Here is a 131,258-nt window from a genome sequence, read left to right as displayed (position 1 = left end):
AGTGTAAATGTAAGAAAGACTCAGATAATGGTGTGTAGGAAAAGGGGTGGGAGAATGAATAAGGAAGTCTGGAGGCTGGAGCAGGAAGAAATTAAACCAGGGGGAAAAATTGAGTACCTAGGTGTAATAATTAGTAAGAATGCTTCGTGGAAACATCAGTGTAAGAAGGCAAAACTTAAAGGAAGAGGAGCGCTTGCGGTAGTAGGAGTATTAGAAAAGAAATTTCCAGACGTTAAATACAAAATTCAGAAAACGGTGTTTAAATCACTGGTAATGGGCAAAATGCTATTTGGGGTTGAAGTATGGGGAATGGAGGAAGACAGGAGTGAACTAAACCAGGTGGTGGTGAAATTTAGCAAGATCATGATGAACCTACCGAAATGTATAGCCAATGCCGGGGCCAGATTAGTCTGTAAAGAATCGATAGAGGTTGAAATAGCTAAGAGGGTGTTCAAGTACTGGATTAGATTGGAGGAAGGGAAGGGTGGGGCGTTAGTACAAGAAACGTTTAATTTTCAGAAAGGTATGACGAATGCAGGTTACTGGGTGAATAAGTGCAAAAAATGGTTACAAAAGATTGGATTGGGGGTATATGGAGAGGTCTGGGGGGATGGTAGGAATAAATGGGTATGGGAAAGGATAAAGGGAAGACTACTAGATATTGAAAGACAGAGCTTAATAGGGGAATGTAGAGAGAGAGTCTCTTTATCAGTATTAAATAAATTGGTGGAAGTAATAAACCCGAAAACGGAGTTTGAGGGTAGAAGGGATAAGAGAGGTTTGTATTGGTGGGTATTGGGTGTTCCGAGGAATAGGGGTGGGTAGGTAGTGAGAATAGGGATAGATGTGTGTTATGTGGAGAGAAATGGGAGGACCTGCATATTTTTAATCAATGCCGACCTTTGGCGGAGATAAAGATCAAACTACTAAGTAAGAAGGAGCTGCATATGGTAGGGGAAAGCTATAAGATAACATCTTGGTTATGTAGAGAGTGGGAGAAAGGAATGAATATAGCGAAATTCTTAAATGTGGCCAGAGCTATATTTATAAAGAAATTGAGGGAGTAACAGGGGTTGTGCAGATAATGTGGTTCGTGCTGAGGGAGAAAAGGGGAAGGCATTCTGCTCAGAGGAATGGATATCCGCCCTGAGCAAATGCGGGAAGGGTATCATGGTAATCATGATATCAGAAGAGGGGGCTGTAGTGTTAGGGGAAAGGGGGAGAACACCTTGCCCTGTGGAAAGGTGATCCGCCTGGGGCAAAGGGAAAGCCTGAGAAAATTAGGTAAGCGTTGAGAAAAGGAGAGGTTGAGTAGGTTTGGGGGTAGTGTAAAGCTTAGATGGAAGTAAAAAAAATAATAATAAATAAATAAAACAAAAAAAAGCGAGTTGACTGAGTGAACTAATGGACTTGGAATGGAGTACTGTCTGTTGGTGTGTAAATGAGGAGTGAAAAAAATGGATTGTTTAAGTGTATTTGTGTGAGGAGGGGGTATAAAGAAGGTATATGTGATACAATTGTGATAGATTAAGTGGGAATGTAGTTAAGGAGAAAATGTTGGCAGTATGGAAATTATGAAAGTAGGTCATAAAAAAAATTTAAAAAAATTTAAATGGTGTAGATGCCTTGATGAGGGGTGTAAAATTGAGGGATTCTTGATGTTTATGTATTAAGTTTAATAGGATGGAAGAAATGGGATCTAACAGTTTGATGTAATTGAGGCGACTGTGAAGACGGAGTGAACTAATGGATTTGGAATGGAAACTGTTTGTTTGTGTGTAAGTGAAATGTTAAAGAAAAAGTCAAATTGTTTTAAGTGCGATATAAAATGATTCTTAGTTGATGTTTAAGTCTGAAGCTTAATAAGGTGAGTCGGTTTGATATATGAAGTGTGGTGCGTTAGGTGGAGAAGACTGAGTGAACTAATGGACTTCGAATGAAAAAAGTTTGTCTGTGTAAAAAAAAGTGTTAGAGTACTATTTGTTTGTGTGTATACGAGGTGTAAAAAAAACTAAGTATTTGTGTGAGGAGGGAGGATAAAGATGCTGTGTGTAAAATTAATTTAGATAGATTAAGGGGGACTGTAGTTAAGGAGAAAATGTTGGAAGTATAAAAATTAAGTCTAACAGTTTGAGGCAAGTGTGGTGTTGTAGATTGTTAAGACTGAGTGAACTGATGGACTTGGAATGGAAACTGTCTGTGTGTAAGTGATAAAAAATTGTTGATGTTTAAGTCGTAAGTTCAAGAAGGTGAGAAGTAGTGGGCGGGAATAGTGCGAGAGAGGAGAAGGTGGCGTATCAAGGGAAGAGGGAGGGGTTGGGGCTTGACCCAACCCAAAGAAGCTAGGCTTTAGCATGTCTGCACGGCAAGAAAAGAAAAAGAAGAGGGAAGGTAGTGAGCTGACAATGAACAGAGAAGGTGTGACGTATATAGCGGAAGTGTGTGACAAGCCATGTGATGGGTCTGGTTTCCGCCAAGCTGGCTTGTCACACATGGTAAGTAAGGAATACATTGTCAGCAGGTGTAGGTGAGAAATAAGATCAGTTCTCACGTGGCGAGGCTGGTCCCTGCGATCAACGGGTTGGTGGGCATGTATTCCATACCAGGGCTGACGCAGAGACCAGTCTACTATTTTTTTCTAGGTGGTGGTAGGAATAGGGGAATAGGGAAATAGGGTAATTTGTAGTGCGGTGCTTCCTGCACGTTTGCCGGCTATCCGCGTGCGAGTGGGAGGACACTGAGTAGATTTAGAGGTAAATAATTTAGCTAAGTAGTTTTAGGAGAGATGTAGTGCCTAGTGTTTGTTTGTTTGTTCTTTTTGTTTTTGGGTTTCGCTCTGTCTGTCTTTATTACCTGTAAAGCCGATGGTGTATTCTAGGGTGGGTAATAAAGATATGTATGATATGTATGATATGATAATTGATCTTGCATCATCCTCCGTCCTTCAATCCCTCAATACAACTCAAAATCAAGCACTACGAGTTTGTTTTGGTGCGTTGTCTACCATTCCTACTAATGCCTTATTAGTTGAAACTGGTGACCCTCCTCTTCTCCTTCGACGCCGATTTCTAGCATCTAAGTATCTCCTCAAACGACTTCTAGTGCTCTCCAATAACCTTATACCCAAAATACAATTACTCGCTCAATCATTCTCATCACCTATCACACATCCTTGCTGAGCCCCTGCCTTAATTTGGGCATTTGAGTCTGTCTCCCCATTTAAATCTACTATTATTCGTAGTCATGTGCTCCCATACTATTCTGTGGCATACGACGTGATTCAATATACTCCTATTATTCATTCTAAAGAATCTTCTTTTGCTATGCTCCCTTACCGGCTTTCATTTTTTCCTCTCCATTCTAAACATGTTTGCATTTCATCCACTAATGCCTGTCCCAATTTTTATACTGATGGATCCAAAAATTCTTGTGGTGTCGGCGCTGCTTTTTATTACGAACAGACTCAGTATGCTGAATTGTTTCACTTATCGTCCCACTTTTCTATTTTTTCAGCTGAACTCCTTGCCATACGACAAACATTACTGTACATAAAATTCATCCATACAATCTGCTAATATATTCACTGACTCTCTCTCCGTGCTCCAAACAGTAAAATCTAACAAGTTTACGCTGAACTGGTATGTGTATAATGTAAAACATATCCTCTTCAACTTACACCAATTAGGTGTCCAAGTAACCCTCATTTGAATACCTGCACATAAGAACATACCAGGCAATGAACGAGCGAAAGAGGCTTCCCTATTATCTACAACCCCAGCTACATTTTCTGTTCCAGCCACAGATTTCATATCTCTCCTCAAAGCACAACAACGACAATTATGGCAAAACACATGGACAACATCTGCATGTCAGAAGGGCAAATTCTATCATAGTCTCCAACCCATATTACCTACTACTTTCTGGTATCAACACGCCACCTATACTCGTCGACATATCATCAATATCATACGTCTTCGCTTTAATCATTCCCTCACACCTCTATATAAATTTAGATTTCGCTTACAACAGCATCCCCTATGTCATTGTGGATCTGTAGATGCTGATATCAATCATCTCTTTTTTCAATGCCCATTGTACAACTCTCCTCACCGATGCCTGTACTCCAGCTTAATACAATACAATTATCCACTCCCCTCGTAAATTGCATGTCTCGTATACAAGCCCTCTCCCACAATCATACGTATCTTAAATCTGTTCTTAGATCACTCTAATTTACAACTCTAACCCCACTTTTCCACAATACATTGACATTACTTACATATTTCATCATATTCTCATTTGCCTCACGCCCTCCCTAACGCCTTTTCTTCAACCAAGACACATAGCTACCGTTTATTCTCATCTCCCCCTCCACCGATCGCGTGTACATTTTCATTGATGTTCATATCAACACACTGTCGCCCCTCTTAATCTTTTGTTTACGATTTCAATGCCATTTTGCGCTCTCTATCATCCCCATATACGTTGCTCAGATATTTCTTTCCATCTGTCCAAAGTCCCACACTCTCACATAAACCCACCCCTCCGTCGTTCCACTGCCCTCTCCTGCTTATCCCTTATATGTTGGCCCGGGATGTATGTTTTGTAGAAGTCGCTGAGATCGGCCACTCTAGCGTGAAGATTAGTATACCTTGTGTCCCTGTGCTTTTCCTATATCTCCTAGTCTTGTGTATATATTTCCTCACTCTCAGTTGTCTAGGTGATACGTCTTTTCATGAACTATTTCAAGTGCTTGGAAACCATTTTGTGAGTCCGCTGCAGGGTCTACTTCCCTCAATCTTCAAGTACTTCGTACTCAGAACAAATTGTGAACTGCTTGCTTGCTTGCTTGCTGATGCTTATGGGCTGTGTCTACGACATTTCACCCAGTCAATACTCCCTTACTTATGTAAAAACACTAGTATAAATGAAAACTTCAGTTCAATAATTGATGCTTGAGCTTGCAAGTAGAAAACACAAAACACTGATCTTCACTATATCACATAATAACCCTAGTTTGCTAGAGCAGACTGTTCTCATACGGGAAAGTTCCAATCTTGCAATCACACTTCTTCTAAAGTTTCACACACTCTAATAATCCAAAATAGCACCCTCAAGTAATACACTAATGATATGAGGAATCACTCAAATGGAACCTTCAAAAGCATGAGCAAATCTCACCCTATATTGCCGACAGAATTATAACACAATATTGGCTTCATCTAGAAACAAATTTAGCACTCTAATAATCTCGACTGTAGGATTACAGAGCAAACAAGAAACACTGGTTGGAAAGACCTGCTTGAGTCGCTTGAGATTAGTCATAAGTTTTTTACGGGGGTTGGCATATAAAGAACATTCAAATAAAATGTGGTTGGAGTCGCCATTACTAATATTTGTACCACACGAACAGTTTGTATCCTGCGTTAAATGGAAACGAGATCTATATTGTGGAGTAAGGGCATGATTAAACCGTAATCGAATGATGTTAATAATATGGCGTCTAGAATATGATCCTCGTACAAACCATGGTTTAACCAAAAGTGTTGGTTGTAAATGATAATAGAAGTTACCTTTGACTTGTGCAGTCTGTCTCCAGTAATTCTGCCATTCTTGACGACCATCCTGTCGGATAACAACTACATAATCAGAAGCAGGAACAATATTGTTAGTATTCGGAACAGGAAGAGGAGAAGCTTGTTTTGCAAGACAATCTACTTTTTCCTTGCCTTCGATACCCACATGTCCTGGTACCCATACTAAAGTTATGTAAATACCGACGTTGTCAAGCATTGTATACATACCAATTATAGGATAAATCATACGAAACCAAAGATTGTAATGCACTCAGCGAAACCGTATAGATTGTAACTCGCGTATATCCCTGTCGCTGAACAAAAAGTAAAGCTTGCTGTATAGCGAATAACTCCGCCGTAAAAATCGAACAATCACTAGGCAAACCATATTGTTCTTTAACAGTTAGAGAAGGTATATAATAAGCGGACCCAACTCCATTAATGTTCTTTGCTCCATCTGTAAAAATGTTTATGCTTAGTGGAATATTGGAAAATTTCACTCTTTTAAGAGGACAAATCTCGGTTACCTGCAGACAAGTAACGTTAGTAGAGCCATTACGTATAGGCCATATTATTTGAGGCTTATAATAAGAAACCGGATATGGTAAGGTATAGGGTATTAAGTTAACACTGTGTATTAAGGTATACTGTTTCGACTTCAATGTAGTAAAAGCATGAAACAGAACTGGCAATCGTCGTAAACTCTGACGCCGTAAGGAGTAATACTCCGAGAGTAACTGTAACTTCGGAATTAAAGGATGACTTGTTAAAGAAAATTTTTTAAGTAAATATTGCGTAGCAAGTATTTTTCTACGTACTTGTAAGGGAGCTTCGCAGGTTTCGACTAAAAGTGCATTGGTAGGTGTGGACTTTAATGCTCCAATACAGGAGCGTATTGATTTATATTGACAAGTATTAAGAGTATTCAAGTTAGTATACGATGCCAAGTCAAAAATATGTGATCCGTAGTCCAATATCGATCTAATAGTGGTTTTGTACAAAGATAGCACCACAACTGGATCTGCCCCCCATTGCCTACGGGTTACAGCTTGTATTACCTGAATATACCGTTCACTCTTCGAACGCAAATATAAAAAATGATGTTTCCATATAAGTTTCTGATCGATAAATAACCCAAGATATTTATGGTGACTAACCACGGGTATTTCATACTGATCAAAAGAAAATGGTGATCGATCATAGGTTCGGTGATGTGTAAATATCATCGCTCGACATTTCGCTATGGAAAGATTTAACCCATGGGCCTCTAACCATGTTCTAGCTTCATGAAGCGTGAAACTAATATGTTGTCTACAGAGCTGTAAATTTTCATGTGTATAATAAAGCAAAAAATCGTCAGCATATGCCTGTAGTCGAGCATGGCGTAGAATTACCGTTTCGAAATCTTTCATAAAAAGAGCGAAAAGAATACCACTCAGAATATCGCCCTGTGGCAATCCATTACTTACCTGCCGGGGCTGGATTGTATAAGGTGTCGATTTAAATCTGACTGTTCGATAAGTCAGAAGTTGTCGGAAAATGATAATAACTCCCTCAGGAATCGTAAGAGCTGCAAGTTTTTCCCATAATATGTTCAAGCCCGTTGAATATCAAGGAAAACCGCTATGGTACTATGTTTTCTATGACGAGCTAATAGCAAATCGATAACAAAACTACTAAATGCATCAGATGTACTGCGTCCCTTAAAAAAGGCATATTGATATCGAGGCGTCAAATTATAGTATTCTAATACCCATATAATTCTTCGAAGTAGGATCTTTAGAAAGACTTTACGGAGGCACGAACCGAGTACTATACCGCGATAATTACTAACCTCAGTGGGTAACTGCTTATTTTTAAGAATGGGAATTAGAAAAAATTCATTCCAACTAACCGGTGTACTATAATTGCGAAAAATATCATTATACCTGTTTAATAATGCCTTCTTTGCTCTAATAGGTAATAATTTGAGCATTTGATATGATACATTATCTGGACCTGGGGATGAATTTGAGCACGATTGGAGTACTGCCTCTAATTCCTGATAATCGCAGGGTTGTAGCAATACGGAAAAACGTGCGTCTAGTGGGTCTTGGGAATGAACATACTGTGGTACAACAAAATCTGGCGTTTCTCTAACAAGAAAATCAGATAATACCTGACCTGGGATGGTCTTGGCAGGGGAGTGGTGCGTAACTCGTGTGATTGCCCTGATGGCATTCCACAAGTCTGCAATTGGAACCTGATGCGTGAAGGACGATGTAAACTCCCTCCAAGCAACACGACGTTTTTGATGGAAAATTCGGCGAGTTTGTGCTATGTGTCGTTTGAGCCGGAAGTAATTTTCAGGTGTTGCGTGCTGCCTATATTGTCGAAAAAGTACTTTGCGGGTTTGAATCAGCAAATGACATTCCTCGTCCCACCACTTAACATGCGCAGGTTTCCTAGAAGATAAAGGAGGTGAAACGATGATGGGTTGGTGAAGATTAATATAATCTGTTAAAATCTGCAGTAAAGTTTGATATGAAAAATTATTTTCTTGTATTTTTTGTACCGCATCCTCAATGTAAGCGGTATATATTTGCGGTTTAAATCTCCTCAAAGATCGAATCATGTTATTTTGAAATGTGTGCTGCGGTGGAGAAAAGGGTCTGCCTACACCATAAGAAATAACAATAGGGAAATGATCACTGGAATAAGTATCACTCAAAGTATGCCATGTAGTGATAGACACCATATTTCGCTTACACAATGTTAAATCTACTGCGCTAGGAGGGGCAGAAGGCGCAGTCAAACGCGTAGGAGAGCCATCATTCAAAATAGCAAGAGCATGGTTATTTACTGCATTAAGGAACTGTGTACCTTAAAGTGTATCCAAATTTCCTCCCCACAGTGTGTGATGAAGATTAAAGTCCCCAAAGATAAAAACATATGGTTCGGTAGTAAATTGTTGAAAGAATTGGTTCCATTGTCTCTCATTAATGCAAACTTCAGGAGGACAGTAGGTATTCACAAGTAAAATATGCATATAATATAATCCTATAACATATGTATGGGGTATGGCCTGAATATTCGAATGAATGCTATATGTCACGGACGAGCGGACCAAAAAGGCAACCCCACCGGAACCGGGTCCATCATTACGTAAAACTTTGTAATTAGGATACGCAATGCGAGTCTCAAGATTAAACCAAGTTTCTTGTATGACTAAAATGTGAGGTACTGTTTCCTGAATTAATTTAAATAGCTCATGACGTTTGTTCATGAGACTTCTAGCGTTCCATTGAGTGATTCTGATCATAGAATTGAATGAAACTGCAAACCCTGTCCCTTAACAGGAATACATTATGAGCTAACGCGGGGTGATCACCCAATAATTGCACCAATTGCTGAATAGTTTGATAAAGACCACTTTGAAGATATTCTCTTTGCCTATGAAATGACGAAAGCGGTTGCGCCATTGAGGCGCTACTCGTGGCAACAGGTTCGTCCAAAGGTGCCTCCATCCGCCGGCTTGCGCCATTGGAAACAGGTGTAACTCTTGAAGCTGCCATCTCCATGCGGGGAATCTCTCGAACCAAATTATGATAACCATCCTTATCATATCCTGGGGCTGGTACTGGTCTCGGTGATTTTAAAATTACTTGTGTGAATTTTCTCTTACGGGGATTCGACTGTGTAGGAGTCTGCTCCTCCCCAGTTAAAGGGGGAATATTTTGGGAATTTTCTACTACATTATATTCACTAGGTTGGACTTTTTGTAAAGCGTCCTTGAACGATAGGTTCTGATGGCTCATGATCTTTTTAATGTGGACTTGCTGTTGGTGAGTTGGACAGCCAACATCTCCAGTTGAATGGGTGCCGCGACAATGCACGCATTGCAGGAAAGTTTCCGTACAGTTCGCCGTAGTATGGTGCAATGCACATTTCCCACACCTTGGACTTGTCGCTCTGCAATGCTTATCAACGTGACCGTACCGTTGGCATTTTTTACAGATGATGGGAGCAAAAACATTTGGCTCCACCTCTAAATGCACCTGATATAATGACACATACTGTGGAAGTTTCTGCGCACGAAAAACCACTTTTATAGATCCAGTAGGGACATACTGTGTTCCTTCTTCGTTAACAATTCTACGGTTCAGACGCTTTACAGATTTTATAGTAGCAGGAGACTTTAAGTGCTTTAATATAGCATCCTCTTTCAAGGTCTTCTCTACTCCCCTGATAACTCCTACCCGCAATACATTAGAGCTAGGTATGTATGCCCGTAACTTAAGCTCAACTAATAAAGGGTGTTTCAAAAATGAATTTGCCTGTACGGCATATACAAATTCTATTTGTACCCTATTTCGTCCCTTGCGGGCCACTGATTTTATGCCTGGAATATTTTTCTCATAGAAAATTATACCCAAGGTCATAGGATGCATGTTACCGACATTGCCTGTTGCTGTGGACTCCACAAAAATAATGAAGGGTCCATAATGAGTACTAGGATAAAGTTCCTGCGACTCAGTCTTCGAAATCGAATCACCAGTCTCTTTATTCACCACCGCATTTGGTGTATTCGAGTTACTCACTGTACCACTATTCTCACTTGAACTATCATCCTCATCCTGGTCCATTTGAACTGTCTCTTCCCGAGCAACTGTGAGGGTTGAAGAATCAGGAGACTCCCCACCACCACTTTGCTCCCCCATAACGTACGAATTACACTCGTAGAATCACTACTCAATACCGTCCACGCTACCTCTTCACAGCGACTGTCCACTCAACTGCACACTAGCACTGCTAAGAGGGAACTGTGAAAATTGTGAACTGCATTGGTGTACTACTTTATTGGAATTGTGTCCGCGTCTAGAACTAGTACAAATATAATGTAGTATTGTGACTGGGTGAAATAACGAGCCCAAATCAACTTCACGAACAGAATAAGATGTGTACATAGACATGATGCTCAACTTTGTTCTTGTGACCTTTGTAGTGAGACTCATTGCGTGTGATCTTCGTAATGTGAATAATTGCGTGTGATTTTGCATATTAAGTGTAATATCACGATAATAAGTGTAGTGGCTGGGTGAAATAATAGAGCCCATAACCTCTCCAACAAGAACAACAACAACAACGAGAAGTAGAAGAAGAAGAGGAAGGAGAAGATCTATTCCTGTTGTTTGTTATTGTGTTCGACCAAATACAGTAGGAGTAGAGGATGGGATATTAAAAGGCAGCACTTCTTTACAATATTGAAATGTCACTGGACTGGATTAAAATTATATGATTTATTAATGCTGAACAATCCTCTTTGGAACAAGTCACATGACAGTAAATGATAACTCATAATGCGATGATGAATGAATGATATTATTTACGTTGAAAATGTTGACGTTAATGCATTTTATTGCATTGTCAGTAGTCGTATTTGTGCTTTCTGATGATTCCCAACCTCATTGTCATTACATCACCAAGGGAAGTGAAAATCCTAAACGCAACACTACATGTTCAAAACAGGTTAGTTTCTAATGAAGAACACTAGGGTATGCAGTTTCCAACCGTTAATATTGTTTGTTCTTTGACACAAGCGGGGTCCTACATCCTACAGTAGTTAAGCGAGAAAAATTCGCCTTTTTGAATAAGAAAGTTACATTTCTCTCTATGTTTTTATTTATGACAATCCGTCATCTGATGAAGCATGGACTACTGTATACAGTCGCCTACCATATATTCTTGAACTAGCATAATAAGTTCTTTAGTGCTTGTACACTCTCCAGATGCAAAGCTTTATCTAGGCTAACCTGAAGTAATTATTGGCTTGAATGCAGTGTATCATAATCACTGCAACATGAAGAAATAATGGTTATTTTTGTCAACACCTGTGTGTGTGTGTATATTATGTTTTGCTAAATTTTTTGCAGCCCATTATGTTTCTCTTCTTCAGTAAGTTATATTAAAAAATTCACTGATACTTGCCAGTACTACTTCACATTCATAGAGCTTGTATAGTAGTATTTTGTCCAACCAATTTTTACAATATAGGCCTACAGAAAGTTTTATTGACAAGGAAGCTACTGCTATATTTTGCCAACTTAGAGTCAATTCCTGAATCTTGATGACACCTGTAGTCATTAATTTACTAACTCATTCTGTGGATTAGTAGTAGTATTGGTCTCCAGATCAAAAGATAGTGGGTTCAAACATGGCAGAGGTAGTCAGATTTTTGAAGGGCAGAACAAGGTCCTTTCTGCAGTCCATGTCGTATTATGTCAGAATGTTAAGATCTCTGGTGACAACATTTGGTGTTTATCCATGAAAATGAATTAAAGCTCAACCATAAATCACCCATCCAAAAATTTGATTTTCTCTTTCATCTGGTGGAGTAAGACAGAACATCAAAATTAACTAGCTGACAGTCTAGGTAGCATCATATCAAAATGCTTGTACAGGGTTGCTGAGGCCATACAACTATTATTATCGTGATAAATTGACAAATTGTTATAAATTTGCTGTGTGGTAGAGCGCAAGTAGACTGTACAGGAACATCAGGAATAATATCTCGGATCTTGATCAACTCATCGTCTGATGTCTTCTTGCTTCTTGGTACTCTGGTAACGTTTCATTTCTTTCATTTATCACTATTATAATCGCAGCAGTAGTGAAGGCTTGGCACCTACCGTATATGTTATTCTGTTCAGGGAGATTGGTATGAAAGTTTCTTTCATATCAGTGAAGCATGAACTATTGTGTTCATTTGACATTCATGATTTTACAAGTTATCAGTTATCAGTTATGTCAGTGAATAGAATCTCAGGAGAAATCTTTTGAAACGTTGATATTAAAAAGTGAAAGGGATTAGTACCTGCTCCGCTAGCTTGACTGTCTTACAATAGTTTGAGTTTTTTTGTAATGGAGTTGCTTAAATCATCTAAGCTTCTCTAGACCAGAAATATATACACTTAAATGTTAGAAAGAAAAATGGTGGTTCTTGATCCATTCATAGCGTATGTTTATTTTTAGGGATGTGAGAATTGGATGGTGTTACGTATCACCTGACTAAGCACCAAAATTGATATTTTTTTTAGATTATTACTCCATCTAGGAGCTAAAGGCATAGTTACTGGCTTCTCATTGGGGCAGCCATGATTCGAATTCCGGCCAGCTTTTAATCCCAGGGCTATGATCAGGGTATCAACAGTGATGTAATACTACAAGCTAGCTTTTAAAATTGGTCACTGTCTTGCTTACTTTGGTCCACTGTAAGCTCTGTCTAAAAATATCATTTTGTAATTATCATGTTTTTCTCTCTCTCTCTCTCCATGTTGTATATATATAGGCCTATATAAATATGTAATACTGTTGGCTGATTTGATATTTGGTATTTCAGCTTCCATCGCAAAACCTCACTGATGACGATTGCTTCATTCAGTATGCTGCAAAGGACACCAAAGGTAAGAAAACCTGATAGCCCTTTATTAACACAGGTGCAGGTTTAGTAATGAGAAAAGCATGTAAAACTGATATGAAATGATACCTGAAGTAGCAGTGAAGTGAGAACCTTCCTATATGCTTGCCAGGGACCTACCCGCCCCTAGAAGTATTCCTATTTATATAGGAAAATTAAAACAGAAACCCTGTAAATCAGCAAAATTCAAGCCATTTTCTGTTATCATATTGGCCATATTCGTATAAGTTCAGTTTCTGCGCCACTTTTTCAGCGGAGACATAGGAGGCGCAATTGCACTGTCCTTTGTTTCTTTCTTGCAGATTTCTCACGGTCGATGGGATTGGTTGGTGCACAGGGCTGCCAACTTTTGAACTTTAATTTATTATTCGGGCTAGTGACAAAGCCATTGGTCTGGATTGGTTAGGTCTGGCTAGTGACAAAACCATTGGTCTGGATTGGTTTGGTCCGGTTAGTGACAAAACCATTGGATAGGTCTGATTAATGACAGAACCATTGGACTGTGATCAAGGAAAGGAGATCTGGGGCGTAAGCCCCCAGGTTAGCGCCACAAAGTGGCTGTTAGGCCTCCAGCATTGCATATGGCGATTGCAGCATATTCTATGTTGGCCAGTGACGAAAAGCTGAATTAAATTATCATTCAGGCTAGTGACAAAACCATTGGTCTGGATTGGTTTGGTCTGGCTAGTGACAAAACCATTAGTTGTGTTTGTTGTGTGTGCAGGTTGGTAATGGAATGCATTTGGCTTGATTGCTGGGAATGACGTCATGTCCAGTTGTGTCCCAGCCAATGGGAATGTTACTGTGGCCTTCAGCAATGAAGAATGATGGGTGCTAAATTACATTAGCTTATAAAAGTAAATGTACTTCTGGGGGCTGGTGGGTGGGTCTCTGGCTGTCACATTGAACACATCTCCTCTACAAGGTATTCGATTGTACTATTTCAAATCCATTAAAATTTTATAAAACTTGTGGCGTAGTTACTGAATTTCTGCCACTGTATTTGCAAGCATGTGATGAAGAGCCGTTTCATTATTTCCAATAGAGCTCACATCATGTCTGTCCACAGGCCTGCCACATTCTGTGAAAATAATGAAACCGCAATGTTTAAAAGTGTCATGGTGTGTACCAGATGCGAGTGCTATAAGCTATATCTGATGCAAATACTGTATATTAACACTATGAGCCCGGACGAGTCAGGATAGCGTCCCTACCCTGTGCTGGCGTGATTTAAACTGTCAGAAAAAAATTACAGTTTTGTCAGTTTTGCATTATAAATAAACAAATTTATATACATATTTTAGAAAAAGTGGAATATCACATGAAATCAATTCAAAAATGTGTACCTTCAGCATTGGAAGTAAAATCAGGCTACAATATTGGTACATTCTGTTATCCTTGTTCACACACTTGAATTTCTAATTCATTCAGAAAAGTTCGATAGTTTTCAGTCACTGAACAGAATTACATATTGTTATTCCCAGTACCTGGCTTTGGTATGGTAACACTCAAAACATTCTCCTATGCAAAGACGTAGGTCATATTTACGGCAATATACGGTCGTCCTTTTCTTCACAGCACGGTCGGTGTTGTGTTTGGAGCAAACCTTGCACATACACTACGAGTGTCCTTCCTTCTTCACGCCCACTGCAGTTATTCTGTGTGGAAAACAATATCTACCTACTAGCTTTCTCGCAGATTATGCTTGTGATTTCTTCAGTAATTTCAGCAGCAACACTACTCACCAAATTATCTGCCACACGTTCACAGAATTTTGATAGGGCAAGAAAAAACGGGCCTGCTCACAGGAGCAATATCTTGTTTCCATTGTGTTCCCATGCTTCTCACTTTCCTTTGTCTTTTTGCGACTGGTTCTTCTGGTGATGAATCTGATGATTCATCATCCTGAGGGGCTGGTAGATTTTAATTTTATTTCATACAGATCAGAATCCCAATCGTTTACAAGTTCCGTAATGATCTGTTCACATATCCGTGAGCTGTTTTGCACGCGTAGAATTTCCTTTAGCCTACTTGTACTAGGTCCGGGATCAATATCTCAATATACAGTGTAAATCGACTACTTGAGAGATTATTGCAGACTGCTGACTCACTAGACTTTCATTCTAAATCTGTGAAGTCATATAATCCATCATTAGAACACATGCTCATAAATTTGAGCTTATCGAACCAGAGCGTGCGAGGAGTACTATGTCAGCAATTAGGTAAGATCTAGCTGAGCGCACATAGCTATGAAACTTTGTCCCAAGGTTGCACCACCAATCACTATTGATCGATAACACCACCGATCAGTAGTAAAGGAAATAAATAAAAACAAATTCAATAACATGAATAGCTTTTGAGTGACTGAATTTCAAATTTCATGGTAGTAGTTTTACTAACAGCAACACTCAGGCGCACGCTGAGTGGTAATAATATTCCTACCGCCGGGTGCATAGCGTTAAGTATGGAAGGAGAGAAATCCACCGATTCTTTTAATGTCACATCATAGTGAAGACATAAAGTGCACTGATCTTGTCGGGGAATTATTCATTAATTCAAGTTTTGTCCACTGTCAACCATAGAATGCACTGATCTGCCAGGGGATACTTCATTAATTCACATTTTGTCCACTGCTGAACGTACAGTATAATGCACTGCTGTCACAGAGGATACTAGCAGTCTATGGACGATGTCTCCAGACCCCCTTTGCTTGTCCCCTGCCCAGTAATCTTGTCACTAGCCAGACCAATGGTTTTGTCACTAGTCAGACCAATGGTTTTGTCACTAGCAAGACCTAAGTTCCTAAATTGGTAGTCTTGTGTAGTGCACTATGATGTCCGGCCCCATGGCTAAATGGTTAGCGTGCTGACCTGTGGTCACGGGTTCCGGACCATTTATATTGGTATTATAAATTTACTCATTCGGAACAAATATTTCAGATTCCCTATGGGAATCAACATCTAATCATCTGATGGCCAAGCAGGCATCAATTTTTGATAATGAGACAAAATGTCTCATAGTGCATTGGCACTGCCGGTGGCTACAATTAGCCTACGCAGTGGCCTGCCCGGTATGCACTAGCCAGCGTCTTGGTAGGTGTGCTAGGTACCAACTGATGAGCCCAGCCTGGCACACGAGGGCGAAACGCTGGCAACCAGGAATGAGTTAGCTGGAAAATTTATAATGTCCAATAACGGACCATTTATATTGGTATTATAAATTTACTCATTCGGAACAAATATTTCAGATTCCCTATGGGAATCAACATCTAATCATTTGATTCCCGGCAGGGTCGGGAATTTTAACCACCCTTGGTTAATTTCTGTGGCACGGGGGCTGGATATATGTGTTGTCTTCATCATTTCATACTCATCACGACGCGCAGGTCGCCTACGGATGTAAAATCAAAAGACCTGCACCTGGTGAGCCGAACTCATTCTGGGATCTCCCGGCACTAAATGCCATACGCCATTTCATTTCAGTGCACTGTGATGTTGTACAAACCATGCCATGCTATATTCCTAACTACCGAGCTCGATAACTGCAATCGCTTAAGTGTGACCAGTATCCAGTATTTGGGAGATACTGGGTTCGAACCCCACTGTCGGCAGCCCTGAAGGTGGTTTTCAATTTTCACACCAGGCAAATGCTGGGGTTGTACCTCAATTGAGGCCACAGCTGCTACCTTCTGACTCCTAGCCCTTTCCTGTCACATCGTCACTGCGACACACTACCTCAGAAACTCTGAGATATTCTCATAAGTCACCCCTTGTAAATGCACCCCGCTGTTCTGGAAACAAAGATAAATACTGTGATCAGGTCCGGCTCCATGGCGTTGGCCTTTGGTCACGGGTTCGATTCCTGGCAGGGTCGGAAATTTTAGCCATAATTGGTTAATTTTGCTGGCACGGGAAGTGGATGTATGTGTCATCTTCAACATCATTTCATCCTCATCACAACATGCAGGTCGCCTGGGAGTCAATAATACCAATATAGTTGGTCTGTTATTATATTGGTATTATAAATTTACTCATTCGGAACAAATATTTCAGGTTCCCTATGGGAATCAACATCTTTATCATACGAGCGTCAAACTTGTCCTCGGACACTCCCGGCACTAAAAGCCATACACCATTTCATTTCATGTCGCCATAAGACCTAGCTGTGTTGGTGCGACGCCAACTTAAAAAAAAAAAGAACAAAAAAACCTCTCTTTCGCACCTCTTTACTGAAGTTTTACCAATAACCTATCATTTATAGAAATATTCTTTAGAGGGTTGATTCATAAGTCATACCGTCCATTTTTTATCCTTAGTAATATGATGAGAGTCCGCCTCTCTGGTGTAGTAGTTAGTGTGATTAGCTGCCATCCCCAGAAACCCGGTTTCGATTCCCAGCTCTGCTACAAAATTTGAAAAGTGGTATGAGGACTGGAATGGGGTCCAGTTAGCCTCGGGAGGTCAAGTGAGTAGAGGGGGTTCGATTCCCACCTCAGCCTTCCTCGAAATGGTTTTCCATGGTTACCCACTTCTCCAGGCAAATGCCGGGATGATACTTGCCTTACGGCCATGGCTGCTTCCTTCCCTCTTCCTTGTCTATCCCTTCCAATCTTCCCATCCCCCCTCAAGGCCACTGTTCAGCATAGCAGGTGAGGCCACCTGGGCGAGATATGGGTCCTCCTTTCCAGTTGTATCCTCCCAACCAAAAGTCTCACGCAGCAGGACATTGCCTATTGAGGTGGTAGAGGTGGAATCCCTCGCTGAGTTCGAGGGAAAAGCCAACCCTGGAGGATAAACAGATTAAGAAAGAAAGAATAATATGAGAGCTCCAGAGTTTATCTGTAAAGATTTGATTTCGGGTATGCAATAGTAGATTATAAAAGCATCATGACATGGCTCTGACAATGTCGGAATTCAGCAGACAGGGCAGCCAGCGTTGACACATGACTCCCTCTTTCTACACTGACCTGCCATTGTGTTCATCATATTATGGGTTTCGTTTCTTTTTCCTCTCTCTCTATACAGAGTTATTCATCTAAGATGTTACACAGAAATAACGTCTAAACCATTAAAGATATCATTATTCTGGTTTTTTTTTTTTTTTTTTTTTTTGCTAGGGGCTTTACGTCGCACCGACACAGATAGGTCTTATGGCGACGATGGGATAGGAAAGGCCTAGGAGTTGGAAGGAAGCGGCCGTGGCCTTAATTAAGGTACAGCCCCAGCATTTGCCTGGTGTGAAAATGGGAAACCACGGAAAACCATCTTCAGGGCTGCCGATAGTGGGATTCGAACCTACTATCTCCCGGATGCAAGCTCACAGCCGCGCGCCTCTACGCGCACGGCCAACTCGCCCGGTCTATTCTGTTTTCATATTCGTAAATGATACCCAGGGGCTTGTAAAATAATGTGCTATTTATTCTCATGGGGTGATTAATAACAGAGATATTGATACTAACTCCATATTTTTAAATGGAATGGCACGAATACATATAGCTGACCATAAAGTTCAACTGCGTATAAGTTCAAATATGTATGTTTAAAATCGTACTGTTCTTTTTGAGATATCAATAAAAACCGCTTTTGCGTGCCGCATCAGACGGCGTGCAGTCGGCCAAGGATGTATTGGCTCGCAGGCTGTTTCCTAGCATGAACTTCAGCCACAGAACGGATATCAGGCATGTACTGTAAACTATCATAAACACAACGTGATTTACCGTAAGGTACCCTGGGTGTGCAACGTTATTGTATGACTCACGAAAACACAACAGGGAAGGGAGATTAAAGGTTTTTTTTAAATTTTAAAAATCCATACATAAAGGGTTCGCTCATTTTGAAAGGACATCGGCCGTGGCCTATCTGAAAGGTACCAAAGTAATTATTTCATTTCTTAAACATCAGCCTTCCCTGTCCTGTCATGAGTTTGCCTGTCATACATACTTTGCAAACCCATCACATGTGTACAATATTCTTACATGCCTGGTAGCCATTCTGTGGCTGGAATCACACCCAGGAAACTGCTTGCTCATTGTTTAAGAAGCCTTTCTCGTGGACAGTCAAGATTTTCTTCTGATGATGCAGAGCACAGTTCTCTGTGAAACGTAAAGAATTTCACCTTATTTTCTTGACACACATTAAGCCCAAAAGCCTATATCATGTCTATATTTGAAATTGTTCCCAGTTGAACTTTTAGGCCAGCTGTATGAATTTGTGCCATTCCATTTAAAAATTTGGAGTTAGTATCAATATGTCGGTTATTAATCACCCTATGAGAATACGTAGCACATTATTTTACAAGCCTCTGGGTATTATTTACAAATAATAAAACAGAATACCGATATCTTTAATGGTTTAGACGTTATTTTCATGTAACATCTTAGGTGAATAACTTTGTATATGACTAGATTCAGCACTTGTTTGCTCCTTTCCAATACTTATAAGGGAGAAAATACTTGGGCCTATTTTTTATATATTTCTCAACCAAAATTTTATCAAGGAACATGACACTTTAAGCACAAACACAAAATATCTCAATGTAAAATGAAATCCCAGCAACTAATGTTTAATCCTCAATATACCGTTCATTTTCACTAACATTCATAACGCTGTCATCCAAATTTTCACTTCCACTGTCAGTTTCTGTTTCTTCAGTCTTTGTGGAATGTTATCTTTAGGAAGAGTTTTCCTCGTAATACCGTAGAGTGATTTTTCTGTCATCTGCACAGCATGACTAAACAATGTCATTTTTTAAATGTTTTAATTGTGATTGTCCTTTGCCTTTATTATGCACAGTTCTGTTTGATTTTACATCAGAAGTGAAGGGAACTTCATCCATATTTCCCATTGTCCAAGTTCATACCAAGTTTCTTTTGTCATTGATCACAAATCTATGGAAGTCCAATATTTTTGTTTTATATTCTACTTATATTTTTTGTGTAGGCCTAATCCTTGTTTGATTGTGCATGGAAAGGCCATGTCTCTTCTCAAAACAATAGCACCAAGCAAGTGTTCCCTTGAAATTTGATGTGTGCTGTCGCCCATCTTGTTGCGTAACATATGGCCATTTTTGTTGACACAGATATCCCATTATTTAGTTGTCACACCCTGCTTCACCTCTGCTTCTGGGTGGGGCCATTTCGCAGCATGCATGCAAAAATAATATTCGTAGGTATTTCCCTAGACCTAATAGTTCTTGTCTTTACATATTCATGAATCATTTTTTCTGTAGGTGGTGGTCCGAAGTGTCTTTCTAATATCTTATTGCCATGTTCTTTTGCATACTCTACAACTTCTGATTTAAACTGTACAGAAATCTATTAACAGGCCTGATTTACACTATACAAAAATCTATTAACAGGTGGTGCTGTATAACTTTTCAAAACAAATTACAGCACTGTTCGCATCTGAGACCCAACAATATAGTTGAAATTACAAAACATTCCTTTCTCTTCCACCCTCTTTGGTGGTCACTACCTCTACTGCTATTTACTATTAGATAGCTTTTCCAAGGCCATAATATTATAACAAATGCTTTTCTGTGTAGTCAGTGATGACCTTCAGACCATAAGACACAGGGAAGTTTCTCCTGGGTAAATAAATGCATTTTACAGTTTGAAAAATCGATAATATAGATTCCCATAGGGAAAATTGATACGAAAGAGAATAAGGACCTGTAGTCTGACATGGTTTTGCCACTTTGGTGGGATGGAAATTATAAGAACCCCTAGAGCAATTCTATTTGCTTTACGTCGCACCAACACAGATATGTCTTATGGCGACGATGGGATAGGAAAGGCCTAGGAAGTGGAAGGAAGCGGCCGTGGCCTTAATTAAGGTACAGCCCCGGCATTTGCCTGGTGTGAAAATGGGAAACCACGGAAAACCATCTTCAGGGCTGCCGACAGTGGGGCTCGAACCCCCTATCTCCCGATTACTGGATACTGGCCGCACTTAAGCGACTGCAGCTATCAAGCTCGGTCCCTAGAGCAATAAGGGAATGGAAGGTGACTGGAACACTACTGAGGAGGAAACCAACAAAGTGGTGGTTAACCAAAGTAGATGAAACAGTGGAGAGCAGAGGTGTGAACTGGCCCAGGGTGTTTGGAGAAGAATGGTGGAAGAACAGGCAGATGTGGTGGTCACTGGTCCATTTCCCCACCCAGTAGGGAGTCTGATAGAGGTTATGCAAGAAGAATAAAAATGAAAGGGAATAAGTATCTCATTTGGTTTTGTCATGATCTGGCTGTAACCTAGACAGAGAACAAAACTTTCAGTATCCTACTGAAATATATTGTTTTATTTTTCCCTTTGAACTCATTGGGCCACACTGTACCAATATGTTTGTTAGTTTCATCAGATTAACAGAGTTATGTTCTGTTATAATTGTGCATTATATGGTCAAATATATAATTGAAGACAACTAATGTTTAGGCCATAGAAGTTATAAAGATGTTTCAGTGCACTATTGTGATAAATGTACATAAAAACTAGTGCACACAGATGCAATAAAATGAAAATTATAAAATTGGGCGATAGGCAGCTGTGATTGATTGCGAGTGATTGATTGATTAAAATTCTTGATATTCTTATATCGATTTGGCTGCTGATTCGTGAGCTAAATAATCTCACTAAAATGTGTCAGCACTGAAAATCGAATATATATATATACAGTATATAAATGGTCAAAAATGTGTGATGTGTATTTCAGAATGTAGCTACTAGATGGGGTATACAAGCAGGAATCTCTTCTCAAACATGACGTTTGAAATCATTATTTTATTTATGTACAGTATGTATATTTCTAAGTTGTAGCAAAAGGGGGCTCTGGTTAAGATGCAGCAGGTCGTTATGCTTCCTCGGTTCTAAAATGGGTAAAAAATAAATAAGTAAATAAATGCAATGTAAATTTTAATCTTATACCAGTTGTATAGTATTATTTGAAGTAATTCCACATACTGTAGGCTATATTTGACTATGTTTCTAAGTAGAGGCGATATTATAAGTAACATTTTGTAAACAATATAAATTTATTAAGGATGAGCTGTGTATTTAATAGAAAAAAAATTCTGTTAGTGTAAATTGTATAATATTGTATTCTAGGAAAATTTTCTTCTTTTCTTGTTAATTTATAATTTAGTGCTTGAAATAATGTTATTTAGTGTACCATTTGCCACCGAGGTAGACACCTCATATGCAAATAAAGAGGATTTGATTTGATTTGATTTGATTTGATTTGATTTGATTTGATTTGATCTACTGGTTTCATTGCCATCAGTGGGGAAGGTGGAGAATATTGTCAGTTGCAGGAGGTTTGTTAATCTGTGCTACTGCCGGGCTGAGTGGCTCAGACGGTTAAGGCGCTGGCCTTCTAACCCCAACTTGGCAGGTTCGAACCTGGTTCAGTCGGATGGTATTTGAAGGTGCTCAAATACGACAGCCTTGTGTCGGTAGATTTACTGGCATGTAAAAGAACTCTTGCGGGACTAAATTCCGGTACCTCGGCATCTCCGAAGACCGTAAGAGTAGTTAGTGAGACGTAAAGCAAAATAACATTATAACATTAATCTGTGCTACTTGCCTATAATGTCTTACCTGTTGCCAAAGCTTTCTCATGCAATGGCTTGCTCACTTTGGAAATGTGTGGGTTCACAACTGTGTGGTTAGCATTTTAGCATGTGTTCCTCAGGGCTCAAGGTTCAGTTGCCGGCTGGGTTGAGGAATTTTAACCCTAAACTGTTAATACCTTGGCTCAGGAACTGGGTGTTTGTGCTGTCCTCATCATTCCTCCAACTCACACACCACACACAACACTATCCTCTACAACACTAACACACAGTCTACCATACATGGCTGTTGAGGTGGGTCTGCCTTACAGGGGCAGCATCAGGCTATTTCCCCCCCCCCCCCCCCCCTCCATGCCACTGCAGCCCTTGAAGGGCCTTGGCCTACCAAGCGACCGCTGCTCAGCCCGAAGGCTTGCAGATTACGAGGTGTTGTGTGGTCAGCACGACAAATCCTCTCGGCCGTTATTCTTGGCTTTCCGCTATCTCACCGTCAGATAGCTCCTCAATTCTAATCATGTAGGCTGAGTGGACCTCGAACCAGCCCTCAGGTCCCGGTAAAAATCCCAGACCGGGCTGGGAATCGAACCCAGGATCTCCAAGTAAGAGGCAGGTACGCTACCCCTACACCATGGGGCTGGCATCAGGCTATTAATAACCAGATAATCTGTATACTGTATATATAAAATCCCTAATTCTGTCATTCAGAGCAATATTTATAAAATGAGAAGGTTTCAGCAGCTTAACTTTGTACCAGTTATAGATTGTTATGTCTTCTTTACAAGAAAAATACAATGAACCTCTCACGACCATGACTTTCATACTTTTTAAAAGAAAAATTAAGTTTCTATTAGCAAAGTTTTTGTCGCATATTCGCCATAATGACGTAGGTACACAGCTGTATCGATCAGCATGATGTCAAACTGCATACATCCTGGCTTCTGTTGCCTTCCACACATATACTTGAGAGACTTAAACTGGTACCAGTTATGGGTTACAAGAACAATGCAGTGATGACCATCATACTTGAAATGTTCGGTATAAAATACTATAGTTCAATAAAATGAATGAAAACTTTTTTCCATTCTGGCATTTATCTCTATCCATAAGCATGACCTAGAGCTGCCCACCTGGTGGCCATGGTCGTTAACATGACAGATCTCTATGGTCTGACATTGTGGTTAGCCGGTTCGAGCCCTGAAAATATTTTTACTATCACAATGTTGGCCAGCAGGGTGGGGGAGGTGGTGTTATAGAATTTGTAATCACTAGAATGCATGCCAAAAACTTGGATTAAGTTCCAAACCTCTTTGCAGCGCTCTTATGGAGTGAGGGCATATGATGCTGTTGATGGTGATTCGTTTTGGACAGTTGTATGTGGCTTCCTCAAGGGTACGCAGATCCATAGATGTCAAAGTGTAACTCCAAGCTACATCTGCACTTAGTATGGAAATACCACAATACCTGTTTTGATTCCTTTCAAATGCCATATAAAACCTGGAAAGTGTAAATTTTATTCATATGATATATTAATAGTCCATTTAGAATTTCCAATTACTTCATAGATAGATAGGTAGTAATTTCAACTGTCGAAGACGGGCTTATGTACTAGTAATTATACTTTACAAATGAGATTAAAGTCACATGGACTATGATGAGGGGGATAGGGATTTCCCTATCCCTACCAATTAAATAGCAACTAACAATATACAACAGGTGTCCTTTGTGATGACACACCCGAACACCTTGACTGTTGTACCCCAAAATTATCCTTTGGTGATAAATTTTGTTGAATCTTGCGTTGCTATGATGATGATGATGATGATGGTTGTTTTAAGGAACTAAGTATCGAGATCATCGATCGCTCATTGTGGAGATTCATTGGAATGTCATTCAAGTTTGGGTTTCTGTACTTAAGCCCGTTTCATCAATTTGGTATGTCATTTCCCTCGTAGTTAAATCTCTACAGATAGATCAGTCCAGTGTGTGTCTTCTGTTAGAAACTGTGACGAATGTTGGCAGTTGACTCTCTTCCTTGTTTTAACGCCTCTAGACCTCAGCCGACGAGAAGTTGTGGCATTTGCGCACGTGTTAGTTTCGGTCTGTGGAATGGACTCATCCATCACAGTCCTCACCGAGGGGTGTCAGTTCAGCTTGTAACAAGCTGTCCAGCTGGTAACTTCACTGTAGAATGTCAATTTTGCTGCCTCACTCTCTCCTACAAAACTCTGATGTACCCCACAACTCTTCTTTCCTTCTTGCCTAGCTTACTTTATGTGCATTTTGTTGCCACCACATTACGACCAAGCTCTACCTGCATTGTCACAGTATGACAGGATAGAATACAATCGCTGAATGCTTCATGAAGCTGAGTACTACACTCCTGTACATTGCGGCTATGGACAGTGATTACCTTGATGCTGGTCAACTTAGGTTAAATGCATTATGCACCACTGTTACCAAATAACTGGCATTAGAAACATAATCTTTTCTAAACTTGTGCATCATATGGTGGTAATATTATGAAGTACATATCACACACTTTCAAACAAATGAGCTGTGATTAACTTCGACCCATCCAGGCCCATTTATTAATCAAATCAATACAATGAATTTACAAACTAAACACTAACAGAAATAGCACGGTTAAAGGAATAAAGATATACTGGTAGCACCGTTTCAGGAGGGAAATGTAATTTTGGGCATTCAAACCCACATCCCACTGCTTCACCAAACCTGAGACACAATTCAAAAAGAAGCATCATAGTTGCTTATTGAATCAAAAGGTCTGTAGTGTGTTTGAAGAGTAGAGGGATTCTTCCTGCATAAATTTAAGGCAGTTTAGGAGTGGGGGTTGACGATTAATAACATTCAAGACACTTGCAGCTACAGGAAGCGTAACAAATGCCTGTACTACCAACCTGCAGTCCTCGGCTCTCCTAATCCCTTCCTACTAAACTATGCTGACCATATGCAGCATAACAGCCTTGTTAACATATACTAAATTTTGGAATTATAGGTGCCTGTTCCCTTCCCATCACCCATCATGCGACAACCATTTGAAAAGAAGAGCAGAAAGAGTCTAAATTTTTGCTAAACACACCATGAGTGGGTTTCATTTGATCTTACCTCACATGTACTATTATATTTCCAGTGTTGACACATCTTTAGTAGATAAAGAATGGATCATTGTATATTTATCTGAAGTTTAATTTGAATATATTTTGTGCTGTTGGGGTATTGTGGTACATGAGTGGCAGAGTAGCATTGGGGGGGGGAGGAGACTGGGTGCTCATCTCTTACCCACCATCCAATTCTTCAAATTCAAGGATCAAAATAGTGTAGATTCAGTAAAATATGTATGTAGATTATTTCTTTGTTATTGCTTTATTTAACATTTATATTACTTTAAGTGCCAATACTCCTTTGTTTCTTAAGCGCATGGTTTCAATATGGTACTTTTGGAAAAATATTTTCGAGTGGGAGGGAAAGCTTGCTTGCTTATGCTATTTTTCTTCTGAGTTCCAAATTTGCATTTCCTCTGCACTCTCCCTCCTCCGTCTCATTACAGAAATTTTCGATCCTCGACTTCTGTTTATTAGTATAAATATATCCAGAGTAATTCTGACTCTTTTCCTGTGTAGTGTTTATACAGTCTTACATTTTTCTTCACTTCAATAATTTCAAAAAGTTATTTTGTAATTTATCCATCCTTGTGATTGTGTTATTGCTGTTCCTGTAATCACGAAGTACTGTATCATTCATATGCTGAATGTAGTCGTTGCCTTCTGCATTTTCTAATGCTATAAATTTATTACTTAATTTTTAATCGTGGGCAGTTTTATTATTAAAATTATGAAGAGCTAAGTTATCGTATATTGATATTAGATTTACTTCTATAACATTGTTGCTTTAGCATGTGGATTTGATTTCAGGATGCAGAGACTTGATCTTCCAGATAAATGGGGAAAGTGATTTGGGAGAAGTGATGCTTGTTCCATATGTGGACATGGTTGAGCAGATAGCTGTACGCAGTGCTTTAAATCTGACTTTTGTGAATGTGAAGTGGAGTAGTGAGTATATTTAAATATTTAAAAATTATTAATTTTATGACATCCATACTACACTATGAATTTCTATTTTTGTTAATGTAACTACCCCAGTGAAGATCTTCCCTTATATTAATACCTAGGTACTTACAGCAGTCACTCCATCAACATAGTAACTAAAAGTGAGGGGACTTTTCCTCTTGGTGAAACTTACAATCACCGGGCGAGTTGGCCATGCGGTTAGAGGCGCACGGCTGTGAGCTTGCATCTGGGAGATAGTGGGTTTGAATCCCACTGTCAGCAGCCCTGAAGATGGTTTTCTGTGGTTTCCCATTTTCACACCAGGCAAATGCTGGGGCTGTACCTTAATTAAGGCCATGGCCAACTTCTAGGCCTTTCCTATCCCATCGTCGCCATAAGACCTATCTTTGTCGGTGCGACGTAAAGCCACTAGTAGAAACTTACAATCTGACTTTTAACTCCATTTATTAGCATACCACTGTCTGCTGTCCATTCCACAACTTTGTTGAGGCTTTAGTAGTTGCTCACAATCCTGTAATTGATTTATTACTCTATACAGTAACATCATCCAGATAAAACTTTGTCTGTATTTCCAGTTTTTTACACATCTAGTTCCTACTGAGCTTTACTCGAATAACCTTTTCTAAACTCAAACTGCCTTCTGTCAGACCACTTGACAGTTTCATAAACGTGCCTTGTGTCATTATAAAGAATGCTTTCCCAGAGCTTATATGCAGTGCGTGTCAAACTGACTGGCCTGTAAAGACCTATTTTATGTTTATCACCCTTTCATCTGTATACTGGGGCTATTAAAACAATTTTCCATTCATTTGATTTAGCTCCTTCGTGCACGCAGTAATCAAATTATTCACGTATAGTACCATATCCCAACCCATTGCCTTTAGTATATCTCTGAGATATTTTCGGTACTTCGCTAGTGTTAGTCATCTCCTCTACCTGGACATTATCTTTATGTCCATCTATCTTCACGCACTGCTGACTAAATACTTATGTCTCATGTAAATCCTTGCGTATGCACTCGCCTTGTCCGTTAATGATTCCTAAAATTGCCTTTCTGGAACCTGTTTCTGCATTAAAGTAACTACCTATACAGTAGACCAATCCAAAATACTTTTAACCAAAATGCCATTTAACCAAAATAACCAGATTTTTTTGCTTTACGTTTAAAACAAATTGAACATTGTTTGTTATATTATGACAAAGGAGATGAATAACTGGACTCTGACCTTGGCTGCCTCCTTTCCTTCTCTGTTGCGAATTCAGTTTCTTCTGACTCTTTCTTTAGTTCCATTATTGGCCATGTTATGTTATGACAAAGCAGATGAGTAATGGAATGTGTGGCCTCTCGACTGCCTCCTTCCTGTCTCTATTACAAACTCAATTTGTTTGGGCTCTTTCATTAGTGCACTAGTAACTGTCTGTGCAGTGGTGTCTGCACCTTTTTTTTTACCACGTTTTCATTGTGTGCCATGTCAACAAAGCAGAAACGGGTCATGGTAATGATAGAGAAAAATTAGCAGCAGGTAAAAGAATTAACAATGGTAAGATGTTGCGTACATTGGAGCCCATTTTAGTGTTGGTGTTTCCACTATTTCTGATTGGATTAAAATGAAAAACAAATTTGAAGAGCATGTGAGAAGGGTGAAGGGTTTAAAGCCAGTGCAGCGAGGCTAGGAAAAAAAAAAGAGAGAAAAATGGATACTGGATATGTCTAGTGAATATTTGTGGGAAAAGTTATCTATCGACATCTATATCATCTGATGGCCAAGCAGGCATCAATTTTTGCTGATGAGACAAAGTCTCTTAGTGCATTGGCACTGCCGGTGGCTCCAGTTAGCCTACGCAGTGGCCTCCACGGCATGCACTAGCCAGCGTATTGGTAGGTGTGCTAGGTACCAACTGATGAGCTAACCCTAGCACACGAGGGCGAAACGCTGACAACCAAGAATGAGTTAGCTGGAAAATTTATAATGTCCAATAACGGACCATTTATATTGGTATTATAAATTTACTCATTCAGGACAAATATTTCAGATTCCCTATGGGAATCAACATCTATATCATCTGATGGCCAAGCAGGCATCAATTTTCAGTGATGAGACAAAGTCTCTTAGTGCATTGGCACTGCCGGTGGCTCCAGTTAGCCTACGCAGTGGCCTCCACGGTATGCACTAGCCAGCGTATTGGTAGGTGTGCTAGGTACCAACTGATGAGCCCACCCTAGCACACGAGGACGAAACGCTGGCAACCAAGAATGAGTTAGCAGGAAAATTTATAATGTCCAATAACGGACCATTTATATTGGTATTATAAATTTACTCATTCAGGACAAATATTTCAGATTCCCTATGGGAATCAACATCTATATCATCTGATGGCCAAGCAGGCATCAATTTTTGCTGATGAGACAAAGTCTCTTAGTGCATTGGCACTGCCGGTGGCTCCAGTTAGCCTACGCAGTGGCCTCCACGGTATGCACTAGCCAGTGTATTGGTAGGTGTGCTAGGTACCAACTGATGAGCCCACCCTAGCACACGAGGGCGAAACGCTGGCAACCAAGAATGAGTTAGCAGGAAAATTTATAATGTCCAATAACGGACCATTTATATTGGTATTATAAATTTACTCATTCAGGACAAATATTTCATATTCCCTATGGGAATCAACATCTATATCATCTGATGGCCAAGCAGGCATCAATTTTTGCTGATGAGACAAAGTCTCTTAGTGCATTGGCACTGCCGGTGGCTCCAGTTAGCCTACGCAGTGGCCTCCACGGTATGCACTAGCCAGCGTATTGGTAGGTGTGCTAGGTACCAACTGATGAGCCCACCCTAGCACACGAGGGCGAAACGCTGGCAACCAAGAATGAGTTAGCAGGAAAATTTATAATGTCCAATAACGGACCATTTATATTGGTATTATCTGTCGATGTCGATGCTGTAGACAAAACAGAAATTAATCCAAAAATACAGTAAAGAACAGATTTTCAATGTAGATGAAACAGTTTTCTCTCAGAAATGTTTCTTAACCTCTAAAAATGACATTTTAATGATTATCTGAAATTTTGTTTATCTGAAACCACCTTCCCCCCCATTTCCTGTTTTGGTAAAACTACCCTTCCTTCTTCACTAAGATTCATATGACTGCCAATTATGCTTGCATCATGTTTTTCGTAGCTGACTTTTATGCTAAATTCAATCTCCTTATGTTCACAACCATTCCTAACTCCATTTTTCCGAACTTAAACCTTCTACATAAAGCGAGCCTTCACTATTCCTTACCGCCTTTAAAGGTATTGTACCTTTCCAAGGCTTCAGTACATAAACAAGCTACCGTGGTTCACAAATATGACGTTAGAATGGAGCACCATCGGTGAGCCTCGAACTCAGCCCGGTTGTCAAAGCCTCACCCTCCCCTACTAGAATAATTCGCTAGCTGAGTCGGTATCGCATTTTCGGGTCTGTAGACCGTCCGATGGGGCAGTAAGTTCTTTAGTAATAGTCTCTATAGTAGGGGGAAAAGTTAATTATGAGAGGAATACTATTTCATTACTAATGAGAAGAGAGAGAATATCTTGTATAACAAATTTTTACTTATACTAGTGAAACACATATTATTTACATGGATATGCCATACAAACACCTTACATACAGTAATTTGGGTGATCTTGATGTTTAAATGTTCGGTAGTCTTTTTCTACACTTCATTATACGTTCAAATATTCAAACTTAAGAAGGTGTTCCCGCTTGGATTATTTACACTATCTCAGATTTAGAGGGGCGCTTCCTCTCGAATTATTTCACTCTACACTTACATTAATCACACACATATTCAATCAGTATGGACACACCCCGCTGTAAATCTGTTTACCTGCCGACAATTAATATATTCAATTTGCATCAAATTATGATATAAGTCTGCTAGAATCGGATGAACTGAAATAGGCAATTTAAACTCCCAGTCCTTTGAAAGTCGCGTTACAACACTTCCTTAAGTTAAACGTTGCCAAATAGACAATATAATAAACACGCTTATTTCATTAGGATTTTTATCAATACATATATCAGGACATTATTTACACAACGTTGCTACCTATGGACAAGCACTTAGTGACTGCAATACCAGACATCATAAACAAAGTATCATAGCAATACCTGCAATAAATGGACAAGAATATATACATTTCACACACTCACTCGAACCACAGATGGTACAAGCCACCCGCTGTTGGTAACAGTGAACATAAACTTTCACTGTCTCCTGGACGAACCCAGGGTCTTCTGAGATGGGGTATATCTAACCTGGAATTCCCTGCACGCTGTAAATAATTAAGAAAAGAAATTGGAGGGACCCTTTTAATGCATATTGGAATCTGTGCGACGTTGGCAATATTTAAATAGATGCACGTAATCATTGTATCCAAAGGAAAGAAACTCGCCACTTTAGTTGTTTCCTTTCACTGAAGGAGAAACTTTTACTCCCTTTAAAGGGAGCCATAAATCTCAGCTGTTCCCAGCCCGTGACACACTTCCAAGGGGCGGCCTGCCAGCGCTTCCCAGACAGTTATTTCACAGCAAATAATCTATTCACTTCTTTCAATACTAGCCACAATGGCATCACAACAAATCCCGGCTTTATATTCAGCCGTAATCGGCACATTCATATCGCGATATCCATATCGCGTATCTTAATAACAGATTCCAAGGGAACTTCACATTTTCATTTCACACTATATATTATGGCTACAGCCTGTTCAACCATCTCGTTTCTCCTCTCGGTACATTGACTACGATGCAGATTTAATGATGATCTCCTGCCACAAGGGTTCAAATTTACCTCACACACTCGCGAACTAAATTATTAACGATGTAATATACCCACTGTCTCGATGCCTTGTTCCAGGTGCCTTAGTTACTAATTAGGAGGGATCTCTACCAGGTGAAGCGCACCAAAAAAAAAAAGTGAATTACTGACTCGTATATGCTATGGAAAGATGATAACTGGAGTAATTTTTACAGAATATTTAAGCCCTCTCTACTTGACAGCGCTTCACACTTAATTAATCTAAGGTCCTTATAATTACGCCATGCATTACTAACCCTTATATACAAAAAAAAATGGAAGTAAAATATGGTTATTCTCAAACCAAGACGACTGTATTTAATAAAAACCAAAAAGAAATGAGATTATTATTATCCCTCTGAAATAGGATATTGGCGATCTGCATTATATCTGCATACAACTTTACTTTTAAATTTACAATAGAAAAACGACTTTCAAAGCTACTTAATATTCTGGAAGTGTACTTAGCCTTTCTGGATACCGCGAACACAGCTTTACAGGGAGGCAACCATGGTTTACTCGGCTTCCATCACATCATCAGCGATGCGAAGACCTGTGATGACTTCCTGGCTGGTCACGAACATGACAGAGACGTTCCAGACGTTCTCTGCTACCAAGCAAAATTCTGGCAAACAGCTAGATGTCTCGTTCTCTCCAGTACACAGGCAAAACTCTGGCATTCAGCTGGATGTCGACGTTCTCATAGACATGTAAATGAGGGGAAGTTATCTCATGTGAATGCGTTAGTTTATTACACATCACAATTTGAATATATGGTTGGATCTGCTCAATAGCACGAGCATTCCAACCCAGTGCCGGTAATGTCTCTGGTGCCCGACACTGTTCCCTTCTCATATACCTGTTCTTTTATAAACAGCATACAGCTATTCTAGGCCCTGAATAAAGAATGTCACTGGTTAGGCCACTACTGGGTTAAAATTTCTCTTCTCACACGACCGCACTTCATGTTTATTCTATTTCACCTAGTCATGCGTAAGTCAGGCTCTCAACTGCATTATGGATTTATAGACGTGACACTGCCCTTAATTATGCCGACAGTGAGCTGTTCACTCACTTTCTTTGTATCTCTCATTTATATCGAGCACACACACACACTCCACGCACTGAGATACCTGGCTATTGAGGTTAATTAAGCCGTATTAGTTTAGGCATATATGAGGCTCGACGCACAACCTCTTCGACACACGGACAGCGGTCATTACGGTTTCGTACTGTTCCTACTATATTAATAAGCGGCACGCTGTGCTCGCAAAAAGCTTACTTAGATTGTGGTTATTTTCGCAGATATTCACAGGCTTCAATAAATTACTGCGTTTCACTGCTCACTTTATAAAAATTATTTCTCCACAGACGACTCTCACGCACTAATCACGACGAACCACTACCGAACTGGCATTGTACTGAAAATGAACTGGGTAGTGTCTGCCTCTCAGCTCTTGAATATATAGGCGAGCTATGCGAGAGACTCGGATGCTGAGGGTGGGGGAAAATGCTATTCCTTCTCAGAATTCGGTCCGGTAATATGCAACGTAGAGTAACGAACAGGGTATCAAAATGTAGCTCCTGTATTCCCATTTCCACTGAGTGACTATTTTTGAAATGGCCTCGTAGATTCTCAAGCAATCTTGAAAGCGTCCTTTTGTCTCTGTCGATGAATGATGACGAGCACAGGGGATTCCTTATGTTCGCTGGCACGGTTAGGGTCCAACATCTGTTAGTCATTAGGACGCACCCTTGTTTACAGCGTAGTTACCGCTCTGTCAGTTAAGTAGAGCACTTCTCGGTCTCATAATTATGCGTAAAATTCCTTGATTAAAATTAATGTTTGCACTTAATTATCCATTGAGTATCTGGCGATTTATAAAAATTAACAGAAATAAAACAGCTGAATTCGATAAGTTGGCAGTGGTGAATAAGCGAGGAAAACAGGGTATAATGTTAGTTTTCACGTTGGATATACTCTCTGGGCTCAGCTAGTGACCTAGATTCTCTGTCACGTGATAACGCGTCTCTTTTCATCTCGCTCGCGGTTGGAGTGAGAAAACTTCAAGTACAAGCGCTCTTGCACCGCCTTGAGGCTAATTACCAGCAACTAGAGCTGGGTCGCGCGACTCTGGATACTGCAAATCGAGTCCCGGAGCGGGTGGAAAAATTCTAACTTGGGCAGTTTTTATCGTAGAATGACGCGGAATTAAAAATAGGAGAGGATTTCCACCAATCAATACTTATTTATTGTATATATATTAAACTACAGGACCGGTTTCGACCTCATATTCAAGGTCATCTTCAGCTGAACCATATATACATATTAATATAATGAAGCTTTGATTAAGATTGTGGTGTTGAAGGAATGCCATATGATGAATGAGGTCGAAACCGGTCCTGTAGTTTAATATATACAATAAATAAGTATTGATTGGTGGAAATCCTCTCCTATTTTTAATTGTGCAATTGTCAATACGGAAATGAAGATTATAGATTACGAATGACGCGGAAAACGGCATATTTCATCTCCTGGATATCATGACATACCAGAGGTGACGTTGTGAACGGTCACAGTATGTACTTGTTTTCACATTCCTAAACTATCGCTTATATCTATCCCTTGGTTTTCTATGGTTTCCCATTTACACACCAGGCACATGCTTGGCTATACCTTAATATAAGCCACGGCTAATACCTTTCCAGTCCTAGCCCATTTCCATCCTTGCATCACTAAACTTTCAGTGTGCTAGTGCAACGTTAAACCATTAGGAAAAAAAAACAACATAGGCCTTATACATTTTTTTATTTTCCACTGATCATCATTATTTTTTATGTATTTTAAACTTTCTTATACCGAGCTCGATAGCTGCAGTCACTTAAGTGCGGCCAGTGTCCAGTAATCGGGAGATAGTGGGTTCGAGCCCCACTATCAGCAGCCCTGAAGATGGTTTTCCGTGGTTTCCCATTTTCACACCAGGCAAATGCCGGGGCTGTACCTTAATTAAGGCCACGGCCGCTTCCTTCCGCTTCCTAGGCCTTTCCTATCCCATCGTCGCCAAAGACCTATCTGTGTCGGTGCGACGTAAAACAAATAGCAAAAAATAAAAAATAAATAAACTTTCTTATGCCTCTATCAACCATGTGGTACTGCACAATAGTTCTACCTTTTATAGTCTTCCTTTCTATCATATTTACTTTTAACTACAACAGCTTCATAATCACTCAAACTACCTATCACATCAGTTTCTTTACATAGTGGGTTCGAAGCCCACTGTCGGCAGCCCTGAAGATGGTTGTCCGTGATTTCCCATTTTCGCACCAGGCAATGCTGAGGCTGTACCTTAATTAAGGCCACGGCCGCTTCCTTCCCACTCCAAGGCCTTTGCTATCCCCTCGTCACCATAAGACTTATGTGTGTCAGAGCGACATCTTCTTTTCTTCATGGGGCCTCTAAATATTAGTTCCTAATTAGCGTCGACCTCTTAAGATATTTTGCTACCATGTTTTTCCTTCATTCCCACCTAGATATACCTGCTCCTTTCACAAAGCTGCAGGTTGTTCTTATTGGGTCTTCTTGGATTTTTTCTCTCTCTGTACCTGGTAGAGGGGCTGCCTGGCCAAGGCGGTGATGGCGTACTCGGTTCGCCCGGAAGGACGTGGGTTCGAATCCCCGCCAGGAAGTCGTAAAATGTAAAAAACGAGATTTCCACTTCCGGAGGTGCATATGGCCCTGAGGTTCACTCAGCCTACACCAAAAATGAGTACCAGGTTAATTCCTGGGGGCAAAGGAGGCCGGGTGTAGAGCTAACCACTCTACCCCATCACGTGCCGAGGTTAACAATGGTGGAAACCTTTACTTTCCACTCTTCCAAGGGCCTTCATGGCCTGTACGGAGGTGACTTTGCTTTTCTTTTTTTTCTTTTTTTCTTTTTTTTTTCCACCTGGTAGTCCTAGAGTGGAGAGTCCGATTCTACCCAGCGCCTCACATTCGAAAAGTATGTGTTCAGCTGATTCGTCTGGTTCATTGCACTTCCTACATATGTTTTCTCTTATTACTCCAATTCTATATAGGTGTTTTTTCAGATAGCAGTGTCCTGTCAACAATCCTACTACCCATCTTATATTTTATCTGCTGAGTTTCAACAGTTCTTTAGTATGCTTCTTGTTTGGTCCTTTTATCAGTTCCTTTGCAAACCTGCATCCTGGAGAATTTTTACAATTTTCCACTTGTTTCTTTTGTACTCATATTCCTATGTAGTATCGGGGCTTGTCCATAGGAAGTCCCGCATGCAGGTTCTGGGCCTACAAAATGTGCTTCTGCCCCTTTCCTGGCCAATTTATCTGCCTTTTCATTTTCTTCTAAACCTGCATGCCCTGGTAGCCATATTATTTTGACAATGTTGTACTCTGACAGCTTCAGGAGAAGTGAGTGGCAATACCAGACAATCCTGGATATTACCAGACTGCCTCTAGTGCCTTATTGGCCGCTTGGCTGTCTGTAAAAATGAAAATGTTCTTATTCCTATAGTTCATTTTCAGATTTTCTTCAAGACATGTTGTGATAGCTATCATTTCAGCTTGAAAAACGGTAGTGTGTCTGCCCAGGCTCATCTGGATTGATCTCTCAGGTCTTCCCCTGTTGATCCCTCCTCCTGTGCCATCCACAGTCTTTGAGCCATCAGTCTACCAAAATATATCTTCTTTTTCAGTATTCCATTTGTTGATATCCCAGTCTTCTTTTTTTATTATCTGGGTAAGGCCTCTCTTCTTGAGCTCCTCAAAATCTCTTTCATTAAGGGCCAAAGCAATTGTCCTTCCTGTGTCGTCAGTAGTTGTTGCATTCAGCACTCCCATTCTTTCGTCAGAAGTTGGGTGTCATGCTGATGTATCCTCACAAGCACATCATCAACCTTCATCTTGTCAAATGGAGGAGGAAACTTGGTGATGACCTTTGTAGTATTCAGCACCTTCTTGGCTTCTGCCACATCCAAATTCTCCGCCTTTTGGGCATTGTCGGAGGGATAGCCTATCCCTGTTCCTTGGCTTCTTCTCTGTCCAAGTTCCAGCCGCTATTTGGCTTCCTTCCTCGCTCTCTTCTTTTCCTTGTAATGTGCACTGTTGCGAGGTGGTCTGTTGATATGAAATCTGTTGATTTTCGATGCAGAAATCCTCAGTTCTGTCTCTACGAATGTTCCTGGTTTGCTTGTAGTCACAGTCTGCTCTACTAGAGCTTCTGTTGCCATTTCTTGTTTTGAGTCAGCGACATCTTGTCCAATTGGGACTTCTGTCTCCATTTTCTCATCTTGGGCTTGCTCCCGGATCTTCTCTACTGGAGCTTCCATTGCTTCCCTTGATGTCGAAGTTTTTGAAAATGGTTCATTATAAGCATCCATATTTCAGTCAATCATAGGGTTTTTGTCCCTTCCAGAGTCCTGAGCAACGTTCTTACCATCCGTGGTGAGGCATACAGCCAAACATTGTCCTCCCGCAACTCAGGCTCTCCTAAGCAGAGACCACGCCCCTCAGTCGTCCATCTAGTGGTCCGTCCCTGGCCCGAACCTAGCCAGGTGAGTTCCCCCTTCAGTAGGCCTACTCACATGGTCTTCACTTGGCATTATTATGACCGAGTTCACAGCCATGACTTTCCCCCTAGGTTGGGATCGCCCCTTTCCCAACCCGCGGCTCGTCCAGGCTGTGTAGAGCAAAGTTATATGGTGGTTCCAGCACCCTGCAGTGAGCCTTCACCTCAATCACCAGCCCCACTGCACCTGAACCACCGTATCACCCATGTGGAGGAACCATGGATGCCTCTCTAGGATGTGTGGCCGAGGCTTACACTTCCAAGCCTTGACTTGTTCTAGTAACAATCACAATGCCTCAAGACGTTTTCTGGGCAATACCTGTTTTTGGTCCGCAAGAAGGTATTTTATTTCCCTCAGACCCTCCAGACAAGTCCGGAGGGCCCCCTATCCGCTACCTGGGACGCGCCCGATAGAGGAACAGGTAAAAAAAAAAAACACGGGTCAGTGCGACATAAAACAAATTTTAAAAAATATATATATATTTACAGACCTCATCTTGTTTTATCAGAAACACATGTAGAATATTCTTCCCTCTAGTTGGTTCCATCACTTTCTGTTCAACTGACATTCCCAGTTAACATTTGGCAAACTGAGATCACCTCTTACGATCACAATCCTTTCTGGGTCGTTACCCCATATAATTTCTTATCAAGTAATTCCGCTTCATTATCATCCCTTCCAGGTCTTGACACTGTAAAAACATCAAATTGCTTATTATCTTCAGTGATGTGCCTTACACCCAAAATTTCGTGTTTCTCATCCTTCTTTCGTAGCTTACAAATTCTTCACTCACCAAAATGAATTCTCCCCCTTTTATCGATTCTGTCCTGTCTCCAAGATATCATGTAGTTTCTGGAGGAAATTTTTGCAACCTTACTATCAATTCTTAGCCATGATTCAACTCCTGTTACAATATTTGGTAAATATATAACTATAAAATGACTTAATTCTATTCCTTTCCTTACAATACATCTGTATAATACAACTTTATGCCATTCTTACTTGACTTCCAGCTCCCTGTACTGTCATCACTCCCTAGTCCAACTTTTTTTTTTTTTTTTTTAATGTACCTCCCTATAACTCTTCTAAACAAACCTAACTTAGGGTTACCATATTCTGAAACCCCAAAATGAGGACGTGGGATTGATCAGCACACTCTTAGGACTGCAAAATCCCGAGTGAAACATTATTAGTTCAATTTTATGTTATCAAATAGCTATAAATACATAAGAAACAGGTTGCTGGTGCCATGATTTGCAACTGAAACATAGAACCCTGAGCAGCAAGTTATACATTCTGCTTCCCATTGCACTCTTCCCGACAAAAGCTTTGGTATTTTTCTCAGAGTTTATACATAAATGGATATTTCCTCTTCGGCATGGTGATAAATCGTCTTACACGAAAACAAAACAAAGTATGATCAAAACGCATTGTTCAGCTATAACAAATTTTAACTTATAAACTAAAGCAATGTTTCTGTGCCATTCATTTTGAAAATCAAGGAGCTGTTGTTTCAACTTACCTAATAAGATGATTTATTGGGTGAGGAATATGTATTTTAATGAAGATGCAGGTGGATAAATACACTAGTTCACCCGAGTCTACACATGTATCGCACAAACACAAACATAAACACAAACATAAGTGAAAACCGGAAGAAGGAGAACTACCGCAACTATCTCTAAGCTAGCTAAAAGGATTGATACATCGATTCTAAGCAATGTAAATTGATCTTTTTGATTTCACTAGCATAATAGATCGATTGTAAGCGAATAACAAACAGTGTATTCAGTAATTGATTTAAAAAATATATAACTCGTTGACAATATGAGATGAAAAGAAAAATCAAAAGATCTTACTTCCCAAAAATAAAAATGCAGACATTAGCAGAAATTGTAAAAATGTACGTGGACGCTACATTAAACATTGAAAATACGGATGTGTCTGCATAAATGCAGACGTATGGTAACCCCATTATAAGTTACACATACCCCTGCAGTTCAAGTGAATGTCATCTGAGCACAAATCCCTACTCTTAACCATCCATTAGGATGTACAAATCTCACTTCCAGGTTCCACCATACCCACACCATAGTCTCATTTGAATCCTCTATCACGTTCCAGCCAGTATCCCTCCTACATATTAGCCCACTGATAAAATCTCAGCTTTTGAGCAATTTACAGCTAAGATCTTACTCACCTTTATCCTAAACTTAAATACCAAGTTTCATGAAGTTCCTCTAACAATTTTCCTGTGATACTCTAACAGACAAAAATGAACTGAACCATTCATAGGCTATTATTTGTCTTGTCTGGTATAAAAATCAAATATCAGGTATTCAGAAAGCACAGAAAGAAGGTCAATTTTACATATATGTAGATTTTGAGAGTATTCTACTAAATTTTGTATTTTGGACATTCAAGATTGTTGTTGGTAACCACAGAAATGTTCATGTGAAGCATCTAATGTACATGGGGCTTGCCCTTTTTCAGTAGACCATCCATAAAGTTTATGATTTATGGTAAATAAATAATAATAATAATAAAAAAAAGACAAGGAAAGGGTTAACAATTTCAGGTATCTTGGTGATGCGATCCAATGCATAAGCACACAAAGAGCATAAGTTTCTGGAATTACCTAAGATCAGTAAAGTGGAGGAATCTTGTAAAGCTTTCAAATCAATCAAGGTAAATGACTGAACCAAATACTGTATACGAATAGCTGGTAACCTGTTTTGTGAGAAATAAAATCTTAATATAGGTTTTTGTACTATGACCATTAACATTTAAAAACTACATACATTCCCTCCACACTAACTGGTATCCATTCATTTACCCTCGATCAGAACGGAAATAGCGTACTTTACCCTGCCTGCGTCCAGGCCGATGTAAAGGGATCCCGGTCAGCTTCTCAGAAGAATGTCATAGTTTCATTTAATTTTTCTCATGGTGTCCGAATAGGATCATCTTCCTGTCATTTCGAAATATTATATCATCAATCACAATCCTGCTGATGGACGTCTCCATCCGACACACCTTGGCAAGGAGTCAAATTGTGTTCCTGAAACCTTAATTCTATCTTATTCTATCCTCTTATAAATAATAGACTCAATTAACTGTCAATTCTACTTATTTATTAAATATAATACTTTGAGGAAAAGAAAAAGAAAATATGGGAAGAGAACAGTGCTGTCCTGTACAAGTCATTTTCTCTGATAACACAAATAGCCACTGAAATTGTTCATCAGTTCAATAATCCTTCGTATTTACGATTTAGTGATCACGACAGCGATGTTGCTTCTGATATTCGGGAAAATATTGACCGTTATGTTATCGATGGTGGGCTTGTGTGGGAAGACACAGGTAATTACAGAGAGCAAAGGCAAATGTTCACAGCAGATTGGGCCTCAGAATGCGGCAAGATCCTGTGAAAAAATTTCAGTTGTTTTTTACTGTCAAGTTTGTAAAGAAGTTAGTAGAACAAATCGTTCTCAGATTCTATATCCTAATTCTAGTTTAACAAGTTTAAACTTTCCATATCATCATTCGCGAAAATATCGTTAATGTCTGAATCTGCAATATGGGCTCAACATGAAGTCTGTTTCTTGCAACGACCTTGCCAACTAGGCAAGAAATGCAAACATTTATTTAAGTGTTAAGACAAAAATCTGAAAACCGGGCGAGTTGGCCATGCGGTTAGGGTCACGCAGCTGTGAGCTTGCATCCGGGAGATAGTGGGTTCGAACCCCACTGTCGGCAGCCCTGAAGATGATTTTCCGTGGGTTCCCATTTTCACACCAGGCAAATGCTGGGGCTGTACCTTAATTAAGGCCACAGCCGCTTCTTTCCCACTCCTAGGTGTGACGTAAAGCAAATAGCAAAATAAATAAAAAACTTAAAAAATTGGCAAGGATATTAATTTTCTCAAAAATTGTCTCAACAAGAATCTCATTCCTAACTGCTTGAAATTTGCTCAGACGAAAAACAAATTGTTGTATTGTCATCACAAAACCCAATTAAGATCTAATTCCCTATGGATCAAAAACAAGATAAAATTCCTTTATAGGAAGAAGTCTTATGCTTAATACTCGATTATATGAGGCACATCTGAACGCATCCTCTGCGCTGGTCCCATTAGAATGGGACTCCTTCCAGAAATTCGCTAACGAAAAGATAATTTTCACACTTTCTAAAAACTGCTTGTATCATACGTAATCGATAAAAATTCAATAGATACACACACCATATGAAAGAACAATGCTTCGTCTATAGCTATATCTTACTACATTTGTAGTAGTTCAAGAACTGTTTGCTAGATGTTGTTTGAGTCATCAGTCCATAGACTGGTTTGATGAAGCCCTCCATGCCACCCTATCCTGTGCTAACCTTTTCATCTCTATGTAACTACTGCATCCTACATCTGCTCTCCTTGGTCTACCCCTATTGTTCTTACTACCTACACTTCCTTCAAAAACCAACTAAACAAGTCCTGGGTGTCTTAAGATGTGTCCTATCATTCTATCCCTTCTTCTCGTAAAATTTTGCCAAGTCGATCTCCTCTCGCCAATTCGATTCAGTATGTCTTCATTTGTAATTCGATCAGTACATCTCACCTTCAGCATTCTTCTGTAACACCACATTTCAAAAGCTTCTATTCTCTTTCTGAGCTAGTTATCGTCCGTGTTTCACTTCCATACAATGCCACGCTCCACACGAAAGTCTTCAAAAATATCTTTCTAATTCCGATATCAATGTTTGACGTAAGCAAATTTCTTTTCTTAAAAAAGCTCTTCCTTGCTTGTGCTAATCTGCATTTTATGTCCTCCTTACTTCTGCCATCGTTAGTTATTTTACTACCCAAGTAACAATATTCATCTACTTCTTTTAAGACTTCATTTCCTAATTTTATATATCCTGCTTCACCTGCCTTCGTTCGACTGCACTCCATTACATTTGTTTTGGACTTATTTATTTTCATCTTGTACTCCTTACCCAAGACTTCGTCCATACCATTTAGCAGCTTCTCGAGATCTTCTGTAGTCTCAGATAAAATAACAATATCATCGGCAAATCTCAAGGTTTTGATTTCCTCTCCTTGGATTGTGATTCCCTTTCCAAATTCCTCTTTGATTTCCTTTACTGCCTGTTCTATGTAAACATTGAAGAGGAGGGGGGGGGGGGACAAACTGCAGCCTTGCCTCACTCCTTTCTGGATTGCTGCTTCTTTTTCTTATCACTGCACACTGATTTTTATACAGATTGTAGATGATTCTTCGTTCTCGGTATCTGATCCCAATCACCTTCAGAATCTTAAATAGCTTGGTCCAATCAACATTATCGAATGCCTTTTCTAGATCTACGAATGCCATGTACGTGTGTGGGCTTGTCCTTCTTGATTCGATCCTCTAAGATCAGATGTAAAGTCAGGATTGCTTCACGTGTTCCTACATTTCTTCTGAAGCCGAATTGATCTGCTCCCAACTCAGCTTGAACTTGTTTTTCTACTCTTCTGTAAACAATACATGTTAAAATTTTGCAGGCATGAGATACTAAACTAATGGTGCAATAGTTTTCACACCTGTCACCGCCGGCTTTCTTGGGAATAGATATAACAACATTCTGCCGAAAATCGGATGGGACTTCTCCTGTCTTGTATATCTTACACACTAAATGGAATAACCTTGCCATGCTGGTTTTTTCCTAAGGCAGTCAGTAATTCAGAGGGAATGTCATCAATTCCAGGTGCCTTCTTCCTATTTAGGTCGCTCACAGCTCTATCAAACTCTGACCTCAAAATTGGTTGGGTCTCCCATTTCATCAGCATCAACAGCCTCTTCTTGTTCCAGAACTAAATTATCTACATCTTCACCTTGATACAACTGTTGGATATGTTCCTGCCATCTTTCTGCTTTGTCTTCTTTCCCTAGAAGTGGCTTTCCATCTGAGCTCTTAATATTCATACACCTAGATTTCCTTTCTCCAAAGGTTTCCTTGATTTTCCTGTATGCGGCATCTACCTTTCCCAGGACCATACAGCCTTCGACATCCTTGCACTTCTCCTTCAGCCATTCTTCCTTAGCTACCTTGAACTTTCTATCCACTTGATTCTTTAATCGCCTGTATTCTTTTCTGCCCTCTTGATTTCTAGGGTTCTTGTATTTTCGTCGTTCATCAATCAAGTCTAGTATCTCCTGAGTTATCCACTGATTCTTAATTGATCTTTTCTTCCTTCCTAACATTTCTTCAGCAGCACTGCTGACTTCATTTTTCATGAATATCCACTCTTCCTATATTGTGTTTCCTTCAGCCTTTTCATTTAGCCCTTTTGCAACATGTTCCGTGAAACGATCCCTCACACTCTTTTCTTTCAACTTGCCTAGATCCCATATTTTTGCATTCTTTCCTTTCTTCAATTTCTTCAGCTTCAGATGGCATTTCATGACCAACAAGTTGTGGTCATAGTCCACGTCTGCTCCTGGGAAAGGTTTGCAATCCAACACCTGGTTACTGAATCTCTGCCTAATCATAATGAAGTCTATTTGATACCTTCTAGTGTCTCCAGGTCTCGTCGTTTGTGGTTTTTGAACCAAGTAATGGCAAGGACTAAATTATGATCAGTGCAGAATTCAACCAGCCGACTTTCTCTTTCGTTCCTTTGTCCCAATCCGAATTCTCCTACTGTATTACCTTCTCATCCTTAGCCTACCACTGCATTCCAGTCTCCCATCACAATTAGATTCTCATCACCTTTTACATATTGTATTAAATCTTCTATCTCTTCATATGTTCTTTCGATTTCCTCATCATTCACTGAGCTAGTTGGCATATAGACCTGCACTATTGTGGTGGGCATTGGTTTGGTGTCTATCTTGACGACAATAATTTGTTCACTATGCTGGTCATAGTAGCTTACCCGCTGCCCTATTTTCTTATTCATTATTAAACACTCCTGCATTTCCTCTGTTTGATTGTGTGTTGATAATTCGGTAGTCGCCTGACCAGAAATCCTGTTCTTCCTGCCAGCATACTTCACTTATACCAACTAGATCTAACTTTTTTTTTTTGCTAGGGGCTTTACGTCGCACCGACACAGATAGGTCTTATGGCGACGATGGGATAGGAAAGGCCTAGGAGTTGGAAGGAAGCGGCCGTGGCCTTAATTAAGGTACAGCCCCAGCATTTGCCTGGTGTGAAAATGGGAAACCACGGAAAACCATCTTCAGGGCTGCCGATAGTGGGATTCGAACCTACTATCTCCCGGATGCAAGCTCACAGCCGCGCGCCTCTACGCGCACGGCAACTCGCCCGGTAGATCTAACTTTAGTCTATCCATCCCCCTTTTCAGATTCTCTAGGCTACCACAACGATTCAAACTTCTAACAATCCATGCTCCGACTCGCAGAATGTTAGTATCCATCTTTCTGATGATCGCCCCTCTCGTGTAGTCCCCGCCCGGAGATCCGAATTGGTGGGGGGGGACTAGTTTACCTCCAGAATATTTTACCTGGGAGGAAGCCATCATCAGTACATCATTCATACAGAGAGAGCTGCATGTCCTCGGGAGTTAGTTACGGCTGTAGTTCCCCGTTGCTTTCAGCCATGTAGCATTATCAACACAGCTAAGCCATGTTGAGTATTATTACAAGGCCATATCAGTCAATCATCCAGACTGCCGCTCTTGCAACTTCCAAAAGGCTGCTACCCCCCTTTCGGTGAACCATTCCTTAGTCTGGTCTCTCAACAGATACCCATCCGATATGGTTGCACCTGCGGCTAGGCTATCTGCTTCATTGGGACATGCAAGCCTCCCCACCGCGGCAAGGTCACATGGTTCGCAGGGGAGGGTTTGCTAGATAGAAACACAAAATAGAAGCTGCTACGTACGTGCGATGCACGTCACTCCGTAACAAAGATCATTGGGGGTATCAGCATGCAGTGTACAACACTCCACGTTGAGTGGTTAATCATCACTGATTAAAAAATACTACATCAGAGTGACACACCATTATTCTTATTAACAAATACATGGATATTTAGTTTGGTGCTTTCACCGCCCATATTGATATATGTTATAATATAGCTTCTTGGCTTTTGCCTTGTCAAGAAAATTAGGAGAAATTCTTTACGTCTTCAGAAGAAAAACACGTCTGTCCATGAGGGAGACTCATCTAATAATGATGGTTTGAATTTGAGAACACTTTACTGTTTGTCTGTTGTAAATGGTACTCTCATTTGTCACTAGATTGATGCGAGGAAAAAGAAATCACAGAAATTGCAGTACAGATAACATGAAAATAAATGTAGAAACTAGCTGTTGGTGTATTCAGAAATTTAAGTACCCCTTACTTTTCCCTAAAGTAGTAAGTGATTACTGTTGCCACCTCTCATATATAACAGAATAACAAGCTCTAAGAGACTACATCAAGAGCCCTATATTGCCTCTGATGCTTTTAGCAAGCATGTGGGGGAGCAGTACTGTATATCATTCGTGGAAACTCAAAGGGTTAATAGCCTTCTAGCCATTAGTTTGCATGAATATTGATTCACACTTAGTTTTTCATTTTCTTTATTTGTTACTCTCCTGTATGATCTGTATTAGGTTTGACATATTTTGAGAAATACATTTGTAATTAATTGTTTTGCAGATTTACGTGTACAATGGAAGGAAAGAGGTGGTGATGGAAAGGCTTTCTGCCGAGAATTTGTTCTCTCCCCCAATGTTGATTTGTCATCAAATGTCAGTCTGTTCTATGACTGTCCGTGGTTGAATTATTCAGATGAATTGCATGAATTTGATTTTAAGTATGAAGCCCAGAACAAAGAAACAGGACAGATTGAAGGAAAATACTATATATTCCAACTGCCTTCCAACTGGTTTATAGGTAAGATACATGCATCTTTTATTTGTTACAGAATAGCTTTTGATGTTCCTTTATATATACTCTTTTAATAACATGTTTCCGAATTGAAAAACAAGTCAATTTCTAGAATAATGTACTGTACCCCTGTGGGTGGGGGACGCAGACGAAGAATACATCCACGGTATCCCCTGCCTGTTGTAAGAGGCGACTAAAAGGTGCAAGCAAGGGATGATTGTTTTAGAACCATGAAACTACTTGTGATTAGTACCACCACGCGGGGAACACCATGGATCGCTTTTACTTGCGCGTAGTACCACTGTGTTAGGTGCCAAATAAGTTTGTGTTTAGTAGCAACAGAGTGCATTGCCCGCTTCTACAGTACCTGTGATTAGTACCAATTTAGGAGCGACACCATGTATCTGGCTTGCCTATGATTAGTACCCACTATATGAGGAACACCATGGGATAGTGCGAGTCCCTGTGGTTAGTATATGTATGTGATGAACGCCATAGGTTTGTGTTGCCTGTAAATGGCGCCGCAGTGAGCGAAACACCATAGGTCTGTATTCCATGTGCGAATTTCATTACCTGTGATTAGTACCATACTGTGTGGAATGCCGCGAGTCTACGCTACTTTTGATTAGTGTCACAACATGACAAATACCATGGTTCTACTTTCCTAGCAATAAGTACCATTATGAGGGGCCGATGACTTGAATTTTGGACCTGTTTAGACTAAAAGCATCATCGATTCAGTATTATGCTATAGACTCAGTCCCTTGGTCAGTAATACTATTGTTTCACATCAGTTTCTGTGAATGCGAGACATTGCGGGTTGGATCCATTGATTGTTTTAAATCATATCCATCCATTCATTCTTCGTCCTCATGTTTTGAATTCTGGTCAGTGGAGGATTTTGGACTTTTAATTTGTCATTCCATTCCATCTCATTTTGTACCATTAGGGGCCGATGACCTCAATGTTAGGCCCCTTTAAACAACAAGGATCATCATCATCATCATCATAATGTACTGTAGAGAGGTGCTTACCTTTATTTTAATGAAAACTATACTACTGGGAAAGAACAACAGCCAGACAAATCTGCAATTTATTTATTTTATTTTACATTTTATGGCCTACATTGGACCACTCTAGTCAGTTATACAAAGGATTTCTTGATTTCCTATCAGCCCAATATTTTTTCATTCTGAGAGATGCTGCCTGTTGAAAAACCCAATTAGACCTTTTATTGATCTTGGTCTGTAGCCTGGTGTGTATGTCTTGAAGTATCTTAATTTTTTCTGTTTTGTTTTTGAGATTGTTTATTGTTATTTGTATTTCTTTAATATCCTCCTTAATTTCTGTGATCCATTTAATCTTAGTCTTGCTATTCCATAATTTTTAAATTCTTCTTCTGCTATTTCTGGTGTCAAGTGCTCTGATAAGATGTCCACAGAATGATACACATTTTTTCCTAATCGTGCTCAATACTGGTTCATTTCCTTATAAACTGTTTTATGTGATGCTATTCTCTATTGTCCATTAACTCGATATTGTTTATTTATGCATGTTCTAATTCTTCTTCTTTCTCTCTTAAGTATTTTGTCTGTTTCAGCTGTATTAGTAGTTTTAAAAATGGTTTCACTAGCATAAGTTATTTCTAGCTGTGTGACTGTTTTTTAATGTCTTAATTTTGCTGCTATCGATAAGCTTTTTTTATTGTGTGTAGTCTTGGTAATATAATTTGCTTTGTTTAATTTATTTATTCTGTTATGCCAATCTTGTTTCTCATTAAGATTATAAGTTATGATTTCTCTTTACTTAAATTTATCAACAACTACAAATGTGCCCTGCTTCGCCATGGTATTCTACATTGTATATGGATTTCATTGTAAATTACTGTATAGACAGTGAGTAAGATTATATTAAATTGCATGTCTCTTAGCACTATCCGAAAAACAAAACAGGGAGGATGCCATACATTGTTTCCGATTAGGCATTGGGGAAGTTTTGACAATAATGGCAGGCCACATTCCCTACTGCCATCACAGTCGAGTTCGGGAGTTTCTACTATAATGGCATGCTCACTTCGCAACCGCCATTCAGAGTAGAGACGGAGTTTTCATTATAAAGGCAGGCTCCTTTTCCTAATGTCAGTCACAATCGAGTTGGAGATACTTGATTATAACGAGAAATGCAGCGCTATCTAACGTATCAACAATCAAAACATAGGACCATAGCTGTAGATCTCTCCAGATTGAACTGCAATTGTGCTATCAGCTTTGTAATACGACTTACCGTTTAGAGAAAACTACCCCGAAATGAAGGTCTGCACCATCATTAAAATGCATCCATATTTCAATATTTTCCGGGGCCAAAATTTATACACTTGAACAGTAATTTCAAACTGTTGCCATGGTAACCTATAGATTCGTTGTCAGTCTATGGGGCACTCAATGCAGAGCACGTGACCCGCAGAAAATAGTATGTTTTCCATAATTTGAAGAGTAAGCAAAATTATGTACATAACAAAAGTTGTTCATAATGAAGAGACGTTTCACATATAGTCTACGGATTTTACAGAAAATCAATAGTGTAAGAGAAAATGAATCTGTGTATAATAAATGCATGACTCCTTCAGAACAATATATCCCAATATATGCCACTGCAGAAAAACACAATATTGAACACATCCTCCTACATAGGGTTGGTGTCAGAAGGGCACCCGGCTGTAAAACTGGGCCAAGTTCACATCACGTGTAGACCCCAATACAATGGGTAAAAGGCCAGGAAGAAATTACCTCAACTTCCCTCTGCAGTTAGTTTCTTCTCTCAGATACGACAGGACAGCTGTGGCCAACGGCCTGTATTCTTTGTGCACTCTGTCTGCCTGATGTCTGGTAGGGCATGCTCGCTCTATTTCTTTGTTGCCTACAGCTGGAAAATGGTGGATGGAAGTTTGAAGAATGAGCAACTGTTGTAATAAAATCAAACGGACTTGTAAATCCATAGACAGAGCAAATGCTTAACCCTCCGTCAGGTGCAATATATGTCAGAGATATACCGTACCTATCCCGCATTTTTAAATGTACTGATGTAACCATTCATGCAAAATGGCTCCAACTCATAGTAGCTTTTTAAAACCTACTGCAGCACTTTCTGGTTCATTATTGGGCAGTTGCCTGTTATTAATTTTCCTTATCATGCAAAGATGTAGGCCTATGTGCGATACATTGCACCCACTCATGTACCTCATAAAAATGTGCTGTTAATTATAATGTCGTTCATGAAAAGTTCAGTACGGTATTCCTGATGATGTTTATTGCATAATATTAAAAAAAATTGAAAATAGTTTTTCAAACTTTTCCAGTTTTCAGTTTAATTACTTAACAAGATGATTTAGTGTCGTGAATACTCACGTAAATATTTAGATTCAGTCAATAGGGACTGTGTGAATAGCTGCCATCTGGCGGCATAATCTGAATTGGTAGGAGCCATAGTAGTATCTTTGGCCGTTTACATCGCTTACTGAAATAGCCTATGTTTTCATTAAGTTTTTTCAGCATATTCTCTAAGTAAGCCAGTAAATGTACTGAATGTCACATAAACTATTCTGTGTATGGCTATCATTACACCTATGAATACAGCCCACCAGGAACATATTTTTTTGTTATCCGGCTGCAGCTTCCCACAAGATCAGAAGCGAAGTATGGATAAGATCTTTAAAATGTTCAACAATTGATGGAAAACCATGGGTGTCTGGCAGTAATTCTAGAATCTGCAGTCGACACTTCAGTGATGGAACACCTACCAGAGACCATGGTAGCCCTGGATATAAACCGACTTTGCATATGTTACCAGGAAGATCTAATAAGGACGAAACACTGAGGAAATTGATGGTCAGTTACAAGAAGAGGAGGAAGAGGGAAGCAAGAAAACATAATTCTGTTCCTGAATCACAATCTCTCCAAGCTGTTTTTAATATAGATATTCAGACTGATATTGTACCACATGCATATGACCAGGAAAATGTAATGTAGTATTTTGTAATTTATATTTGCCCACTGATAATCCACAGCCTGTTTCCAGTCATTCAACCAGGTCAGGGATGGAATGAATGAAGACCCCATCTAGCGGCGAGGATAGGAATTGTGCCGGCTGCCGAAGCCTGTCGCACTCCTCTGGGGCAATGATTAATGAATGACAGATGAAATTAAACTATATCGGAGAGTATTGCTGGAATGAATTATGACAGGGAAAACTGGAGTAACCGGGATTTAAACCACCCAAAATGTAATTCAGGGACTTGGGCAAATTTTTATTACCTAACCTTTCCCGAACGGAACACAGATATATCCGGGTATAGCTCTTATTCTAAACTGGTGCTGATTTTCACTGTAGTAGTTAATGCTAGGCTCAAAAGATGGCAGCACCATTCAGACACAGGTTTGATAGTTAACATATCACTGCTAGGGATCTCTGTGACTTCACAGATATCTGCAGCCAGCTGTTGATTCAGATGCGCATACATGACAATTCGTAGGCATTAGAGTGTGTTAGTTTTTCTGGTATTTGTTGGATGATTTTCATATAATGTCGCGGAAAAGACTACGGACAGATATTAGTTTTTCTGAAAGTAATAGTGAAATAAGTGAAACTGACGAGTGTGAGAGCAAGAACAGCACAAGTGACAATGTGGCGTCTGACGGCAGCAGTGACTCAGAGTGGAGAGCTGTGTCCGATAGGGATCGGGGGCCTAGTCATAAAGTTCCCTTGTTAGGTATAAACCCTGGTCCAGTTCTTGCATCTAGTTTTGATGTAATACAGAGTCTATAGAGTATTTTGAGCTGTTTTTCGATGATGACTTGATAAATATAATTCGTGAAGAAATTTGTCTCAACGGTGACATCAAAAGAAAAGAACCCTTGCCTCACAGAGAAGTCAAGACTAAACAAATGGAAACATCCTCTAAAGCAGACATAAAAGCACTCTTAGGAGTTGTGATGAACATGGGGCTTCACCCACTCACAGATACCTGAGTAGTTCTCGAAGGCAACATCTTCTAAACTCAGACATAAAAGCATTCTTAGGAGTTGTGATAAATGTGGGGTTTCACTCCCTCACAGATATTACTGACAAGGGAACACATACATGTGTTACACTCGGATCCGGTTGAAATTTGGTAGGAATATTCGTGCGAGGCAGTAGAATGCTAAGGTGAAAACCGCATGTGCCCAGCGCAAGTTTGAACGCCAACATTGAACAAATAAGTAGTCATAAAATTAAAAGTACTGCGGGAGTATCGGGGTGTGGTGGAGAGGTAGGGAGGAGCAAAGCAGCGGACGTCAGCCAATCGGGCTGTGTCGAGGCGCTCCAGCAGCCAGGCAGCGTATATTCGGGGTACTCTCTCAAGTCGAATGAATGATCCCCCCCCCACCGGCCACTCTTCTTTGCTGCACCTCAGTTCACACATACCTCGTATCTTCCCGATTAGAAATGTCAAAGCAGATTAGTCGTCCGATGACACAACGTTCTTACAAATGACAGGTAAAATCTGACTTATATTTACTTTAACCTTGTATGGTAATAACAAATTTTTTACACCTAGATACAACAAAACGCCCATTACAGAAGTAATTCAATCCGTGAAATGTAGTAGTGTGCATTCAAAATTGTTGTGCAGTGTTTGACAAAAAAGACACCCCATTTTCTGAAGATGAAAGGAATTATATCGTAAGTAGATCAATCTATGTATATATATATATATATATTTACTTTTAAGAGAAAAGCATTCACAGGAATTGTGTCCTTGTCTCCGTTTCACAGGTCTAATTGCCGACAGGGTTTTCGATACCGATGTGACAGTCGGTCTGGATGGCACATTGGATATGTCAGATGATGACTTTTTTTTTCCGAGGAAAACAATATTGAAACATCGATATTTGAACATGTCTCCGAAATTACAAGATATTAGAATCATTCCGTATTGACGGTTTTCACTTTACAAAGACGAAAAATGAGAGTATCCTCCTATTCAATACATCATATATTCCATCATTAGATGGAGCAAACAAATTCAAACATGTTTCAGCTCGCTTGAGCCATCTTCAGTGAAAAATTAGTGGGGGTTGGAATAATTTACATAATATAAGTTGAAAAAATGCTAAAAAACATAACAAAACAGCATTCACAGGAATTGCGTCCTTGTCTCCGTTTTGTTTTGTCATTTTTACTAAACCAATATTTTGTAAACTATGAGATCCACAACCTCACCATGTGCTACTATTGTTCATTTCCATCTGCATCATTTGTTTTCTCATTCCTTTGTTTCTTAGGTTAACGCACTTTTTCGTTTCAATTATTATTTTAAATTAACACCTGTTTCACTGAATTTTGTCGCAATAAGTTGTTTTTTGCTCCGCATATTGATGTAAATATTGTATATTTGTTGCTAATTTAGTTTCTGTCTAGGCTCTCTTTTGTTTGTTTTTTCATTTGCTCCCTCATTATGTTTTTTAGCATTTTTTCAACTTATATTATGTAAATTATTCCAACCCCCCTAATTTTTCACTGAAGATGGCTCAAGCGAGCCAAAACATGTTTGAATTTGTTTGCTCCGTCTAATGACGGAATATATGATGTATTGAATAGGAGGATACTCTCATTTTTTTCCTTTGTAAAGTAAAATGTCTCCGAAATGTTGCTCCTAACCCTGCATCCACAACAATGGCTGAACAATGCCTAATCCCAATAACTTATAAGAAGAAGGTCGTCGAATATTAACGAAACAAAGATGGGAAACAGAGGCGCTTCGCATCAGTGAAACACAGGTTTCGTAAATTAAAGTGCCGGGAAGAGCTTTACAGGTGGGAGCAACAATTGGAAAACTGTTGCACAATGGGAGAAAAAATAAATTTGTTACGAAAAAGACTTATCATAAGTTCAACGAAAGTAGGCAAAAAACAAAATTATTCATGATATAAGTATTAAAAAATGGGCTTTAAAGTACACTCGTCTAGTTAGCTACGACATGTTTCGAGCATCTCATTCCTGGGTAATGAGTTTTAAAATTGGATCAAGAAAGATTTTTGCAAATTTGTATCTAAAAATACCAATGTGAACAAGAAGATATTTATTGTATCGCGAGACGCTTTGTGGAAGAAGTGTCACAATTAATAGAAAGTCATGGCCCAGAGTGCCTGTATAATACTGATCGGTCTGGTTTTCATGAAGAGTTCCATTCTGGCAGGACCCATACAGAATGAAGAGAAAAAGTCGTATCAGCGGAAACACAATCTGTGAATTCACTAACTCATAGCTACACACTACAGGCAATAATTTTGGCAGATGGGCAACTCCTGCCAAAGTTTGCTAGTGGTGTTGAAAAAAAAATGTCAAATTTAGTACCAAATTTGTACACTTTGCCTTCAAAGTCTGGAGAACTGACCAAAGAACTTGTGCAGAAATGGTTACGGGAAGTTTATTATGAGCTAGTACCAGAGTACAGAGTTTTAGTTCTCGATTCGTGGATCGGACAGAAAGAAAGAAAAATTTTAATGCTAAATTTGGGAGTAAGAAAATCATTAATTTTCTAACAATTCTGAAAGGAGCCACTGGACTTATCCAGCCGTTAGATGATTTGGGCTTCCGCACTTGGAAGCAATTTATTCGTCTTTTGTACTATTTAATTTTGTTAAACTCGTTAGACATCAACGTACATTTAAGGAACAACCTTTTAAAAGTGCTATCCTTGACGCACAACCAGTTTTCCTCTCCACGCTTTCGTAGCATGAGGCAGTACAGTTGGTACAAATGTGGCTATGTTAACAAGAAACCTTCACAATATTTGTTAATCCAGTCGATTATTTTTTCAAAAGAACAGCCTTCCGATAATAAATGTAATACTTGTGAAAACGACAGCGCTGTAAGATGTGCATGGTGCACACAGTATTAGTGCTTTGTCCACTTTATTGTAAACAATCACTATTGCACTAATTACAACGAGTAAAAGAACTCGGGCTTGAATTTTCCAAGCCTTATTGGCATCGTTGTTTAAACATCGTCCTTGCAGACAATCCTTTCATGTGCTGTTTTCATATTTATGTTTTGCACATCTGATCGGGAAGTTACCTGGAGCCCGCTAACTATACGCTGCCAGGCTACTGGAGCGGCTCGACAGAGCCCGGTTGGCTCACGTCCGCTGCTTCGCTCCTCCCTACCTCTCCACCACACCACGATACTCCCGCGGCACTTTTAATTTTACGACTTATTTGTTCAATTTTGGCGTTTAAACTTGCACTGGGACATGCAGTGTTCACCTTAGCATTCGACTGCCTCCCATGAACATTCCTACCAAATTTCAACTGGATCCGAGTGTAACACATGTATGTGTTCCCTTGTGAGTATTTCTCGAAGGCAACATCCTCTAAATTCAGACATGAAAGCACTCTTAGGAGTTGTGATAAACGTGGGCCTTATCCCCCTCACGGATATTACTGAGTATTTCTCTAAGGCATGGGTTAGTAAGGTACCATTCATTAAGGACGTATTTCCCTGTGATGAACTTTCACTCCTGTTTTGGAATCTACATTTCGCACACTCTCCACAAAATTAAGATCGTCTCAGAAAAATTCAATATGTAGAGCCTATCTATAATAAAATCAGAGAAAAGTCTATGCTTCATTATACCCCCGGTGAAAAGATTTCTCTTGATGCGAGTATGATATCCTTCAAGGGGGAGTTTCTTTTAAAGTTAAAAACCCAGTAAAGCCCATGAAATTTGGACTCCTGAACGTTTGTTCTGTCTGACAGTAGTAACAGGTATGTGTACTATTTCAAACCTTACACTGGTAAAGAGGAAACTAAACCTAAAAACCACTGCTCTCACTGCTTCTCTTACCAAAGATCCCAAGAACCCTCCTGGCTGTCATGTATATACTGACTGGTATTATATGTCACCACAATTAGCTGACCAACTCCTATCCATGATTATAGTAACAGGTACAGTCATGTCACCCTGTAAAGACATGTCACATCAGCTCTGAAAGAAAAATCTGAGCAAAACGAAGCAAGGAGACATAATTTCATTTCTTAAAGATTCTAAACTTGCTCTGGCATGGAAAGATAAAAGGACAGTTTGCAATGAGCAGTAGCCATAAAGGGTCAAAGACAAATGTTACATCAGTCCCCTCCAAATACCCAAACGACCCAATATAACGGTAGAATACGCGAAGGACATGGGTGGTGTGGATCGTAGTGATCACTATATAGCCTCTTACCACGTCATGTGTAGAACAATAAAGTGGTATAGAAAAATGTTCTTCTAGCTCCTTGAGATAAGCATTGTCAACTCATATCTGCTCTATCATGGTCCAGAAAAACTGTAACTCCAAACCAGTTACACATAGAAAGTTCAGGCAGCGACTTATTGAGTTAATGGTCCTCGAACGGGTGACTTCCAAGCAAATAGAGGAGTGTTCCAAAAGGGGAAGGCCCTCTCTTGGTTCCCCGCAAGAACACCTGAATGGACTACCTCACTTTATGGCTAGGTGGGAGAAAGGTTCCGTAGCTTGTGTCGTGTGTGTAATTTCTAAAAAGCTGTGAAAGTTCTGTATGTTTTGTAGAAAAATTGTGTAGTGTATAAATGTAAATTGCAGTGACTTGTGCCATTAATGAACTAAATGTAAGGACATAAAATAAGAAAATTCAACTTTACAACCAACATATGCTGTTCAACCTTCCAGTATCGACAGGAAAGCATAATGCAGGTGTTGTATAATTAAATTTAGTGCATGAAAAATTTATTCTACATATTTTAAAATTCAGAAAAAAATATTCCGCTCGGAGCCACAAAAGCATCCGCTTGGGAAGGGCTAAAATAAATAAAATGTGATGACTGATACTTGTTTCAAGAGAGACTGTGATGTTGAAATTAACCTCATGCAAGTGAAGAAATTCATTTTGTGGGTACAGGTCTACGGAGGGCAATGAAAATAGCTAGTTTAAAAATAGCAGTATTTCAGATTTTGTTGTCCCTTCTACCTACAATAAGTCGCAAATGCACTCGTTCCAAACAAAACATGTTACTACTAAAATGGAACTTGGTGTGGCATTTCTGCTATTGCAGTTAGTTTTTCTTATCACAGAACCACAGCTTCAGCTAATTTCTAGTTTATTTTGCACCATATCCATCAAAACAACATTAGGTTGGATTTTCTGGCCACAAGGGTTCTGTATCAGAAGGACTATGCCTAATTCTTTCAAGACCCAGAACACTGTTGATTGTAACTGCGAGCTCACTGAATTAGCTTTGCCGCACCTTGTTTCGATCCCACTTACACTACTACCATCCTGGCAGAGTGAAAACCTACAACCTGTTTTCCAGTCAGAGATGGAATCGTGAGGACAATAATTGTGCCGGCTGCCGAAGCCTGTCGCACTCCTGAGGCAATGATTAATGACTGACAGATGAAATTAAATGTTATTAGAGAGTGTCTGGAATGAAAGATGACAGGGAAAACCGGAGTATGCGGAGGAAAAGCTGTCCCGCCTCCACTTTGTCCAGTACAAATCTCACAGAGTGACCAGGATTTGAACCACGGAACCAGTGGTGAGAGGCCGACTCGCTGCTGCCTGAGCCACGGAGGCTCTAAGACCCATTATGAAAATTGTATATGTATAATTGACTACACTGAAATCCATTTTGAAAGATTAAGGAGACTTTGTCAGAGATTTCTGATGTTCAGCAATTCATTGAAAACCATGGGTTTCTGGCAGTAATTCCAGAATCTGCAGCCGACACTTCAGTGATGGAACACCTACCAAAGAGCCTGGTAGCCCTGGATATAAACAACCTACTTTCCATAACTAATTTAAAAATAGCATTATTTCACTTTCACTGTGAAATTTCTTGTGGCAGTTATACATTTTTTTTTCATTTTTCATTTTAGATGCTATGGAGGTAGAGCCACTGACAGCTAGGCTACAGTACTTGATCATACAGAACCTGGTAATGTTATAATGTCTGATAAAGGTTTCCTGAATTGAAACAAAAATTGCAGGAATGGTGATGCATTTACATTTAACACAAAGTTCTCTCCCGAAGAACTAGACGCAACAAATAACATAGCATCAGAGCATATTCATGTGGAACGAGCTATTCAGAAACTGAAAATATACAAAATTCTTAATAAATTTATTATAGATTTATTGCCCCATATGGACAAAATTGATCATGTTGCTGGAATATTAGCAATTTTAAGCACTCCTATAATAAAATTACAAACTGAAGACACAAACAAAATTTACAATAAATTGTGTTACATTGATGATATTCTGTACATGCAGCCAATAAAGTAATTTTATATACCAGCAGTGTTCAAAAAAAAAATCTTTCCAATGTTGTAATGACATTGCAAGAAAATTGTCATTTCTTTGAATGTTCACATTTACACTCCCCAGGAATACACAAATAAGTCACATGATTTGAGGTTCAGTTCACATAATGACACTTGATCTGTGTATAATAAATGTGTGACTCTTTCAGAATGATATATCGCAATGGAAGTAACAAAAGGTAGGGTACATTGCACATATTTCTAATATAAATAATTAGTTTCTTTGCACCTGAAAAGGGACACTTCATTTCTAGCATTTTAAGCTTGTGTTGCAATGCAAGTCCAAGTCCACTGTACTCATGCCACATTTTCGCAAATGACCGATCGCCTAGCAGCTACTGTTGCCGAGAAATCAGCATCAAAAACAAACACACTGTGGGTTTCAGCTGGTGTCATCATAGCGTACTTGCAATGGCATGATCCTATCAGCTGGGAGGTCCGTGTTCAAGTCCCTCCCCTGGCAAAGTTTTTTCTTTGATTGGTGTTCTCAAGCCGGTCTTAAACCACTTGCAGATTTAGCACCACTGCTTTGCAAAGCCCATTTGAATTTGCCCTCAAAGCAATCTGATTGGCTAACTTCAGCAGCTGATATGACAACAGCGCAAGATACTGAATTATCTTTCTCAAATTATATATCTGCATGACCAACCCTCTAACTCTCATATACCTGGTTAACACACAACTTAACAAAACGGCCATCTCATCAAGAATTGTTAACACTAACAACTTGTTAATACTTGTGTTAAGTTAACATGGCAGCAGCCCTGTGTTAAACCTCCTAACAGCTGTTAAAATTTCAAAATGGTAGCATGTCGAAGACGTAAGTTTGAAGCTTTCCTGCTGTATGAAGACTATAAACTGAAGAAGGCGTAGGAAGATTTATGCTGCACAAAGCGGAGGTTGGACAGCTTTTTCTCCAGTTACTCCGGTTTTCCTGTCATCTTTTGTTCCAGCAACGCACTCCAATATCTTTTCATTTCATCTGCCAGTCATTAATCGTTGCCCCAGAAGAGTGTGACAGGCTTCGGCAGCTGGCACAATTCCTTTCCTCACAGCTAGATGGGAGCTTCATTCATTCCATTTCTGATCCAGTTGAAACTGGAAACAAGCTGTGGATTTTCTTTTTTCATCCCCTCTGTAAATTATATTTGAATGGACCCCTGCAAATTTAAAATGTATTTATTATTATTGTTATTACTCATATCCCTCCAAGGAAATGTCGTATCTACACCACTGATTCCAAAATACCGCTCTGAGCGCTTTTTGTGAAGAAACAGAAGACACTTTCAAACGTATTCAGAAATTTCACAGAGACGTATTAATTTGTCTTTAACAGTTGTTTCATAAGAAATGTTTGAAATATGTTTGTGAAATGGGAGACTTTTTTTTTTTTTTTTTGCTATTGGTTTTACGTCGCACGGACACAGATAGGTCTTATGGCGACAATGGGGTAGGAAAGGCCTAGAAGTTGGAAGGAAGCGGCTTTGGTCTTAATTAAGATACAGCCCCAGCATTTGCCTGGTGTGAAAATGGGAAACCACGGAAAACCATCTTCAGGGCTGCCAACAGTCAGATTCAAACCCACTGTCTCCCGGATGCAAGCTCACAGATGGACGCCTCTAACCAAAGTGTTAAATTAATAACAATTGTTAACATTCATGAAGTAAAATTAAACACAGAGTTGAAGAAACTGGGCATGGATCTTCCTCTTTCTGACATTTTTCCCAATTTATTCAGGTCTGCACTCGATGTAGAATTGTCCCGGTTTTATGGTCAAGTGCCCCTCCGGATGCCAGTCCTGTATGGGAGGATGTTTTTACTATTACTTATTTTTGTGGTGGGTGGTAGTGTTGCATGTAGATTAAGACAAACACCCAGTTCCTGAGCCAGAGGAATTAACCATTCTCAGTTAAAATCTCTTACCCAGCCAGGTTTTGAACCAAAGACCAGCATACTGATCATTCAGCCAGATAGCCATACTGTTAACAATGTTATACAGGGTGATCAGAAACAACATGAACTAGGTATTTGAGTGTTAGAATGTTGGTCATACTGGTAAAAAAAATTTAAAAATAATTCTATGTCTAGCACCATTATCATTTTATCAGCTGCTGAAGTTAGCCAATCAAATCACTTCGCGGCCAAATTCAAATGGGCTTTGTGAGACGGTGTTGCCAAATCTGCATGTTGCTTAATACCAGCTTGAGATCCATGCCAAGAAATCAGCGACAAACGCAAACACACCCTGGATTTCAGCCTGTGGCTATGGCACAATCGTATCAGCTAGGAGGCCTGTGTCCAAATCTTACCACTGGTGAAGTTTTCGTTTTTCCATTGGTGCTCTCAAGCTGATCTTAGGCAATGTGCAAATTTAGCAGCCCCGGATCGCAAAGCCCATTTGAATTCACCTGCGAAGTGATCTGATTGACTGACTTCAACAGCTGATAAAGTGACAATGGTGGGAAGGAGCAAAAATTGGTTTACAGATTTTATTTCAAAAAACTAAATTTATGACAGATGAGAGATTATTATTATTATTATTATTATTATTATTATTATTATTATTATTATTATTACTATTATTATTATTACTACTACTGCTACTACTACTACTACTACTACTCTGTTGATCCTTGTCCGTTCTTCCGTTCTTTGATGTCAACCAGCCAGGTTCTTATCTTGTGACCAGCACCACACTTGCCCTTACTTTTTCCTCGTATTATTGGCTTCAGAAGGCTTCCTTACATAATATGCCAAGGGTACTCTATTTTGCAGTGATTAATCAAAGACAAAAGTTCACGGCCTTTTTAAAGACTTTAGTGTTTCTCATCCTTTGTGTCCATGGTATATGAAGCATTTATAGTACATAGAAGGAAGTATTCTAATTTGTATAAATTCTCACCTGCTACAACTGTTATTATCTGTATTGTAGTGGATAAATCTAAAGAATAACCCACCTTGAAAATATTACCTGGTTTCAGCTTAAGAAATTTGATTTATTAATGATGTAGATGTACTAGATTTGTTTCAGTGTATAATATTTCTTAACCTATTACAGATCCTATCAGAACATCGCCAAAAAACTGGACAGTATTTTCCTACTTGGACATATCTGCACTACCCATTCTGACTGTGCGTTGGCAGCAGCCTCCATCTTCTATTGCTGCAAGGTTCTATAATGTCAGTATTATTAGCAATGCAACTTCTGATGTTCTGGATACTAAAATTGTTCCTGCAGACCGAAACAGAAGTCAACAAGCTGTAAATTTCAATGGTCAAGAGCTGACTGGGAGCGTGTACATTGCTATAAAAATTATTTTTGATAATGGTGTTGAAGGCTCCATAAGCAGATCTCCAGTTTTATTCCTGGGTAATTATCTAAAAATCTCTCTTCTATTTACGTACATAGTGGGTGTCCTCTTAACCAGCCTGCTTGGAACCTTAGTTGGATAATGAAATAGCCATTCAAACCAAAAATATTAAAATAAAGGGCCTATCTAAGAATTTTACTAATATTTCATTGTGTTTTAAAACTGTTTCACCGGGCGAGTTAGCCGTGCGCGTAGAGGCGCGCGGCTGTGAGCTTGCATCCGGGAGATAGTAGGTTCGAATCCCACTATCGGCAGCCCTGAAGATGGATTTCCGTGGTTTCCCATTTTCACACCAGACAAATGCTGGGGCTGTACCTTAATTAAGGCCACAGCCGCTTCCTTCCAACTCCTAGGCCTTTCCTATCCCATCGTCACCATAAGACCTATATGTGTCGGTGCGACGTAAAGCCCCTAGCAAAAAAAAAAGAACTGTTTCAAAACTTATTAATCTTACAAGGTTTGTTTAATTACAGTAATATGCAATATTAAAAATTATTTAAACAAGGAAAATAAAATAAGAGTTAAATTCATACCAGTATGATTGTCTGCCATGATATGAAATATTAGATACACTTCATGGACAAGTGGGTGTATTTTTGTTTTTTCTTTCACATCGTAGTCAATTATCATTAATCATTCAATCAGTCAATACTAATCTGCATTTAGGGCAGTCGCCCAGGTGGCAGATTCCCTATCTGTTGTTTCCCTAGCCTTTTCTTAAATGATTTCAAAGAAATTGGAAATTTATTGAACATCTCCCTTGGTAAGTTATTCCAATCCGTAACTCCCCTTCCTATAAACGAATATTTGCTCCAATTTGTCCTCTTTAATTCCAACTTTATCTTCATATTGTGATCTTTCCTACTTTCTTCCTTATTTGTCTACTAATGTCATTCCACACCATCTCTGAATGCAAACTTGTGCAAAAATTTATATTCTATTGTTAAATTACTAAAACCTATAATACCAGTTACATTAACTTAACTCATGAAACTGAATTGACTTCCAGTTATTTGTAACACTTTTTTGTGTCCAATTATTTTTTGAAGTTATGCCATTTCCTCATAAATATAGCATCTATAGCAGATGATTCTCTTTTTAGTGAACTTATTCCACCCTAGGAAACCGGAAGAGACATTCACCAAGTTAGCCAGTTAAGAGGGTGTCCATTACATTATTCGGTATGTGGGTTGCTCTTTATGGGCCCAATTAGTTTATGCACTGAAATCATAATTTAGCCATTTTCAGGATTTGTTTAGCATGTGGCGTTTAGTGCTGAGACAGTCCGAAGACATGTTTGTCTTCTGTTTGAAGATGCTCGTGGGGTACTGCCTGGCTTTGTGTGAGATGATGGTAATGAGGTGTGAAGTGAGAGAGGAGGCGAGGCCCTGGGGATGGGAGTGTAATACTCTATTCTTGTGAACAGGCATTAATTTATTTATATATTGACGAGCAGTAGATTTTTGCGGATATGTTACATTATCACATCTCATGTCAGCTTTCACGTTCAATATCTTGAGCCATTCAATGTACTGGTGATGCAGAACTTTTATTAGATGTTTATAAAATGCTACAGATACAAAGTACATGTTTTGTTTCTCTTGTTGCATTTCTCATAATTAACTCATTTCCCTATTACAGTGCCCGAGTCATCTTACACTGCGTTGTATCTCACTGTTGGCATATTCTTACTTGGAGCTGCCTCCCTGTTTATTATGATTAGCTGGTTGCAGAGTGAACGCAAAGGTAATATCTTTTCCAGGTAGCTATGAACTGATAAGTTCCCTCATTAATAAATCAAATGTGTACATTTTTTATACTATTATTTTTATTTGCCTTGATGAGTTTATGTGACCTTTGTATTGTGTACCATCTTTGTTATTTGTAATCATTGAAAATGAATGGATTTCTCCACAGATCAGATGAAATTAATATAAATCACATCATGTATTCAGTCATACAATTGGTTTGTCCCTCTAATGAGTCTTATAAATGAATCCATCTTGGGCTATAATTTTAGCTGCTTCATTATTAGACCAGTAAAACTGTAGACCAGTAAAACTGAAGAACATCTTCATAAATGTGAGGGCATTTTCTAGGTACAGTATTTTGCCCTTAAGTATTTCAGTCATTAAACTGCCTTGTCTCAGTCCCCTAGCTGTGTTGTTCTTCTGTTGTTTTTATTGATGAATTTTTCATTGACTCGCTTGAGTATCTACATCAATCAACCTTTTCCACCCAGCTTAATTTTTTTTCAAACATCGCCTAGGTGGGTAGATTCCGTAAGTGTAAATAAATTCAACCATTTTCCCGTGATGGTAAAATAAACAGATAAACAGACACAAAAACTAAAAGCCTCTGATGTGTGTGTGTGTTGGGTATTTAGCCCGAAGGCTGGTTTCCTCCTCTGCGGTTCCGCCAACAGCTGTCATAAATAGCCTAGGCGTCACCAAAGAGGCGTACTAGGGAAATGAGGAGTGAGGTAGTTTCCCGTTGCTTTCCTCACCAAGCCAGCCGCTGCTATTACATATCAGTCTGCCAAGCCCACTGAAATGCATGCACCAACCGATCTATGAGCGATATTTTCACACCATTCATAACAGGGACTATGGTCGTAATTGACCTGAAACAGATTAATATCTCAAAAATTTAAAAAACAAAAAGCAAATGTACAAGCAGCAGACCCCTACAATTTTATTTTTATGGGTAATGCCAAGTGTGCATTTCTCAAAGAAACGTAGGACAATTACTCTATTTTTAAATACCGGTAGCACTTGATTCTTGTAGGGAGAAGTTAATGGTTATTTTTGGTCTATTGATGTAGGCTTTCCTTTAAATCAAAATGTGTATTCTGTGTATAATTCTTTAGCTCGTTGATCACTCAGTAGCCTGTGTGATAATATTCTGGAATATTTCAGATACGTCCATCTAATTGCTATGAAATAATTCCATATAGAATAGAGTGAAAATGTTGGACTTTCTTGGAAATAAAACTCAAGTGTTGTGTTTTCTTATCAGGCACACGAACTACTACATTACATTGGCCGTCTCCTAAAGTACAGTATTTATAGCTCGAAAGGGACTCCATTGTTGGACACGCTAGTGAATGGTCAGCTGTTGAAGGTGCTCTCTCTTCATAATGATACAGTAGTTATTACGTAGCATAACAGAAAAATTTGGTGTGTGAGTGATCCAATTAGTGGAGTAAATAATTTGTGTTCGGTGTCTTTTGGAAGTAATCAAGATTAGTGATTTTTTTAAAAATAAGTTTTATGTTCAGTAGCTCTGTTGGTGTTCGGTAGATTATGTACTGTAGGTTATGTAGAGTAAGTTTACTTTGTTTCATATTTGGGTTGGGGGAAATAGAAAAATAATATTCCATTTTTTGTTTAAATATCTATAGTTTTATAAGTAGGATTCCTATAAAGACTGGTTATTATATGGAGTTGTACCTTCCGCAGTTTTTACATTTGTATTTGTATAGATACTAGACACAATATTTTGCATACCACTTCAAGATCCATTGCACTTATCGCAAAGGAAACAGTTTCTTTAAATAAACACTACAAAACAGGTAGCAGTACAAATTTAATTAAAGAAAATAAAAAGACTTTCAAGAGAATATATGATATTTTACTGACAGCATAGTTAATGGTCTTTGCATTGGTAATTATTGCTGCTCTTTTTATTAAAATATTGCACTGTTAACATATAGTCCAGTAAATCAGCAGATCCTACAGTATATTTTGATATTTGTAGTTCAAATTTCCAGTATCGTTTCAAGAGAAATTATTGAGTCACTGCTTTGAACATCTTCCATTGTACGTTAGTATTTCAGCAGTTAAGGGCAGTTTTAATATCTATTGGCATGTAGTAGAAAAATAACAATCTGTCTATTAAGTATTTGGTTTTAACTTCAGTTAATTGTTTCATTTAACCTGTTGTAATCAGAAGTTGCCTGAGTGCATTTTAGAGTTGTAGTGTAGCTATTTTATTAGATAGTATCTTGCTTGCTTTATTGGTGTGTAATCCTTTTGTAATCTTTTTGACATTTCAGCATTTAACTTAAGAACAGGTTTCATTTCTGTTAGAACATAGTAGGTTAAAATAATAATAACAATAATCTGTCTACATTTAGTTTAAACTGTGTATATAGTTTGTTTTTATGATAAGGATATGCCTGAGTAGTACTGTAGTGTAGTTGCAGTATTTTATTACTTGTATCTTGCTTGCTTTGCTGTTGCGTAGTCCTTGTGTAGTATGCATAATTTCTTTCCGTTTATTTTTATAAATTTGCAGAATATGTTATCGTATTTATAATATTTCATATGTCAGTGGAGATTAAAAGAATAGCTAAGGAATTGCAGGTGTGGGGGCTGTGGATGTGACATTAAGAAGTGTGAGGGAAGAGAGAGACAGTTTGAGAGAGAGAATTTTGGGTTCTAACGTAGGGCAGGAATATGAGCAGTCTCCCTCAAACAATGTACAGGGCACGGTTGGAAGACAGGAAGGATGGGGAGAAATTGTGGAAGACAGATTGGCTAATGTTTCAAGAGGAAGGAAATGAAAGGCAAGCAGAAATATGTACTAATATAGTTGGAGATCTGCAGGATCTGGGTAATGCAGCACAGGAGAAGTTTCAGGGAGCGGCGTGTGTTATAATTCCGATACTGTGTGGGAGGGTTACTGACTGGACGGATAGGTGATCGGGACTTTTGCCCGACTCCTTGGCTGAATGGTCAATGTATTGGTCTTTGGTTCAGAGGGCTCTGGGTTCGATTCTCGGCCATATCAGGGGTTGTAACTTTGCAAGGTTAAATCCTCTGGTTTGAGAACTGGTTATTTGTGTTCATTTTAATACACTTGTCTTAATCTACGAGGGCAAGTCAATAAGTATTTGCAATCAATTTTTATAATTTACTACAAAAAGAGTACACACTTTATATTGATATTATTTTTCAACATTGTCACTCTGCTTTTCAATGCACATGGCCCACTGTTTCACAAGCTTTCTGATACCCTGTGCAAAAAGGTTTTTGGTTGCACAAGCCACGTATGCACCACTTCCTTCACCTGTTGATCGGAGCTGAATTGGCGGCCTGTTAGAGCATTTTTTAAGTGGACCAAACAGATGGTAATCCAATGGGGCGAGATCGGGACTGTACGTAGGATGTTCCAACACCTCGAAACGCAGCATCTGAAAAGTTTGACTGGTGTGGGCGGTGGTATGTGGACGTGCATTATTATGCAACAAAAGAAGTCCTTCCAATAATTGACCTCTGTGTTTGTTGCAAATTGCAGGTTTCAGTTTGTTTACCAGCATATCACTGTAACATTTACTGTTTACTGTTTCCCCCTTTTCCTGGTAATGTTTCAGGATTGGCCCTTGAGAGTCCCAAAACACTGTGAGCATCAGTTTTCCTGCAGAAGGTTGACTCTTGAATTTCTTTTTGACTGGAGATCCGGGATGCTTCCATTCCATACTCTGACATTTGCTCTTTGGTTCGAACTGGTGAACACATGTTTCATCTCCAGTGATGATCCGTTTCAAAAATGTTTCACCTTCATTAGCATGACAGTCCAGTAGGTGCTGACAGATTCTCACATGATTGTGTTTCTGCTCTTCATTGAGTTGTTTTGGAACCCATCTCGAACAGACTTTGTGAAAGTTAAGCTTGTTATGCATGATTTCATATGCAGAACCATGGCTAATGTGTTTGCCACATCATCAACAGTTGCTCTTCTGTTATTCAGGATCATATCACACACTTGTTCAATATTGGCATCAGTTACGGCTGCAGATATTTTCCTCATCTTTCATGCTCGTGCGCCCCTTTTTGCACTGTTCAGTCTACTGGTAAACACTTCGCTGTGGCAAAACATTGTCCCCATATTATGCTGCAAGTCTTCTATGACTTTCTGCTCTGGTACACCCTCAGACCACAAAAAACGGATTTTGGAATGCTGTCCTTCCTTGGTGTTAACAGATAGTGGCACGGCCATCTTTACGTCGCAACAGCGCAAGCTGTACTGATCTGATAATGCTCAAACCTACCATAGACGTAGACAACAGTGCCCTCTAGTGGCTGGTGAGCATGATGTGAGCACGCAACATCATAGAACCAATCTTAAGATATTTAGAGCAAAATTGCAGGTACTTGTTGACTTGCCTTCATATATACAACACAACCGACCACCTAGAAACATGCAATAATGAATGCGTCCCTTCACATAGGGTTGGTATCAGAAAGGGCATCTGGCCGCAAAACTAGGCCACATCCATATCAAGTGCCGATTCCAATAAATTGGGAATGGGGCCGGGAAGAAGAATGGAATGGGTTTGTGGGAAACTGGGAGTGAGATTTGTAACCCCTTAATGAGTGGGTAGGAGATAGGGATCTGCACTCAGATGGCCTTCACTTGTGTTGTAGTGGTACTTTTAAGTCAGGAGGTTTGTTTAGAAGGGTTATATATTCACAGAAACAGGGTGGACTAGGGAGCTGTGATGCGAGTGCAGGGAGCTGGAAGTCAAATAAGGATGACATAAAGTTGTTGGTATTAAGCTGTAGAAGTGATGTAAGGAAAGGAATAGAATTAATTTAATAGATATATTGTAATAGGAGTAGAATCATGGCTAAGAAGTGATATTATGAAGGCAAAATTCTTCTCTCAGAACTGGAGTGTTTTTTGCAGAGACAGAAGAGATTTGATAGAAGGGGGAGTATTCATACTGGTGAAAGTAGAATTTGTAAGCTACCATATGAAAAAGTTAAGGATGAAAAACGTGAAATTCTAGGTGTAAGGTTTAGCTCTAAAGATAATAGGCAACTTGCTGTTTTTGGAGTGTGTAGACCTGGAAGGGATGACGCAGAATTATTTGATAAGATAATCAGCTATGTGGCAAAAGACACAGAAAGGAATGTGATGGTAGCAGGTGATCTCAGTTTACCAAATTTCTACTGGGAAGGAAATTTCAGTTCCATCCTCGATCACATGTTTTTCAAGAAACTGTATCTCGCAAAAGGACGGCTACGGCATACTTACGGATCATGAAAAGCGATCTGGAAAAGCAATTGGCTATGAACTTGCATAAGGGATCATTTTAGCATCGAATTCGGATGGTATTGTTTTAAGAATCCTCGGAAATCATAAAGCAGAGCATGTCCACAACAATTGGAAGGAGACAGAGTGCATTTCGGCAGCTCTACTTGAAGACGGAACGCGTTTCTTCAGTTAAGCATACATGCCAAACGTCTACATTATGTTCAGGGTTAGATGTTTACTTTTTTTGAGTTTATTGCCAAACAGGTTTTTGGCACTTTCATCAGGGCACTGTATAGTCACTGGGCTTTCAGGCAGGAATCAAAACTGTTCCCTCTTAAGCAACACAAATTTAGCATTTCAATGTTATCGTATACGATTATGTTCAGAAACAGATCAGAGGTAAGGCTTTTCAGGCGTTTGCTCTATTAACCAGTGTTTCGTCTTAGGTCTGACACTAGACTCATCAGAGTGAGATGTATCAGACCCTACCCACTGATGCTGGGGTGTATGCAGGTGAACTTATCAGAAGCCCATTATAAGAGGCACAGTCTGATAACTGCATCAAAGAATTTGCCGAAAGCGCTGCTAAAATTATCCAAATAAAAGAAGGTAGGTCGGACGACAATTTCGTGTAACCAGAAAATGCCTCATGTAGACGTGGATATCCGTAGTAAACAATGTTGTCATTCTGGAATGAAATGGAAAGCTAACTTGATGACGGAAAGTTAGGCCGAGAGTATATCACTGAAAACTATATGTTGAATAATGTGTGCTTACTCATTCTCAAGATGTAACGTATGTCCTAACGTATCTGCAGCGTTAGTCTGTTTGAAGTTCCTACTTCTAGTGTAGTATCGACACTGTGGAGGTGCTGGGAGTGCTGAGGGGAAGAGGGGGGTACCGGTAGGCGGAGCTTTTAACTGTCTTGTTCTTGTCCTGTGACGCCTTAGTTTTGATATTCTGTTTTCCAAAAGTGATATATATATATTGTTCAAGCTTTTTATCAATAAGAATAAACCAGGCGAGTTGGCCATGCGCGTAGAGGCGCGCGGCTGTGAGCTTGCATCCGGGAGATAGTAGGTTCGAATCCCACTATCGGCAGCCCTGAAAATGGTTTTCCGTGGTTTCCCATTTTCACACCAGGCAAATGCTGGGGCTGTACCTTAATTAAGGCCACGGCCGCTTCCTTCCAACTCCTAGGCCTTTCCTATCCCATCGTCGCCATAAGACCTATCTGTGTCGGTGCGACGTAAAGCCCCTAGCAAAAAAAAAAAAAATTTATCAATAAGAGCCATTTCAGTGTCAGGCATGGATTATTTTTTAAAAAACAAGGTGTGACAATTACTTTTAGACGAACATTTCAATTTTTCTAATGTTTTTAGTATAAGTTCTGTTTTATTCAATATTTTTGTGCTGTAATCATTTTGCATCCACAGTATCAACACTTGTGAATATTCATCAATACGTTTTATGTAAACTATTATGATTCCTTAGGCCAGTGTGTGTTTAAAGATTGATTGAGGCTGATGATGCCCAATAAATAGTGGGCGAAACATGTACCATTCAAATTTCTGGTAATTTCTATGTGTTTTTAACCACACAATAGTGGAATAAATTGTATTGAATAGGTGGTATTAAAATTACTCCTTGTATAAACTTTGTGATTAACTTCTGATGTGCCGACCCAGAATCTCTTTCCACCGTAAATAGCCTCTGCATTGTCCAGTTTCATCCGCAATCTTTCAGATCGATCCATTGCTACACAATTCCAGAGTGTGATCTCCAAGTAACTGACATCCAGTCCAGCTATCACAAATAATGTGGAGCAAGAATGGTCAACAATTCAAACTGTTCTCCTTGAGTCAGCTCAAAGAAATTATGAGTTCATAGATGCCAAATGGGAAGCTCTTATATTCCTTCAACAAGATCAATCCTCCAGCTTGAAGGAAACCCATTTGCAAGATCTTCAACGGAAGTGCCAGACTCAAATCAGGGAAGTGAGGAACAACTTGCAGCAACAGAAAACTCAAGAATTTTAAAGGTTATCCAATGCCCAAGACCTGCAAAACTTCTATACAGAGCGTATGATTTGGTTTGTACTTAAGACTAGATCATACGTAATTGTTGTCAGTAAGGATCAAAAATGAAACTTATAGCATATGATTCTATACAGGAAGTAAAGAACATTATGTACCACTTTGTTCTTCAGTAGGAACTTTGAAATCAGCCGATAGTACTACCACCTTTACTGATAGGAAGGAAATGCTTGGAGTGCTAGAAACAACACTTCTCCACTGTTTTAAATCGCAACTCAACCACAGCTGAGGACTTCCTCTGAGATGTGCCATAACAGCCCCCTCAGTCATGGATATGGATGGTAATGCCACTGTCACACCAGGAATTCTGTGAGACAAACTGAAACCCAGAAAGGCTCCTTAACCAGACAACATTCCAGTGGAGTTGATTCAAGACAGAGGCTTATCCTTAAAAGCAAAGGTTTTTAGAGTAATCCTTTTAATCGGGGAAACTCAGCGAGTACCTGGTGACCTGAAGAATGCTGCTATCATTATATTCAAGAAAGGTGTTCGCGGTATATGTGGCAACTATTGCGATATATCTCTGGCAAACTTCTTGCAAGGATTCTATTTCACTGTCTCCTGGTTGTCTCTGAGAAGATTCTGCCAGAGTTTCAGTGTGGTTTTTGTCCCTCAAGATGCACAATTGACATGATCGTCTGTGCATGGCAGCTCCAAAAAAATGCAGAGAACAGCCACCTCTCTACTTAGTGTTTTATGGCTTGAAAAGGCCTTTGACTGTCCTGAGGCGTGCTATGTGGACAATGTTGAGCTGCTTTCGTTGCCCCGAATGCTTTGTTGGTGTGGTTCAAGCACTGCATGATGGTATGTTTGATCAAGTTCTCTATCAGAAAAACATCTCTGATGGTTTTTGTATCACACATGGATTGCAGCAAGGATGTGTACATCACTCTTTGCTCTGTGCTTGGCTGCTGTGCTTTATGGTTCATCATGTACCAACACTTCTGGCATTTATTTTGCCTCTTCAACTTGATGAGACTTTGCTCATGTTACTTAACTCATGTGATCATGAAAACTGAATTGCAGTATGCTGATGGTATTGCCTCACCTGCTCTTACCCCTGGGGAGCTGCAATAATCAGTCAATAGTTTCAAGAGCACATATGTTTGTTTTAGCCTTACCATCAATGCACAAAAAAAACCAAGGTTCGTGTCTAAACGATGCACCTCAGGATTAGATGTGGAAAACAGACACTGTGCTGTTCATTTGGCATTTGGTCAGCTATCCAACTGGATCTTTAGGAATAAAGATTGAACAGTTCAAACCAAACTCATGGTGTATAGAGCAGTCTTCATCACAACATTACTCAATGGATATAAAATCTGGACCCTGTACTGCCATGACATCACAAATCTTAAATGTTTTTATCAGCAGAAACTTTGTTCAATCTTAAATATCAAATGGGAGAACCATGTCTCCAAATTTGCAGGTATTGAGAAAGCATGCATGAAGAGTGTAGAAGTTTCTGTCATTGGCCTAATGAGGACTGGGTGCATGTGCCATATGAGTGACACCATGCTTCCTGGCGATTCCTCTATGGTGAACTTTCCTCAGGAACAAGACCACATGGTACCCCTTTGAGGCATTATAAAGTCCAGCTTAAACAAATCATGAAGGTCACAAACATCAACCCACAAACCTGGGACACACTTGCCAAGGATCACACTCTTTGGCAAAAAGGTTAGCATGCTAGCCTATGGTCACAGGGGTCCCGGGTTCGATTTATGGCAGGGTCGGAAATTTTAACCATAATTGGTTAATTTCGCTGGCACGGGGGCTGGGTTTATGTGTCGTCTTCATCATCATTTCATCCTCATCACGACGCGCAGGTCGCCAATGGGTGTCAAATCAAAGACCTGCATCTGGCGAGCCAAACTTGTCCTCGGACACTCCTGGCACTAAAAGCCATACACCATTTCCATTTACTCTCTTTGACACCAAACCACCTCTACTACTGTCAAACTATTTGAGCAAAAACATCACAGGCATGAAGAAGTTAAATGACAGGTATGCATACTCCATCAGATTCATCCATATCCTCCGCTATCCGTCTATTGCAGTCTGTGTGGATTAATGTTTCACGCTAGAATTGGAGGTTCAGTCATCAGAAGTACAAACACAAACAGCATTTTGTGCTAGTGAATTGTAAGCAGAAGAATTTGTATACTCTAAAACAAGTAGCAGCTAATGAATAAATAAAATGCAGAATTGTGTGTGACTGCAAAGAGACGTTGACAATGTTGTGAGATGGACAGCAGGTAATAGTATGATGTTAAATAGGGTGAAAAGTCAGGCTGTCCTCTCACTTTTAATTATTGCATGGATGGGGTAAAAGTTCCTTACTGTAAGTACGTAGGTATTAATGTAAGGAAAGGTCTTCATTGGGATGATCACATAAATGGGATTGTAAATAAAAGTTAGAGATCTCGTCATATGGTTATGAAGGTATTTAGAGGTTGTAGTAAGGATGTGAAGGAGATGACCTCTAAGTCATCATAGGTAATATATCTCACATTATTCCGTATTGAAGAGCAAAAGGTTTCCATCTATTCAATACTTATTTATTGTAACCTTAAAAAAGTTACATATATTTGAAACTAATTTTGGTCATGCTAGAGACCATCATCAGTCAAAGGCAAGAAATGGATTACAATAGATAAAATTGATGAAATGAGAGTGTTGCTGACATGTGGTGCAAGACAAGTAAAGAGTTGAATGATAAACACTCATCACGATCACCCTTTTTCTGTGTAAGTTTGACCTGGTCTTTTTGGAGGTGCATTCTTCAGATTGGAAGAAAACATTGAGAACTTACACTAGAACAAGTGTGATCGTGATGAGTGTTTATTAATTAACTCTTTACTTGTCTTGTACTGAATGTCAACAACACTCTCTTACTTCATAAATTTTATTATAATTCATGTCTTGTCTTAACTTCATGATTTTGACAGAAGATGGTCTCTAGCAATACCAAAACTAGTTTCAAATATATGTAACTGTTTGTTTTAGGTTACAACAAATGGGTATTGAATAGGTGGAATCCTTTTAGCTCTTGTTTTACTTTATGTAAGTCATTGGTTAGATCCTAATTAGGGTATGGTCCAGCGTATGGGACCCTCTCCAGGATTACTTGATTCGACAACCAGAGAAGATCCAAAAGAAAGTAGCACAATTTGTTCTGGGTGATTTCCAACAAACGAATAGTGTTAATGAAAGTGTTGCAAAAACTTAGGAGTAAGGAGACGAGCTGCTCGACTAAGCAGTATGTTCCAGTCTGTCAGCAGAGGTGGCGTGAAATGGCATTAGCATACAAATAATCTTGAATGAATTTTTTAAAAGTAGGAAAGATATGAAGGTAAGGTTGAAATTCAGGACGAAATGGGGCAAATATTTGTTTATAGGAAGAAGAATTAGGGATTGGAATAATTTCCCAGAGGAGTTGTTCGATAAATTTCCAAATTCTTTGAAATAAGTTAAGAAAACCCTGGATAAACAACTGATAGGGGCCTGGGTGACGGCCCTAAAAGCGGATAACTGTCGGTCGGTCTATAGAATTTATTTCTTTTTTTGCTATCAGTTTTACATTGCACCGACTCATACAGGTCTTATGGTGGTGATAATATAGGGCAAGGCTGGAAGTGGGAAGGAAGTGACTTTAGCTTTAATTAAGCTGGTGTGAAATTGGAAAACCACAAAAAACCATCTTCAAGGCTGCCACTAATAGGGTTTGAATCCACCATCTCTCAAATGCAAGCTAACAGCTACATGGTCCGAACTGCATATAGCCTACTCACTCGACAGTAGTATTAAACGTAAAATCCATTGAACTAACATTGTGTTCTCAATTGGTCTTGTTAGAACTGTAGAATCAAAATTATTTTAAATTTGTTTTAAAATAAATATTATGAAAAACTTCGGCCTGAATGCTGGTTCATTCATTGAGAAGCTTAATATTACCAGGATGCATTTGATCAAGTTGATTGTTAGAAAAGTATTAGAGGTTAGTGCATGTTTCCATGTAGAAACCAGGAATATTTGGGTTTGAGTTTAAAGGATTTCCAATATTTACAGCCCAATGCATATAGAAGCATCTTTGCAGTTTGCAAATTTGAAGGAATTAAAATTTATTTTTAGGGGAGGTTGATTGAAAATGTATTTTAAAAATATTTGGAAGACTGAAACACATTGCCAAGCTGAATAGCTCAGACAAAAGATCGCTGGCCTTTGAGACCAACTTGACAGGTTCAATCTTGGCCTAGTCTGGTGGTATTTTAAGGTGCTTTAATACTTTTGCCTCTTGTCCATGGATTTACTGACACACAAAGGAGTACCTGTGGGACAAAATTCCAGCACCTTGGCATCTTGGAAAACCTTAAAATTGGTTAGTGGGGGTAAAAGCAATATTATTATTATTATTATTATTATTATTATTATTATTATTATTATTATTATTATTATTATTATTATTAAATACATCATGGAGAAATCAGAAGTCCTTGATAAGTGCTTTAATTTTTTTCTCTTTCATGGTGTTCAGACTTAACTCTACCATTTTCCTTTAGTGAGTTATGGTTTTTATTTTGTTGATAGGTGATCATCCAGTAGTTCTGGTCCTTTATAAGCATGTCAGAAACAGTCATGTGAAGGCTCTGGCTGCCTTTGCGAACTGTCTAAAGGAAGTAACTCAAGCCAAAGTCCTGCTCGATGAATTAGATATCCCAAAATCAGATACCAAGGTAAGTGATGTTTGCCAAACCTCAGTAACATAAATATACTATATTAACTGCTGTGTTTCTTTTTTATTTCACATTGGATATTTTTAAGCTTATTTGTGATATACAGTACTCTCTTACATCACAAGGTATGAGAGATTTCTAACTTAACCTATCCTTACATTCTAGATTAGAGCAGAACTCACTTTTCTCTAACTATGACGATTGGTTCATTACAATCCAACTGTATAGTATTTTTTTTAATGGACTCTTGCATTGTATGGCTCCAAAAGCTAGACTCTGCACAGGGCAGAAATCAGCTGCCCTGGGAGCATTTGAAATGTTGTGCTTCTGTAGAATGAAGGAAATCTTGTGGAAGGATAAGAACTCTAATTCCGAGATCTTTGAGATGGTAGACCAGAGCAGATCTCTAGTATACCTCATATGTAAGTGGTATTTGTCTTGATGGGAACATGCAATGTGCCATTCAGAATTTATACAGACATTTGCAAGAGAAAAGACACCACATGGATGGCCAAGATACAGCTCCTTCAAACATTCATGAATGACATACCATATTTACTCACATATCAGCCACACCCCTAATTTTTTGACTGAATGTTTGCATACATTTTTGCACCGATTAAGAGCCACACATCTATTTTGAGAGCTTGCTGCAAAAATGTGTGTCTGCAATAAAAAACGGAAAGGGCCACTGCCGCGGAGAGTCTAAGCTAACCATGGGAAGTTGTTGGTAAATATTTGTTATGGCAAATGTTGACAGTTACACAGTTTCATTCAAGCTAAAGAAAGTGAAATTTGTGAAAGAAAATTATAACAGAGCAGCGGGTTGTTAGTTTTCTGTTCACAAAAAATAAGTGAGAAATTGGAGAAAACAGCAAGTGGCATTTTGTGGCCCAAAACAGGGCACGTTCTTGGGTGTTAAGGAAGCGTTACTGGAATAGGTGAGAGAGATGCGGAACAGCAGTTGCAATGTTTCTCACGAAATGTTACTACTAAAAGAAAAGCACAGGAAATTGCACATTCCCAAGATATTGCAAGAAACTTATTCAAAGCAAGTCACAGGTTGGTTGCTTGGTCTATGCAGCGTAATAACCTGTCATTGTGGCGGAAAGCGTCTTTGTGCCAAAAGAATGCCTAACAACTGCTCCGATAAAGTTAGAGTTTCACAGACACGTGATTGGGTTAAGGGAGCAGAGCTTGTATCTCTTCTCGCAGATCAGCAGTGCTGACCAAACCCCTGTGTATTTTGACATGCCAAGGAAGACTACTGTTTCTCAGAAGGGCGCACCAAATGTTCTAATTAAAACTTCCGGCAACGAAAAATTACGTCGTGGGGTAATGTTGGCCGTTGTTGCTGACGCCATAAATTACCTCTGTACATTATATTCAAACGCAACATATTACCAGAGAACATCACATTCCCAGTTGGTATCCAGGAGACGAAAGTGATAATAGCCACTCTGCTTGCGATTCCGAGTAAATGTTCATAATCAGTGTGTGTTTTTTTTTTTTTTTTCAGTGACATGTTACTGTACAATTACAATCTATTTTTCTTCCGAGTTTTTAAAATGTAAACAATCTAGTGCCTATATAAGTGAAAGTACTACAGTTTTGGTAAATTATGAACTGAATATAAACCAGTAAATAACTTCTGTGTACAGTTTCAATCTTGTTTTTTTTTTTTTGTACATTTGTAAATAAGTTAAAATCTTCTGAGCCTATCCGGAAAATATTTTGACAGATATGTTCAACAATACAGGCAACTTTACTCATTTCAAAGAGTACACATTACCATGTTACTGATTGCTTTTGTGTTTTGTGGACAATACAGTATCAGTAACGTGACGATCATAAATGTGTTATGCACTGCCTCCTCAACATGAGGATGTGATCGAGCTCACAGTGGCCTTCACGACATTGCGCAAGAAAGCATAGGATGAATCACAGGCCTGGCACACAAGCTGACCCAGGAACACAGCGGGCACGTCTCTTCCTACTTCATCAGGCTAACTACAAATTTGACGTCAGATTTGATGTTTAGAAAAATAAATTTATGATTGAATTTACTTTTATTACACTCACTTGCCTTTTGTTGTGATGATGTGCCTGTAAGCTGGTCAAAACAAACCCTCCTTTGAGCATGTTCCCTGAGTAACATTTTTAAGTTTCGGGTATTATCTCGGCATTTAGTACAGTTATTATTGTTTTAATGACACATGGTAACTTTTTTTTTCAAGTAATATTGGACTGAACACAACTGGCTGGATATTATAAAATTGCAATGAATATTTCCACAGCGCATGATGTAGAAAACAACAATATCGCCGTTTGCTTCCAGCCTGACTTTTTTGTATGTAACGATAGACCATTAAATTCCATTACGACCTTCAGTGAAGTTGTATTGAAATCATTGCTCATTTTTAACTATGTTTTCGTGCTTAATTTGACGGTGGATGTACCAGTCTTAGCCCCTGTTATAATGTAATGTAAAGCCGTATTGGCAGTTGTGCAGCATCTCTTTGTTGTACACACTTGAGCCTCTAAATCCTATTAAATGGGGGCTCCTCTCGAGGAAAACCGTCATTGCAAGCTGTGCAGTTGGCAAGTGGCAGAGGCCTCGGGTGGTCACAATAACCTGCAGTGAGGATGAATCCTGGCACGCCAGCCTAGCTTCATGTCTCGACCACGTCACTGGGTGCATAGGGTCTTCTGGTCGGAGGGGGACTGAGGTCCAGCCATATAGAGCGGTCCTCCTCACCTGCAGTCAGGAGGTTCATCGCCCACGCGCCTGTGCTGACCTTATTTGACAGCCTCAGAGATTACTGGGCCAGTGTGGATCTACACACGCTTGAGGACTATGTGGGCGCCCCCCTCTCGCATTTGGACCTCATATATCTCTTGGAGGACCTACGCCTACGCTCAACCCCATGGGATATCATTACTAACGATGTACTCTCCATCCCGGACACCCCACTGCGAGTGATACTGGCACACTGAAAGACGACGCAGGTAGCAACATCAATGACTTCGAAGACCACGAGGTTCCGAGCCTGCCATGGAGAATTCCACAGCTGCCACGAGAGCCGCTGCCAGTACAACTGCATCAGCCGCCGCACCTGCAGCCACATCACCGCCCAGACCACTATGTCTCGCTTGCCTTCCCGCTCCCACACCCAGTTCCACACGAGGATACACCATGCAGCCACTACGTCACCCGGATTATGAAGCGGGGTGTCAACCTGCCCAAGCCTCCTGCTACACCGCCAGTCTTCAGGGCCACCAGACTTTCAGCCATGGTGGACGATGTGGTCCAGGACCTACTGTCAGCAGGGATCATACCATCAAGAGGAGTGAGTGCATGTCAGCGTTCCCCATCTCTTAGTCCCGAAGGAGTCAGGTGATGAACGAATCGTTTATGACCTCAGCACTTGGACTTCTCACATTATTCACCCCAAATTTTCTCTTCGTGGCCCAGTGCAGGTACTAACTTCTATTCCATCCCATCAAGCCATACACCATTTTCATCTTGAGTACAAGTTCGACCTTAAGTCAGGTTTCTTCCAAATCCCTATCAACGAACGTATTGGCCATCCCTACAGTATTCTATACCGGGGACACAAATACGGCCTGCCGATCGATCTGTACCTGTCAGTCATCCTGGGCATCACCGTCGACTACGCCAAGTTGATTCTACTCCCAACACCCATCCTGACCTACCTCCACATCACTGTTGATATCCCTGCCCAGGAGATATCGTTCCACCATGCCACACAGCAATGCGCCCTTCACATCGTGCACATGCTGCCCACTCTGATGCCACACCAGGTTCAGTAGGCCACCGGCTACTTTTCATAGCTAGGCTGGGTTGTGAGATGGCCAACGTTTCTGTGTAAACCTATCCTATCAGGCAAATTTTTCTGGGCTCGCAGACTCATCACCCCCAACATCCTCACCTCGCCGGATGCATCCTGGGGGCCAACAGTTTACCGTCTGCGTCAATACCACCCCTCACCCTCCATCGCTGCGGTGGCGCCAGCCGCCAGCCAGCCTTGGGCACAGGCGTTCCAGGTCCTGGAGCAGATCAACCCAGCAGAAGCAGTGGCTGCCGTGATAGCAGCCCACTGGTGTTTAACAGACTTATCATACTTTGAGTTTGATCATCTTGTGGCGTTAACGGACAGCTCTGTTGCCCAATACTCCTTGGAAAGCAGTCAAGAAGCTGTCCTCTGTAGTCATCCACATTTATTATCATTGTACAAAAATGTATTAATAAAAAAAATTGAGATTGGGGTATCCCTCTCATGGCACCCCGTTACCTCCACCGTAAACCCGGCACACAGCCCTTAACACAGTACATGTGATCTTCCTAAGCTTATGAAAGAGAGGCTCGTCTTGAGAGGGACCGACAATCAGCAAGTGGCGGAGGTCATGGGTGGTCACAGTAATAGTATTAGTCAAAAGCCGTACTGGCTATTGTGAGGCATCTCCTTGTTATTATATTAATATATCTCTAATAGTTTCAATAGGTACAATATGTCCCCAGGTCTTTTAAACAATTTTGTCTAAAAATTTTCTGCATAATAGCCGCACCTTAAAATTGGCATAAAATTTGCGGCCGATGTGTAAATACGGTAAAATAGGGCTTTCATAAATAGAGCCTGGATTTTGATGAAAAGTCATCATCTTTTTTTTAGTAGTCAGAGATGATGCAGAGTGGCAATTAAATGCACACTGTGATAAATATGTTTGGTATGTAAAATTTGTTATAGTTCACCAAAATGCATTTTGCAAGTTAAAATCATTTTATAACATTTAAGTGTAGTTTTAGGTTATTTTCTTCACTTTCCATACTTTTATAGGCCATTTTTATCACCTGTGATTGACTTGACTTAATTCCTTAAACTCCTGTTGAGGAGCATAGGACCGAGACCTGTGATTAAATGTTCATTTTTTATGTCCTATTCATAAGTGAAATCTGGTTTCTTTTCTGAACTAGTTCTGAGGAAATTCTTTTTTGAGCTGTGTGATGTTTTACTGTCCAAAGCAGTTGAAATACCAAAACAGAACTTGTCAATTGCTCACCATTTTTATCTTAGATGCAAGCCATTTGAGACAGTATGGTATGTATCAAGTATATTTTCAACTGATGCAAGTGTGTGAAATTAAAGTTGCTACAAATAAATGGTTCACCGTTCAACATGTCCAGCTCCTTGACTGAATGGTCAGCATAGTCACCTTCAGTTCAGAGGGTCCTGGGTTTGATTCCCGGCTGGGTCGGAGATTTTAACATTAAATGGTTATTTCCCCTGGCTCAAAAACAGGGTGTTTGTACTGTCCCCATCATCCCTGCAACTCACACACCACTCATAACACTATCCTCCACTACAGTAATATGCAGTCTCCCCATTCACGGCACATGCCGCCCACCCTCGCCGTAGGGTCTGCCTTACAAGGGCTGCACCAGGCTAGCAATAACTGCACAGAATTATAATTATTATACTGTACAACATATTGGGTGTGAGTTCTTGAAAGAGTGAACAGAAGAAAAGTGTCTCAATTACTTCTGCATCAAGTAGCAAGTCATCTTCATTTGATAAAAAATTACTTGAAGTGTTTGTGCAAATTTTCTGCAAGGATGAGTAAGGAATTCTAAATTACACGATTCCCATGAACACCACACCGGTCATTCTAATCCAGATGAATCAACATTGCATATTATGCAACTACAGCAGAACCCCGCTTAACTAAAACCCGGCTTAACCGAAATGCTCTGGCAAAATTGTATTTTAATATTTTGTTTTTACCCTCTTGTTCTTAGCCATCGATATTAGTAATTATCTTGCTATATGGGCTGAGAGCTACTAGGCAAACCCTATTTTTATATAATGACTTATGCCAGAATGCACGTGTTGCATAAAACATAAATTCCTTTACCCTCTAGTTCGTTCCATGATACATTTTTTCTTGAACAAACAGGAATTATTATTATTACTGTATTATTATTATCATTATTACTACTATTATTACTGTATTATTCGTCATGAAGATCACAAACAATGGCAGTTTTGAGAATCGAGTTAGAGCAGATGATGGATTTAATGCAGTTGAGGTAAGATTGATTTCAAATTTTTATTAAAATACAGTACCACACGCTTAAATTACAGTACTGTAATAAAATGACTGTATATAGTATTCAGTTCAGTAGTAACAAAAAAAAAATTGTTTCATTATTTCTGATTGCTTTGCACTTTGTTGAACAAAGCAGTGAATCTACAGCAGCTATGTATTGTTGATTAAACGGTGGTGCGACATAGCTGCATGACAGTGCTGCACTAAGAAAATTCAGAAGAAAATCACTGATTTTATACAATGAGTGGCAGTATGTAAGCATTTTAATGTTAATATACTGTGTGCATCTTTGCTTAACAGAGTTTATGCATTTTTATTTCGACATTTAATTTCTGAAAATATTTACCACGTGTCATCCGAAAAAACGCATCAACCGAAGTGGCTCCGCCCCCTTTATTTTCGATAAATGGGGTTCTACTGTACTTAACAAAATGTTATGAAAACAAATACATGAATGCGTGGATGGGATTTAAATGATGTATCAATCAACAAGAATACTGATCCAGAGATATATTATGCAGCTAATGTAGTAATAAAGACTCTAGAAAACAAATAGCCTTGGAACTCTGAGGTTTTGTAGGCAGTTAATCGCACCCAGATATCTCTCTCTCTCTCTCTGAGTCTCTGCTTTGAGCATGGTGGCTTGCTTGCTGTAAGCTCATCCTGGTCAAGTTCTTGATCTGGTTCATCCATCGTAACGGTGCACGTCCTCTAGGTCTTCGCCCGTCGACTTTTTCCTCTATGATACGTATTTCCATTGCCTCGTGTCTTCTGGCAACATGACCAAAATATCTGAGTTGTTTTTACTTCATAAGGGTCGATAGTCTTGTTCTGATGCCGAGCTGTTGCAGGATCAATTCATTAGTATGGTGTGCTGTCCATGGTATTGGCAGTAATCTCCTATAGCACCACATTTCTAGAGCATCAATCCTGCAGCGATCCGCCTTCTTTATCGTCCAAGATTCTGCTGCATAGGTCGTGATAGGGAAGATCAGAGTTCGAATGAGGGTGAGCTTTGTCTTAGAAGTGATGGAGGTGTCCTTTCAGATGCGAGTAAGTTTTGCTGTTGAATTTCTCTCATTACAAGATATTTCCTTTGTAAAGTGAATTTCTCTCAATCGCAATGCTGTTACAGATCTGAGATTCACAGTCTCCGGTATTTGTGACAATAAGTCCCAGATACTCGAAGCGACCGACAACCTCATAATCAGCGATTCTTGTTATGGCAGGTCTGTTGTTATTAAAACAATCTACAATCATCAATTTGGTCCTTTTATTGTTGGTTTCAAGACCATATTCTCTGCTTCACTCGTCTAACCTCCGCATAATGGTTTCTAGTTCATGGTCATCTGTTGTAATTATCACAATGTCATCCGCATATCTGAGATTGTTAATTTCACTGCCACCAGCTGTGATGCCGTCACTCCAATCCTCTAGAATCTCCCTCACAATGTACTCACTGTATACATTAAATAGGAGGGGCGGGGAGAATACAACCTTTTTGCACTCCAGCAGTAGTAGAAAAGATGTCTGAGAAGTTGCTATTAACTCTCACTGTCGCAGTCTCTTCTTAAATCTGTGTGTATACAGTGGCCTAATGGAATACAACATGAGAACATGCTCCTTTTCCTAACAAATTCAGCACCTTATATGGTAAAAGCAGCAAAATGTATCCACAGTCATTTTACAGTGAGGTGGTGCATTTTACTTGTCTGGCCCATCCCTTTCATTGAATTGCAGAGGAGATCAGATCAAAATTTTCAGAAGTAGATATATTTCCACAGTGAAGAAGATCTTTTTAAAACCAATGTCTGGAACTCAATATTTAAAAATGAAAGGCCGTAATGTAGGTTTGCCCCCAGCACCTGTTTTAATATGCTGGGGTATGTGGTTGACTACAGTATATGCATATACCATTGTGACAAATTTCAGATAGTGAGTGAAGTAGTGAATAGCTTTGCTAGGGCAATTAGGAGTGCACAGGACCTGTTTTCTGATCCTCAAATGGATGGTAAATTGTCATGGATGAAATCACGTTTTGCATTTTTATCAGGAACCATAACCTGCCTAGAAGAAAGATGGCATTAGACAAGTCAGTAGAGAGTCAGGAGTGCTAACGATTGCATACAAAATGGAGTTAAAATTGGGGGTTCGGACACAGAATAAATTTGGACAAAAGTAAAGGGTATCAGACAGTGTGCCAGCTACAATTTTGTCAGGAGAATGGACTTCAGAATGGACATTTTTGAAAAGGATTGAACAGCAAGTGGCATAGTGTTTTTCAGATTGCTCTGATTACATCTGTGCAAGTAGAGAGCAGTTTATCAAAGAATAAAACAGTGTAAGCTTACAACAACTGAACCTTCACTTTTGATAACTTAAGGATGACTATGGTGGTTTAATGCAATGCTAATTAAGGTATGCTTAGTTTATTGTTATTTTTTTCATATTTTAATAAAAATGACGATCCAGTAATTATTATTTTAGTGACAGAGTGCTCTTTCTGCTAAGAAATATTATTGTTTTACAATATAGTTACTGTAATTGACAAACATTATTTGTCTTAGAACATTAATAATCATTATGAAATAAATCATAAATAATTTGCATTAGGTCATGTTTTTGCTGTTTTAGTTAATTATAAGAAAATGTTAAGGGAATTTTTCAGTTCATTTAAAAAATGTTAGACCATAAACATCAAGGCCCTAGCTATAAAAAATGAGATTACTTGATGCACACCAATTTGATTTACCGTTGTGTGCAGATCAATGTGCTGTGATAATAATTTTTTCAATCCTCCTCTGCCTGTAACAAAGTTTAAGCTACTTTGTACCTGTTTTAAATAATGTTCACGTTTTGTATCAATACTGATTTGCTACCGTCATTGTGGGCCTAGTAATAACAGGGCAGGCACTGCCTATCACAAGTTTTTTGCTTTTGTGGATGATGGTGTAGTGTATAGAATAATAAAGAAGTTACAAGATCATGAGCAGCTGCAAAAAGGACCTTGACAATGTTGTGAGATGCACAGCAGGCACTGGTATGATGTTAAATGGGGTGAAAAGTCAAGTTGCGAGTTTCACAAGGAGAAAAAGTCCTCTCAGTTTTAATTACTTCGTTGATGAAAATCCTTCCTGGAATCACTGTAAGTACGTAGGTGTTAATATCAGGGAAGATCTTCATTGGAGTAATCACAATAATGGGATTGTAAATAACAGTTACAGATCTCTCCATATGGTTATTAGGATATTTAGAAGTTATAGTAAGGATGTAAAAAAGAGGACACATAAGTTGCTGGTCAGACCACAGTTATTGTTCCATTGTATGGGACCCTCACCAAGATTATTGGATTTGAAAACTGGAAAAAATCCAAAGAAGAGCAGCTCATTTGATTCTGGGGTGATTTCTGACAGAAGTTTTTTTTTTTTTTTTACTTCAGTTTCCTTTACGTCGCACCGACACAGATAGGTCTAATGGCGACGATGGGATAGGAAAGGCCTGGGAGTGGGAAGGAAGCAGCAGTGGCGTTAATTAAGGTACAGCCCCAACATTTGCCGTGTGAAAATGAGAAACAACAGAAAAACCATCTTCAGTGTTGCCGACAGTGGGGTTCAAACCCACTATCTCCCAGATGAAAGCTCACAGCTGCGCGCCCCCAACCGCATGGCCAACTTGCCCACTTCCAACAAAAGAGTAGCAATACAAAAATGTTCCGAACTCGGGCTTGGAAGACTTGAGAGAAAGGAGACAGGTCGCTCAACTAAGCAGTATGGTTTAAAAAACTGTTTGGTTCTTCAGACTGCCAAAACCAATTTTGATTAATAAATTTATAAATTATCTGAAAAAGAAAAAATGTGATACTTGAAAAAGAAAACAACTTAATTAAATTAGAATGACATGTTTCATCCTTAAAAGAACATCATCAGATTTTATCAAATCATACTCAAATATTTAGAAATGTATAAATATTTATGTTTATTTCTATTTAATTAGGAACTTAAAATCACTGGGTGAGTTTGCCATGTGGTCAGGGGCGTGCAGCTGTGAGCTTGCATCTGGGAGATAGTGGGTTCGAATCCCACTGTCGGCAGCCCTGAAAATGACTTTCTATGGCTTCCCATTTTCACACCAGGCAAATGCTGGAGTTGTACTTTAATTAAGGCCGCGGCCACTTCTTTCCCACTCCAAGGCTTTTCCTATCCTATCGTCGCCATACGACCTATCTGTGTTGGTGGGAGTGAGGCAAATTATACAAAATTTTTAAAAACCTGAAATCTGGAATTTATCTTCAGGAAGTCCCGCTTTGTCTCCACTCCAACATATAATGTGAGGTGTTTGAAAAACTGTTGGTTTGTCAGTGGCTTGAGTCAAACTGACTGCCAGTCCGTTGACCTTTCCGCCACTTCACACTCCTCACTCTGGCTAGGTGAATGACATGCTGTATTTTACTTTTAGGTGTTTTATTTTTAGTGCTCCCCTTAGTATTATCATTATTGTTCTTATTTTTCTTTATATTATTACTACAGGATTTCCATAGTTTACAGATGTATAAGAAGGTGCTGGTGTGAATGGGTTGACGGAGAAAAAATCAGAGTATAAGTAAAAACACTAAATTTTGAAATTTTATTTTTTCCTTTTTTCCCCTTCAAATTTGCTTGTTAGAAAATCTGAACCAACAACAACAAATAACAGTTAAATATGAGCTCGTTAGCTCCCACAATAACGATGACTTGAAGTAAAAAATTCAGGTACAATGGAGAAGGTCGTAGACACAGTAGTTTACAAGAAATGAGCATTGTAGCTCAAAAGGTACACTTTCCAAGAGCATATTTGCTCCACACTTTTGCATTCTAGGAGACTGAGCTCAAAAGTTTTACTTAAGTCCAACCTCTCAGAGCCACACACTTCTTGCCAAATTTACACTTCAAACACTGTATTTACTGTAATTTCAGCTCGACAGTTTGTTACACACTCATCTATAAATAATGACAATTTAAGCAGGGGCAATGAGTGCCCATTATAATGGCCTTAAAGTACAAAATAAAAGGTTTAAGACGATGGGCCATGAACAAAATGCTAGGAGGCAAAACACTTACTCTCCTTTTGAAAGACACTTAAAATCCTACATGGGCCTATACTACAGAGAGGTGACTAAATGCGAAATATTAAATTCCAAAATAGTGTTAAGAATTTAAGAGTTTAGAAAACCTTAGTCACCCCATAGCAATTTGAGTGTAAATTAATAGAGAGTGAACACTCCTTATTCCCTAAATTTAAATATTTCCCAGCAGGGATTTGAACCAAGACCTTAGACTTGCCAAAAATTTACATTTAAACAGAAACTTTAGAATTTTACATTAATAAAAGTTAACTGCCTGGAGCTATTACATATGTTAAGAAATTACCTTGAGTTGTTAGGCCTTCCGATGACGGCAAGGCTGCCCATGCCTCCTATTACGCCGTATACACACTCTAGAGCGGAGCGATGAAGATGAAAATACAGCCCTAAAGCACCCAGCTTTTATAGCAACTCAGAGGGGAATGTTCCAGAACTCTCGTGATCTAGGCAGAATGCCCAATTTTAACTGGCTAGAGAAATATACACAAAAATTCCTGATTGGTTAATAACTTAAGGAAGAAGGAAGCTGTAGAAGTGCTAGTAACCTTAGCACATAAAATAAACAATCTACAAACACTTCAGGTTTACCAATATTGAAACTTGAAAATTCTCGTAAAATTGTTTTTCCTCCTGCCAGAGGGGGCATATAGGCCAATAGTAGAGATATCTAAAGATTAAAAGGTCCAAGAATCTTCAGATACATAGTTTTTCCCAGCACAGATGGTTGTTTAGAAGGCGCGCAGTTCAACTGGACGGAGAAGGTGTAACTCCGGTACAGGCCTCTACCCCCCAAGGTTTTATCACAGTCTGAACAGATTTGAAATCTCGCGGCTAAGAATATTTGAAGTTTTTGAAAGGTTGAACAGTATCTTGATGGAGAGTCTATTCAAATTGTTTTTTGAAGAAAGGAAATCTTGATGTAGTTGCCGAAGTTGTAGAAGTCCAGTCAGTTATGCTCAAGGTTGACGGCAAGAGCGGCCGCCACTGCCGATGTCAGGATGGGGTCCCCCGGACTCCCCAAGTTCCCTCAAGATACCTTACTCCCGGTACCTTGAGAGGAGCAGCCAAGGCTATGGCCATTAAGGGCCATTAAGGTCCAATGATGGAGTGGGTGGTTGGGGTTCAGGTTCCAAGCTATTCCTAATGATGACCGTGCCCAAGTCAGCCATTGAGACGGAGACATGGCCGGAACAAGGCGGGCCCATACCCCGCGCCAGCATCCCTCGCCAGCTGTTCCGACATGGCCTCAGGTGAAAATAGGGCACTGTAACAATTAATTTCTAGGTGAAAGTTACTGATTTATAGACTGTTGTAGATGGAGCTGTTAAGGTTGGCGGCTTGGAGGACGAGTGCACAGAAGTTCTGACTCAGGTTTGAAGGCAGGGGTGGTAATGACAGACAGGAAAGAAATTATTGAAAGGAAGGTTTTCACAAAAATGATTACGACAAAGTTTGAAAATAACTTAAATACCTACAAATTGTCATCACCGACAGGGGAAGAAGGCCTCCTTTTTTAAGCTTGCTTAACCAAAACTTAAACTAATAAGACTCTAAGGAAACAAATAATGAAATCAGCAATGCCATCACTTGGTGTCCTATAATGAAAAGGAACAAAGTTCACGTAGGTTTTACATGGGACAGATGAACACAAAAAATTCTGTCTTTTTCAGGGTTGCTCACCAAGAGGGTGATCAGAGTTAGAAAATCTAATATAATAAAAGGTCCATGATATCTGGGGACAAGCTTGCCTGCTGGAACAAAATTTTTAATCATGACTTGGTCTCTGACTTTTAAATTGGTGGGTCTCCGTCCACGATCATATCTTTCATTCACTTTCTCATGAGAAGTTTAAGATTAATTTTGGCCTCTCTCTACAGATCATATCTTTCTTTCACTTTCTCATGAGAGGTTTAAGATTATTTTTGGCCTTTCTCCACAGATCCCTGATATTATATGGGTCTATTGTCTCTGGTAAAAGCTCGTTGATCGACCACAAATTGGACAAAAGGGTGTTGAGAACAAACTTAAACATAAGAGATGGGCAAAAACATGTGTGATCCGTGAACAGCCGAGTTAAGGGCAAAGATAACCAGTGCAAGGAAGCATCCCAACGAGAATGATCTTCGTGAAGGAAAGCAATCAGGGCAGATCGAAGTTTGCGATTAACCCGCTCAGCTAGAGATGGCCGTGGGTAGTGCGCTGACACCAATATAAATGGTCCGTTATTGGACATTATAAATTTTCCAGCTAACTCATTCCCAGTTGCCAGCGTTTCACCCCAGTGAGCCAAGTTGGTAAATAGCACACCCACCAAGGCGCATGGCTAGTGCATAGTAGAGGCCACTGTGTAGGCTATTTGGAGCCACTGGCAGTACCACTGCACTATGAGAGACTTTGTCGCATTACCAAAAATTGATGCCTGCCTGGCCATCAGATGATATAGATGTTGATTCTCATAGGGAACCTGGAATATTTGTCCCGAACGAGTAAATTTATAATACCAATATAATTGGTCCGTTATTGGACATTATAAATTTATATTATAAATGGAAAATTTATAATGTCCAATAATGGACCATTTATATTGGTATTATAAATTTACTCATTTGGGACAAATATTTCAGGTTCCCTATGGGAATCAACATCTATATCATAGTATGCTGACAACGTGACATGTGAGATGGATAGATCAAATCAGAATTTATGAAATAAATTAGAAGTGAACGCTTTAGCATAATCAGAATATATTGATAAGGTCCAAAAGATGCAAAATAAGTATTCCATACAACCTATATTATCATTATAGACTGCCCAAGAGAGTTTTGGTTTACTCGGTCTGCCATCTAGTGGGCCTAGAGTTAAACGGAACGTCGAACTTGACGAGCAGACAGCCAGATGGCGTCAAATTGAAATGTCTGCACACGGTAGTTGAGGCCATATTATTATTATTATTATTATTATTATTATTATTATTATTATTATTATCATTATTATAGACCGCTATGACTTTCAGCATTCAGTCTACAAGCTTCTGTGAATTTACTAAACGTCGCCACAATCCTCTCTTTGCAAGTAGTGCTGTGGCCTCATTTAGTTTTATACCTCTTATCTTTGAACCGTTAGAAACTGAGTCTAACCATTGTTGCCTTGGTCTCCCTCTACTTCTCTTGCCCTCCGTAACAGAGTCCATTATTCTCCTAGGTAACCTATCCTCCTCCATTCGCCTCACATGACCCCACCACCGAAGCCGGTTTATGCATACAGCTTCATCCAACGAGTTCATTCCTAACTTAACCTATATCTCATCATTCTGAGTACCCTCCTGCCATTGTTCCCACTTTTTTGTACCAGCAATCATTCTCGGTACTGTCATGTCTTAACTTCTAACTTATGAATAAGATATCCTGAGTCCACCCAGCTTTCGCTCCCATAAAGCAAAGTTGGTCTGAAAACAGACTGATGTAAAGATAGTTTCGTCCGGGAGCTGACTTCCTTCTTACAGAATACTGTTGATCGCAACTGCGAACTCACTGCATTAGCTTTACGACACCTTGATTCAATCTCACTTACTATATTACCATCCTGGGAGAATACACAACATAAATACTTGAAATTATCTACCTGTTCCAGCTTTGTATCACCAAGCTGGCATTCAATTCTGTTGAATTTCTTACCTACTGACATCAATTTAGTCTTCGAAAGGCTAATTTTCATACCATATGCATTGCACCTATTTTCAAGTTCCATGATATTAGACTGCAGGCTTTCGGCACAATCTGCCATTAAGACCAAGTCATCAGCATAGGGCAGACTGCTTACTACATTTCCACCTAACTGAATCCGTCCCTGCCACTTTATACCTTTCAGCAGATGATCCATGTAAACTACGAACAGCAAAGGTGAAATATTACAGCGTTGTCTAACCCCTGTAAGTACCCTGAACCAAAAACTCATTTTACCATCAATTCTCACTGTAGCCCAATTGTCAACATTGAAACTCCGTCAAGTGACATAATATGCCCTAAGAAGGACATAGATGGTTTAGCAAATGATACCTTTGACAACTTGATTGTCAATCCAACCTTACGAATGCGATTTAGAGCTTCCTCTAGATGGGCTAAGTGTTCTTTAAAGACTTCAGAGAAAATAACATCATCATCCAGATAGTGGTACAGATATTCAAATTTAATGTCAGAGAAGACCCTGTCTAGCAGCCTGGTAAGAACAGCTGCACCAGTGGGGAGTCCGAAAGGCATGCAGTTGTGTTCGTACAAGTCCCAGTCGGTAGCGATAGCAGTCAGATGTTTTGATTCTTCCACTAGAGGTATCTGATTATATGCTTGGTTAAGATCTAGGATGGTGTAGAACTTAGCCTTGCGAAACCAAGAAAAACATGAATGCAAGTCAGGAAAGGGTACAGATTGTACCCTGCCCTGTAATCAATTACTGGCCTAAAGCTGCCTTGAGGTTTCGGCACCAGAAAAATGGGTGAAGAATACGCTGACTTTGAAAGTCGAATGATACCATCCTTCAACATTTGATCTATAATTTCCTTGAAGGCTTTCATTTTAGGTGGAGATAGCCTATGTGAAGGAAACTTTAAATGAACCAATTCCATCACCTCGATCTTGTATTCAATTAAAGCAGTGACACCAAGAGTTTCCGAAAACACATCGGGAAATGACTGACATAATTTCCGAATGCAATCAGCCTGATCCTCAGGTAAATGTCTAAGGTCTAACGACATCTCACTCTGGATAGGCAAAATCATAGAAGATGACACAAAGTTATATTTTGAAAGGGATATGTGGAAATTACCCCTAAATTTGAATGTGCAGGATTTACCTTGAAGATCAAGCATAAGACCAGAATATGACATGAAATCTGCCCCTAATATCACAGGGCATGACAAATGTTTAGCAAAAAACAGCTTTTTCTTCCATGTAAATTTAGAAATACGAATTTTATCCTGAATAAATCCTAAAATCTCTAGAGGGAAGGAATTCACCGAAGCACATTTAACAGATGAAGAACTATATTCTGGAAATTTACAAGAAACTTTTTATTTGGAATATCAATCTTCAGAAATAATGGAAGTAACACTTCCTGAGTCTTAAAAGGGCCATGACCGGTTTATTATTTATTTCAATTTTAAGGAAGGGCACGAATCCTGTCTCTGAGGTGATTTTGAGACGTTCTGTAGGACGTTCAAAAGATGTTTTAGAGGGCTCCTCAGGAAATTCAATGCCAGAATCAAACTGGGCTGAGCCTTGAGAAGCTGATAGTGGTGACTCAGCCGGGCATGCTAGTCACTTTCTATTGTTTTGGATCGCAGGGGTAGAACCAGAAGTAGAACAAGTAGGTGTAATATTAGATGGGATACAGTTTTTAGCGAGGTGTGAGAACGACCTGCATTTGAAACATCCTTGATATGATGCTGTTCCATTTTTAGGTCCATTAGTTGTTACAAGAGGACACTTATTAATTAATTGTGGCTTTTTTTCATGTGGCGAAGTTAGGACACCCAGCCCTCTCTTACACTCAACCACAATACAACAAATAATATTGAGGCTGCCTATTACTAATTATACTACTTATGCTACTTATACTATTTCCTAATTAAGCTTAAGTTACACACCCACACAATATGAAGCTTATTAGCTCGTTAATTCGCTCCTCTTTTCTCTCTCACACAGATACTTGCACACTCACTTACAATTTACACACTTACCAACTACCCTTACATTTACATTATATAAAATTAACAGAACCATTTTTAATTTTTCAATTACCAATCACACACACATATACATTCTTCAATTGGTAACTCTCAGCAGGAAGTCGCGGCAAGTTATTTTAAATTTGAGGAAAGAGTCAATGCCCCTGACACTTATTGGCAGGGAATTCCAAAGCCTGGAACCAGTTACTTCTACCGGTTATTTCTAAGATGGTCCGCCGATCCACACGCATAACATTTGCGGGGAGAGAAGGTTCGGCAAGGTGGTGGCCGAGAACTATTAGAAGACGGTAGTGGTTCCGTAGCGACTCGCAGAGTATCTGCGTATCGTACTCCTTTCGTGGACACTGACGTAGCCTCAATTTCAGAAAATGTTCATTTTGGAAAAATCACAAAACAGAAACATTTCTAGTGTTCAATTTCAAATTCAATGAAAAGCCGTCAAAAGGGGCTTTGTCCAAACCGATTCAACCATGCTCTGCTACCACTTGTTATGGGATTTCCGTGGTTTACAGAGGTGTAAGGTGGTGCTGGTGTGAATGGGTGGACAGAGAAAAGATCAGACCATAAGTAAAAACATTAAATTTTGAAATTTTATTTCTTTGCCTTTTTTTAAAAAGAAATTGGTAGTTAGAAAATATGAACCAACAACAACAAATAACAATTAAATATGAGCTCATTGGCTCCCACAGTAACAATGACTTAAAACCAAAAATCAGGTACAATGGAAAAGGTCATAGACACAGTAGTTTACAAGAAATGAGCATTGTAGCTCAAAAGATACACTATTTTACAAGGGCATATTCGCTCCACACATTTTCATTCTAGGAGACTGAGCTCAAAAATTTTACTAAAGTCGAGCCTCTCAGAGGCACATGCTTCTTGCCAAATTTACACTTCAAACACTGTATTTACTGTCATTTCTGCTCGACGGTTTGTTACACACTCGTCTATAAATAATAACAATTTAAGCAGGTGCAATGAGTGCTCATTCTAAATGGCCTTAAAGTACAAAATAAAATGTTTAAGATGATCGGCCATGAACAAAATGCTAGGAGGCGAAACACTTACACTCCTTTTGAAAGACACTTAAAATCCTTCATGGGCTTATGGCCCAAAGTTGCAGAAGCTAAGCCTATACTACAGAGAGGTGACTAGATGTCAAATATTAAAGTTCCAAAATAGTCTTAAGAATTTTAAAAATTAGAAAATCTTAGTCAGCCCATAGCAATTAATAGAGGGTGAACACTCTTTATTCCCTAAATTTACATATTTCCCAGTAGGGATTTGAACCGAGACCTTAGACTTGCCAAAAATTTACATTTAAACAGAAACTTCAGAATTTTACATTAAGAAAAGAAGTTTGAAACCTTCCTCTCAAGTTAACTGCCTGGAGCTGTTACATGTTAAAAGATACCTGCCATTACCTTGAGTTGTTGGGCCTTCCGACGACGGCAAGGCTGGCCCTGCCCCCTATTACGCCGTACACACATTCTAGAGCGGAGCGATGAAGATAACAATACGGCCCTAATGCGCCCAGCTTTTATAGCAACTCAGAGGGGAAAAGGTTCAGAACTCTCTTGACCTAGGCAGAATGCCTGTACAACCCCCAATTTTAATTGGCTAGAGAATTATACACAAAAAATCGTGATTGGTTAATAACTTAAGGAAGAAGGAAGCTGTAGAGTGCTAGTAACCTTAGCACATAAAATAAACAATCTACAAACACTTAATAATTAATAATTAATTATTAATTTATTATTATTATTATTATTATTATTATTATTATTATTATTATTATTATTATTATTATTATTATTACATTTCTTCTATACACTATGCAAGGGTTCTCAATGAGCATCTAATGGTCTGCCTATTATACTGGTAATTTTGATATTTTATTTTTGCTTACTTTAATATTTTAGGAGCAGTACTTGCAGTTGTTTTCTGTCTTTCTTTTTTTTTAACCTGACATGGAAATTTAGTTTTACTTGGCCTGTATATATATATATATATGTGTGTGTGTGTGTGTGTGTGTGTGTGGTGTTGCAGTTTGTTGCTTGACATTTGAGTTCATACAAATTTTTAAAAAACTAAAAAGAAAGCTGTCTGTGGAGAGATGGTGTGTAATGACATTAGTAGACATTAGGTCCCAATATGAATATAAAGTTGGAACTCACAAGGAGAGGACAAATTGGAGCAAATATTTGTTTATAGGAAGAGGAGTTAGGGACTGACTACTGTTTCATGTTTAAGGTTTAAGCCACACCGGTTCAAATGAGCAATGTCTGTATAGCCCACCCACACGACGAACAATAGTCATGCTTCTGAACAACTAAATCTCATTACTGAAAGTCTATACCTACATAGAGTTTTCCAATTATGTTTGTCCATAAATAGTTCGCTGTTACGGGTTTTCATTTGAGATTTCAGAATGTTGACCTGAGGGCTGGCGCATAGAAAATTCATGTACTGTACTTTACCATACCGTAGGGAGAAGAAGAAGGGCTCCACATTGTCATATGCAACATGCAGGCAATTTATAGTTTTACTGGCTAGAGAAAACAGCTTTTTAATAATGGTTTTAATTCAGCAGTTTGGAAACTGGCTCTAATTATATTCTAAAAAATGTCTACATGGTACATTATTTGTTTAGAACAATTATAAACTAGATTTTAATGGAAGATAACAAGTAGTGTTTCTTTTAAGATTAAGAAGTGTGTTTTAGACTATAACAAAGTTGAATTGTCATTAATTTATTGTGAATATTTGTTTCTATGTAAATTATGTGTTGTAGAATTGAGTCTTTTTTTATTTTTTTGTATTTTGGAAATTTTTAATGATCACTGAGGAAGAGAACAGACCTTTTTCTCAAAACATATACAAAACCAGTATGTACTAAATAAGTTTTATATATATTTTAACCGTAACTGTGCACTTTGTGGCTAGACGAGCATAAGACCAACGCAGGGCATGTGCGTATCTGGAGTGGTACAGAGAGGGAGAGGTTTGCTTGAAATAAGTATAATGGAATTCAAAGAGAGTTGATGAATTTATTAACACCACACAAAAAAAAGTTCTAATTTCATATCACCCCTGTACAGAAGATACTGGATATGCCTTCACTTCGCCCTGGGCTGGCAAAGTTCGTTGTGGTCCGGCTGCTGTTCTCGTTCGACCCTGGGACGCCTTCCGATGGAGGTATGGACGGTCTAGATTGATCGGGAAGTTCTAGAAATTCTGGACGGTCTAGACGTTCTAGAAAATCTGGATGGTCTAGAAGTTCACGTGATATGAGCGTTGGTCGAGCTTATATACTCTGCACTCGCGCCCTGGATGTTTTTGAGTTGTACAAACAGCTTCTGCACAGATGAAAATGATCATAGAAATGGCTTCAGAATGTTAATAAAAACCGACCCGTGTTCTGAAATTAACCACTTGAAAGAAACTGAATGTTGTAGAATGTCACTAAAAATTGAACACGCAGCTCGACATTGCTAATGGAAATGTTAGTAGACTGAGTCGAATGTCAAATACAGTCAAACTCATAACACAGAATAGCCACTCAGAAAATCGTATAATTGTATAACTTTGTACTGTCAAATGTCGTTGGAGTCAACTTAGGAAGTAATACAAATAATGCGATACTTGGCAAAATAAAGTTTTATCACTCGGTGATTGTTCATAAGTTTACACGATATCTTATAAATTTGAAGGTAATCACTTCAATAATTAGCAACGAAAACATTCATCCTGTGAAATTAGTCTCATTCACTTTATTTAATCACAAATAATATCGTAACACAAATGGCGTTGAGTCTGTTTATAGGCTGTCCTTGTTCTATTTACAGAAGCACAAGTTCAAATATACTGTTCGTAGCTAAGAACCTATGGAATGTTTAGGAATTATGTGAAAAATACTCTCCACTTCGCGAAAACACAAGTTCAGGAAGCATTCATAGTACTATCTCAATCGTCTATCACTCAAGAAATCCTAAGCTCAACTATAATGTTATACTTTGTCAAAATATTTCAATCACTCTATGAAAACGTAGGTTTTAATGCACTGTTCGAAGTCTATCATCCAAAGAAATATTGTGATCAATTTGAAATGTAAGCACTTGGTTATTTAACTAAATATTTCAATCACTTTGAAATGTAAGCATTGGGTAGAAAATAATACAAGTTCCAAGTTAAATTACACCGTTCAAATTCGCGGTGAAAAGTTTTATCACTTGCTAATGGACAACACTGAAAATTTATAAGTCTGGTTTATTTTACCATGGAGTTGAAGTTTCTAAGTATGAAGAACTTCATCAAACACTTGACATTTGGCGAAACCATAGTTTTACGACGAATAATGCCACCAGCCGACCGTCCGGTCTCGACTGTGGTACTTGACTGACTTTGACCTGCTAACTGGCAAGTTAATATTAATCAATAAAGCAACACCAAAAATTGTCAGCGTCTAGTATAGCTAGATTAAGATGAAGATTCTTTTATACAAGAATCGTGGGTATTTAAGTGATTGTATCCTGTTGAATATCTCCCTTGATTCTGGTCAGATTCTCTTCACACTTGGTGAAAATGGTGACATAAAATTGGTTAACACAATGATGTTGTGCTCTTAATTTTATCTTAACCCCCCAAAAAAGTTATTAGCAATAGAACGTTTTGAATGTTCTACCGGCTGATGTAATCCAACTGTGTCAAGATAAGGTGGGATGTGATGTCACACGTTCCACGTCGCACTCTGCCTGCTGCTGCAGCCAGCTGTGAGCTAGCGCATGACGCGTAGTTCGAGTTCAATTGGTGGGGTATCTGACTTGGAACAGCGCTCCTGGTACAATATATATATATATATATTTGTTTACAATTGTATTGACAAGGTGGACCTATTTCGGCCCTGTTTCACAGGTTTGTCAATAAGTGCTACTAGTCAGCATGGATCAAATGGAACCGCTTATGGTCAAATTTATTTTCACCAAGCCATCTCAGTTGCATAAGTTCTGTCTCTTTCCCATTAATAAAAAGATTATCAGCCTTAATAATGTACCTGTCATGAAAATGAACATCACACATGAAACTTGGCAGTGAGATTTCAGTCCTTCTGCGAAATAGCATTTGTTCACTTCAAAAACATGTTGCTCTTTTTGGGTAGTGTAGAGAAATCTCTTACCTTATTATTGTCCTTGTAACCTGATGTACAACCCATTGATAACAAGGCATATTTGCTTCACAGCAATAAGAATACTGTGCTGACCAACAACGAAAGAGTAAACTATACAAAATATTTAATCATTATGCTGCAAATCGCTATACCTATTGTTGTTAACATGAGCAGTATCTCGCCAAATCTAGCCTTTTTTGAAGAGAGTCATGGAGGTAAAATATATTCATCAGAATTATTATTGAAAAATATTGAGGTTTTCGAGCAGTGAGCTGAGTTTTTAATAGATTCTGCTGTTCAAAATACATAACAATAAAACAGTTGCCTTCAGGTTGCCTTCATTTTATTCTGTGTGGAGGTCTGAAGCATTACTTTCAATTAAGAGAATATAATAAGAACATCCACAAAGCCACGTTCATTAAAAGTAAACTGCACTGCCACGCACAATACAAGGTACCTACTGTATTATCAACTAAATCACCTAGCAGCTGCCGCACCACAGTTTTGGCCAGACACCATGGTGCCAGACAAGTGGCAAGTGTACAGGCGCTCAGAGAAATGATTGCACTTTCTCTTCTATACAATATGGCATATATAGAAATCATTCAGCAAGAAAGGCTAATAAACTACAATCGACAACTGATCTGTTCACTGGTCATTGTGGGCTACAGGAACATCCATTCAGGACTGGAATTTCTTTGAATCTCTTTTATGTTAGATTTCATAAGGCTGATGAAACTGCTGAAAACATACTTTGCAAATGCAAATGCTAGACGCTGACAATTTTAGGTGTCGCTTTATTGATTTAAGTGAACTCTCTAATGTCCCTCTTAGTGGTCTCACAGCATTTATCTTAACTGTAGAGTTCTGCAGAGAGAATAAATTGGGGAAAGCACAGTAGATCTAATTGGTTGCAGTGCAAGGTCATGTAGTGACTTCCCCCTTGTAAATTCATTCACACAAGACTGCAGTCACTAGTATGACACAGGCTCTCAGAGAAGGCTTTACATGCACAAAGTATACAGGATTGCTGTTCCATGGTTCCTAAACCTTTGTATGAAGCAACAGTAAGAACTTTATGGATTCTGGTACAACAGTTATCAGTGGAACAAATGAACAAATGATCTGTGCAATTCTGCTTTCCAGCTTCATCAGGAGGACTGGCTTCAGTCTTCATTGAGGGTCTACCTAGACTGATCTCCCTTGATATGGGAGGTGTAGGATAAGAAGATATCAGTGGTTTGTTTTATTTTGTTGCAGGACCCTTTCCTCTGGTACCAAGATGCATTTGAACGTGCTGAGTATATTTTGGTGATGGCATCTCCTTCAGTTCCTGTTGTTTGTGAAGAGGGCATATATCCAAATGTAGAAACAGTTGGAATGCGCCTACTTGCTGGGAAGTTTAGTGATAAGAATTGTTACAAGAAGTTTTTCACAGTTGTCTTCCCATATTGTAAAGTTAGTGACATACCACGTGAAGCAGTAAACTTTAAACGCTTCATGCTAATGAAAGATTTCAGTAAACTGATTTGGTACATCACTCATAATACTCATCGAAACCTTCTTTTTAGACCATTTTACAGTGTTTTCTCAGTATGTGGAAGTACTATTAACATGAAAGGTCATTGTAAACAGTTGTTGGAATCTTTCAGAGTTGCAAAAGATGATTTAAATACTTGTAATTCAGGAAATTTGGAAACTTGCAGAAAATCAGCACCTGATAATGATGTACTTAAACACCTGGAAACTATTGTTCCAATTAATAATTGTGATGATGATTTTTACCACTCATGTGTAAAGCCTGAAATGAATGATGATGATGATGTTGTTGGAAGTAACATATTTCCTGGTAACATTTCTGAATTAAATTTGTTAGGTTCTGAAGGGGAGGAAATAGAATCTGCTGTACAGAGTAAACCTATTCACCACTCAGATTTGGATATATATAATTTACTACTGTAACAGTAAAGCAATTTCTTGCTGCTGTGTTACATGATTAAATACCCTTCGTATTCATGTACTGGTCCCGATTTTCTTTGCAGATTTTGCACCCTCCAGATGAGTAAACTATTTCTTAAAACATATCATTGTACAAAAGTTGCCAGTTAAGTATTCCGTATTAATACATCTACTAAAAATAAAATATAGTATCGTCTTTCATAGCATACACAGTGTAAACCTTTTAGTCGTCAAACTATTTTTCATTATCTTTGAAGCCAGTAAATACAGTTTGTTGCTGGTCAAGATATTTTTTAACTAAAACTTGGACAGACTTCAGACATCCAGTACTAAAACTGTTTCTAACCCTTCAGCCACCATTTTTGTCTATTTTTTCATAAGATACAGGGCAGTACAGTTCATCGCTTTCTAAAACTTCTGGGACTAATGACCTCATTGTTAGGCCCTTTAAAACAGTGAGCATCAACATTATAATCTAATCTTTTGAATGTATAATACTGTATGTATTTTATGTAAACTCATATCCAGAATAAAATCAGTATTGGCGATTTTCTTCAGGAGACCCTCATACACTTTCTTCTCAATGTTGCCTCTGGTCTCATCACTCTCAGCACTAGTGAAGTAAAACTAATGCCTCATAATTGTCCCAGACTGCTTAAACACTTAAAGCTAGAAGAGATCCACTGAGTACCCAATACTCTGCCAATTTTTAGAAAATTGGATTCGATGTTCTTTTAGTTCTGTGGCGTTCTTGGGCAACTGATGGTAGAGGGTGTTGGTTATAGCTTCTCGATGAAGGATTTAACATGGTTTACTTCTGAAGGAAAAAATCTTTGTTTATAACATCATCTATTGTACTTATTTTGTGATTACTCAGTGACAACTTATAGTTTGTGGAAAAGCTTTATTCTGCAATGTAAACCACTTATTCCCAACACGTCATCTATTGTACTTTAGTTTGTGATTACTTAGTGACAACTTACAATTTGTTGAAAATTTTCTTCAGCAATGTAAACAACTTATTCCCAACATTATTCTTGCACTGTTTGTGACAATAGAAATGAGACAAAGGATGAAAGATCAAACAGTCTTCCACAGTCCTTTTTTAAAAATTCTTTTATAGATTACACATATTTATAGTTTAATTTATTTTGTAATTTTCAAATGTTTACTTTAATTAGGGTGTATTCTTCGTTTGTTAGGGTTTGTATACTATATTTCTTCTTCTTCTAGCCCTTTCACAATTACTTCGGGTCATCACTATATGAATTAAGGCCAGTTTTATGGCCGGATACCTTTCCTGATGCCAGTTGTATGTGGTGGGATGTATTCACTATCGTGTGTTTTTGTGGTATTTGGTAGTTTGATGTGTTGTATGTAAATGAATGTATTAAGACAAGCACAAACACCCAGTCCGCAAGCTAATTAACCAGACGAGACTGAACTCTCTGGCCCATGGGAATCTCAAACACTGGGCCCTCTAATCTAAAGGCCACTAAGATGACCATTCATTCAAAGTGCTGGACAGAGTTATTCCCTTTCGCAATCCTCATGATAATTTTTGGATACCCCAGTGATGCTAGTTGAGGCATTATCCAACTCATATTACTTACGTTGATCATCTTAAGTGATTTGATTCCAAATTCAAAGCAGCACACTGAATTATTAATCAAATGGAAAATTCAGGTAGTAAAAAACTTTTAACACAAGATTTTTTTATCTCTAAAGAACATCTTTGAAATTTGTATTGGGCTTTTATATGGATGGGGCCAGTACATCAGTACACGAGTTCTGTTGATAGAGAGATAATTCTTATAATGTTGATGAAGCAGTACTGCTGATAATACCCACAATACTTACCAGTAAGTAATTAATCATAGTATTTTATCTCCATGGCATTGAGCTTGATAATTCTTGTATTATCTGCGCACTTTTTATCGATAGATTTGTGTACGGGTTTGAGGAGTAAGGAGGGGGCAATTCCGGTTCCAGTAGTACTGCCAACTGAATGGAAATGAAATCTGAATTGAATCGATAATATGATCGATCAATATGAATTTTGCTAAACCTTTGTTATCTTAAGCCAACAACTGTGTCACACACACATTATATAACATTTCTCGATGCAAATCTTATTCCTAGAGTGAATTCTATAGTTTGGCTTTGCTGTGTAAATAACAACAGTACTAGAACGTAAAGTTTACACCAGATTTCGTACAGCGATGCATAAGCGATTCATAGTTTGTGTTTCAAAGGTTGCCAATACGAATCTCGAAGATTGGCGAGGTTGACCAATTCAGCACTAGGGTGTAAATCTATCCAGAAAAGGTGCGCAGACAATACAGTATTTTGTTGTAGTGGAAGCCATTTCTTTTTGGTTTAGACTCAGTTAAGTTCTTCAGCTTGTCAAAATTAATTTATGAATTAAAAATGTAGAAAAATACTGAAAAAGAGAATATGTAATACTAGAAAATTTTTAACTAAGTTGTTTGCTCATTCAGGTATAATCTGTTGTTATATTTTTTCAGGTATTTTCTAAAAATGTATTCATAAATGAGTCTCGACAGAATGAAGAACTTTAATTAATTTTTGCATTTTGCAAATTGATCATTTTGACACAGGTATAATAACTACATTTTAATTTTTGATTGGGTAAGAAACCTAACAAAAGCAAAATTAATATGTGTATGAAATAAATGGAAAGCTGTGGACTTAACCACATAAACACCTGTGGATAGAACGTACTTAAACATAAGATAACCACACCATTTCTCCCTTCTCTTGTCTCACACATATCACTCCTCCCTTTACCACATAACAGTGTCTACATTTTATCGGTGGTCACCACCATTCTTATTCTATCCTCCAGCAATGAACGCTACTGCAGAAATTTTCATCTGAGGTTTTTCTTTGATGTGTACTCTTTCCACGCATGTTTATGAGGTAAGGTGCTCCTCTCCATCCCTTCGTGCACATGTAGGCCTACATTTTATTTTTTCTACTTTCAGCAGACAGTATCTACCAAAGATTTTCGGTGAACTGTTTTAATCAAATTCCTGTCTCTACAGCGATGTTCACAAGCATGCTTTCATAAACTCAACAGTCTCCATTTCTGAATGTTCATGTGTACGGGACATTTGTGGAATGTGATTAAGGAGGACTAAATGCAATAAACATTCTCCAGTTGTATATTGCTTAACATTATTGTACACTTTCAGGTTCTTATTTTTGTTTATTTTATTCTAATTGGTGTATTGCATGCCAAAAGCCTGGATTCAGTTCCAAACCTCACCGCAGTGTTCATGACGAGTGGGGCATATGATGCTGTTGATGATGATTTGTCCATCAAATGGGGACATTAAGCCTTGAGCAGACCCCTTGGTGTTATTCAACACAAGTCGGCTCTGTGATGACACCAGGTTTTGGTTGTTTTTTTTTTTTTTTTTTCCCCACACCGACACAGATAGGTCTTATGGCGACGATGGGATAGGAAAGGCCTGGGAGTTGGAAGGAAGCAGCCGTGGCCTTAATTAAGGTAAAGCCCCAGCATTTGTCTGGTGTGAAAATGGGAAACCACTGAAAACCATCTTCAGGGCTGCCGACAGTGGGATTCGAACCCACTATCTCCCGGGTGCAAGTTCAAAGCCGCGTTCCCCTGACCACACGACCGACTTACCCGGTGACACCAGGTTTCACTCCCTCCCTATCTCATCATCATCATTCCAATCCAGATGCGCAAGTCGCACCAGACAAGCCGAACATGTCCTCGGACACTCCCAACACTAAAAGACATACGCTAAATAAATAAATAAAATGTATTTGATTGGGAAAGTATACCTGGATATAAGAATATGTTTTGGCTTGACTTTTATTTTATCTGATTATTATAGCAAAAGCTGAGTAGGACAGAGCATCGTATTATGTTTTATTTTTTAATATTATTGGTTTCTATCATACGCATAGCCAACCAAAAATGGAAATTGAATATAACAAGCAGGGCTGGTGACTTACATGTTAAAACTCATAAACTTGCAACATCATCTTCAACGTTAAAATCTTTTTATTAACCCAGACGCTCTATATAAACATTTAACTCTCCTCCACAAAAGAATGTTTTCCCAGAACCATCCCTCTCCCTTTTCTTTAAAGATGTCCTCCAATCCCAAAAAGACTTTTAGGGATGCGGTAATACTTTGCCAGTATATTACAGGATAGTGTTAAAAAGTACTTGTAGTTTTATGTGACTATCGATATCGTAACTGTAGCCACGGGACCTCAGAATTTACACAGAACCTGATCCACAGTGACATAGCTTTTTATTTAAAATATCTCGTATGCATTGGCCGGGATTTGAATTATGGTCCAAAATGGTAATTTTTTATTATTCATTTATAGATATGAACAATAGAAAGTCTCACTTGCACAACCATGAAGAACTGTTTGGTCTTCAGTATTTTTCTTTTATTCTCATATGTTGGCAATTCCCATATATTCTTCATTTATCAATCCATGGCTAAAAAAAATAACCATTTCCCACCTTCAGACTACTGATTTGAAGTGTATGTTTTCCGCAATAAATTCTTTATTAAATAGAGTATCATGTACTGCACTTTTTGTTAAAATTTCAAAAAAAAAAAAGACTGAAGTCTTTGATCAAATATAGTACATAAACCAGCTAAGTGTAGCAGCAGAGGTATTTACCTTTGCAGAATATGTAAGACAGCTTGAGTAGGTATGCAGTCTGAAACCACAATACAAAATTAGTCAACATTATAAATATTTTGTTAGTATCATTTCTTTTTTGAAAATGTCTTATGTTTATTCTTAATCATGTTGTAAATGTTCCTTTTTCATAGAAAATATTATAGCTCTCCTATTTCAGTGGACTTGGCAGACTGATATGTAATAGCAACTTTTGACTTGGTGAGGAAAGCAACGGGAAACTACCTCACTCCTCATTTCCGTAATATGACTCTTCAGTGACACCTAGGCTATCTATGACAGCTGTTGGTGTAGCTGTAGAGGATCAAACCAGCCTTCGGGCTGAATATGCAACATACATATAGATTAAGTTAATTATACTATCATACTGGATATATTGCGTTGTTGAAGAGAATGAAGCAAAGAAGGAATTCTGGAGTATATCCTGAAATTACTTAAGAAATTTTGAAATTACATCAAAGAGTACTTTTATCATAGTAGGGCTAGACAATACCTAACAGTTTGTATATGAACAGGCAAAGATAGGTTAAAATGAAGAATACTACTTTATTTTGGCATGACTTCAAAAGTTATTGAAGCATTTGTCATGAATGTCTCCATTCTTTGATGATGGAAAGTAGCATCTTGTTTGTTGAACACTTTTAACTGATTCAGCATTATATTTCTGTTTTCCCTTACCAGTCCATCAATGGCATTAACAAATGCATCTGGTGTTGATAGGTGGCCACTCCACTCCTCGCCTTTCACAGTCATTTGACCCTCTCATGGCACTGTTTTTACACTTACTGAATAGACATCACTTTGTCTCCATTTACAGAGAGAGTCCTCCTGCGAAAGTTTACAGGTTCCATGTTTTTGTCCTCAGAAAACAGATCACCAAGCAGACCTTTTGACCACTCGTTCAGGACTTTCACGTTTGCACATATACACAATCTATTGATGTGACTACAAACTATTGGATACACAAGTTGGAATGAGCTCCATTCCTTTGATTTTTACGGACAACACTTTCCTTCCACGGAAGCAAAAGCACACATAAATATACAACAGCATGCATTATGTGCTGTGCCTTGGTATGTAATTGTGTTGTTCAAATATTTATTTGATAAATGGAACTAACACATTGAGTACCACAGTAGATACTGGTGCCTCTTTTAAATGTTCCTGCTAGGCTGTGGCAGATTCGGGTGTCTGCTGGCTCAAAAGTGTTTACGTGATTACCTGTACACTCGTTCGCTTGTATACAGGATTTGACAATATTGAGTACTGTAACTGTCAAGTCCCTTTGGTTATATTTAACATAACATGCTCAAATTATACGGGGTCTCTCATATAAACGCAGACCGTCCAGCGGCATTGTTACTGTCCGAGACTTAAGCAGCAGTACTGGAGGCACGCGCATAGTTCTTAACCTTGCAGGCAGCGTGCACGTGTTCGACCTAGCTGTCGCCAGTCTGAATCTCAGCTGTTAACATGGTGTGACAGTTACTTTCGTAAATAAAAGTTATTTTAAGTATGAGTAGGCTCGACGGATGTGCAATGCATTTGTACAGCAATTTCCTGGTGAAGTGTCACCTTCATGAACTCCATTTCACGTAATTATAAATAAATGGTAAAATAATTGAAGCTACTATTAAAAACATGCGCGTATGCACACAAACAATTTTAACATTGTTTAAAACCTACTGATCCAGCCACAAGAGTGAGATATTGTGAGTGGTATCTTGCATCATTGAATGGTCGTGTGAACAGTTATAACTCTTGCTGTTAGTGTGCAGAAAATCCTAACAATGTTTATGAAGTTCCTCATTATGATAGCAAGATTGGTGTCTGGTGTGCTGTTAGTGTAAGATGAATAATTGGGCCTGTATTTTTCGAGACAGCAGTAAATGCAGTATGTGATTGTTACTTATGGGATAAACTGAAAGAAAATGTGTATCGAACAAATCCTCACATATTGGAAGAACTGAAATGAAAACATTGCGAATGAAATCAGAAATTTTACAGTGGCAGAACTCACTCGCATCAGCCAGAATGTGGTTACCAGATATAATGCCTGTAGGCCTATAACCCAGGAAGAATGACACTTCCAGCATCTTTTATAAGGTAAGATTTAATATAGATTGTATACATGCTTAAAGCTGGGTAGCTGTGCGCGACGTAAGTTCGGCTGAGGCAGCTGCTGTAGCGCAGTGTACAAGCACCGTGGACTCAGTCTGTGTTTATATGTGAGACCCTGTATGCCTTGAAATATTAGAAAATATATTTATTATACATTATATGTACAGTATTATATTATTCATTCAAATACGAGAAAATATAGTTAGCAACTTGTTTGTCATTCACCCTCCTATTCATTCACTGTGCATTGTTCACTCATTATTCAACACTGTATAGCAGTAACATATTACTGTTTGATACTGGGCTACAGACCCTAGAGAGGAAAGAGGAAACAGTTGGCAAGGAAGTGTTAACAACCGAAAGTGACAGACAAATGACAGTTCGAGTGGTACACTTTTCAGTTTAAAACATTTTATTTTCCTGACTCCAGTGGTTGGATATCAACAAGCAAACTGAAAACAAAGTGAAGTTCAACGTTTTTGTGCAACTTGCATGAATTGTAATCTAAAGTTGTCACGTATCACGTTCACCTCATGTGTTTCTTTCTGTTCCTCTCTTCCTTCACCTCATCATCCTGCATGCTTACCACACATCTCACTCCATTCTGTTCTCTCCCCACTTCCTCATCCTGCAAAAGTCACAGGCTGAGGATCTTGACAGTATTTGGTGCGTGTGATTAGTGGACACCAGTGGCATTGAGTTTTTGATTCTTTTTTTATTCAAGTATGATGATGATGATGATGATGATGATGATATGATAATGATGATGATATGATGACTAGCCCAGTGCAGCCCATGTAAGGCAGATCCTCCGATGAGGGTGGATGGCATCTGCAGTGTATAGGAAACTGCATGCTATTGTGGTAGAGGATAGTGCTGTGTGTGATGTATGACTTGCAGGGGTGTTGAGAACAGTGCAAGCTCTCACTGAGCCAAGGGAATTGACCATTTAAGATTAAAATCCATGACCTGACCAGGAATCAAACCCAGGACCCTCTGAACTGAAGGTAATTATGCTGACCATTCAGCCAAAGCAAATGCGTGGTGGAATATTGCTACTAAAATACATTTTTGGTCCCCAGAGGAAAAATTCAAAGTTTGCTTGACGCTTATCGTGTTAAGGACAAATATCATGAAAGCATAAACGTCTGCTTACTGCTGATATTCTTTGAGCCTTTTTGTATTTTTTGTTTTGTTTGTGCTGGTCACCATTAGTTCATAATGGGAACGGTTGTGATTGTTGTTTTAAATTGAAAATCATCAAGGTTTACAGCCTCTTGTAACAATGAAGAGAGCATGAATATTAGGGAAAAATGAGAAATGAGCATTGCATGTTGGATAGAAACAATGTCAGAAATGTGGCACCAGAGGAAGCAATGCAGAGTCAATTGGGAGTCACACTCATCTCATGAGTTTGAACACATTGAGAGAGGTCAGTAGTGATTCATTCCAAGTTATTAGTATGATATACTTACATTATCATTATAGACTGTTATGCCTTTCAGCGTTCAGTCTGCAAGCCTCTGTGAATTTACTAAACGCCGCCACAATCCTCTATTTGCAACTAGTGCTGTGGCCTCATTTAGTTCTATACCTCTTCTCTTTAAATCGTTAGAAACCGAGTCTAACCATCGTCATCTTGGTCTCCCTCTACTTCTCTTTCCCTCCATAATAGAGTTCAATATTCTCCTAGGTAACTTATCCTCCTCCATTCACCTCACATGACCCCACCACCAAAGCCGGTTTATGCGTACAGCTTCATCCATCGAGTTGATTCCTAAATTAGCCTTTATCTCCTCATTCTGAGTACCCTCCTACCATTGTTTCAACCTGTTTGTACCAGTTATTATTCTCACTACATTCATGTCTGTTACTTATGACTTGAATAAGATATCCTGAGGCCACCCACCTTTCGCTCCCATAAAGCAAAATTGGTCTGAAAACAGACCGATGTAGAAAGATAGTTTCGTCTTGGGACTTCCTTCTTACAGAATACTGTTGATCGCAACTGCAAGCTCACTGCATTAGCTTTACTACACCTTGATTCAATCTTGCTATATTACCATCCTGGGAGAACACACAACCAAAATACTTGAAATTATCGACCTGTTCTAGCTTTGTATCACCAATCTGACACTCAGTTCTGTTGAATTTCTTACCTACTGACATCAATTTAGTCTTCGAAAGGCTAATTTTCATACCATACTCATTGCACCTATTTTCAAGTTCAAGATATTAGATTGCAGGCTTCTGGCACAATCTGCCATTAAGACCAAGTCATCAGCATAGGCCAGACTGCTTACTACATTTCCACCTAACTGAATCCCTCCCTGCCATTTTATACCTTTCAGCAGGTGATCTATGCAAACTACAAACAGCAAAGGTGAGAGATTACAGCCTTGTCTAACCCCTATAAGTACCCTGAACCAAGAACTTATTCTACCATCAATTCTCACTGCAGCGCAACATTAATGCTTTTGACTGATTTTAATAATCTACCTTTAATATAGTCCCCCAGTAAAGGGAACATCTGTTATATGCTTTCTCTAGATCTACGAAACATAAACACAACTGCCTATTCCTCTCGTAGCATTTTTCAATTACCTGGCGCATACTGAAAATCTGATCCTGACAGCCCCTCTATGGTCTGAAACCACACTGGTTTTCATCCAACTTCCTCTCAATTCCCTTGTTTGGAGCCATTTCTGATAAGCCTTCTTTTTACATTTACTAGTTGCTCTCACTTCATCATTCCACCAAGATGTTCGCCTTTTCCGATCTTTACACACAGTTGTTCCTAGGCATTCCCTTGCTGTTTCTACTACAGCATCCCTGTATGCCACCCATTCTCTTTCTATATCCTAAACCTGCTTACTGTCTACTGTTCGAAACTTCTCACTGATCATATCCACTTCTGTTTAATTCCCTCCTCCTGGAGATTTTCTACCCTTATTCGTTTGCAGTCAGATTTCACTTTCTCTACCCTAGGCCTAGAGATACTTAGTTCACTACAGATCAGATAGTGGTCTGTATCATCGAAAAATTCCCAGAAAACTCGTACATTCCTAACAGATTTCCTGAATTCGAAGTCGGTTAAGATATAGTCTGTTATGTATCTGGTACCCCTAGCCTCCCATGTGTAGCGGTGAATAGCCTTATGCTTGAAGAATGTATTCGTAACTGCTAAACCCATACTAGCACAGAAGTCCAGCAAACGCTTCCCATTCCCATTAGCTTCCATATCTTCCCCACATTTATCAACCACCCTTTCGTATCTTTCAGTTCTATTTCCAACTCTCGCATTGAAATCGCCCATTAGCACTATTCTATCCTTGCTGTTGACCCTGACCACGATGTCACTCAATGCTTCATAAAACTTGTCAACTTCATCCTCATCTGCACCCTCACATGGTGAATACACGGACAGAATTCTTGTCCTAATTCCTCCCACTGACAAATCTACCCACATCATTTGCTCATTTACATGCCTAACAGAAACTATGTTGCGTGCAATGGTATTGCTGATAAACAGCCCTACCTCATACACTGGCCTTCCCTTTCTAACACCCGTCAAGTACACTTTATAATCTCCTATCTCTTCCTCGTTATCTCCCCTTACCCGAATATCACTACTCCTAGCACATCCAGATACATGCTCTTTGCTGACTCAGCCAGTTCTACTTTCTTTCTTCCATAAGCCCCATTAATATTGATAGCTCTCCATCGAATTCCATTTCATTTGCTAAGTTGTTTCGAGGCGTCCCTTGCCTGTCAAATGGGAGTGGGACTCCGTTACTCCTATACTTCCGAGGCTTGCTTATAATGTTCTGAGCTCGGTAAATTCATGAAGCAGGATGACTGTAAGCAAGGAGTCATCATCCCATTGTTGAAAAAAGGTGATAGAAAGAAATGTACCAAGTACAGAGGTGTAACTCTGCTGTCACATGGCCTCAAAATCTATGAATCCATCCTTGAGAGCAGGATTAGAAAATATGTTGATCCTACACTTGAGGAAGAACAACATGGATTTAGACCTCATAGATCAACTATAGACCTCATTTTTGCCACCAGAATGCTCTACGAGAAGTATGGGGAGAAAGGTAAAACACTCATAACTGTTTTTCTGGACATCGAGAAAGCATATGACCATGAACCTCGCAGGCATATATGTGAATGTTTGAGACATAAGAAAATGTCTGATGATGTCATAGCACAAGTACAACGATTATATGATGAAACCAAGTGTTGTGTCCAGGTCCAGGATGGAAGGTCAGGATGGTTTGAAACGAAGAATGGAGTCCAGCAAGGAAGTTGTCTTTCACCACTTCTCTTCATAATCATAATGGATGAAATTTTAAAAGCAGTTAAGAGGAAGGATCCAACAAATAATGTCCTGGTTTTTGCTGATGATGTAATGGTATGGGGTGAAACAGAAGTGGAAGTACAAACTAGACTAGATTTCTGGCATGAAGTTTTTACAACCTTAGGTCTCAAAATCAACAAAACGAAGACAGTTGGCTTGGTGATGAGTAGAAATTCTCCAACTGTTCATCTAAGAATTGGAGATGAGGAGATGGATATTGTAGACAACTTCCAGTATTTAGGTAGAGTTCTGTCATCAGACATTACCATACATCAAGAGATTAGTAACAGAATACAGAAAGCTTCCAAATTCTATCACGCTGTAGGTCAAATACTTTGGGATGAAACATTTCCGTTAGGTTCCAAGATCAGCTTGTACAAAATATATCTAGTACCTATATTGACGTATGGCCTGGAAGCAGCAACACTTGCTGGACCAACAAAGAGTCGTCTTCAGTCAACAGAAATGAAGTTCCTCCATTCTTGTCTACAAAAAACAAAAATGGATAAAATAAGGAATGTGGATATCCGAAAAAAGCTTGGATTGGAAAGAAGCTTGCTGGAAACTCTAGAAGTGAAGAGATTGCAATGGTATGTTCACATGAAAAGAATGAACCCTCACAGGACTCCTCGAACATACTTTGACCACAATGTTCCTGGGAAGAGACCAAGAGAAAGACCTCGAGATGTTTGGGAAAAACAGATAATGAAGGACCTTGAAATTAGAGATGTGAACTGGTGGTAATACTAAATTCCCATGAAGGGAATTAGATATTTTTCCACCAATAGAGCATATCAAAAATCAGATCAAAAATTGGATGTATGGCTTTTCAGGCGTTTGCTCTATTAACCAGCATTTCGTCTTAGGTCTGACACTAGACTCGTCAGAGTGGGATGTGTCAGACCCTACCCACTGATGCTGGGGTGTATGCAGGTGAACTTATCAGAAGCTTCTTATGTAGCACAGTCTGATAACTGCATACGGGAGATAAAACTCCACAATGGAATTAATGCCCGCCTAGCAATTCCAAATGGTAATACTAAATTCCCATGAAGGGAATTAGATATTTTTCCACCAATAGAGCATATCAAAAATCAGATCAAAAATTGGATGTATGGCTTTTCAGGCGTTTGCTCTATTAACCAGCATTTCGTCTTAGGTCTGACACTAGACTCGTCAGAGTGGGATGTGTCAGACCCTACCCACTGATGCTGGGGTGTATGCAGGTGAACTTATCAGAAGCTTCTTATGTAGCACAGTCTGATAACTGCATACGGGAGATAAAACTCCACAATGGAATTAATGCCCGCCTAGCAATTCCAAATGGTAGCAGCATGGTGGAAAAATATCTAATTCCCTTCATGGGAATTTAGTATTACCATTTGGAATTGCTAGGCGGGCATTAATTCCATTGTGGAGTTTTATCTCCCGTATGCAGTTATCAGACTGTGCTACATAAGAAGCTTCTGATAAGTTCACCTGCATACACCCCAGCATCAGTGGGTAGGGTCTGACACATCCCACTCTGACGAGTCTAGTGTCAGACCTAAGACGAAATGCTGGTTAATAGAGCAAACGCCTGAAAAGCCATACATCCAATTTTTGATCTGATTTTTGATATGCTCTATTGGTGGAAAAATATCTAATTCCCTTCATGGGAATTTAGTATTACCATTTGGAATTGCTAGGCGGGCATTAATTCCATTGTGGAGTTTTATCTCCCGTATGCAGTTATCAGACTGTGCTACATAAGAAGCTTCTGATAAGTTCACCTGCATACACCCCAGCATCAGTGGGTAGGGTCTGACACATCCCACTCTGACGAGTCTAGTGTCAGACCTAAGACGAAATGCTGGTTAATAGAGCAAACGCCTGAAAAGCCATACATCCAATTTTTGATCTGATTTTTGATATGCTCTATTGGTGGAAAAATATCTAATTCCCTTCATGGGAATTTAGTATTACCATTTGGAATTGCTAGGCGGGCATTAATTCCATTGTGGAGTTTTATCTCCCGTATGCAGTTATCAGACTGTGCTACATAAGAAGCTTCTGATAAGTTCACCTGCATACACCCCAGCATCAGTGGGTAGGGTCTGACACATCCCACTCTGACGAGTCTAGTGTCAGACCTAAGACGAAATGCTGGTTAATAGAGCAAACGCCTGAAAAGCCATACATCCAATTTTTGATCTGATGTGAACTGGTGTCGCGTATATGAGTAGCATCTATGGATGGATAGAACAAAATGGAGGAGGCTCGTACATAACCACACCCGGCCTGCTGGAGCGAAGAAATGATGATGATGCTACCCTACTTACACATAGTCCAAGTGAGAATCTCTCCTCTAATGGGTTATGGACCACCGGTGGATTGTATGGTGCTAGCCACCTTAGCACAAGGAGGGCCATGACTCGGAATATGTCTGAGATGCCCACTCCCATTCCATAGCAACTGGTATCCCGACTCTCAGGACCACTTACTAGGCCACTCAGCCATTGCCCATGGTTCAGGAACTAGGACGTGACTACAGTAACCCACACCATTATTATGAATTAGTGCATTTTTTAACTCAAAACATACATCTGTTTTAAATATGTGGGGGAACACTAGATCAAATAGCATCATAGTATTTTGTCAATATTAGGATCTCCTGGATGTTGCCCCAGGAGTAAACATCCCAAACCAGCGAGTTGGTCATGCGGTTAGGGGCGTGCAGCTGTGAGCTTGCATTTGGGAGATAATGGGTTCGAATCCCACTGACAGCAGCCCTGAAGATGGTTTTCTATGATTTCTCATTTTCATACCAGCCAAATGGTGGGGCTGTATCTTAATTAAGGCCATGGCTGCTTCCTTCCCACTCCTATCCCTTTCCTGTCCCATCGTTGCCATAAGACCTATTTCTGTCAGTGCAGCATAAAGACAGTTGTAAAGTAAAAAAAATCCCAAGAACTCAATATCATATTTACTCACATATATCACACTTTTCCCCTAAGAATTATTTTAAAAGGAATCAAACTTGATTAAAACTAGCATATATTTTAACTATATATATATATATATATATATTCGTTTAGTCTATTCAGACTCTCCGTGACCCCATGAACTAAAATAGCGAATTTCTTCTGTCCTGCACTGCCCCCCGAAGATTTTCCAAGCTGGAATTTAGTACTTCTGCGATGCCATCAATCCATCTCATTCATTGCCGCCCTCTTCTCCTTGTGCCTTCAATATTCTTCAGCATTAAGGTCTTTTGTAATGAATTGTGTCTTCTCATGATGTGTCCAAAGTAGCTTAGTTTTTGTTTCAGGATTAGGCCATCCAAGGAACACTGGTTTTATTTGCTCTAAAACTGACCTATTTATTCTCTTCGCAGTCCATGGGACTCTAAGGATTTTCCTCCAACACCACAATTCAAAGGAGTCTATTCTACGGCGTTCAGCTTTTCTTATGGTCCAGGTCTCACATCCGTACATCACAACTGGAAAAAACATAGCCCTTAATATACGGATCTTTGTCTCTACTCCTTAAGATATTGTTATGATTGGTCATTGCCTTTCTACCAAGTAGCAATCTCTTTTGATTTCATTGCTACAGTCACCATCAGCAGAAATCTGTGAGCCAAGATAGTTGAAAACGGAGACTACCTCCATTTTTCCTCCTCCTACATGCCATGAATTGACAGGTGTAGTTACCATTTTTTTTTTTTTTACATTCAACATTAGTCTAGCCTTTGAACTTTCTTCTTTCACTTTCGGTAAGAGGGTTTTTAAGTCTTCTTCATTTTCTGCCATCAGGTTAGTATCATCTGCATATCTCAAGTTGTTTATATTTAACCCAGCTATTTTGATTCTTCTTTCTTCTTCATCTAACCCCACATTCCTCATAATGTGTTCCGCATACAGATTGAAAAGGTAAGGTGACAATATAGAGCCTTGCCGTACTCCTTTGTTGCCATTAGCATACATTAATCTCGGTCACATTAAATACTCAGCCTGCTCTGCAATTACTATGTTTCTTCACAGGTTAAATCACTCGTTTAAAATATACTGTAAAACTTGAATGCTCCGTCATACTGTACTGACAAACTAAGTCATGCTGGAAAGCAAATTATCAGGAAGAAAATACACTGCACTCAATCTTACACCTAATGTTAACACAGTGGGTTATACTGAAATTGTAATAATCATATTGGTTTTTATGTCCTACTAACTACTGTTACGGTCTTTGGAGGTGCTTGAAATGTTTATTCCATAGGAGTTTTTTCACATGCTGGTAAATCTACTGACACAAGGCTGGCATATTTGAGTACCTCCAAATCAGCCGGGATTAAACCTGAATGTGCTACAGTTCCACTATTTTCATTCATTCAACTTGTATTTGTTTTATCAAAGTTTGTATTGAACAAAAACTGACAATAATTGAGCAGTTAGAAAAAAGTGGAACTGTTAAAAAATGAGTACTACAGTATGGAATAGGGGAGCAAACAGTACATGATTTAAAAAATTAAGTTCCTTTGCTTTGTCTTCCAATTCAGGGGAGATGAATAACGGGAAAACAACAAAGAAATTGACGTGTGCACATTTAGATACGCAGTAGTGATTTAGTTTAATTAGCAAGAAGCATCAGGAATAATCTGTGCTAAGCAAGCCAAATATTCCTTTTGAATCTCTTGGTTTACAAGACATTTTCGATGGGTCTCTATAAAAAGAAACAATATGTGTTAGCTGACTATTTTTGAAAGGTGTAAACATCTTTGAATATTAAAATTAAATTGTTAGTACCTACTTCTAATGTTTTATTGTTGTGCTGAAACAGTTTATAACCTCTCATAGTGATTGATGCTAATGCTACAGGGTTTCATTAATGTGATTTTTAAACAACCCTCATTTTTATCATGTTTGTGACTAACTTTTTATTAACTGTTTTTTTTTTTTTTTTTTTTTCATTTATCTTTGGTGTGGCTACCACCCATTACTGTAGATGTTTGAGAGTTGGCAGTAGATTCTTTGTATTTGTATATAATATTATCATTGTTTCAAATGCCTGGAAGATGCATTTCACTGTAAAGACATCACAATTTGAAAAGTAAATGTGATTGAACTAGACTTAGAATTTTAGAGTTAATCCCTATTCTGATTATTGAACAGTGTACAAAAATGGTTAAATATGCCTACATTTCATAAAAACTCATAAGGTGTAATAGAGTTCTACAGTAGTTTAAAATGCCTTTTTAAATGTTGATTAATGTTGATTATATCCACAAATGGTGGAATCTGTATTATGTGGAATTGTAGCTGTTATATAGTTAGATGAAGTAGTTAATACTGTTAGGTAATATATGCCAGGGATAATTCATCATCATGTACATAATATTATTGCTGTTTGGTAGTTGAATATCTTCTATTAATTTTTCCTGTTTCATGATATTTACTTCTTACGTTTATTACTTTGATGTGTAGATTGAACAGTATTTACTTTTAAAGTTATATATTTTATGTGTAGATTAACCCGTTTCAGAGGTAAGTTTTCACAATTTTTCTTCCTCCATTCTGTGATGTACATTTTTTTTTTTTTTTTTGAGTGGAAACAGTGGCATAATTTGTTTTGAGAGTGTAGATTTGTATCATTGTTTAATATGTCAATATTCTATATCTTGTTGTTTATTTCCTTATGTATTAATTATTTTGGGCATTACTGTCTGTGTCTATTGTTGATATATCCATTTGTGTGGATTTGTTACATTTTTAAAACTAGCCTATGTTTTATAAATACAAAATTAGTGTAAAACATAATGTATTTTTGTATTAATATTGCAAATAAACTTTATATTTTGTTAGAACATGTAGTCTTTTGGTTTATTTTCCCCAGTATGGAATAATAATAATAATAATAATAATAATAATAATAATAATAATAATAATAATAATAATAATAATAATAATAATACCATACCTTGCTTTTGCAGATGATCTGGTGATGCTAACAGCTCAAGATACTTAAAGAAAGTGCAGAAAAGGTGGGACTACAGATATTGTTTGAGAAAACTAAATTCTTATGTTCAAAGACAGCTATCAAGAACCTGAAAACGAAATATGGTACAATTGACAGGGTCCCTTACTTTAAATACCTCGTAGAATTTATCGAACCGCTAGGCCTTGAAAAGATCTCGCAACGTACTTGCCTCCAAAAAATTTAACAAGCATTAGGGTTATTCCAAAACATCTACAATAAAAAATCCATGTCAAGACATACAAAAATTTGCATTACAACAGAGTCATAAAACAAACAGTCCTTTACGCATGTGAAACACTGTCACTCAACAGAAAACAGGAACTTGAAGAAATCAAAAACAGGAGAGATTAAGATATTAGAAAAATCTTAGGAGCAAGATACACCAAAGACGGTTACAGGTTACTATCAATCAAAACAACGGAAAAGTTCTCAAACATCAAAATTGACATTAGGAAAAGACGAATGAAATTCTTCGATCATTTCAGTAGATTACCCAAAAATCAATTGACAGAAAGGATAATAGGTTGTGTAACTTCACTCAAGAACTTGCTTAACTTCGAAAGGACCTCAAAAACGCAAACATAAGTTCAAAAGACATTCCAGAAAGAGACACAAGGTAAACAATTGGGAAGCTACATCAGAGCAACCACAACAAAAACAGTACAGACCAAATAGGTTGGAAGAATGTAAACAAGCCGCCTCAGAAAGAATGAAAGCATATTGGAGCAATAAGAAGAACCCACAGTAGAATTGATTGAGTTATTTGCTCAACGTATTCCAATATTGGGAGAATTCGCTAATAATAATAATAATAATAATAATAATAATAATAATAATCATCACATGACCTCAGCTACCAAGTTTACAGACCTTGTGAAGTGGTACCATCTAGACAATCTACTTGCCAATTTTGACATTATGATTATGTTGCTGTCTAGCAGTAAAAGCAGAATTCTACTAGATGGTTGAGTTAATTTAATTTTGTCAGATAATGCTGAATGTGCCACCTCCACCAATGACCTACTGAAGCAGCTCCCATTAATGATGGTAATGGGATAAATACAATGTACACTTCTCAGTAGTTATCTGCTTTTACATACATGTGATTAGAATGATGGAAGAAGAACATGACAGGAAGGGGAGTTAGGGATTGATTCCCAAGGGAGATGTTCAGTAAATTTCCAATGTCTTTGAAATCATTCATAAAAGGCTAGGAAAACAACAAATAGGGAATCTGCCACATGGGCAACTGCCCTAAATGCAAATCAGTATTTTATTTATTATTATTAGGCTATCACTCGTTAATGAGTATGATTGTCTTCCAAAGGTAAGTTTAAATCACATGAGTTCTTTGATGTCTGTATAATCCGATTCTGGAACCACTTCCTCAATGTTGGCATATGGTGTCCTGGGTAGCCACTGGTCCTTGAGGGTTGATACTTTTGCTATTCATACGCTCTTTCCTAGCATTGTGTTTGTCAGCCACAAGTTTCCTCTGTTATTGTTCAAAGGATAGATGTCCTTGGTGGACGATGCAACACCATTCTGGATAAGTGGATGCCATAACCTCCCAATTTTCAGGGTCAGTTTGACATTTCTTTAGATTCACCTTCAGAACGTCTTTATAGGGTGTTTGTAGCCCACCTTGTTTTCTCTGTCTGTCCTTCAACTGACAGTAGATGATTAGTTTTGGGAGACATGACTCAGGCATGAGAATTACATGACCTGTCCATCGAAGCCGGTGTTTGACTGATTGACATTTCTTGAAAGAGTCAAAAATTACACTACCTTTTGTTCAGATTTGTGGTTGATCTAATCTTATTATATAAATTTTCAAAATCTTGGTACTCTCTGTTATGCCATAAGTACCTCCAGTGCCATAAATTGTGTGAATAGCTAAGGAATGCAGTTCCCTCTCCTCATTTTACACCTATAATTATGCAATCTTTAAATTTCGGAAAGTGGAGCAATGCATTACTTGTTCATCTTAATAATAATAATAATAATAATAATAATATATTGAGGCATTAATTTTGCCATGGCGTCATGCCCCACTTCATTGTAAAATAATGAGCTGAAAAATGTCTGTTCGTTTTCAAATCTAGTTGCACTAGAAGGCAATGTAATTACTCTACTGAAAGTGGACTTTGCATCCTGATTAAACTGCATATTGGTCAATGAGGTGCACTTTCTGATTTAGACTGGCAGTGATAATATTCTTCCTAAAGCTAAACTGTGGTGAAAAGTAAGTGTCTGTATATGGTATTATGCACTAGAGCAGAAAAAGACAGTTATTCTGCTCTGTAACGACTGCTACTGACAACCATGGTGGCTCAGGGTTGAAATGATCAACTTTGGATTGAAAACTCAACTGTGGAGATGGTAAATTAACAAGTAATGTGCTTAATAGTACAACATAAATTTCAACTTCATAAAGTTTTAATAATTTGCCGGGCTGAGTGGCTCAGACGGTTGAGGCACAGGCTTTCTGACTCCAGCTTGGCAGATTCGATCCTGGCTCAGTCCGGTGGTATTTGAAGGTATTAAAATACGCCGGCCTCGTGTTGGTAGATTTACTGGCACGTAAAAGAACTGCGGGACTAAATACCGGCACCTCGGCGTCTCCGAAGACCGTAAAAGTAGTTAATTGGACGCAATGCAAATGCCATTATTATTATTATTATTATTATTATTATTATTATTATTATTATTATTATTATTATTATTATTAGAGCTCGGAAGTTAGGCAAAAATGCCTTTTTTTATCTGGGTGGATATAATGAAGTGTCAAACGGAGATAAACATGCTTCTGTGCATTTGGGAACGGCAGGCCCAGTTTTATTTTGCCTTTTTTTAAAAAAAAAAGCTTCCGTTACTCATTTGAAAGCTTAATGTATTTTTTTGGATTTGGTACGGGTATTTTCTGCATTATTTACATAAAATAAAATATAATTTTAATGTAGGGCCAACTGTATTAATAACAAAGAGAACAATTTCATTTTAATTTTATACATGAATGAAATAACATTTCCCCAAACGGTATTTTCGTTTATTTATTTATGTAATCCATTTACCCTCTAGGGTTGGTTTTTCCTCCGATATCAGCGAGGAATCCAACCTCTACCGCCTCAAAGGCAGTATCCTAGAGCGTAAGACATTTGGTCGGGGAATACAACTGGGGAGGAGGATCACTACATCTCCCAGGCTGCCTCACCTGCTATGATGACAGGGGCCTTGTGACAGTTCGATTAGATGTAGCCAAGTTTAAAACGCGCAGTATCAACTGGCAGCCACATCAGCTGAATGAATCGCTTACGAATGAAATTCACTTCGAAAATGCTTGACTTCAGACATGAAATGATCTCACACAAGCACTTACATTACTTTTGGGATACGTGTGCATATAATTATGAAACACGAAACAAGGATTAGACAAGGAACAGGGAAGGAAGCGGCCGTGGCCTTAATTATGTACCATCCCGACATTTGCCTGGAGGAGAAGTGGAAAACCACTTCTAGGATGGCTGAGGAAGGAATCGAACCCCCTTATACTCAGCTGACCTCCCGAGGCTGAGTGGACCACGTTCCAGCCCCCGTATCACTTTTAAAATTTCATGTTAGAGCCGGGAATCGAACCCGGGGCTCAGGGGGTGGCAGTGCGTGGCACCTAATCACACTAACCACTACATCACAGAGGCCACTGATCAGGCATCGTGAACCTAAGTTGTTTTTTTTTTTTTTTGTTTTTTTTTTGCAATAGGGTGGCTAGTTTCTTTCTCCTATTCCCGTAATCAACAGCATTAGAGTTATCCTACCTAAGTGGGACCATGCCCAACATTGCTTTACTTAGGATATTTTTTCTTTATTATGGTGGAAGTAATTTCTTTTCAGATTCAGTTAATTTATAATTATTAGGTTCTTTAATCTGCAGAAACTAATTTATGAATAAATAGCCAGTTTATAAAATATCTGGAAAAAACTTGACAGTTCGATTAGATGTTGCCAAGTTTAAAACGCGCAGCAGCTGAATGAATCGCTTACGAATGAAATTCACTTCGAAAATGCTTGACTTCAGACATGAAATGATCTCACACAAGCACTTACATTACTTTTGGGATACTTGTGCATATAATTATGAAACACGAAACAATGAGCTAGGATTAGTCAGGAAAATACAGTCGAACCTCGATATCTCGAACCTCCACTAGGCCCTACTTGAATTTTCAGTATCTTGAAGTAACTTAAGTTTCCCGGCCGTTTGCCCTATTCTTCACGTTTATTTATTTATCTATTACTCGAAATTCGGTTACACGAATTTCTCGATTTCTCGAAGCAAATATTTCCTCCCATGAAGCAAAAAATACCTTGTAACTCTAATTTTGTGCAACATTAACTGTGCATTACGGCATTTGTGTCCGACTCCATGGCTAAATGGTTAGCGTGTTGGCCTTTGGTCACAGGGGTCCCGGGTTCGATTCCCGGCAGGGTCGGGAATTTTAACCATAATTGGTTAATTTCGCTGGGACGGGGCTGGGTGTATGTGTCATCTTCATCATCATTTCATCCTCAACACGACGCGCAGGTCGCCTTCGGGAGTCAAATCAAAAGACCTGCATCTGGCGAGCCGAACTTGTCCTCGGACACTCCCAGCACTAAAAGCCATACGCCATTTCATTTAATTTTAACGGCATTTGTGGTTTGTGAGGAACAGTTAATAAGTAAAGTGATGCTGGGAGCTAATATGACGAGAACCGAAAAACTAAAACTTCTAGTGATCGGAAAATCGGCGAAGCCTCGCTGATTCACGGGTGTGAATTAATTATCGGTCACGTACGAAAGCAAACCCCCGAAGTCGAGGATTACAAGCTCCATTTACGAATCTCGGCTGCGTGGTACTTATGAGAAGATTCAACGTGAAGGGAAGAAATGTTAATAGTAACAAACAGAAGAGACTAACGGATTTTTTTCCAAAAGTGTTAACGGAGGTATGTTTCTTGTTTTACTACAGTACTGTATGTAGGCCTACTTTATCCCGTCTTCTAAAAAGGCACTTAAATAAAAATCCACAGCCGGTTTCCAGTCATCTGACCGGGTCAGGAATGGAACGAATGAAGCCCCCTTCTAGCGGCGAGGATGGGAATTGTGCCGGCTGCCGAGGCCTGTCGCATTCCTCTGGAGCAATGATTAATGAATGGTTAATGAAATGAAATGATAATGGAAGAGTGTTGCTGGAATGAAAGATGACAGAGAAAACCGGACTACCCGGATAAAAGCCTGTCCCACCTCCGATTTGTCCAGCACAAGTCTCACATAGAGTGACCGCGATTTGAACCACGGAACCCAGCGGTGAGAGATCGGGGCGCTGCCACCTGAGCCACGGAGGCTCATTGAAGTGATGCCGTAAAACAGAGCTTGTTCTTATATTTTTAAATACTGTTAAAAATAATGTATTCACTATAAGCCCGTAGATACATATGATTCAGTCATGTGCTATACATGCTCAAAATCGGTATTCTCTATATCTCGAAATAAAATTTAGCTCCCGAGGTGATTCGAGATATCGAGGTTCCACTGTAATAGAACTGTCCAGCCCTAAAAATTAACTTAAATAAATAATATGCAAGACACTTTGAACTGACAACAAATTACTACGAACATAATAACCGTTCACAATAATATACCGGGTGGGCCAAATAAAACTGGCCCGAAAAATATTTATAAGTCTGATGCGGAAATGACCCTTGTTAATGAACAGGAGAACTGCCCATCAGAGGAAATGCTCGAAACAGCGATTTCAATGCACCAATCGTTACTGTCACATGTCTGCGCGTGCGCATCTCGCGCATGTTCTGTCCCGTGTACGTTGCTGTCATTACGTGCGAGTGAGAGGAGCAGACGTGTTTAGTGACCACTTGAGTGCAACACAAAACCAGCTCTAGGGGGTGTTGCACAAAACGGTGCTCACGGTAAAATAGCGCGTGTTCATTGTCGAGTGTTATACGAAGAACGATTTGTGAAAAATCTGTGCGGAACTGTTTGCGCAAGAGTTTAAGACTGGAAGTGTTGTTACAGAACCTCTAGCAAAGTCCGCAATGCAAACCTTAGTGGCAAAATAGCGCGAAACGGGCTCTGTAGCGAATAAGAACCAATAACTATCCTAAAAGTGTTCGAACACCTGAAAACATTGCTCCAGTGAAGGAAAGCCTGGAACGAAGTCCGACGAAATCTCAACGCCGTTTATCTGTGCAAGTGGGAATTAAGAGATCGTCGTGTCGAAACAGTATCAAAAAGGATCCGCATCTGCATCCTTACAAATGTACTGCTGTGCATGCGTTAAAGCGTCCAGACGAACTTTCGCGTCAGTCTTATAAATATTTTTCTGGTCAGTTTTGTTTTGCCCGCCTGTACTTACTATGACGATATCTAGAGTGGCAATACAACTCAAAATTACAAAAAGTAACATGCAGAAAGATCAGGATGGGGAAAAAAGTATCCAGTAATGTATCTCATTATTCTATTTCTGTGTCATTTTTAGAACCATCTGATGAGCCTCTTCGTTATGTCATCCGGAATTCATTTTCCCAGGCTTCTTGAATAAAACCCTTCGCGTGATTCACAGCAGGTGCCTACTTTTCAACTATCACACGTTCTCTTATAGTCCGTATCAATCAGGAAGCCTTTTGGCCTTGAGATTCCAGTCGGATTTGTCCAACCAAGGGGCTGCTGTATTGTCGCGTTATCCCCCGCTCAATGAGTCGCATTCCAGGATAAATGCCACTGCATTCAATCCGCCTGGCTAAAATATTTAAAAACGACCGCAACTGAAACATCTTCCCATTTGAAACGGACTAGGAGGTGCCGCGTTAGAACTTCTACCTCCCTTAAACTTTAACTCGTATTGCTACGGACCATGAAACGTTTGACCTGAGCTCAGCAGCATTTGAAGTGACAGTGGTATGGTGGCAACCGTGGCCCGTGTATTTACGCTATATTATCAATTTGTGCATATCTTGTAAACAGAGGTTTCGCTCGGTTCACAACTTCCAGGAGTTCAGTCTGCTCAGTAATCTCAGGTTTCGAGCAAGCTTTGGTGGGAGTCTTATAATCGACTATTACCGAGTGTAGGGAACGTTGTCCTTTATAATGACGGAGTGCGGACGAATATTAGGAATTAAGCATTATTCGAACCATTCACTAAATTTAGCACAATTATTTCCTCATGGTAGTCTTTTTTTTTTTTTTGATCGGAATGGTCCAATGTGTGGGTTACTGTAGTCACGTCCTAGTTCGTGAACCATGGGCAACGGCTGACAGGCCTTGGTTCTGAGAGTCGGGATACCGGTTGCTATGGAATAGGAGTGGGCATCTCAGACATATTCTGAGTCGTAGACCTCCTGGTGCTCAGGCGGCTGGCACTATAAAATCCACCGTAGGTCCCTAACCTTTTAGAGGAGAGACCCTCACTTGGACTATGTGCAAGTAGGGTAGCATCCTGCTTAATGAATTTACCGAGCTCAGAACATTTTAAGCAAGCCTCGGACCTATGGGTGTAACGGAGTCCCATTCCCATGCGACAGGCGAGGGACTCTTTGGAAACAACTTGGCTAACGAAGTGGAATCCGATGGATGTTAAAAGGGGAAGGGCAGAGTATGGGGTAGAACTGTTTATCGGGAATACTATTGCACGCAATATAGTCTCTGTTAGGCACGTAAATGAGCGAATGATGTGGGTAGATTTGGTAGTTGGAGGAATTAGGACGAGAATTGTCTTCACCATGTGAGGGTGCAGATGGGGATGAAGTTGACAAGTTTTATGAAGCATTGAGTGACATCGTAGTCAGGGTGAACGGCAAGGATAGGATAGCGCTAATGGGCGATTTCAATGCGAGAGTTGGAAATAGAACTGAAGGTTACGAAAGGGTGATTGGTCAATGTGGGGAGGATATGGACGCTAATGGGAATTGGAAACGTTTGCTGTCTGTGCTAGTATGGGTTTAGACAGTAGGAGGTGCTGGTTTAGCAGTTACGAATACATTCTTCAAGCATAAGGCTATTCACCGCTACACGTGAGAGGCTAGGCGTAGCAGATCCCTAATAGATTAAATCTTAACCTACTTCGAATTCAAGAAGCCTGTTAGGAATGTACGTGTTTTTTCGGGAATTTTTCTATGATACAGACCACTATGTGATCTGTAGTGAACTATCTCTAGACCTAGGGTAGAGAAAGCGAAATCTATCTGCAAACGAATAAGGGTAGAAAATCTCCAGGACGAGGAAATTAGACAGAAGTACATGGATATGATTAGTGAGAAGTTTCGAACTGTGCACAGTAAGCTGGTTCAGGCTACAGAAAGAGAATGGGTGGCATACAGGGATGCTGTAGGAGAAACAGCAAGGGAATGCCCAGGAACGACTGTGTATAAAGACGGGAAAAAGCTAACATCTTGGTGGAATGATGAAGTGAGAGCAGCTTGCAAACGTAAAAAGAAGGCCTATCAGAAATGGCTCCAAACAAGGGCCTATGCAGACAGGGATTTATACGTAAATGAAAGAAACAGAGCGAAACAAATAGTTGTTGAATAAAAAAAAAAGTCGCGGGAAGATTTTGGTAATAACATGGAAAGGCTAGGTCAAGCAGGAAAAACCTTCCTGGACAGTAATACAGAAAGGAAGGGAGGGAAAAAAGAAATGAACAGTGTTTTGAGTAATTCAGATGAACTAATAATTGATCCCAGGGAATCACTGGACAGGTGGAGGGAATATTTTGAAAATCTTCTCACGTAAAAGGAAATCTTTCCTGGTGGTGTCGCGAACAACCAAGCTCATGGGGAGGAAGAAAATGATGTTGATGAAATTGCGCTTGAGGAAGAGAAAAGGATGGTAAATAAACTCCATTGTTATAAATCAGCAGGAAAACATGAAATTAGACCAAAAATAGTGAAGTATAGTGGAAAGGCAGGGATGAAATGGCTTCATAGAGTAGTAAGATTAGCATGGAGTGTTGGTAAGGTACCTTCAGATTGGACAAAAGCAGTAATTGCACCTATCTATAAGAAAGGGAACAGGAAGAATTGCAACAATTATCGAGGTATCTCATTGATTAGTATACCAGGCAAAGTATTCACTGGTATATTGAAAGGGAGGATGCGATCAGTGGCTGACAGGAAATTGGATGAAAACCAGTGTGGTTTCAGGCAGCAGAGGGGCTGTCAGGATCAGATTTTCAGGATGCGCCAGGTAATTGAAAAATGTTACGAGAGGAATAGACAATTGAGTTTATGTTTTGTAGATCTAGAGCAGGGCCTCTCAAACACCCAAAATCTCACGCGTGCAAATCGAGGCGCAAGAGCTCCGTGCACTGTGCATCGGTCCCGCTCGGTTCGCTTCGGACCAACGTTTCGTCTCTGGGCTACTCGGCTAAGCTCGGCTCAACTCGGCTCGGATGTGGAGTGCTAGGGAGCAAGTGAGGAAGAGGGAGACAGGCGGAGCGAGCGAGACAGACGTGGGGAAGGAGGGAGACAACGCTATTGCTCCAAATCGAGGAGTGGGGGTCTGCACTCAGGCAAATACAGTAGAGACAATACGCGACACTCAGCGAGATATCGAGGGACAGCTATTAGAGCTCTCTCTAGCGGGTAGACCTGAGAACTACTGATTCTGTCATAAGAGCACGTGTATTTGTGTGTGAAGTTTTTGGTGTTATTTATGCGTTTACAGTGAGTTGACATAATTAAATAGTAGCGTGTGTCATTCCTTGATATCTCTCCTCAACATGAGGGGAAAGGTATGTGCTGTGTTTGGCTGCAGTAACTATGAAGTAGAGATGGACAGCAGGCAATGGTATGTTGATAAACGGGGCTAAAAGTCAGGTTGTGAGTTTCACAAATAGGAAAAGTCCTCTCAGTTTTAATTACTGCGTTGATGGGGTGAAAGTTCCTTTTGGGGATCATTGTAAGTATCTAGGTGTTAATATAAGGAAAGATCTTCACTGGGGTAATCACATAAATGGGATTGTAAATAAAGGGTACCTATCTCTGCACATGGTTATGAGGGTGTTTAGGGGTTGTAGTAAGGATGTAAAGGAGAGTGCATATAAGTCTCTGGTAAGACCCCAACTAGAGTATGGTTCCAGTGTATGGGACCCTCACCAGGATTACCTGATTCAAGAACTGGAAAAAATCCAAAGAAAAGCAGCTCGATTTGTTCTGGGTGATTTCCGACAAAAGAGTAGCGTTACAAAAATGTTGCAATGTTTGGGTTGGGAAGAATTGAGAGAAAGAAGAAGAGCTGCTCGACTAAGTGGTATGTTCCGAGCTGTCAGCGGAGAGATGGCGTGGAATGACATTAGTAGACGAATAGGTTTGAATGGCGTCTATAAAAGTAGGAAAGATCACAATATGAAGATAAAGTTGGAATTCAAGAGGACAAACTGGGGCAAATATTCATTTATAGGAAGGGGAGTTAGGGATTGGAATAACTTACCAAGGGAGATGTTCAATAAATTTCCAATTTCTTTGAAATCATTTCGGAAAAGGCTAGGAAAGCAACAGATAGGGAATCTGCCACCTGGGCGACTGCCCTAAATGCAGATCAGTATTGATTGATTGATTGAGAAGAATGCGCGGTCTTTCTTTCGCTTCTCTCGTGACAAGAAAATGTAAGTAATATTGTGTTTGCATATATATTCTTCCAGTGAGAAAGATATTTTTATAGTACTTCATAATCTTCTGACCTGCCCGACCCATATTTTAATTGGTTTAAAATATAATACGCATATTTTATTGTATAGTGCAGCAGTTAATCTTCAATACCGATGTGTTGTAGGTGTGATCTGTGGGTTTTGAAATGTCACAGAAGTGATTTGGATAAGGTGTACAAGAAAAAAAGGGACGTTACGCTTATATAAGAATTTAAAGATCTGTTCAGATCATTTCCAGGCCAGCGATCCCCTGTGGGTGGGGGCGGTAGAATAACTCCCACGGTATCCCCTGCCTGTCGTAAGAGGCGACTAAAAGGGGCACCAGGGGCTCTGAACTTTGGAGCGTTGGTTGGCGACCACGGGGCCCTCAGCTGAGTCCTGGCATTGCTTCCACTTGTGCCAGGCTCCTCACTTTCATCTATCCTATCCGACCTCCCTTGGTCAACTCTTGTTCTTTTCCGACCTCGTCGCTATTAGCTTTGCGAGGGCTAGGGAGTCGTTCATTTTTACGGCCATGAGGATTGTTGCCTAGTTGTACTTCCTCTTAAAACAATAATCACCACCACCACCAGGCCAGCGACTTTAGAAATCCTCGACTATACAGCCAAGGGTATGTTACATTTTTTACTCTAATTGTACCTAAATATTCCTCAAAGCATCACTATGGACAACATTTTCATACTTTTCTTTCTTTTATGCCTCTTCTCAGATTAAAGTCGGGATTTTATAGATTTTCTTTCTGTTAGTAGGCTTCATGTTAAGAGGAAATTTGTTACAGCTTTTAAAATTTCATTCATTGGATTATGTGTGTAAGGAATGTGCCGATATTTTTTTGACAAGTGTCTTAATGTGATGAAACAATGTTTTTTAAATCAGAAAAAAGACAAATCTAACCGTAAGAGTTCAGACAGGAATGCTAAAGCAAAAAAGTAATACATAAATGAAGGATCAAGCCATTTCATAGCAGTCCATTTCACATCTTGTTTATCTGTCTAATTTCAGTCTTTAAATAATAACATTTGAAATAATTCTTCATTCATTTATCCAGAATTGCTTTAGAACTTCGAACTTAATATCTCAATAATACTTTCTTTCTAGACGTAATTTATTTATCCATTTTCGTTTATGCATTTCCATTGATATTTGAATTTAGCGCGACTTTTCAGGTCAAGTCACTAGGAGCGCCACCGTCGAACTGTCCCATTTTAACAAGGCTAAATCCGTAAGTATCGCGTATTGTCTCTACTGTATTTGATTCAGGTCAACCAAGCGAAGTCGTCTTTTGCACCGTGCACAGTGCATACACTCTGAGAGGCCCTTGTCTAGAGAGATCAAATGACAGGGTACCGAAGGAAAATATGTTCTCCATACAGGGGGAGTAGGGTAGATTATTGAAATCAATCTAAGGCATTTATGTTGTCAATTGGGCTGCAGTGAGAATTGATGGTAGAATGAGTTCTTGATTCAGGGTACTTACAGGGGTTAGACTAGGCTGTAATCTTTCACCTTTGCTTTTTCGTAGGTTACATGGATCATCTGCTGAAAGGTATAAAGTGGCAGGGAGGGTTTTAGTTAGGTGGAAATGTAGTAAGCAGTCTGGCCTTATTTTTTTGCTTTACGTCGCACCGACACAGGTCTTATGGCGACGATGGGACAGGAAATGCCTAGGAATGGGAAGGAAGCGGCCGTGGCCTGAATTAAGGTACAGCCCCAGCATTTGCCTGGTGTGAAAATGGGAACCCACGGAAACCATCTTCAGGACTGCCGACAGTGGGGTTCGAACCCACTATCTCCCGGATGCGAGCTCACAGCTGCGCGCTCCTAACAGCAGGCCAACTCGCCCGGTAGTCTGGCCTATGCTGACGACTTGGTCTTAATGGCAGATTGTGCCGAAAGCCTGCAGTGTAATATCTTGGAAGTTAAAATAGGTGCAAGAGTACGGTATGAAAATTAGCCTCTCGAAGACTAAATTGATGTCAGTAGGTAAGAAATGCAACAGAATTCAATGACAGTTTGGTGATACAAATGTGGAACTCGTAGATAATTTTAAGTATTTAGGTTGTGTGTTCTCCCCGGATTGTAATATACTGTAGTAAGAGAGTTTGAATCAAGGTGTAGTAAAGCTGATGCTATGAGCTCGCAGTTGCGATCAACAGTGTTCTGTAAGAAGGAAGTCAGCTTCCGGACGAAACTTTTACATCGGTCTGATTTCAGACCAACATTGCTTTATGGGAGTGAAATCTGGGTGGACTAAGGATATCTTATTCATAAGTTAGAAGTAACAGACATGAAAGTAGCGAGAATGATTGCTGGTACAAACGGGTGGGAACAATGGCAGGAGGACACTCGGAATGAGAAGATAAAAGCTAAGTTAGTAGTGAACTCGATGGATGAAGCTGTACGCATAAACCGGCTTCGGTGGTGGGGTCAAGTGAAGCGAATGGTGGAGGATAGGTTACCTAGGAGAATAATGGTCTCTGTTATGGAGGGTAGGAGAAGTAGAGGGAGACCAAGACGACGATGGTTAGACTCAGTTTCTAACAATTTAAGGATAAGAGGTATAGAACTAAATGAGGCCACAGCACTATAGTTGCTAATAGAAGATTGTGGCGACGTTTAGTACATTCACAGAGGCTTGCAGACTGAACGCTGAAAGGCATAACGGTCTATAATGACAGTGTATATATGTATAAAAGCGTACAGTTTGGAGCAAAGCCTTGAGAAGTTTGAGAGGTGCCGGCATGGAAAATAATGAGTTTCCTCCCCTTTCCTGAAGCTCCAGGCGCACAGTGCGTAATTTCAGGAATCTAGCCGGCCAAAAATCGTATTTCGGAAACTAATGGACCGATTTACATAAAACTTAGTATTTAACTGCTATTATTGTGTGGTCAATAAAGTACAAAGAACAAATTACTACGTCAGGAATAGAATTAGTAATCTTAGTAATTTCAATCACTTTTCGTTATAGCTTTAAGAAATGAAATAGAAGTTAATAGTGGGACATGCTGTTTAGAATGTTTAAAAACATATACAGGAATACATGTACTTGCCAAACACTTTAGTCATTAGATGCAGTTACCTCAGAATCGCTATCGCCACTGTCATTATCTCCTTCAGCAGAACCAGATACAGGAGGCTCAGAAGTTGAGCACTTCTCGTGAAAGCGGAATCAACTTCCTCCTCCTTGATTTCCGTAAGCTGGTAATATAAGGGTCTGATGATATAAGCAGTCTATGGAAAATGTCAGTATTTGTGTCTTTCTGAAAGGTTTCCTGTGTATTCCTGGTATCCTGGGCTTCCTCGGAGAGTTGTCCAATAGGTATAATACAGTGCCTAATGACTTCCTCTCCGTGAACCAAGAGTTTGTGAAAAGTTATAGGCATGTAGTACGATTTGTATTTTTGTAAGTACAACTGTATAGTTTCCTTTGCGTACATGCCAAATGTCACTTTATCAATGGCATACCCACACGAAAGAGTTTCTAAGATGGCACGTAGATGGTTTATTAAATTTATATCTACTTCAGTAATATCCGGAGAAGTGGAAGCCTCTCTGAAGTATCTTCTAGCGGTTTCCATCATTGGTATTGCCAGCACTTTACTTCGGATATCAACCAATAGACGCGTTTCCTCCCTGAACTTCTGTAGTGAAGTTATCTACAGTATTTATTTATTGTGTGTGTATTTTAGGCTTTAAATCAGTGCTTAAATATATTGTGTTGAGTGAGAGTTATGCGATAAGCCTACGTGTGTGCATTAATACTGTGATTTTTTGTAGTCATCTGTAGTATTTATTTACTGCGTCTGTTTTCTAGCTTTTATTGTCTGGATAAATTTATTAAATGCAATTAAATACATCCCCCACCCCTCGAGCCCAAAAAATTATTTCTCGCAATTTTCCTTGTATCTCAGTTCTGAGGTTTTTTTTATGTGCCGTTGTTTACCTCTGATTCTGTACAAACCAAAAGTGGCCCCTATAAACCCCACGTTCCCTTTAGTTCATAAAAGTAATTTGTAGCTTAGTTTCTCCAGCCTTTTGTCTTGAACTTACATACTGAATTTCAAAAATGTATGTGCCGCCGTTTTCCCGTGATGGCGTTGAGCGGAGCCGTTCGAAATGGCAACCCTGTTGTCATAAGAACAATACTGTTTTCTTAACATGGAATGAGCTATAGTCTAGTACTGGCAGGCTCATCCTGTCATTGTTGTGATGCACGTCCTTCTGCAAGGCTCATTCTCTGGTCGAACCAACTTTTATTGTACTTCAGCAATTTGTTCCTTTTTCTGCTATATTTTGTCCAGCGGGATCGACTTTTAGCATACAAAATACTGACAGATTTCCTTATTGACTTTGATATATACTCGGAACAATCCTCAAAGCCTAAATGTTTAATTACAACATTCGCAATATCATCGTTCCGCTTATATTCCCTGCTGTTCCTCAACAGCTCGAAAACCGACCTCCGGGTTACAGAGTGCATGACTTCTGAAAAAAATTAATTACTCTCATGGTCGCGCCTGGTCGCAGCAAAAAGTCATAGTTTTCTATTCATTAAAGTATAGATAACTCATCCAAAATACTTTCATTGCGGAAATCAAAGGCAAT

General features: G+C 39.2%; 1 protein-coding gene across 2 annotated transcripts; it reads left to right on the top strand.

Moving 5' to 3' along the window:
• Positions 1-10,653: 10,653 nt before the first annotated feature.
• Positions 10,654-99,479, top strand: LOC136873812 (uncharacterized). Of its 2 annotated transcripts, XM_067147069.2 has the most exons (8): positions 10,654-11,084; positions 12,955-13,018; positions 26,527-26,664; positions 45,761-45,997; positions 60,431-60,742; positions 62,385-62,489; positions 74,474-74,619; positions 98,035-99,479. In XM_067147069.2, the coding sequence occupies exons 1-8, from the start codon at positions 10,932-10,934 to the stop codon at positions 98,734-98,736; spliced, it is 1,857 nt and encodes a 618-aa protein (XP_067003170.2). In that variant the 5' UTR covers positions 10,654-10,931; the 3' UTR covers positions 98,737-99,479. The 2 variants fall into 2 exon arrangements, with proteins under 2 accessions (XP_067003170.2, XP_067003177.2); XM_067147076.2 differs by lacking the exon at positions 62,385-62,489.
• The last annotated feature ends 31,779 nt before the right edge of the window (positions 99,480-131,258 follow it).

This window comes from Anabrus simplex, chromosome 1, assembly GCF_040414725.1.
Source record: "Anabrus simplex isolate iqAnaSimp1 chromosome 1, ASM4041472v1, whole genome shotgun sequence".
NCBI lineage: Eukaryota > Metazoa > Arthropoda > Insecta > Orthoptera > Tettigoniidae > Anabrus > Anabrus simplex.
The sequence above is the reverse complement of the archived record's forward strand: the minus strand, read 5'-3'. Positions and strand labels throughout refer to the sequence as shown.

What these genes read in the sequence shown, in the direction of transcription:
- LOC136873812 (XM_067147069.2), top strand. Translation starts at nt 10,932, where the DNA reads ATGATATTATTTACGTTGAAAATGTTGACGTTAATGCATTTTATTGCA. An exon ending in TGTGAATGTGAAGTGGAGTA is followed by an intron (nt 26,665 to 45,760) that starts GTGAGTATATTT and finishes ATTGTTTTGCAG; the next exon opens with ATTTACGTGTACAATGGAAG. An exon ending in ATCTCCAGTTTTATTCCTGG is followed by an intron (nt 60,743 to 62,384) that starts GTAATTATCTAA and finishes TCCCTATTACAG; the next exon opens with TGCCCGAGTCATCTTACACT.